The 144,179-nt window shown below is 42.3% G+C and overlaps 1 protein-coding gene and 1 non-coding gene across 3 annotated transcripts; both read right to left on the bottom strand.

The window, feature by feature from the left end:
* Positions 1 to 68,108: 68,108 nt before the first annotated feature.
* Positions 68,109 to 128,678, bottom strand: BASP1 (brain abundant membrane attached signal protein 1). Of its 2 annotated transcripts, none has more exons than XM_025387690.1 (2): positions 128,600 to 128,678; positions 68,109 to 69,723 (listed from the first exon to the last, which is right to left on the bottom strand). In XM_025387690.1, the coding sequence occupies exon 2, from the start codon at positions 69,712 to 69,714 to the stop codon at positions 69,031 to 69,033; it is 684 nt and encodes a 227-aa protein (XP_025243475.1). In that variant the 5' UTR covers positions 69,715 to 69,723; positions 128,600 to 128,678; the 3' UTR covers positions 68,109 to 69,030. The 2 variants fall into 2 exon arrangements, with proteins under 2 accessions (XP_025243475.1, XP_025243474.1); XM_025387689.1 differs by lacking the exon at positions 128,600 to 128,678 and adding an exon at positions 127,724 to 127,968.
* On the bottom strand, positions 104,199 to 104,303 carry LOC112627219. Its single transcript, XR_003120074.1, has one exon. It is a non-coding gene; the product is annotated as a U6 spliceosomal RNA (small nuclear RNA).
* Positions 128,679 to 144,179: the final 15,501 nt, after the last annotated feature.

The raw sequence follows: 144,179 nt of genomic DNA, 5'->3' as shown, positions 1-144,179 counted from the left end.
AGGCTGGTCTCGAACTCCTGACCTCAAATGATCCACCCGCCTCGGCCTCCCAAAGTGTTGGGGTTACAGACGTGAGCCACCATGCCCAACAAGGATGAGTTTTTAAATGAAGCATGTGTGCTTTATTTCCTTGATTAAGGACCCACTAGGATGCCCTTTAACACTGACCTGCACCTGTGGCTTTGTCTTGCCTGTGCCAACCAACTCAGATGGTCCTTACTGATAAGTTACATTATTCAGGGTTGTTCGTTACAAAAAACAGTAGATTGGTTATTTAAGCAGAAAAGAGGTTTCATAAAGGGTAACAAGTAGCTCTCAGAATCTCCTGATGGACAGAGAATGGGTTTATAGGCAGCGTGACGAGGAACAAAACTTAAGTTTCACCAACCTACTGCCCACAGGCCACGGAGTTTGTCTCAGAGCAAGGGCCCTGGCAAGCAGCTCACATCTCTGAGGCCCCATGCTTTCCACTTCTGCTCTCAGCCATGAGCATCCCAAACAAGCTGGCATGAATGCTGTGTGCCAGGCCCCTGCTTCTTTTGCTTGCTCTAAGTGAAAGCCTACCACAAATGCACCTCATCTATGCAGTCTGGGTCACATGCTTTGTTGAGTTGCAAAGGATACCGCCATGCTTGGCCACATTGAAGCCAAAGTCAAAAGGGAAAATCTGTAATGCTGTCTTTGTTTGAAAATGTTAACAACATAGATTTCTTGAATTTTTTGAAATATTGCATTAAAATGTTATTTATCTTAGGCCGGATACGATGGCTCAGGCCTGTAATCCCAGCACTTTGGGAGGCCAAGGCAGGGAGATCACCTGAGGTCAGGAGTTTGAGACCAGCCTGGCCAACACGGCGTAACCCCGTCTCTATCAAAAATACAAAAATTAACTGGGTGTGATGGCATGTGCCTGTAATCCCAGCTCCTCAGCAGGCTGAGGTATGAGAATCACTTGCACCCGGGAGGCAGAGGTTGCAGTGAGTCGAGATGGTGCCACTGCATTCCACCCCGGGTGACAGAGCAAGACTCTGTCTCAGAAAAGAATAAAAAAGTTATTTATCTTGATTACTGCATTTTCTGGCGACCCCTTAAATTTGCCCTGTGAGGTGAGTGCCTCACTCACTCATGCTAACCATAGCCCATGCAAAGGAGGCTGGGAAAGTGAGTTTCTGGGTAGGAAATTGAGTGGGGGGTGTGGTACACAGAAAACAGCCCCCCAAGAGATCCATGTCCTGACCCTGGAAACTAGTGATAAACTACCTTACATGGCAAAAAGGAGTTTGCAGATGTGACTGAGGAACTTGAGGTGGGAAAATTATCTTGGATTATCCAGGTGTGCCTTGTCCAATCACAGGGGTTCCTTGTGGGAGGAAGGCAGTTGGGGGAGAGGAGGAGAGGAGGAGGCGACAGAGAAGCAGAGGACAGACAGATCCGAAGACTCTATGCTGCTAGCTTCGAAGATAAACACAGCCATGACCTAAGGAATATAGACAGTTTCTAGAAGCTGAAAAAAGCAAATAGACCAATTCTAGAGCCTCCAGAAGGAACAGAGCCTGCTGTCACCTTGACTTTACCCCAGAGAGACTTGTTTGGATTTCTGATTGCCAAAACTCTAAGATAATAAGTTTGTGCTTTTTAAGCCACTAAGACTAAACATAGTCGTGGAATTCTCCAGGTATCTTAAAAGTGTTCAAAATGTATCAGGCAGTCAGAAAGAATGACAATTGCACAACTGATGATTTTAAATGTCCTACCTGTATTTTCATCCTTTCACTCAAACTACATTACTGACATGCTTTTGTGGTTCTTATAATCAAGCCACAGACAAAACAGCATTTGTCAAGTGAAATGACACGTTCTCTGCTTAGTCTCTACCCATTAATTCACCAAGTGTGAATGAAGTGCATCATTTTGTGAGCATATGTTCAACATTCTTACATTGATTTTCACTTGTTAGAGTATAGGAGTCTTCTATGTTTTGCAAACAAACATTCAAGACCAAAACCCGGACCCCAAGACTTAGTTTCCACCCAACAACAGCAGCAGCTACAAAATGGCAGAGTAGTTCCTCTCATGCCTCTTTATTAGAAAACAGTGACTTATGTTTTTCTTCTTTTTTTTTTTTTTCTTTTTTTTTTCCGAGATGGAGCCTCTCCCTGTCGCCTAGGCTGGAGTGCAACCTCTGCTTCCCGGGTTCAAGCGATTCTCTTGCCTCAGCCTCCCAAGTAGCTGGGATGACAGACCCCTGCCATCATGGCCTAGTAATTTTTGTATTTTTAGTAGAGACGCGGTTTCACCATGTTGGCCAGGCTGGTTACAAATTCCTGACCTCAAATGATCCACCCGCCTCAGCCTCCCAAAGTGCTGGGATTACAGGCATAAGCCACTGTGCCTGGCCATGTTTTTCTTTAAAATGGTTCTAACCGCGGGGCGCAGTGGTTCATGCCTATAATCTCAGCAGTTTGGGAGGCCGAGGCAGGCCGATCACCTGAGGTCAGGAGTTCGAGACCAGACTGACTAACATGGAGAAACCCCGTCTCTACTAAAAATACAAAATTAGCCTGGCATGGTGGCGCATGCCTGTAGTCCCAGCTACTCAGGAGGCTGAGGCAAGAGAATCGCTTGAATCTGGGAGGCAGAGGTTGTGGTGAGCCAACATGGCGCCATTGCACTCCATCCTGGGCAAACAAGAGTGAGACTCCTTCTCAAAAAAAAAAAAAAAAAAAATAAGGTTCTAACCTAATACCTAACCTAATAGAATGTGAGTCTCCTTCCTAGAATAAAAATAATAACAACATAGCCTACTTTATCTGTTTATTGAGTATTTGTTTCTCCCTGAAAAGCTAAAACACTCTGACATAATAAGAAATAGGTTTTTTGTTTCTTGAGAGATTGTTTGGAGGTTCTAGCAGGGGAGGGCAGCTATTCATATACCCTTGACCGAAGAGCAGTTCTCCTCTATCAGGGATGGTCATCCTCTTCGACTGAGCGCACAGCTTCGGAAGAGATGCACGCGGAGCGGTGACAGAGGAAGGGGACGCCTGCCTAGCCAGCCCAATCAGCAGACTCAACTCTAGCGATCAATGGGGTGACAGATGTCACAGCTAGATCACCCTCACATCCAGGTTTTGTTTCTTAGAAAAATTAGAGTAGATAATTTTAATAGATAGAAGACGGTCGCTAACATAAATACAGATCATATTCCAAAAGTGCACTTGTTGGTCAGTCATATGGAACTCAAAAATCTTTGTCATCATGGTGGTGTTATGATTGTTCACACTTGGTGATCACTGTCATTGCACTGTGACAACACAGAGGAAGTGTTGTCTTTGTAGAAGTTGGTGCATGAATTCCATCTCAGTGAGGGATCAGGTTTGTCTAGAAGATAACTTCCAGAGCACATAGCAGGGTGTCCCCCAAAGGAGGCAGCAATTTCCAATGAAAAAGAAAGCTGAGAGAAGTGAAGCTGGTTTCAGGGCTGGGTGAGGAAAAGAGCATCTGGATGGCCAGTGAGAGTGAACTCAGGGAAAACAGACATCTTCTGAGGTCAACATTTTCAGTAAGTTTAATAGTGTTCACTAATGCCTTTGGTGTGAGTAGGGTTTTTTGTAGTGTATCAGGAGAATAAGAACAAAGGGGGTAGGCATAAAGCCTGGCAAAGACAAAAACAGATCATATGTAGAAATCACCACATGTATTAGTTTATTCTCACATTGCTATGAAGAGACACCTGAGACTAGGTGATTTATAAAGAAAAGAGGTTTGGCCAAACATGGTGGCTCATGCCTGTAATCCCAGCACTTTGGGAGGCCAAGGCAGGTAGATCACAAGGTCAGGAGTTTGAGACCAGCCTGGTCAACATGGTGAAACCCCATCTCCACTAAAAATACAAAAAATTAGCTGGGCCTGGTGGTGCGCTCCTGTAATCCCAGCTACGTGGAAGGCTGAGGCAGGAGAATCACTTGAACCCAGGTGGCAGAGGTTACAGTGAGCCAAGGTTGTGCCACTGCACTCCAGCCGGGGCAACAGAGCAAGACTATGTCTCAAAAATAAAAGAAAAGAAAAGAAACGAAGAAAAGAGGTTTAATTGGCTCATGGCTCTGCAGGCTGTACAAGAAGCACGATGCATCTGCTTAGCTTCTGGGGAGGCCTCAGGAAACTTACAATCACGGTGGAAGGGGAAGGGAGAGCCAGCACTTCACATGGCCAGAGCAGGAGGAAGAGATAGAGGGGGGAGGTACCACACGCTTACAAACAGCCAGATCACGCAAGAAGTCACTTACTATTGCAAGGACAGCACCAAGGTTGATGCTAAACCATTGATGAGAAACCACTCCCTTAATTCAATCATCTCCCAACAGGCCTCACGTCCAATATTGAGGATTACACTTCAACGTGAGATTTGTAACACACATCCAAACTATATCACCATAGTTGGGTTACATTCTATTATAATCATATTTAGTAAAAACAAATGAGAGCTTCCGTATGTGGCCCCAAGCACCAGGAGAAACCTGCTCCTTGTCCTTGAGACCTGAGCTGTTAGTCATGCAATGAGATGGTTTATCTCCAATTATTCCTTTGTTTCTGCAGTCTCAAATAAAGACCCCGCCTCTAGAAAACAAAGAAAAAAAATACAACCCTAAGGCAGAGTCACTTTACTGGAAAAGACTCTTGAAGACAGACATAGATGCATGCACACACAGTCACACACATAGCACCTTTTCAGGATATCACTCTGAACTGTTTGTCTGGACAATTCCAGACAATGTAAGGCAAAATGGTGGCCCCTAGAAATGTGCAAAGAGGTAGCTATGAAGTGCAGAAAAAGTTATTTTCCTTGGGGAAACTGTGAGTCATCATGAATGTGAAAGTAAACAAAACTTGAGAACTGCTACATCCTGGGTCTTCAGTCAAGAAAATACCACAGGGCTGCAAGGCTTTCTGAGGGCTGGGCCACATCTAAGCCATACGTGTGCTCATGGCTCCCACACTGTGTATGGCACATCCCATCAACAAATCTTGTGAATTTTACCTTCAAACCGTATCCCCAATGCATCTGCTTCTCTCCTCTTCTAATACTACCAACACATCCAAATCACCATCATCTTACACCTAGACCATGACTTCTGAAACCATTTCATCACACATACATCAATAAAACAGATATATAAACGTGTGTGTGTGTGTAAATTTATATACATATTTATTTTTGAGAGAGAGAGTGAGAGAGAGGACCTCACTCTGTCACCCAGACTAGAGTACAGTGGTACAGTCCCTGCAGCCCCAACCCCCTAGGTTCAAGCAATCCTCCCACTTCAGCCTCCAGAGTAGCTGAGACCACGGGCATGCGCCACCACACCCTCCTAATTATTATTATTATATTTTATACTAATGAGGTCTCATTGTGTTGCCAAGGCTGATCTCGAACTCCTGGGCTCAAGTTATCCTCCCACCTTGGCCTCCCAAAGCACTGGGATTACAGGTGTGAGCTGCTGCCCCACCAATAAATTATTTTTGAGCACATACAATTCTCTATTAGATATACGGATTTATTTATGAATAATATATATATTATAGTATCCATAGATTACGTATGTTGTAAAATGTAAATAGAGTGTTTTAAAGAAAAGGTTTGAATATATACCACTACGGTCTGAAAGTTTGTGTCCCCACAACAATTAAAATTTCTGTTGAAGCCCAACCCCCAATGTAATGATACTTCTTAGGAGGCGGGACTTTGGGGAATTGATTAGGTCATGAGGGTGCAGCGGTCATGAATGCGATTAGTGCCTTGATACAAGAAACCCCAGGGAGCTGCCCCACCTCTTCCATCGGGTGAGGACACAGCAAGGAGACCCATCTAGAAATCAGGAAACAAATCCTCAGCAGACACACAGCCTGCCAGCACCTTGATCTTGGACTCCAGCCTCCAGAACTGTGGGAAATAAATGTCTGATGCTTACAAGCTACCCAGTTGATGGCATTTGGTTATCGCAGCCCAAATAGACTAAACCGTGTCTGTGTGTGTCTTTGTGTGTCTGTGTATAAATGTATATACACACACAGGTGTGCATTTTCTTCCTCCAGACTGTGAGATTTTTCCACAAACTCTCTATACTATGTATATCCTGGCCCTAGCCTACTATTTAATATAATTTCCTCTTAATTGATCTCCCTATCTCCACTCTTATTTCCTTTTTTTTTTTTTTTTTTCGGAGACAGAGTCTTGCTCTGTTGCCCAACCTGGAGTGCAGTGACACAATCTCGGCTCACTGCAACCTCTGCCTCCCGGGCTCAAACAATTCTCCGGCCTCAGCCTTCCAAGCAGGAGGATTATGGGTGCGCCCCACCACACCCAGCTAATTTTTGTATTTTAGTGGAGATGGAGTTTCACCATGTTGGCCATTGTGGTCTCAAACTCCTGACCTCAGGTGACCCGCCTGCCTTGGCCTCCCAAAGTGGTGGGATTATAGGCGTGAGCAACCATGCCCAGCACACTCTTATTTCCTATAATCAATTTTCCACAAAGAAAGTTTAAATTAGACCCTGCAATTTCTCTGCTTAAAACTCTCCAGTGGTTTTTCATCGCACTCAAATCTAAACTCCTTCCCCCAACCTACAACCTCATCCATGGTCTAGGCCCTGCCCACTTTTCTGAGCCACACTGTCTGAGCCCCTCCCTCCAAGCTCTGTCACACAGAACCTTCTTTGTATTCTTCCAACATACTGAGTTTATTCCCACCTTGGGGCCTTTGGACCAAGTCTTCTCTCTGCTCTGAATGCTCTACCCTGGGTCTTCACAAGTCTAATTCCTTCTGGCCATGAAGACCTCATATCAATGGCTTCCCCTAAAAGAGAGTATCTCCAGCCCTCTCAATTCAGGCACTAACCCAGCCACGCTCTTACCTGTATCTGCTGTTCATTTGTGTATTCATGTTCATACGTGTTTTTATATTTGGATGTCGCCATAAAAGAAGAGACAAAATCAACTGCATTAACTGTGATACTTAGCTCATAGTCAGCCCTCAATAAATATTTGCCAAATAAATGAATTAATAAAGTAATTCATTAATAGAAATTTGATAAACTATTGATTTGAAGTCAGTTGAATTAAGCATGGAACAGTTTTATTAAGCCTATTTTTACTTAATTCCTTCTCCCAGGCAGTCTCTGGGGAAAAAAAAAAAATAATAGGTGACTTTATAGAAATAGCCTGGCAAGGGCTCAGATTTCTTTGAAACACCTACAAGCAAGGGAGTTTGAGGCTAACAAGAGGATCACAGGTTTCCAAAAATAAATGTCCTTTTTAAAACAGGCAACCTGCCATGCTTTGTAACAGGGCTTCAAAACCCCATGGCCAAGCCCTTTCTAGGAAACCTCAGTGATGTGCATCTCATTCGACAGGCTCTAATTGGCTGTGTTCTTAAAGGGACTTAAAATAAATAACATGCCTTATCTGATTTGAATTATAGCCAAACCTTGTCATTTGAACGCGATAAGGCTCTAGTGAAAGATATCACATTGGGAAAGGAATGTTGAACTTTTCTCTATTCCTGAACTAAATACTTGAGAGGGAAAAAAGTTAACTTCTATGTTCCTTAATTCTATTAAGAATTAAGCTTTGAGAGAACTAACCTTATAGAATGCAAATATCCAGACACATTATTAAAATAAATAGTCAAAGGAATAAATATTCTACAAGAGTCCAATGGCTGGCTCTCTATTGTTATTTTGCAGACAGAATTCCCATTCAAACATATTAATTATATGTAGTATGAAGCAGAATAAGAATTTAATATTAGAATCAGCTCTAGCTAAAATTGGGTATTAGGAATTTGATGTCCATGTCCCTAATCTTATTCACACGCACACACACGCAAACACACACACACACACAGACACACACACACACACACACACGACCATGCACATGACTCATCCAATTAAAAAAAAATCCCAGAAAGCACTTGATGTGATTTATTAACATTTTAATATAAATGTACATCAGCATCTTAAATCTTTCAGAAATATTTTTGTCTCTTTTTAACCTTAAAATAAAATATTTTGTCTCGGACCGAGGCATTTTGATACTGAGTATGGAGCTGAGAGCATTATTTTTTGGCGGGGGTCAGCTGGGCAGGGTCTCATTCTGTTGCCCAGGCTGTAGTGCAGTGGCACGAACACGACTCTCTACCGAAGGGCATTATTTTAGAGTTAGAAACCTATCTCTTTCCTAAAATTACACCATTTGACTAGCTAGATACACACTTACTCTCATGTGTCACTTTGGAAAACAGGAATTCTGCCCTCATCATCCAGTTGGATGGAACCATTAACAGACACATGGACTCGAAGACTTGAGAACTTCCACCTGCCTTCTGGAAGCACCAACACACCCACACCCTCATCTACCTTGTTTTGACTAACAGCTCAGGTAATGCAGCTGAGTTCAGTATCAATTTCCTAATTATTCATCCTGACTGTACTTCAGTGAAAACAAAGACATTTCTACCTCACTTGGTTTCTCACATTTTCCTCTGAAAGAAAGCTCTTGTCAGAAACTATTATGACTTGTTAGAAATCCTGTGCATTTCAGCAAGCTCCATGCTACTCAGAACACAGCCTAGGAAGGGTTTCTTATGCAAAGAACTGGCATCCTAATGAAGCAGCATAGAGAGAGCCAGTAGATCCAACTAAATCAAGACAAGTGGAAAAGAACTGAAGTTCGAAATGGGAATGGAGGCCGGGCGCGGTGGCTCACGTCTGTAATCCCAGCACTTTGGGAGGCCATGGATGGGCAGATCACCTGAGTTCAGGAGCTAAAGAGCAGCCTGGCCAACATGGTGTAACCCCGTCTGCCCAAAATATAAAAAATTAGCCAGGTGTGGTGGCATGCACCTGTAATCCCAGCTACTCAGGAGGCTGAGGCAGGAGAATCACTTGAACCTGGGAGGCGGAGGTTGCAGTGAGCTGAGATCACGTCACTGTACTCCAGCCTGGGTGACAGAGTGAGACAAGGAAGGAAAGAAAGAAAAGAAAGAAAGAAAGAGAGAGAGAAAGAGAGAAAGAGAGAGAGAGAGAGGCAGGGAGGGAGGGAGGGAGGGAGGGAGGAAGGGAGGAAGGAAGGAAGGAAGGAAGGAAGGAAGGAAGGAAGGAAGGAAGGAAGGAAGGAAGGAAGGAAGGAAGGAAATGGAATGGAAATGATACATAGCCTCACACAACCTTCAGGCTCACCCACACTCTGACTGCCTCCCCTGTTACACAGGGTAGTTGTGCAAGCAGGATCTTCCATTTAGGATTGTTTCAGACCTACAGATGAGTTTCTTAAGCTTCCTGCCCCGTCTCCAGAATACTGTCATCTCTTTAGCAAGAAACTGCGTTTTATTTTGTGTTTTGTAATTCCAGCACCTCCACAGTGTCTGTCACAGGGTTGACACCTAATGAGCTTGGACAACGCCATGGAGACACACTGATAGGTCCAGGAATCAGGCTGGACCAATCAGAGCCCTCCTCTTAAACTTTAAAATTTAGAACTACACACAATCATTACCTTCCACATTGCACAGCTGTAAGATGTAGACCAAGAGCTGCCAGAAGCCTCATTGGCTACCATGTGAAAGAAACCAGTTGGAGTGCATGAGGCCAATCAATACAGAGAGAGCAACAGGAATGAAGATGGACCGAAAGAGTCCCAGTGGGATTTGTGCCTTGTGTCCAGCTGTTCCCACACCTCTGCCCTTCCCTGAGCCACACAAGGTTTCCAGGAAATGTCCCTCTTTGCCTAAGCTACGGTTGAGTTGAATTTGTATAGTTTCATGAGAAATGGTATTCTCCATACCCTAGTGTCTGTACTGTTTTCTCAACCACATCCTAAAGGTCCTGAGGGGAAAATGTTATCCTATTGTTTCAGTGAACTCTATGGAACCCACTGTTGCATTTAGTACACAAAAGGCACTCAGGCAATGCATTGATGCTTTCTTGATAATGTACTTAGTGTCTCTCCCATTTCATGTTCAAACAAGACAGATGAAAAAAGTATTTGGATGGATATGGAGCTGGTTTAGACACCCTAACTGGGGTGATGGTGCCTGTGCTGGCCAGCCCTCAAGGCAGCCCCCAAGGAACTCGGCCTCCTGATACTTTCAGCGTCCTTTTTATAGTCCCCTTCTACTCTGTACCAGGAATGGACTTTGATCCTTTGGTCTCTGTGACAAATAGTAAATGGCAGCAGTAATGTACTGCCACTTCTGACATTCAGTTATAGAACACTGAGACTCCCAGCTTGGCTCTCTCCAGCTCTTCAGCCTTCTCTCTAGGACACCACTGGCTCCGGGGAAAGCAGCTGCCACCTTGTGAGCTGCCCTGTGGAGAAGGCTGTCATGCAAGGAACTCTAATTTTTTGGTGGGGGTCAGCTGGGCAGGGTCTTATTCTGTTGCCCAGGCTGTAGTGCAGTGGCACGAACATGACTTACTACCGAAGGGCATTATTTTAGAGTTAGAAACCTATCTCTTTCCTAAAATTACACCATTTGACTAGCTAGATACACACTTACTCTCATGTGTCACTTTGGAAAACAGGAATTCTGCCCTCATCATCCAGTTGGATGGAACCATTAACAGACACATGGACTCGAAGACTTGAGAACTTCCACCTGCCTTCTGGAAGCACCAACACACCCACACCCTCATCTACCTTGTTTTGACTAACAGCTCAGGTAATGCAGCTGAGTTTAGTATCAATTTCCTAATTATTCATCCTGACTGTACTTCAGTGAAAACAAAGACATTTCTACCTCACTTGGTTTCTCACATTTTCCTCTGAAAGAAAGCTCTTGTCAGAAACTATTATGACTTGTTAGAAATCCTGTGCATTTCAGCAAGCTCCATGCTACTCAGAACACAGCCTAGGAAGGGTTTCTTATGCAAAGAACTGGCATCCTAATGAAGCAGCATAGAGCGAGCCAGTAGACCCAACTAAATCAAGACAAGTGGAAAAGAACTGAAGTTCGAAATGGGAATGGAGGCCGGGCGCGGTGGCTCACGTCTGTAATCCCAGCACTTTGGGAGGCCAAGGTAGGCAGATTATTTACTCTAATGTGTCACTTTGGAAAACAGGACTTTTTTCTGACAGCAGCCAGGGAGGAACTGGGGCCTGCTGACAAACACAGGCGTGACCTTGGATGTGAATCCTTCAGCCCCAGTCAAGTCTTGAGACGGCTGCAGCCCCAGCCGACATCTCAAGTGCAACCTCGGGAGACACAGTGAGCCAGAACCACCCAGCCAAGCCACATTCAGATTCCCGACCCTTGGAAACTGTGAGATCAGAACAGTAATTAATAACTAATAAAGTTCCTATGGTCCTACAAATAAGTCAAAGGTATATAGGGGTCCAAGATGGCAGTGCAGCATCTAGGTATTTCATGGCCTCAGTAGTCAGGCTTAATACTGAGGGCCAGAAAGTGAAAAACAAAATAACAACAAATGAATATGAGTTTGATGGGAGCCGGAGATCTTGGAGATGAATGCAGATGGAAAGAAATCTAAACGTCATTTTTTCCATGAGCTAAGCAAGGTTTTTGGCACGTGGAACTCAATCCCGAAGTGAGAAGAAGCCCTCTGTGATCTCACTAGTTCAAACTGCAAGTACCTAATACACAAAAGGGAGTGAGCAACTGGAGTCTTAGGAGAATGCCTCTTCCTGGGATGAAAATGACTTGCCCTGGACTCCAGTGACCTTCCTATTGAGTACGTGTAACTCTGTGTCTACCAGAAACCACAGGAGAGAGTTACAAAATATAATCAGTGTGTCATTCACTGTTGTGGCAGGGGCTGGAGACTTGAGGCTATTCTTTAAAATTTGTTCAGAAATTTACATTTGCTACTGTCTAGCATTGTATACCCTCCAAAGCCTACAACCCCCCATGTCCTGAGCATAGACATTTTCCCACCATTAGTTCATCGACACTCTCCTTTTTGTGTTTTCCAGACTTGGATTGTCCATTATTTCTTTCATGACCTCTTCGAGTACTACTGATTCTCTCTGACTCAGTTTACCCAACTTGCTATCCATGAAATTTTGACCAGCTTTTTAGCCTACATTAGACATTCTATCCACTGGAAATTTCAAGTACTGATATGGTTTGGCTGTGTCCCCACCCAAATCTCATCTTGAACTGTGACTCCCACAATTCCCACATGTCATGGAAGGAACCTGTTGGGAGGTGATTGAATTATGGAGGCAGGTCTCTCTTGTGCTGTTCTCATGATAGTGAATGAGTCTCATGAGATCTGATGGTTTTACATACAGGAGTCTCCCTGCACAAGCTCTCTTTCCCTGCTGCCATCCATGTAAGAAGTGACTTGCTACTTTGCCTTCTGCCATGATCATGAGGCTTCCCCAGCCACGTGGAACTGTAAGTCCATTAAACCTCTTTCTTTTGTAAATTGCCCAATCTCGGGTAAGTCTTTATCAGCAGCATGAAAACAGACTAATACAAGCACTTACTGTGTAAACCACAGAATTGGGTACTTGGTTAGACACTGGATTATTGACTTTTCCTCCAAAATGTCTTGCCTTCTCTCAAGACTGTAGGGATGCAGTGGCTTATGCCTGTAATCCCAACACTTTTGGAGGCTGAAGCAGGCAGATCACTGGAGCCCAGGAGTTTGAGACCAGCCTGGGAAACATAGCAAGACCCTGTCTCTACTAAAAATAAATAAAAATTGCAGGTGTAGTCCTACACCTGTAGTCTTAGCTACTCAGGAGGCTGAAGCAAGAGGATCACTTGACCCCGGGAGTTTTTGGCTACAGTGAGCAGAGATCATGCCATTGCATTCCAGCCTAGACAACAGAGAGCAATACCTTGTCCTCCCCCACCAAAAAGAAAAAGAAAAAAAGAAAAAAAAAGGGACTGTAACATGCAGTTCTTTGACAGTGTCAAGGTCAATGGTTTTCAAATCCAACCACCTGTTAAATCCTATTGTTAACTTGCAAGGCAAGTTTTATCTATTTCTGTATCTCTAGCTCCCAGAAGTGGGCCTGGCTGAGAGGAAAGGCTTCTAAGCACACCACTTGACAACCACGGATTTGCTTGCTGTCATTAGAGATTAGTTTTCAAGTTCTGCAGCTGCCCTGTCTTAGGGTAGTCGCTAGTATCACCAAAGATCCTGCCATTATCCTTTCACTCTGACAGTTGTTCTTATCAGTTTTTTTGGGGTTTTTTTTTTTTGCCTCAAAATCATGTTTGATGTCTTTTTAAAATATCCTTTAAAAAATACAGGTTTCAAGTCCCCATGTCAGACTTATTGACTCAGAATTTGGGGGAGTAGATCCCATGAGAATGTCAAGTTAGGAAGCTCCCCAGATGATTACTAAGCCTCTAAGCCTGCCCAGCTCCACAGAAGCATGTTGGGCATGTCATTAAATGCTCAGGAAGCACTTTTTGATAAACTAAATTGATTCTTCTAATCTGTCTCGCTTGTCTCGCTTGGAAGTGATGGTAGATACTACAGAAACAGGAAAACAGACAGCATAGACCTAACCAACTGGAACTCTGATTGTATGAAATTGATTCAGTCTTTCATCACATAGTCAGAATTAAAACATTTACACATCCAAGGTAGAGAAATTAATAGATATGTGATAAAACAAGACAGTAAAACTTAGTGGCACAATCTAGGTGGTATATGGGTATTGACTCAAAATTCTTTCAAATTCATAATGTGTTTTACATTTTTTATAATATAATGTTGAAACAAAATGAAAACAAAACCCATATGCATCCAGAACATTCAACCCACCTAAATTTGTTCTCCCTGGATTATTCTCTTCCTTCCTTTCCTTCTTCTCTTCTTTCCTTTTTCATTATCACTCTGGATTGTGGTCATTAAAAAATAATCTTAAAAGAAGAAGCACTTGTCATCAAAAACATGTTTCTTGAACCTGAGCTTAGCTGGGTATTTTACAAGTAAAATATTTTAATCTTGCAAAACATCAACTCTGACACTTGGGCTACAAATGCTGCTTTAGATGCTTTTATTAAAACAGTCAATCTACATAAGATAATTTTATACTAAAAGGTAAAAATTATTTTTAAGTATTTTGATGGCTTCAATGAAAAAAGTGACCAAAGTAAAGAATATGTAAATTACTCTAGTTGTTCCATAATATTTCAGCATCGTCACCCCCCAAAAAATGTGACAATAGTAGATATGATTTAATAGATAATTACATTTAATATAAGACAAGTACTTGTATATCAGTCCAAGCCTGAATATTTTCTTCTGTCAGTTCAATGAGTATGTCTCATGAGCTTAAAATGGACAGTGCAAAGAATGAGCAATCTATAAAAGCAGGTTTTATACTGCATGATAGCAGGTAAATGCCACATGATAGCTGTTTGGCTTGAAATGCTGTTTAAAAAGCTGGGAGAGAAGGTATAAAGGGGTTCCCTGTGAAGACTTTGGCATATGCCCATGGCCTTCTGCTATTTTGATTATATTCATGTTTGATATGGTTTGGCTGTGTCCCCACCCAAATCTCATATTGAATTGTAGCTCCCATAATTCCCACACATTGTGGGAGGGACCTGGTAGGAGACAACTGAATCATGGGTGCTGTTTCCCCCATACTGTTCTTGTGATAGTGAATAAGTCTCACCATATCAGATGGTTTTATAAGGGGTTTCCCCTTTCACTTGTCTCTCAGTCTCTCTTGCCTGCCACCATGTAAAATGTGCCTTTCACCTACCATCATGAGTGTGAGGTCTCCCCAGCTACATCGAACTGTGAGTCCATTAAACCTCTTTTCCTTTATAAATTACCCAGTTTCAGGTATGTCTTTATCAGCACCATGGAAATGGACTAATACAATGTTAAAGAACATATTATGACTATATCAGGCAGAGTTCTTCAGAGAAACAGAGTTAATAGGGTATGTATAGATACATAGAAAGAGGTTGAGCATAAGGGATTGGCTCACATGATTATGGAGGCTGAGAAGGCCTATGATCTGCCCTCTGCAAGCAGGAGGCTCAGGAAAACTGGAGGTGTCATTCCAGGCTAACTCAAAAGCCTGAGAACCAGAGATGCCAATGGTTTAAATCCCAGTCAAAGTCTGAAGACCTGAGAATGGAGGGGGTGGGCCAATGGTGGAAATCCTGGTCCAAGTCTGAAAGTGCAGGAATCAAGAGCACTAATGTCCAAGGGCAGGAGAAGATGGATGTCCCAGCTCAAGAAGAGTGAATTCACCCTGCTAAAATATTCTTAACAGGGAGGTGTTTAGACTGGGGCAGTTCTAGTGTCTACCTAAGCCCAATATAAACAGTAAAATGAAAATAGAGACTTTACCAATCGAAACTGCAGCTGCCCTCTAACTAAGGTCTTTCCATTCTAACCAATCAAATATATTTTCTTTGTCTTACTCCTGAGTCCACCTATAAAAGCTGTCTGTCCACCCCGCTGTAACAGAGCATTCTGTACTTCTGGTTTTAAATGATGTCTGATTCACAAATTGTCCTTTTCTCAAACTCTGTTAAATTAATATTGTCTAAAGTTTGGGTTTTCTTTTTTTCAAACAACCTTTTCTCCACCTTTGTGTTTCTATCTGGGCCCTCATGGGATCAGACCATACCCACCCACACTGGTGAACACAGTCTTCCTTACTCAGTCAACTAACTCAAAGGCTAATCTCTTCCAAAAACACCCTCACAGACATATCCAGAAATAATATTTTAGCAGCTACTTGGGCATCCTTTAACCTAGTCGAGTTGACACATAAAATGAACCATTACAATGGCCATGTAATGCATAGAGAAGAATCAAATGCGTACCCCTGTCAACCTAAGGGAAGAAGCTGGGGCAAAAAATATAATTTTAAGGAGTTTGCTCAGCCAGGTGGAATGGCTCATGCCTGTAATCCCAACATTCTGGGAGGCTGAGGCGGGTGGATCACTTGAGGCCAGGAGTTCGAGACCAGCCTGGCCAACATAGTGAAATCCTATCTCTACTAAAAATGCAAAAGTTAGCCGGGCTGGCAGCTCACACCTATAATCCTAGCTACTCCAGAGGCTGAGGCAGGAGAATCACTTGAGCCTAGGAAGCAGAGGTTGCAGTGAGCCGAGATGATGCCATTGCACTCCAGCCTGAGCCACAGAGCGAGACTCCATCTCAAAAAAAAAAAAAAAAAAAAAAAAAAAAGTTTATTTGAGCCAAGATGAGAACAGCTGCCTGGAATACTCAGACCCAAGTAAACTTAAATATGAGCCTTTGTTACAAGCAGGATTTTAAAGGCAAAAAAGGGGACAGGAAGTGGCTGTTACAAACTTGCTTGACAGGGATTCTCATTGCTTTACAAAAATAACATTGATTAGTGATTGCCTGTACATTTTTCTTTGTATCACAAATTCCAGAAACATGAAGACAGTAGTGACAGTCACATGGTGCAACTTTCAGTGGCATGTTAGGTAATTTATCAGCTAGTTTGGAAACTACCAGGAGGAAAGAAAGAACAAAGTGCCTTTAAACAATTGCCCGCAGTGGGTGCAGGGATGGGGAGCAAATGATTAAAGTCTCATGCTCCCATCTCTCTCAGCCTGATAAATTTTGCATATCTCACATTACTCAGAATGCTCTAAGCTATTTTTCTTTCTCACCCACAACTAAAATGTTAGCAGTCATGTTTTTTCAACTTCACTTGTAAGATAACTCTAACAAAAATGTCCACATGCCAACAAGTTTCCCCCTAAAATAACTCTCACCACCCCTTTTCCTCACTAAACACTCGCCAGTGAAGTACTTTCCCACCAACAGTGATTTCCTGTTCCTCAAACACACCCTGCACTTCCTTGCCTCCACGCTTTCAGTCTCATCACATTCCCTGCCTGACATTCTAATCCTTGCTCTCCCTCCCCCACCGTTTTTACCTCCACCTCCACTTTTTTTTTTTTTTTTTTTTTTTGGAGACGGAGCTTCACTCTTGTTGCCCAGGCTGGAGTACAGTGGTGCAATCTCAGCTCACCACAATCTCTGCCTCCTGAGTTCAAGTGACTCTCCTGCTTCAGCCTCCCGAGTAGCTGGGATTACAGGCATGGCTAATTTTGTATTTTTAGTAGAGAAAAATACACGCCTGGCTAATGTTGTATTTTTAGTAGAGACAGTATTTCATCATGTAAGTCAGGCTGGTCTCAAACTCCCAACCTCAGGTGTTCCACCCGCCCCAGGCTCACACAGTGCTGGGATTACAGGCATGAGCCACTGTGCCTGGCCCACCTACACTTTTTGTGCTTATCCACATTGCTCCTCCTCTGTAAAGACTTCCAGACCACATCATTCCAGAGTCACTTCTCCCTCTTCTGAATTTCTTTGAAGTACACGCTCTGCAATATTTGGAAACTGATAATTTATTTTATGATTGATCTTACCAATTGTTTTGAACCTTTCTATAATAGAAAGACTTTATCCTATATTTATTTGTGAGCCCAGCAATGTCTTATAATTGGGAGGAGGACAACGTACACTTGTTGCTTATTATTAATTTATGAAAGAAGTGATGGGAAAAAAAAGGAATAACAATAATAGTTAACATTTACTGAATGTGTTAGTCTGTTTTCACGCTGCTGATAGAGAAATACCGAGACTGGGAAGAAAAAGAGGTTTAATTGGACTCAGAGTTCCACATGACTGGGGAAGCCTCAGAATCATGGCGGGAGGTAAAAGGTACTTCTTACATAGTGGTGGCAAGAGAAAATGAGAAAGATGCAAAAGCGGAAACCCCAGATAAAACCATCAGATCTCATAAAACTTATTCACTACCACGAGAACAGTATGGGGGAACCACCCACATAATTCAAATTCTCTCTCACTACCTCCCTCCGACAACACGTGGGAATTATGAGAGTATAATTCAAGATGAGATTTGGGTGGGGACACAGAGTCAAGCCATATCACTATGTGTTTACCTATCTGTCAGATACTTACTGTTCAAGCTACTATTTGCATAGTATTAGTTTTGTTTTGTTTTGTTTTTTTAAGATGGAGTCTTCCTCTAGAGCCCAGGCTGGAGTGCAGTGGCTGGATCTCGGCTTACCGCAACCTCCTAGGTCCCGGTTCAAGCAATTATCCTGCCTCAGCCTCTCAAGTAGCTAGGATAACAGGCACATTTTTAGTAGAGATGGGGTTTCACCATGTTTGCCAGGCTGGTCTTGAACTCCTGACCTCCTGATCTGCCCACCTCAGCCTCCCAAAGTGCTGGGATTACATATATTGTACCACTCAATCTCCATATTCAATGAGAGCAGATATTCTTACTATCTTTATCTTGCAAATGAGGGATATAAGGCACTGAGGGGTAGAACATGCCCACCGTGGTCTGGTCCTGCAGCTAGTCAGTGGGGGAGCATTTGAACTCAGCCAAACAATTGACCCTAGCACCATATGCCTAACAGCTACAGGTTGGTACAGATAATTGTTTTGATGAGTTTTCGACCCCCACACAACAAATATCTCAGGCATGCTGTGGTTTGAGAAACCTACCAGTGTTCAAAAGGAAGCATGTTCTCCAAGAAAAATTTTCTTCTCTACCCCACTGATTCCTCCCCATTACCCCACCCATCCCCAGGGTTGAGTTCAGGCTTCTGATGAATCCTGGCAGTTCTGCCCTACCTGAAAATCTAGTTTAACTGATTTGAACCACCTCAACCACTGTCTTATCAGTCTTGTTTCTAAACCTTGGGGCAAATGCAAATAGCTGAGTCCTGCCTGTTCCCATTTAAGTTTGTGGTAAAGAACACAAAAATATCAATATTAACAAAAGGTAGGTAGAAAACCTCAACGTTTAAGATAATAAAACACTAAAATATACAAAACATTTTGCATAAGGCAAACTATTTTGATTCAATAAAACCAACTGCCAGGATAACCTCAACTTAAAAAAAAAGCAAACATTTATTTGGTTGAAAAATACCTGTCTATTTCCTGCAATACCAGATTATATCAGGAACTCCAAAGCCATCATTTTTGCTCATCTCACTTTGACCTATTCCCTAAAATGCACATAAGGAACTTAGAATATTCCAAAAAGCATAGTAGTAATCATTAACCATTTCCATCTTAAAGATGGAACTATTTTAGGCTCCAGAAAAAACACACAGAGAAAGTGAAGCAAAATGGTAGCCATAATATATGGTTGCCAGAAAAGCCTCTAAAAAATTAGCTGCATTAAATGAATTGATCTCTCTAACCCTTCTTGAGGGGATGTCTAGGACATTCATAACTTATAAGATAATTAATTATGAAATAATCCATCTAGGAGTTCCTCTACATTCACATAAAAAATTAACATTAATAGTGATAGTGTTCCCTCCCACGGCACCTGCCCCTGACTGTCTTAGTTAATTAAAGCTTACACAGTGGCGTTAGCCTTGGGCAATCCTTTGAATCGTACACTGTGCCATCATCCTCTGCACTCAGAGATGTTGTGCTGACAGTTTTATTTCCCTGATGAACTGAAGTGATTGAACCAAAGAATGCAAAACAAGCAGACTTCATTCACCCTGATGTTTCCCCTCGCAGTCCGTCCTTGGGTGAAGATATAACTATTCTCTCTGCCCGGCTTAAAAGTAAGAACCTGTAATAGGACTGTCTAACAGGAATACTGGTTGAAGTGATGACCCAGGGAGAGGTCTTGAGATACACTTTTAGAGCAAATATTTAAGTTTATGGTTAAATTGTACATTAAGTTGTCAATTTTCTGGATGGTTAAACTGATGGCAAAGTTGCATTGAGAAAGAAGAGAAAAGGGAGGGAGGAGGGAGTAGAGAGGGAGGAAAGGACGGAGGAAGGGCCTCACAAAATGAGGGTTGCTGATGACCAGAATTCTCAGACTTTATTCCCATCATGGTTGTAATCAGCACATTGAGGCAGTGAGCCTCCAAAGCCAAGTCTATCTCCAGAATTTAACAAGAAAGTCAGGAAAGGTCACATCTGCAACAAAATCTAAAAATCAAAAAAGGTGGTAGTGAAGGTGATATGGGTGGAAGGAGAGAAAGATTAACTATTTATCTAAGACGAACCAAGTTAGAAATGTTTTGTAAGTATGGGACCAATGAGGTTAGCATAGTTTCTGACTCTGCTTGGGAAGGCCAAACAATAACCATGATTGAGCCACAGTAACATCCACTGTATCATACCCAAGTATTGTGAGCTTTCTCAAATCAATTTGGCTGCTAAGCTGTTATCAGGTTCTTTTGGTTAAAGTTGGGTGATACCTATGATAATCATTAGTGCTGTTTACAAATATTCAGATTATCATCCTCTGAGACACATGTTCACACTGTACATCCTGGCGCTCACTTGCTGGGTTGAGTTACGTGGCCAGCTCACGTGGAGTTGTGAGGAATCTTTTTACATGACCGAGGCCATACCTGCCAGCACTCTTCCACATGTGCACTGCAAATAGTAATGCTCCAAACTGTGGTTGTTCCATCGGCCTGGGTCACAAAGCAAGATCAGCCATGATACAGAGCAGAGCCTCCAGCCAACCCATGGTGGACATGTGCGAGCCAAAAAATAACACTTTGTTGGTTTAACCCACAGCAAAACCTACCTCAGCAATTCTCAAAGAGTGATCCTCAACCAGCAGCAGCAGCATCACCTGGGCCTGAACAATGCAAAGTCTCAACCTCTCACCCAAGACAGATTGACTCAGAAACTCGGGGGTTGGGGCTGAGCCACCTGTGTTCTAACCAGCAACCCCAGGTGATACTGATGCTGGTGGCTAAAGCTGGAGAGCCAAGGACCTAGTCATTCATCCTTCTGGAGCTACATGTTCCTGCTGCCAATACCAGGTGGTAGATTACAAAGAAAGTGGCTTCACCATTTTACATCCCATCAACAATGTGTGAGGGTTCCAGTTTCTCCCCATCATGCTCATCAACATTTATCCCTGTGTTTTTTTATTGTAGCCATTCTGGTGGGTGTGGAGTCATATTTCATTGTTGTTTTTATTTGCTTTTCTCTGACGACACATGTTATTGAACCTCTTTTCAATGTATACCTTAAATAGTGAAATGTTCATTCAGATCTTTTGCTAATTATCTTTTTTATACCCTTTCCAAAAACAAAAATGTGAACGCTCCATGAGGAAAGGAATGATGTTTTTATACTTCTTTGAACTCCATGTGGCTTCCTGGTAGGTGATAGGGTTGTTCCTGTAATAGTGGTCCAAATGCCTAAAAGGATGATGATGATTTAATAGATTACATGTAAAAAAAGAATTTAATATCTTATCTCATAGGCTCACACACTCAAATGCCCACAGAGGCCATGCTGGTAAGATAAATATGCAACTTGGCTCAACTTTAAAAAAATAGAGAGTGGTGGAGAGTGCATGCCCTACTTTAAAAAGGCATCTAAGTTATTTTAAAAATCATCACTGTGCAGGCCAAGAAAATGCATTTGCCATTGGATTTGACCTGTAGAGATGTCAGATTGATATCCCTTGGTTAGATGTCGCCAGACCCAACCCTTGAACCTAATTCAGGAGAAGTCAAGACACTAGCAAGGGTGTGTTTCTTTCTCACTCTGGTGCCATGAGGATCTTCTAGGAGAGATTCTTCAGTCTTCTCATAGGTCTTCTCTTCTCAAGCTTTCATAGTTCCAAAGCCAGGGACATCTTTCTGAGTGCAACCTTCTTGATATCTGCTACACTTAAAATCCTTCAAAGACTCCTATTGCTCTTTGGATCAACTCTGAATGATCTAACATGGCCTCTAAAGGGAATTGACCTGAGCCTTTTTGGGTTGTGTTAATGCCCAGCTCACATGGTCAACACTAGCTCTTCGCTCCTGCAATTTCAGCTTCTGTAAGATTCCTCACCCCCTCGCTGACACCTTCAGTTGGTAACTCCCACTTAGCCTTCTGTGCTCTCATATGATGCAACCTCCTAAAAACCCCCATACGATCTCGTATTACTCTTGCCAGAGTATATTTCACATTTTATTGTAATTTCATCTTTTCTCGTTGTTTCTCTGCTATTTGAGCATGAGGACTACGGGGATATTATCTATTGGTATATTCTGGTATACCAATATATACTGGTATATTCTCAGTGAACAGAGCCTCTGGCCACGGAGAGAAAGATAAAGATCTATAAGGGACTCTATAGTATCATCTTGAGGAATGGCATTATGGTGAAGAGCCACTAAGCCTGACGAGCAAGGATGTAATAAAATCCCCATCTACTGGCCCACCGGGTTGATACACAATTTTCACTCATATTCTCCTCTGAGTTTGAAGCTTGGGAAAAGTTTAACATTTTTTCTGGAATTAGGGTTACTAGAGTAGCTCGGTGAGATATTATCTGGAATCTGGGGATAAAGCTCCAAGCTGTGGAGCCATCCAGCACGTTGTCTGACAGGTCTTTTCGCTCTGTTTTATGGCTGTGCCTGGTTATCCATTTACTTCCTCCAACAGAGTCCCCAGGGAGTATTAAATACTTACCTGACATACTATTTTTTATGACATGCAAAGTGACGATTACCAAATCAGTTTATGGAACTTAATCTTTGCCAAAGGAAACTCAGGGCTAGTAGTGGTGAAGATCCGTATATGCCAAAAACTTGACTTCATCTTCTTGTTTTAAAGGGCTTAGGGTCATCTGTAAACTGGTAGGGTCATATAAATTCACCTTACTTTTATTTGGAAAAAAAGTCTATGCTTAGGGCTAAAGTTTTTAATATATTTTTTGTATGTTTGTTTGTTTTCGAGATTGAGTCTCGCTATGTTGCCCAGGCTGGAGTACAGTGGCTCAATCTTGGCTCACTGCAACCTCTGCCTCCTGGGTTCAAATGATTCTCTCCTGCCTCAACCTCCCGAGCAGCTGGGAATACAGGTATGTACCACCACACCTCGCTAATTTTTCTATTTTTGTAGAGATGGAGTTTCACCATGTTGGCCAGGCTGGTCTCAAACTCCTGACCTCAAGTAATCTGCCTGCCTCGGCCTCCCAAAGTGGTGGGATTACGGGCGTGAGCCATCATGCCTGGCCTTTAATAATATTTTATTGCTTTGTTTATTTGGCATAGTTAAGGAGTGAGAGGCTTCTTATTTTGTAAATCATTAGGTCATCTTGTGCCAATAAGCAATAAAATACATATTTATCTTTACTTCTCTGCCTTATTAGGATTTTGTAAAAACCACAATCTAATGCTATATTGATGACAGGTTTATCATGAAGAACCCCAAATTTTGCATTGTTATTAAACACACTGATGTGCCCAGGGCCTCCTACTGAGGTGGGTAGGGCTAGTTGGTCCTTCACTAAATGGCTGCACCAGACTGCTGCCTTATTTATTTTTCTTTCTAAATTCTGAGGTCTATATTTTAAGGATTCTTCTCCCTCATTCCTGCTGTCAGGTTTGGATCTCTCTCTTCTTTTTGCTGAAATGAGACCTCTTTTAGTAATTCACTCCCCATCCCCACTTTCTGATCTGTGGCTTCAGATCTGGAAGCCCATCTTACAATGGGCTGGACAAATAGATCACCAAGCTTGTTAGAACTTAGTGAGTAGGCACAGAGGTACTCTCCTAGGGGTCAAGTAGAAGCAGTTCAGTGAATGGAACATGTTATATCTAATTTGGCCAGTTGTTACAATTCTGGACTTTTTGTTTTCTGTTACAGGCAATTGAAAATATTACGTAAACTCTACTGAAGTAATGTGTTCTTTTGTCATCTCTGAATGCTCAAGGAATACAATTCTAGAATGAATCCCTACTTTCTACTTTTTCAGGCTGTGAGGATGATCATGATGAGAGAGAGAGAGAGAGAGAAAATGCCATAGGGCTTCATCATAATCCCAGGGCTCAGTTTCATCTTTCAGAAATTTAATCTTTTAGTTTATCCAAAGGTTATTAAATTTTGGAAAATTAAATCACACTAACTGTATTAGTTTCCCACTGCTGCTGTGACAAATTATCACAAACATAATGACTTTAAAAAAATACCCACAATTTATTGTCTTATAGTTCTAGAGGTTAAAAGTCCAAAATCGGACTCACTGGGCTAAAATGAAGGTATCTGCAGGGCTGGCTCCTTCTGGAGGCTCAGGACCCCTTCCTCCATCTTCAAAGCCAGCATTGCAGCATCTTCAGATCCTCTCCAACTATCTGACCCCTGCTTCCATCATCACGTCTTCTTCCCTGACTTTGAGACTCCTGGCTCCCTCTTGTAAAGGAGGCAGTAATTACTTTGAGCCCAAGCCAATAATCCAGGATAATCCACCCATCTCAAGATCCTTAATTTAATCGCACCTGAAAAATCCCTTTTGCCCTATAAGGTAACATATTCACAGATTCTAGGAGTAGGATATGGGCCTCTTTGTCAAGGGGTCAGGGGAGGGGGGCATTATTCAGCCTCTCACACTAACAATGTGCTAATTTAAAAACCAGAATGGCAATTTTTAAGTAATAATTTTAAGATATCTGGTAGAATAACTGGAACTGCCTTTTTTCCTTAGGACACTCTCCTGCTGCGGAAAGTGAGGATACCGAATAAGAACTTGCTTGGTGAGCACAGAATTATACCAATAGATACGGACAAGAAACTGTACTATTATAGCTTGGCAAATTATCTTTTGTACTCTACAAATATTTCTACGCAGGTAGGCAGTAGTGGCTATTAGAACTGTTTTTCTGGGCCGGGCGCGGTGGCTCAAGCCTGTAATCTCAGCACTTTGGGAGGCCGAGACGGGCAGATCACGAGGTCAGGAGATCGAGACCATCCTGGCTAACCCGGTGAAACCCCGTCTCTACTAAAAAAATACAAAAAACTAGCTGGGCGAGGTGGCGGGCGCCTGTAGTCCCAGCTACTCGGGAGGCTGAGGCAGGAGAATGGCGTGAACCCGGGAGGCGGAGCTTGCAGTGAGCTGAGATCGCGCCACTGCACTCCAGTTTGGGCGGCAGAGCGAGACTCCGTCTCAAAAAAAAAAAGAACTGTTTTTCTGAGTAGTTCTTGAGTTCTTTTATCAATGATACAATGTATTGATGATTTGTTATAGCAACTGATACATTGATACTGATACATGGACTCTTACTCTTCGGTTTTCCTCTCACTATATCCCACGGAAACTATGGTCAGCTATTATGATAATGTTTCCTTGTGTACACATAATGTAATGCGTCTGGTTAAAATTAACTGTACACCTTAAAGGCAGTTGAAGCACCATGGTCAGAATGGATATTCTAGGGTGAATAGTTAGCCTTTAAAGTATCACAGTGACGAACCAACTCTTCATTTACTTATTACTTCATGTCTCCTGCAATTAAGAGATTTATTAAGTAGCAACTGGGATGTAGGGAATACTTTTTCAGTGGTGAAATGAGTGTTTTTCAAAGTCAGTGACAGGTTAGAAACATTGGATGGGTCCCAGTGTCTTCAGTATAGGGCCCAGGAAGCCCAGGAGGCTGACACAGTCAGTGTAGTGTTTAAAGTCTAGAGTCATATTAGTCCCGCCTTGCTCTGTTTCATGGAGGATGCTGACAACTCACCAGGACCAGGTCCTGTCTGCAAAATATCCTTTAGTCTGCCTAAGAGTGTAACTTTTAGGCATGGCGCCGGTCAGAATGCCAGAGAGGAGACTTTTCTGAGCTACGAGAATAGGTCTCATGACTGTTCGGTGCCTGCTTGGTAGTAAATATTTCTACCCTTATCAGCAATTGAAAGAAAACAGCTTTGCCACTTCTTAAAAGTAAAAGCCAGGCATGGTGGCTCATGCCTGTAATCCCAGCACTTTGGGAGGCCACGGCGGGTGGATCACTTGAGGTCAGGAGTTCAAGATGAGTTTGGCCAACACGGTGAAAACCTGTCTCTACTAAAAATACAAAAAATTAACCGGACATGGTCGTGGGTGCCTGTAATACCAGATACTCAGGAGGTTGAGGCAGGAGAATCACTTGAACCCAGGAGGAGGTTGCAGTGAGTCGAAATCATGCCACTGCACTCCAGCCCAGGTAACAAGAGGAAGGTTCCATCTCAAAAAAAAAGTTAAAGATGAAGTTACCATAACACCCACCTATTCCACTCATAGGAATTTATCCAAGAGAAATAAAAACATATGTCCACATGAATATGCATAGCAACGTTATTCATAATTCATAATAGCCATTTGGAAATAATTCAAAGGCCAGCAACTGGTGAACAGATGAACAGAATGTGGTATATCCATACAATGGAACACTGTTCAGAAGCATACACAAATGAACTATTTAGACACATTACAACATGGAAGAACCTCAAAAACACATACCAAGTGAAAGAAGGCAGTCACAAAACCACATATTGTATAATTCCATTTCTATGCAAAGTTCAGAAGAGGCAAATCAATCTATAGAGACAGAAAGTAGACCATCAGTTGCCTGAGGCTGGGCATGGGAACAAAGAGTGACTGCAGATGGACACAGAGGATGTTTGGGAGATAATAACAATGTTTTCAAATTCGATTGTGCTGAAGGCTGCATAACTCTGCATATTGACTAAAAATAATTTAATTGTATACATAAAGTGAAAGAATTTTATGAAATACAAATTATATCTCAATAAAGCTGTTTTCTTTAAAAAAGATAATTACATACTGTGAAACATGATAAATGTCAAACCAATGGTAAAAAATTATAAAATGGTTGGGCACAGTGGTTCATGCCTGTAATCCCAGCACTTTGGGAGGCTGAGATGGGTGGATTGCTTGAACCCAGGAGTTCAAGACCAGCCTAAGCAACATGGCGAAACCTTATCTCTATAAAAGAATACAAAAAAATTTAACTGGGTGTGGTGGCATATGCTTGTAGTCTCAGCGACTTGGGAGGCTGAGGTAGGAGGATCACCTGAGCCCAGGAAGTCGAGACTGCAGTGAGCCATGATCATGCCACTGCACTCCAGCCTGGGCAACAGGAGTGACATGCTGTCTCAAAAAAATCAATCAATAAATAAATTAAATGGTATCCAAGTTTTTAATATCATATTATGTACCCCTCATTAAAAATGTGAGGGTTGGCCAAGCGCAGTGGCTAACACCTATAATCTCAGCACTTTGGGAGTCCAAGGAGGGTGGATCACTTAAGATCAGGAGTTTAAGACCAGTCTGGCCAACATGGTGAAATTCCATCTCTTCTAAAAATACAAAAGTTAACCAGGTGTGGGAGTGCATGCCTATAATCCCAGCTACTCGGGAGGCTGAGGCAGGAGAATCACTTGAACCCAGGAGGCAGAGGTTGCAGTGAGCTGAGACTGCACACCACTGCACTCCAGCCTGGGCAACAGACTAAATTAGACTGCCAAAAAAAAAGATAAGAGTTCATCTTTAATATATGTGTGCATTTATTTCTTCACAAATAATAACATGAACTAATGTATTAGTACCTCATATACAGCTAAAGTAGATTCCAAAAGTAAAAAAAATTTTTTTTTTTTTTTGAGACAGAGTCTCACTCTGTCACCCAGGCTGGAGTACAGTGGTGCAATCTCAGCTCACTGCAAGCTCCGCCTCCCAGATTCACGCCATTCTCCTGCCTCAGCCTCCCAAGTAGCTGGGACTACAGGTGCCCGCCACCACGCCCTGCTAATTTTTTGTATTTTTAGTAGAGACGGGGTTTCACCGTGTTAGCCAGGATGGTCTCGATCTCCTGACCTCGTGATCCGCCCGCCTCGGCCTCCCAAAGTGCTGGGATTACAGGCATGAGCCACCATGCCCGGCCAGTAAAATTAATTTCAAACATATAAATAGATAATATTTGAATTCAAAAGTATTGATTTGATCACGAGGATTTTAAGAATAAAAGAATGTAGGGATTAGAATTAGTGAGCAAAGTGAACTCCAGAGTAATAAGCATGTGAATGTGGGAAGCCACCAGAAACGATACGGACAAGACCACCCATGCATAATTAACCCCCAGAATATTCATCAAATTGAAAATCATGTTCAAAGAGATGCTGTGTTTGCATGATGAGCAATGGACATCAATTGAAATAAACCCAGCTGTTCTGAGGATGGCAAATATTCAGGAACATGGGACTGCAGACCCTCTTAAAAATAAATGTCAACAAGGAGAGTTCAAAAGAAGAAGACAGAGACAGAAAAATTGAAGGAAGGCATCACATGAAGATGAAGCTTCCTATATAATATGATCTGCTTCCAGGTGAGAGGGATTTAGTCACATACTCTGTCTTACCACCTATTGTGAACAAGAAGTTCATTATAATAAGGACTGTGCCAGGTTCATCTGGAGTTATAACAGCTATTAAAACTTTAAGTAAGTTTGCTACATCCAGTGGTGTTTGTCTTTAACCCTTTCCCTGAGATTTCATTACAAAAATAATGATTTCTGTTGGCTTTGATGTTTACAATGTGATACATGCAGCAAGTTACAAACAATAAATGAATATAACTAAGGCAGAGGGGTTATTATTAGTGAGTTATAAGAGACAGATAAAGTTGGATGGGGAATTGAAGGCCATAGATTAAAAAAATAGAGAGTTAGGACTTTTTCTCTGTACCCACCATAGAGGCCATTCTATGCTTTTGAGTACAAGGCCATCTGAGCTATGTGGTTTTCAGGGGGATTGATGGAGTGCCACACACAGCATAGACAAGTGTAGGGAGAGCTGAGAGGCAGTATTCTAACTTGTTGGAATTTTAACAGAATACTAAACCAGAGCAGGCTGAAATTGAGGGCCCTGACGAAGATGGCAGCAGGGAGAATAGAAGCAAGAGCACAGTCGAAAGCAAAGAACTTACAGATGGTCGATGGGGATGGAGGAGTCTGTAAATTCTGATGCCAAAGACTCTCCAACACCAGGCCAGACACAGGGCATATTCCACTGAAGTACACAAAGATAAGCTAATGCTCCACTGGACTGAGCTAAGCTAGATGTGTGGTGGAGGGCTTCAGAGCAGCCCAAGGCTAGGAGCTGCTCCATCCTCTTTCTTTATTTACTTATTTATTTATTTATTTTGGGGACAGGGTCTCACTTTGTCTCCCAGGCTGGAGTGCAGTGGCACAATCAGGGCTCACTACAGCCTCAACCTCCTGGGCTCAGGTGATCCTCTCACCTCAGCTTCCTGAGAAGCTAGGATGACAGGCACCTGCCGCCACGCCCGGTTAAAATTTTTTTTTTTTTTTTAAATAGAGACGGAGTTTTGCCATGTTGCTCAGGTTGGTCTCGAATTCCTGGGCTCAAGCGATCTGCCCACCTTGGCCTCCCAAAGTACTAGGATTACAGCCATGAGCCACCGTGCCTGGCCATCCTCCATCCTCTTTAACTGTGCAGGCTTGCCTGTCCTGTCCTGCTTCCTTGCTTCTCAACAGCACTTTTAAAGAGGCAGAGGAAAGAATCGAAGGACATGTCTCTAATTGTTTTTAAGTGGTAAACAAAATCACATTCGTTTGAAACAGGGACTTTCTCTCCATTCATATTTAAGAAATTTTGTAAGGAAGATTCAAGTAAGAATTAAAAGATCCATATAATCCCGTGATTTGAACTTGAGAGTGTTGTGGCTTACAATTGTCTTCAGCCACTCGGGAAGAATCAGGGCCATGTTCTTTCCAGGATCCTGAGACCTGCGTTTTCAGCATGCACATGGAAGTGATATATAAGAGATTGAAATAAACGGGATAATTCCAACATCTTCTTTTTTAAGCAAATTTTCCATTCATGTATTCCTGTTGTCACTATGGAATCACTCTGGGGGAAGTGTACTTGGAAATCTGTCTTAATATTCCATTTTCTTACTTGAATACATAAAAACCCTGAGGTTTGGATTGTACTAGTAAACCAAACTGAGGAAACAAACATAAAAAAGAAAGATATTATTTTCTGGCTGGGCGCAGTGACTCACGCCTATAATCCCAGCACTTTGGGAGGCCAAGGTAGGCAGATTACTTGAGGTCAGGAGTTCAAGACCAGCCTGGCCAACATGGTGAAACCCGGTCTCTACTAAATTAGCCCGACGTGGTGGTGCATACCTGTGATCCCAGCGACTCTGGAGGCTAAGGCATAATTGCTTGAACCCAGGAGGCAGAGGCTGCAGGGAGCTGAGATCACTGCACTATATTCCAGCCTGGATAACAGAGCGAGACCTTGTCCACATCCCCCCCACCAAAAAAAAAAAAAAAAAAAGAAGATGGCTAATATTTTCTATATTACCTGGTAATAAAATTCAACAATTTAAGATAAAATTATCTACCTGCTTTCTAACACCAACGAATTTTCAGGTTGGTTCATGGTAATGGTCATTCAGTCAAATGAAAGCCCTTGCCTTCCTTCATCTCAGTAATCATCACTGCCAGACATGTAGCTTCCCATTGAATCTATTACAAAGATCACAACACCAAAGTAACCTTCATCTTTCACTTCCTTTATGGAACCCCCTTTTAGTGGGTCTAAAAAAAAATCCTTCTGCTCCGAAGATCAAGAGCAGAAGCCATTCTTCTGTTTCTCAATCAGGGCACTATTCAGTCTCCCTAATTTGGATGGATGGAATGGGATGGATGAAGAGATAGAGAGACATACCAGATGGACAAGGGATGGATGGACGGATGGATACGTTGATGGGCGGATAAAGCAAAAGTAAGAAAATGTTAAGAATTTGTTAAATCCAGTTGGGTGCATATACAGGTATTCATTGGACTATTCTTTCAACTCTGTGTATCTTTAAAATTTTCGTTAAAAAGTTGCAAGAAAAAAAGGTCATCAGTATAAACATAACAAAGACCTTTTTCACAGTATTGTTGTCTTTTCTCCTTCCAAACTACTCACGCCTTCCCGCCGTCTCTTCACCTGATACTACTTCTTCTTCTCTGCCCAGGCAACAAGGCAACAAGGAAGTAAAACAGTTTCCTGCCTCTCACTGTGCACATTCAGGAAGTTGTTCTCTGTAGAGAGAACTGGGTTGTCTACAACAAAATTTTTACTAATAATCAACCGTGATTTTTGTTGAAATGTAGACCTCTGCTTGTATTCGTTGCCATTTGAAATTTCCATAGTGCTGTTTCTTCTACACCCTTTATTGCTGAATCCAGAACTCAAGCCAGTCCTTCCCTCCTTATAAGACACACGTTCGTGCACACACAGAAACACACACACTCAGTTCCCCCTCCTCCACCCCCACTCGGCTACACGGAGTCAAAGCCCAGCTGGCCCTATTAGAACGGAACAGAAAAGCAATGCAACAGACCACACAAATATTCTAAGACTGGCTCCTTGGAAGGAAATTGAGAATTCACTGACATCTCTCCAGGGAAAAATAAGTGAAATTGTGTCATTCTCAGACGCTCACATAATTAAATTAATGTGAAATTAAAATCAAAATGAAATATTCCTCTTCATGTTAGAAGTAGTTCACTTAAGTAGTCCATGTACAATTGGCTGCTCCTGCAGCTCATTATTAAGTGATTTAAAAGATTAATTTTAACACAGATCACAGTTTCCGTGGTTATTATGCTAGCATTAAGCAAATAAGCATACCGTCCCGGAAAGAAGCTGATGGTTGCAGGGCAGAAGCATCTTGTCTTGCCACAGGCAGTACAATTGCATTCATACTTCTTGCTTCAGTTTGCAGTGTGCCTCTGAGCCTTTAATTCATGAAACATTAGGAGAGGATCTTTTTCAGGAAGTGAGAACCCGAAGTTGACAGACACATAACCTCATCTAGAATGACAACTAACGAGTTCCTAAACCACAAATATTCATTTCAACAATTTGCAACAATCTACCGTGTGCATGCCAAAGCATTCTAGACAGAACAAACAGTAGCAGGCCGGTCTTTGCCCCACAGCACGTTCCTCTAAAAACAGATCCATAATCAAATGCTAAGAAAATATATGTCCTAAACCCTGAAACAAAAAAATGTGAATGCAAACTACACGGGGTAACGTTCCCTCTGGACAGACACCAGTAAATCCAGTTTGCATATGAAAATCGAGGCTGCTTTGCTTCCCTGCACAAGATGCTAAAGTGAAGGTCAACAATCTCTTTGACCCTGAGTTCCAAGAAGATAGGAGACTATCAGTGACAATGAATGATACAGACTGAGTCCTGGCCTCAGATGGGAATGGGTGTGGGGAGTGATGGGCGTGGAGATAGAGGAGGAGGACGAAGGTACAAAGGATTTTGAGCTGGGTCAGCAAACTCTTTCTGTAAAGGGGCAGATAATAAGCATTTTAGGCCTTTGGGCCATATGGTGTCTTGTTGCAACAACCCCATTTTGCTGTTGTAGTGCAAAGCTATAAGAGAATGGGTGTAATCATGTTCCAACGAAACGGTATTGATGGACAAACACTAAAACATAAATTTTATATAATTTTCATACGTCATGAAATACTATTCCCCTTTTTCTAACGTTTAAAAATATAAAAATAATTTCTTGCTCACCAACTGTACCATATCAGTCAAGAAGCTGACTTGGCCCATAGCCACAGTTTGCAGACCCCTGATTTAGAGCATCAATTCTCAGACTTGAGCATGCATCCGTCATGGACAGGATGAGAGCAAACACAAATCCTTGGGCCCCACCGCAGAGTTCCTGATCCCACAGGTCTCGGATGAGCCTATCCATATGCATTTCTTACAAGTTCCCAGGTGATACTCATCTCATCTCAAAGAACACAAATGGAGAACTATGGTTTAGAGACAAAGCAACAAGATGGAGAAGGGAGGAAAGAAGTGCCCATGGCCGGGTGTGGTGACTCATGCCTGTAATTTCAGCACTTTGGGAGGCCGAGGTGGGCGGATCGCTTGACGCCAGGAGTTCGAGACAAGCCTGGCCAACACAGTGAAATGCCGGCTCTACTGAAAATACAAAAATTAGTCGGGTGTGGTGGTGCATGCCTGTAGTCCAGCTACTCAGAAGGCTGAGGCAGGAGAATCACTTAAACTCAGGAGATGGAGGTTGCAGGGAGCCAAGATTGTGCCATTGCACTCCAACCTGGATGACAGAGGAAAAAAAAAAAAAAAGAAGGGCCCACACTGGCCAGGATAAGTCAGCAATAATCATTTGTTTGGGCCACGTATAGCTGTTTCATGACCCCCAAGAGAGATTTCATTAAAAACAGCTTGCCTTGTATAAACATAAATAAATAGCTCTTCCTTCATAGTTGATTCTCGTTGGCATAGAAATATGAAAAACCCTATTTATAGTGCCTTTTGCACAGACACACATGAGCATTTAGCCAAATGCATCTTCAGATGGGGCACCCATCATCAATGTCAGAGTAGTAAAAATCTAGGTGAAGTAAATTAATTTTTCCTCCATCTGGGTAAGACTTCTTTAGGTAAATAATGAGTAAAACTTTTAGTCAAAGACACTTCATCTACTAGAAAAGCTGGCGCTGGTAGGTAGAGACTACTTAAGTCACCAGGTTTTCCACATAAACAGATTTAAAGTTCTCCTGGGAATTGGTTTTACTCAGAGGTAATCTGACACCCTTCCTAAGGAAACACCCTAATTCTGGCTGTTTTACCCCTATCTGTGTATTGCTCTCATGGCAATTGAGTGTTGCTTGTCACACTTAGCTCCTCAATTCAACCACAACAGCTGTTTAGTAGGAAGTCTCTTGTCTTTTCATTTACAAGCTTCTCAAGTGAGCATGATTAGAACAAACATGACCTCAATGAAGGATGTTATGTGCGGGGGTTTTTGTTTCGGGTTTTTTTTTTCTTCCAGTTTCTTATATTCTAAGTGGTCTTGATTTGTGTTTGGTGTCATCCAGGTGACACTCTCTACTATTCTAGGATCTTTCAATGTGTTTGCAACAGTTCCATTTCAGAAGTCACATCGATGATAAAATACAGAATACTAATCCTGTCCTTACAAGTGTAATTTGATCTCCAATTCAGTCGCTAGTAGCAGGCATCCTCTCTGACAATCTCCCAATAGATGCGCCGGAGTCTTCTGGATTAATCCAAATCATCAGTTGATTTTTAGGGACTATCCAGGCTAGCAGGCAGGCATCCTTAATGCCTTATTACTTGATAAGATATAAAAATACTTCCCAGTTAAATATTTTATCTTAAGCTATCTCAGACTTATTATTAATTCAAGATCCCTTTTACAATTTAGCAGTTATATCTCTTTTTTTTTTTTTTTTTTTTTGGAGGCAGGATATCTGTATTAGTCCCTTTTCACCATGCTGATAAAGACATGCCTGAGAGTCAGGCATGGTGGCGGCTCATGCCTGTAATCCCAACACTTTGGGAGGCCAAGGCAGGCAGATCACAAGGTCAAGAGATGGAGACCATCCTGGCCAACGTGATGAAACCCCCTTTCTACTAAAAATACAAAAATTAGCTGGGTGTGGTGGGCACCTGTAGTCTCAGCTACTTGGGAGGCTGAGGCAGGAGAATCGCTTGAACCCAGGAGGTGGAGGTTGCAGTGAGCCAAGATCGCACCACTGCACTCCAGCCTGGCAACAGACTCTGTCTCAAAAAAAACAAAAACAAAAACAAACAAACAAAAAAAAGACATCCCCAAGACTGGGCAATTTACAAAAGAAGGAGGTCTGTTGTTTTGTTTTCTTTGTTTTTCAGACAAAGATTTGCTCTTTTTGCCCAAGTTGGAGTGCAATGGCGTGATCTCGGCTCACTGAAACCACCTCCCAGGTTCAAGCAATTCTCCTGTCTCAGCCTCCCAAGTAACTGGGATTACAGGTGTGTGCCACCACGCCCGGCTACTTTTTTGTATTTTTAGTAGAAACAGGGTTTCACCATGTTAGAGGCTGGTCTCAAACTTCTGACCTCAGGTAATCCACCTGCCTCGGACTCCCAAAGTGCTGGGATTACAGGCATGAGTCACCGCGACCGGCTGAAACTCTGATTTTTAAAACTATCAGATCTCGTGAGACCCATTGACTATCACAAGAACAGCATGGAAAGACCAGCCCCCATGATTCAATCGTCTCCCACTGGGTGCCTCCCACAACACAGGGGAGCTACAAAATGAGATTTGGGTGGGGACACAGAGCCAAACCCTATCAGTCTCTGTTGCTCTGTTGCCCAGGCGATCTCAGCTCACTGCAACCTCCCCCTCCAGGGTTCAAGTGATTCTCATGCCTCAGCCTCCTGAGTAGCGGGAATATAGGCACATGCCACCACTCTCGGCTAATTTTTGTATTTTTAGTAGAGACCAGGTTTTGCCATGTTGACCAGGCTTGTCAAATTCCTGACCTCAGGTGATCTGCCCACCTCGGCCTTCCAGAGTGCTGGGATTACAGGCGCAAACCCAGCCTCAGCAGCTATATCTTGCATGCCCACCCAGCAACTGAATAAACATTCCATATATGCTAATATAGGGCCCGCTTAATAGACTACCACCACTCAGCCATCTGTGTCATATGCCATCATTCTTCCTGACATCTCTGAATTACAAACTCAACCAAGGATTCCAGTAATGAATCTAGAAGATTCCCTTTTCACATTTTACCCCTGTATATTCTATAGAAAAAAAAAAAAAATGAGGCCTAGAGAATTTAATTGGCACAACAGAACAATAGTTGCAAAGATTATAACCCAGTTCTCACTCTCATTCTGCTTATTTGATCCAAGCGAAGAACACTATCCAATATTCACCCACAGTTCCTCTAGGTTGGGGTGGGAGGAAGTAGGAAGTAAATATTAGTACCAAGGAGAGAGGGAAAAGAATAATACAGATATATATATAATTGTAAATCGTATTTTTATAAATAAAGAATATACATAATTTTAAATATTATTAAACAACACAAGAAAAAGGAAGTATGGAGAAAAATAATCGTGCACATTTCAAAAGAATACAGGAAGTGGAGGGAAAATTACATTCTCTATGAGAATAAGGCAGAAATATTCCCCAAAAGGAGAAAAAACTAAGAGGGAGAAATTACTCATATATTGGTCACATTTATACAGTAACTTTTACACTTTTTTAAAAAGCCAACCCCATTTTTGTTTTCACTGAAAAATAGTATGTGTCCTGCAGTATACACTCAATAAATGTTTGTTGAATTGAATTTAAACTATTTTACTTTGGCAAGGTTATTTCTTTTTCATAGTGCTCAGAGGGAAAATCATTAAACAGATTTTTATTCTGCCTTTCATAAGTGTCTTCATAGTGCTGCCCCAGTTGATTTTTTTCTTTGCAAGATTATTATGTTTTGCTTTTCTCTATTACAGCTCCCTTTTCGGCTCCTATACTAACACTGCAAACAAACAGACCTGCTAAATCCTACCATCACATTCCAAAGACTACAGCAAACATGTCAAGTGTCTTGAATTCCACTAGCTTCTTTAAGAAGCCAGCTGAACCTTGATCTTTGTTAGTATGATGTTGCTGTTGTTTCATTTCAAACACCCCAGGCAAAGAGGAGCAGAGTTCTTGCTTAGACTTCAATTCTGTGTTTGTGTTTATGTGGAGTTTGCAAATGCCTTACTCACCTTTAGAAACAAATCATTCTTTAGAACTCCAGTTGGAGAAATCATTGCAATTAGATCTTTCACTGATGTGTAGGCTTAACGATGCACTTACGATCTTATTCGCCTTTAGAATTTTTTTTAAATACAGTATTAAGTTTCTTCAAAAGTTTACAGCAGGCTGGGCGCAGTGGCTCATGCCTATAATCCTAGAACTTTGGAAGACCGAGATGCGCGGATAATTTGAGGTCAGGAGTTCGAGACCAGCCTGGCCAACATGGTGAAACCTTGTCTCTACTAAAAACACAAAACTTAGCTGGGTGTGGTAGCATATGCCTATAATCCCAGCTATTTGGGAGGCTAAGGCAGGAGAGCCACTTGAACCCAGGAGACAGAGGTTGCAGTGAGCTGAGATCACGCCACTGCACTCCAACCTGGGTGACAGAGTGAGACTCGGTCTCAAAAAAAAAAAAAAAAAAGTTTACAACAATAAGTCAAATTTCACGTACTCACCACTTTCCTAAATAAGAATTGTTTTCTCAAAAAGCTTGGGATATATCTTAGGACTCACTCTCGTCCACATTTCACAAAATTATACTAAGCAACAGAATTTCATGCTTAGAAGAGATTTTCTCAGCTTTCTTCTTCTTTTGACCTGTCACATGATCAGGGTGGAGGAAGAGTTAACTAACCCGACCTAGGAGGATTTTCTATTTATTTAAATGCATAGAGTTCTTGCCCTTTGCCAAACAAATGTGCATAATAAGTAAAGTTTAGAATGGGTCAGAGAAACCATCTGGTCTCACCTTCTAAATTTACCAATGAGAAAATTGAGGCCCACAGAGATGGAAATCCTCTCCTGAGTAAAACAGTCAGAATCAGAAAGGAAATCTAATGATTCTCAGATGGTTTTTTTCTTGCCCTATAACATCATATTATTCTCCTGCACTCTCATCTTTTTGTTTACCTATCTCATCTTGCCAACCAGATTGTCTTTAGTTTCCTTCCAAAACTATCTAAACGGCATCATCCATTTCCAGTTGGCAGTAGAAGATTAAAAAGTACCTCCTGGCTGGGCACAGTGGCTCACACCTGTAATCCCAACACTTTGGGAGGCTGAGGTGGGTGGATCACCTGAGGTCAGGAATTCGAGACCAGGCTGGCCAACCTGGTGAAACCCCATTTCTACTAAAAATACAAAAATTAGCTGGGAGTGGTGGCAGGTGCCTGTAATCCCAGCTACTCGGGAAGCTTAGTCAGGGGAATCACTTGAACCCAGGAGGTGGAGGGGTGCAGTGTGCCGAGATCATGCCATTGCACTCCAGCTTGGGCAACAAAGCGAGACTCCATTGGGGGGAAAAAAAAAAAAACAAAAAAAAACTCCTTTTCTTTAGAAAATTCTATGCCTTTATGGTATCTCTGATGGTTAATTTTATGAGTCAATTTGATTTGGCCATGGGATGCCCAGATAGCTGACTGAATATTATTTCTGGCGCATCTGTGAGGATGTTTCCTGAAGAGATTACCATTTAAATTGGTCGGCTGAGTAAAGCAGATAATCCTCCCCAATGTGGTGGGCCTCATCCAGTCCACTAATGACCTGAACAGAATCAAAGGGTGGAGGAAGATTGGACTCCCTCCCTCCCTTCCTGATTGAGCTGGGTCACTGATCTGCTTGCAGTGCTTCTGGTCCTCAGGCCTTTGAACTACACCTCTGGCTTTCCTCGGCCTCCGGCTTGCAGACAGCAGACCTTAGGTCTTCTCAGCCCGCATAGTCCCATGAGCCAATACCTTATAACAAATCTCTTTATATTTATATGTTCTGTTTCCCTGGAGAACCCTGGCTAATATAGTACCCATGATGCCTGATGTTGAAAAAAAACTAAGACTCAATACTGATGTTCATCCATACATTGATTCACCAAATATGCACCGCACCCTTGCCCTGTGTAGGGCATTGTTTAAGGCACAGCAGTGAATAAAAATAATAAAATTTCTGGGTTAGGTGCAGTGGCTCATGTCTGTAATCCCAGCAGTTTTGGAAGCCAAAGTGGGAGGATCACTTGAGCCCAGGAGTTTCAGACCAGCCTAGGCAACATAGCAAAACACTGTCTCTACAAAACAACCAACCAAAAATTAGCCTGTAGTGCCAGCTACTAGAGAGGCTGTTGTGGGAGGATCACTTGCGCCCAGAAGGCTGAGACTACAGTGAGGCCAGATTGCACCACTACACTCTAGCCTGGAGGACACAGTGAGACCCTGTCAAGAAAAGAAAGACAGAGAGAAAGAGAGAAAGAGAGACAGAGACAGAAAGAGAGAGAGAGAGAGAGACTTTTATTCTAGGTTTGTTCTTTCTTTTTGTTTTGTTTTTTGTTTGTTTGTTTGTTTGAGATGGAGTCTCACTCTGTCATCCGGGCTGGAGTGCAGTGGCACGATCTCAGCTCACTGCAACCTCCGCCTCCTGGGTTCAAGCGATTCTCCTGCCTCAGCCTTTCGAGTAGCTGGGATTACAGGTGCTGACCACTACGCCTAGCTAATTTTTTGTATTTTTAGTAGAGACTAAAAGTTTCACCATGTTGGCTAGGCTGGTCTCTAACTCCTGACCTCATGACTCACCCGCCTCGGCCTCCTAAAGTGCTGGGATTACAGGCATGAGCCACCACGCCCGGCCTGTTACTATTATTTAGGTAAAATTCATATAACATACAATTAGTTTTAAAGTGTGCAATTCAGTGGCATTTGGTAAATTCACAATGTCATTCAACTACCCCCCTCTCTAGTTCTAAAATATTTTCATTTCCCCAAAAGAAAACCAAGTACCCACTGGCAATAAAGAAAAGCATGCAATATGAGACCTTTTGTGTTGCATTTTTTTCACTCAGAATGATGTTTTCCAAGTTCACCCATGTTGTAGCATGTATCAGTACTTCTTTTATTTACTACTAAATAATATTCAGTTGCACAGATATACCAAAGTTTGCTTACCAATTCATCCACTGATGAACATTAGACTGTTTTCACGTTTTGGCTATTGTGAATAATGCTCCTGTGAAAAGTCACATACAGGTATTTATCTGAGTACCTGTTTTCAATGCTCCTATGAAAAGTCATGTACAGCTATTTATCTGAGTACCTGTTTTCAAGTTTATTCTTTTTGCTCCCCCTCCTTAATCCATTTCTGGATCTGTTTATAAGTCATCTTTGAAATTTTAAAAGATGTTTTAGATGAGCCCACAGTGGTGAAGAATCAAATATATTTAAGCCCCTAAATGAGTGCCTGGTACATAAGCAGTATGGCGATTCCTCAAAGAGCCAAAAGCAGAACTGTCATTCAACCCAGGAATCCCATTACTGGGTACATACCCAGAGGAATACAAATCACTCTACTATAAAGACACATGCATGCGAATGTTCATTGCAGGACTATTCACAATAGCAAAGACATGGAATCAACCTAAATGCCCATCAATGATAGACTGGATAAAGAAAATGTGGTACATATACACCGTGGAATACTATGCAGCCATTAAAAAAAAAAGAGATCATGTCTTTTGTGGAAACATGGATGGAGCTGGAGGCCATTATCCTTAGCAAACTAATGCAGCAACAGAAAACCAAATACTGCATGTTCTCACTTATAAGTGGGAGCTAAATGATAAGAACTTATGAACACAAAGAAGGAAACGACAGACACTGGGGTCTACTTGAGTGTGAAGGGTGGGAGGAGCGAGAGCAGCAGAAAAGATAACTACTGGGTACTGGGCTTAATACCTGGGTGATGAAATAATCTGTACAACAAACCCTGTGACACCTATTTACCTATGGAATATCACTTGTACCCCCAAACCTAAAATAAAAGTTAAAAAAAAGAGCTCCTCAATAGACGATAGTTGTTATTACCAACAATAACAGTTAACACAGGGCTAAATAGCATACACGTGAATGCACACTTCATAGAGAATTGTTGCAATCTGGAGGCAGGTGTCGGTGGGGACTGGTCCCTTGAATGAAGATTCGTACAGCCTTCGCCCTACAACCAACTGTTCACCTCACACACTTCCTGGTGGTTGACGAAATAGGCTGGAAGTTTTTCTCAGCGTTTGTCTCTCTCTCTCTCTCTTTTTTTTTTTTTTTTTTCTTTTTTTAACAGCTGAGTCCTCTGAGCACTTATTACCATGGATCACCAGCAGCAACGGGGCAGGAAGGGAGGCACCAGACTCACCTGCCCCTCAGGTAGATCTTGGGGTCTGCCAGCCTCCAGGGGTTTCCTTCAGACCCGCCTTCTCGCAGATGCGCCTCGGGTCTCTCTTGAGCTTGATCGGCTTCCGTTTCAGGGGTCCTGCCGGGACCTTCCGCCGCAGGAACAGCGGCCTCCCCGCTTCCGGTGCGTGTGGTGGTTCGTCTTCCGCTGGCGGGTTTTCAACACGTTTTTGTGTTGCATCTGAGGTGTATCCCAGGGCTTCTCATCCTCCTGCTTGGCCCCTTCCCCCATCTGGCTAGGGCGACACTCATAGAATTGGGCTGGAGCCGCAGTCCCTGGGGTCCGGGCATCCAGTCTGGGCAGGAGGCAGCGGGCTGTGAGCCAGCTCTCCCGGAGACTGATGGACATCTTCCTGGGGACCAGCATCTCCTCGAGCTCCAGCTGGGTTCCCTTGCCAGTGAGTGAGGCAGCCCTACCTAAGCCAGTTGGCTTTGTGCTTTCATGGGGCCTGCAGGCGAGGCTGCTCGGCACTCCAGAGACAGGCCAGGGCCGACTGCAGCCTGCCCAGGAAACAGCCCTGAACAGCTGAGAAGTCAGGCGCACCAGGAGTGTGGTCTGTGGGTGGCGGCCCCGGTCTCAGGGGAGCATTCCACTGCCAGGCTCAGGGACTTACGGTAGGTGGTAGGTCGGAGCATTTGTCTCATTTATCTGCCATGTTAGAAAATAATCACTGGTCCCCGCTCCCCAGGTTTGCCAGTGGACTTGCTCTGGGTTTTGCCCTGAAATTACACAAACGTTGTAAAAAGCAAATGGAAGGAGATTGTTGTCTTTCTGATTGCATAACTTGGCATTAAAGGAATCCCTAATTTATTTGTTTAACACGCAACTGCTGACATCATTGCCTGAAGCACTATCAAGCTGGTCTGATCCCAGCTTGTTCGCCACCCAAAGTCAACACCATTTAAATGAATTGTGACAATAAAAATTCCATTTCTGTCTAGAGCCAAATAGCTGCTCAAATCATACGAAGTATGTGGATGTGGGGGATGCACTGAGATGGAGTTTAGGAGATCTTGAGATATTCCTAATCTTGCTGTGACTTCTTTTGTGACTTCCAAGAGCACAAACCCCAGGCTTCATTCTACTTCCTCATTACATGGAGGTTTTTTTTCCTGATACTGTGTACCTCAACAAAGATTGCAAAATGTAGCCTGTATTTATTTATGTTATTATTGTCAATTGAGTCAAAATGGTTATGAGTCACTACTTAGTCACAACTAAAGTTGATGTTGATGTTAGGTTTCTAACGTTAACCATACCTTTTTAAAAAATTCTACGAAGGGGTCTTTCATTTATTACAATATTAATTATGTTGGTGAGAGAGAATTGGGACAACTGAATTAACTCTGCTACTTCTTGTTCCTACCAAATGCCAATCTAATACTCTCGCTGAAGTGGCAGTTTTAAGAAAGACATGTTGTCTTCCTTAAACAAACAAAACATTCCTCTTTATAATAAACAAGATCCTTATTCATGTATGTATAATTAGGGCTCCTCCACTTGTCAAAAACTAATTCAAGCTCTGTTTTTACTCACTGTATAGCTCTACCTTCTCAATATATCATTTTCCAGACAGATGAAACCTTTTAGAAAATTTTCCTGAATGATAAAAGATAAACACAGCAACAAGAGATCTTTGTTATCTCAAAGCTGAGTGACCCAACTGAGTTATCGTCACAGCTTAGGTCAAACTTTAAACAAAACAAATACCATTATAAGCAACATTTCTTTACAAGAAAATATTTCCTAACCTTGTAGCCTTGTTGAACTTGACACAGGACACTGTATCACACAGACAAGCATGCAGTCTTTCACACGAGTCTGTGATGCTACAATTTCCAGCTTGCCATTAGAAGGTGTTTAAGGGCAAGGATTTGTATCTCTGGTGCCTAGTAATTCATAGTCTGATGCTGAATGAATATGGAAATGATCAGTTGCACGATTCATGTTAGCTGCTAAGTAACGAGGTTTGATATATTCCCCTTTCTGGAACTTGAAAACTCTAGGAACAAGTAGTTACCAGTATTGCCCAGACTACCAGGAGTATTTTAATGTATTGTGAGTATTGAGTGGATTTGTTCTGGGAAAAAAAAACAACAACAAATTGTCTGTCTGTCTGTCTTTCTTCTCCACTGAACAACAAGTTGTTTCCAGGAAGAAACTACGGTAGTACCCCCTTATCCATATTTTTACTTTCTGCTACTTGTTACTCACAGTCAACAACAATCCAAAAATATTACATGGAAAATTCCAGACATAAATAATAATTCCACTGAGAATGGTGTGTGTGAAACAAACTTCCACGCAGTGGAACAAAATTACACTCAGAATGGTATGCGTGAAAATTCCAGTTATGTTTCTATCTTTATGCTGGAATTTTCACACACACCGTTCTGAGTAATGTAAAATCTCACGCCATTCCACTCTGTCCCAACAGGGACATGACTCATCCCTTTGTCCTATGTTTTCAAGCTGTCTGTGCTACCCACTGGTTCCTCACTTAGCCAGCTCAGTTATCAGATTGAAAAAAACATAGTATACATAGGGTTTGGTACTATCCGTGGTTTCAGGTACCCACTGGGGTCGTGGAATATATCCCCTGTTGATTAAGGGGAACTACTGTACATCTTATCCATTTATATAACTGTACTGGCTAGTAAAGTACCTAGTTCCATAATAATTTATAAAACTGTTCTGTCATTGTTAAGTCAAATCTTTAAGGAGTTAATCATGAAATAAATGAAGTGGGATGAGGGCTCTACTATGAAAGGTAATTACCAGGCGGGGTGTGGTGGCTCACGCCTGTAATCCCAGCACTTTGGGAGGCCGACAGAGGCAGATCACTTGAGGTCAGGAGTTTGAAACCAGCCTGGCCAACATGGTAAAACCCCGTCTCTACTAAAAATATAAAAATTAGCCAGGTGTGGTGGTGCACACATGTAGTCCCAGCTACTCTGGAGGCTGAGGCAGGAAAATTGCTTGAACCTGGGAGGCGAAGGTTGCAGTGAGCCAAGATTGCACCACCACTCCAGCCTGGGTGACCGAGCAAGATTCCGTCTCAAAAAAAGAAAAAAGACATGTAATGACCTCCCGACGGACAGTTTTGCACGAAGGAGGCTTCATTCCTTTCAAATCCTTAGTTGAAGTCACTCTTTCCCACCCAGTGTAAGTGAAATGGAGAGGACCAGGGAGATTTGGGCCACCCCAATTTAGAAATAGTGAAAGTCTTTCCCGAGTCCTATCCCCATGACATGCAAACTCAGAGTCATTATGTCCTATATTAGTTTTTCAATGGTATGAAAGTTCCTCATTGGAATTCCAACAATTGCCTTTGAGATAATCACATTTCTTTCAAGTGCGAGAAGATCTGCTAGAATTTCTGGAACAAAGAATGCTGCCTGCTGAAATGTTTTCAGACACCAACTCACCCCTTCAGCCATTCTCAGGTGAGCATATTAGACCTGTCTTAAGGTAGTCTAGTCCCTCTGGGCCTACTGAAAATGGATAAGAGCTACAGAGATAGCACATGGGCCCATTCCACACCAGAGACCCCAGAAAGGGAGGAGAGCTTCTTTGGGGTATGCTACTGAGTAGTTTCTGGAAGATAAAAAATTAAATTTTCCTAAAGTTGTGGAATAGTAGAAAGAACACTGGGTGAGAAAGAAAGGAGGGAGGAAGGAAGCGAAAGAGGAGAGGAGGGAGCGAGGCAGGGGTGTTTGGAGATCTAACGGTGATAAAACCCTCATAAGGAAAGCAAAGCAAGAGATTTGATTTCCATTTTACTTATGAGGAAATTGAGCTGCAGACAAGTTGTTTTGTCCAAATCTCACAAATTAGTAGAGCTGAGACTTGAACCCAGGTCTTCTGATTCCTGGTCCCATGGCCTTTCTGCTACGAATACTACAGCATCTTTCTTTCTTCGTTTTACTTAATTGTGTCAGTTGAAAGTTTCTGAAAAAGATTTATTGGCACATGGGTGAAATAGCCTGTGTGCAGGGACATTTGATGTAGCAGTGTCTGTGATCAAAAGTTTGAACATTTCTCAATAAGGAAATGGCTAAATAAATTATAATACGTAGTCTCTAAAAATATGAGACAGTTTGACATGCCCTCATATGGCACAATCTCCAAGATATACTGTTAAGTGTAAAATAAGCATGATGCATAACAGCCTGCACAGTATTCACCCAGAGTTCCCAGGGGAGAACAGGAGGATTGCCTCCTGTAAGCTGAACTAGAATCGGCGGCAGCTCCTCTGCTCCACCCTCCTGCCCAGCCAAGCTACAAGGCAGTGAAAATCACTCAGTATTGCATTTGGAGCAGCTCTCTGCAAGTCTGGACTCTGTCTCCAGAATGAGAGGCCTTCCACATAGAACTTCTACATGGAGTAATTTACTCCAGGTAGGTGCCGTAGGATAATGATAAGAAAAGAGGACTTCTCAGCCCCACTACAGAGAAACAATTCAGGGTTTTGAGATGCAGCAGAAAAGAAGAGCAAGTGTACACAAGTCTACACAGAAACCGTGGGGCCAGAGCAGAAGTGTGGATCTCAGTTTTTAAGTGGCAGTACCAATGGCGACCTCAAGCCTGTGGCTCAAGCTGACAACTGGCTGCTCCACTAAGAGCATGGCAAATTTGCCTCAGGCCTATGGTGAATCATTTGAAATACCCAGAGTTGCAAGGCTGGTGAAGAAGTGATGACCCAAAGCTCAGAGGGATCCAAGGACAAGTCAAGAGACTGTGACAGCAGTGAGCAAGGACCTCCTGGGATGGCACACCCAGATGCCACGCAGTGACTCAAGGTGGGGACAGTCATCAGGGTAGCCTGGGGTTGACATCTAGGAATAAGGTATTTTGAGTTCCTCCACCCTCCCCCAGTCTCTACAGTTAGACTAGATTGGCATAAAGCTCATACCACAATGCCCACTCAAAGCTATTAAAGGATCCCAAAACAATCTCAGCCTGAGAATTTGAGGCTACCCAAGGGTAAATTTGGGGTTCTTGAGGTATACATCAAAGGGAATAAAAGGAAGTTATTAGTAGCCAGGATGACTATGGGACTCTTCCAGGGTTTTTCGGAGCCAGGAACTTCACAAAGGACTTCCTATGAGACTGATACATTCATTTTTACCAATAGAAACTGTTGATGTATTAAATCATGTTGTACATCATAAATATATACAATTTTTAAAAATAAATAAATAACTCTTTGAAAAAGAAACTTGATAGACCAAACAAAATTGCCTATAAAATATTTCTCGTGATTAATATAATCCTCATGATTAATAGAATCCGTTCTGACTTTCCTATTTCCATGATTTGATTAAAATGCATGTTTGCTGTGCACACAATGGTAGTTATATTTTACTTGATCAGAGTTCTCTTTCTTCCATCCTAAATGTGCCCCCAGCTACATCTGAACAGTTTAAAGAGATTTCCAACCCCTGAAGAATACTAACTAGAGCTTTAATTTGTTCATTATGAATTCAACTTTTTAAAAATAAATTATGTATAAACTTTCTTTCCCCTAATATGTCATTTATAACTGAAGACTATATAATCCTTTTGAGAAATACATTGCTGTCCAGGGTTCTATTATTATGGTATATTGTCACATTATAGATTATATTACTGTTCTATTATATATGGTATGTGATTATATAATATTATTATTGTAATTGAGCTTGAAGTTATGTCTTAATACACGTCTTTGTCCTTAATACATACTTGATTGGACACAGTTCAGGCATGGGAGAGACTCAGAGATGGGATGAATTTTAAAGATAGATAAGGCTGATATGGCAGACTGAAACCTATGGGCTAGATTGGTCCTACAGAGTGTCACATTTGACCCACATATTTTTAAGTATTACATTAACATACATATAAAAATTTATAAGTTTCAGGCCTGGGGCGGTGGCTCATGCCTGTAATCCCACCACTTTGGAAGGTGGAGCCAGGTAGATCCCTTGAGGTCAGGAGTTCAAGACCATCCTGGCCAACATGATGAAACTCCCCCTCTACTAAAAATCCAAAAAATCAGCCAGGCATGGTGGCAGGTGCCTGTTATTCCAGCTACTCAGGAGCCTGAGACAGGAGAATTGCTTGAACCGGGGAGGCGGAGGTTGCAGTGAACCAAGATCGTATCATGGCACTCCAGCCTGGGCGACGTCTCAAAATAAAAAAAAAAAATTAGAAATTTCACATAAAAATTCAAATTGGGGACTTCTTTTAGGTAGAAGGTCTGGAGACTACAGTCCTGCATTCACTTACAACAGGCAGAATGGGAAGTGAGCCACAGCTGGCCCACAGCACTTTACCCCAGTCCCCACACAGCCCTACCTGGCTCTGGCAGGCACCGGAAATCTCCACACCCCACCCCTAGTGAGGGAGTGTGAGAGCGAATCAGAGCTAGCGATGGAGGCGATCTGGGGATGAAGGCAGAGTCACGGCTGAGGGTTCTGTGCATGTATACACTGTGCATAGCACCGTGATGTTACCATTTGATGCAGCACCAGAAGGTTCTGCTTAATGTCAAAGACTGCTCGGGGCTTTGCCCCGGTATCTGGGAACTCAAGGATGATCAAAGGAAGAGGAAGAAGGCACTCATAGCAGCATGACCAAGGAGAACAGTCAGTGTCTGGTGGGTGAAATGAAAAGACATTGACCTGTGAATGACCTTGAGCATAATTTAAGCTTCTCTTTGTGATTTGGTCATTTTTATGCATGTCAGATATTTTACTGTGCACCTCCGCGCAAGGATGTTTTCAAGAGTTCCTGAGACCTGTGGCACCTCTCGCCTGTGCTTGATGGACTCAGACTCCGTCCTGTCTCCTCTCTCCATGACAACCACTACCGTGCGATAAGCTCACTGTCTTTCTCAACCACTCCCTTACTTACAGGCATTTGTCTAAGGAAGGTCTGGGAACTCCTGGAGAGCAGCACCTAGGCTCCATGGCAGAGATTTTCTTTGCTTGTTGCACCTTGTTTTCTTTGACTTGTTCCTGGGTTCACATCTCATGAGTTTCCATCAACCTAGTCTCCGTCCCCAACCTCCATTCCCAGATAAGAAGGAAACTACATGGTACCCAGTGTATCCGTGAAGGGTGCTCTTTGGTCTTCAAAAACTATACTTATCCTATAGCACTGGTCAGAAAAAATATATATTTTTTTTGTATTTTTGAAAACAAAAAGCAATTTTTTTTTTTTTTTTTTTTAAGACAGTTTCGCTTTTGTCACCCAGGCTGGAGCACAGTGGTGTGATCTCGGCTCACTGCAACCTCCACCTCCCGGGCTCTAGTGATTCTCCTGCCTCAGCCTCCCAAGTAGCTGGAACTACTGCCATGTGCCACCACGCTTGGCTAATTTTGGTATTTTTGGTAAAGATTGGGTTTCATCATGTTGGCCAGGCTAGTCTCAAACTCCTGATCTCAAGTGATTGACCAGCCTCGGCCTCCCAGAGTACTAGGATTACAGGCATGAGCCACCACGCCCGGCCTAAAAAGCAAATTTTTACTATTGGAAATGTGCATGGCTATGGCTACCAAAATGCTTCAGTTCATAAGTGTTTACAATTTTAACTCCAAATATCTACTTATGAAAGATGCTTCCCCAATTTATGAATAATTCAAGATAACAAATACATTTTCTTTAAGGGCTAGGCGAATTTGTAATAAAAACAACTTAGAAGATTCAATCCTATTTCCATTCTTTCTTCTACTCTTTTTTTTATGGAAAAAATGTAAACTGGTTCTTGTCCAAACTCCCCTTAGCATGGCAATACTTCTTAGACTGCCCTACCTGGCTCCGGCAGGCACCTGAAATCTCCACACCCCACCCCTAGTGAGGGAGTGTGAGGGTGAATCAGAGCTAGCGATGGAGGCAATCTAGGGATGAAGGCAGAGTCACGACTGACTTCTAAGAGGTGGCACTTCTTAGACTTCTTAGACTGGGCCCTCAGAAAGGGAGGGAAGAGAGTGACAGCAGCTGCGAATGTCTTCCTGTCCTGCACTATCAGTTCTTTGACAGGATTGCTGCCGTCTCATGTTAATTGTCTACATCCGCAGTATGTTCATTTGCTTTCTACCTATTAATACTTACATGCACATCCACGCACATGCAAACATACATATGCTTTCCACTCATTGTCATTTGTTTGTCCTCATATAAACTTAATCTAAAGTGTGTGTGTCTGAATCAGCAATGTCTCCAACCAATTTCTCTTTCCACTTTCTATCTCTAGTAAATGTGGACGTATCAGCCATGCCCTTATCTGAATCCATTATCTACCGATAATAGCCCCTCCCAAACCATATTAGTACTTCCCTAGGAATGTTATCCTCTCAGAGGTCTGATTAACTAGACAAACAAGGCACAGAACTTCAGCCCATATTTCCAACACAAACAGTAGCCGTTTTTTCTGAATTATGACTTTTGCCTTTGAGAATAGTGAATGTAATGTATGAAGACCAAAAGCATTCCTCAAGACAGTGATTTGGTAGCATCTTATTCTGGAAGCATAAGCCATCTTGAACACAGATATGAATGCAGAAGTGAGTTAGGCATTAGTATGGAAACATCAAAGGATTATTAAGTCAGAAGGCATACCTGCCATCACACTCACATTCTCAGCTGCTTGCTGAGTGCATACTGGGCACGTTTATGCCCAGAACTCATGGCTTTCCCCCTTGAAGTAAATCAGGGAAGAGAAAAATTACTTTTCAATAAAATGGCTACCCAGTCAAGAACAAGAAAGTGTTTTTGTTTTTGTTTTTGTTTTGGTGTTTTGTTTGTTTGTTTGTTTTTTGAGATGGAGTTTTGCTCTTGTCGCCCAGGCTGGCGTGCAATGGTGCAATCTCAGCTCACTGCAACCTCTACCTCCCAGTTCAAGCAATTCTCCTGCCTCAGCCTCCTGCGTAGCTGGGATTACAGGCACCTGCCACTATGCCCAGCTAATTTTTGTATTTTTAGTAGAGACAGGGTTTCGCCATGTTGGCCAGGCTAGCCTCGAACTCCTGACCTCAGGTGATCCACTCGCCTGGGCCTCCCTAAGTGCTGGAATTGCAGGCATGAGCCACCATACCCGGCCCAAGAAAGGTTTTAAGTCAGATTTAAACTGAGACATGTTTATGTACAGCCATAAATCCATAGAAAGGACATTAGAAAACAGCAGCATAGGCCAGGCGCAGTGGCTCATGCCTGTAATCACAACACTTTGGGAGGCTGAGGCAGGAGGATAACTTCAGGTCAGGAGTTCAAGACCAGCCTGACCAACATGGCAAAACCCCATCTCTACTAAAAATACAAAAATTACCCGAGTTTGTTGGCCTCCAAGGTTCAAGAGATTATCCTGCCTCAGCCCCCTGAGTAACTGGTACTACAGGCATACACCACCATGTCTAGTGTATTTTTTGTAGAGATGGGGTTTTGCCATGTTGGCCAGGCCAGTCTCAAACTTTGAGCTCAAGCAAACTGCCCACCTCAATCTCCCAAAGTGCTGGGATTACAGGCATGAGCCACCGTACCCAGCCCACCATGCCATTATTAACTTCAGTGTTGAGCTAGGGCTTCCTAGGTCCTCAAACTCTCTGAGATCAAGAATGGTCTTCTATCCTGGGGGCAAAGATGAATCTTTATGTGAAAACAAAGTGTTCCCAGAGGCAGATAGAGCAGGATTCACAGGATGAGAACTGGGCAGGGGCTGTCTATGCAATGGACAGTGACAGTGCCATCTTCCCATTCTTACATGGAGCCATATCCTTGTAAGGTCCAGTGATCCAACGTTCTATATCTAAATCAGTGGGTTCTGCTCTGAATCTAGGTTATTCTTCAAGGGCAGGGATTACATTAGAATTTCTTCTCTTTGAAAATATAACTCTTTTCAAAGTGATGAAGATTCGCACATACCCCAGCATTGTGTAAGTTCTTCCTTATGAGCAAATCAAAGTTGTGCAGCCTTAATTTAAGCCTATTTCTATTTCAGTCCTATGTGAATAGAAGGAGACAGAGGGAATTATCAGCCATTCTTTGGGAAAAAGAAAACAACTCTAAAAGCACCTGAAGATACAAAAGCTGTCATTTAGCTTTATTTTTGGAGGCCAAGTAATATCCATTCAACATTTCGCCACTTAAGCCTACCATTATTTGAATATACACAGCAAAGTATAAAGCCTAGAAATATATATATATATATATATATATATATATATATATTTTTTTTTTTTTTTTTTTGAAAGGTTTTCACTCTTTCGCCCAGGCTGAAGTGCAGTGGCATGATCTCGGCTCACTGCAACCTCCAGCTCCCAGGTTCAAGTGATTCTCCTGCCTCAGCCTCCTGACTAGCTGGAGCTACAGGCGTGCATCACCACACCCAGCTTACTTTTGTATTTTTTGGTAGAAACTATGTTTCACTGTGTTGGCCAGACTGGTCTTGAACTCCTGGCTGTAGTGATCCACCTGCCTCGGCCTCTCAAAGTGCTGGGATTACAAGTGTGAGCCACCACGCCCAGCCCTAGAAATAATTTTTAATTACCAGGCTGGAAGAAATTAGATACATACCTATGACATATATTTTAAGAAACAAATAACTTCCAGTTACATAGAATAATAATAATAATTTGAAGTCCCCTAAAACCTTGCTACTCAATGTGTGGATCAAGGACCAGCAGCATGAATGTCCCTTGGGAGCTTTTCTAGAAGCAAAGCTTAATCCAAACCTACAAAAGCTGCAATTTAACAAGAGCTGCAGGTGATTTGTATACATATTAAGTAAATACTGTAAGCTATACGCCACTCCATTTGCCTCTTCAGTGTACTCAGTAATGATGAAGAACTTTTGAAAATTACATTTACTTCTATTGCAGAAAACTCTCCATCATAGTTCTCATTAGTTCCCTTTAAATATAGTTATTAAATGAAGGTAAGTATACTAAGCCACTAATCCCTATCTCTACCCTCCAGCAGCCCTCACATCTCAAAAAGATGAAATTTTTTTTTTTTTTTTTTTTTTAGACAGAGTCTCTTGCTCTGTTGCCCAGGCTAGAGTGCAGTGGTGCAATCTTGCCTCACTACAACCTCCGCCTCCTGGGTTCAAGCGATTCTCCTGCCTCAGCCTCCTGAGTAGCTGGGATTACAGGTGCGTGCCACCACAAACAGCTAATTTTGTATTTTTAATAGAGACGGGATTTCGCCTGGTTGACCAGTCTGGTCTCGAACTCGTGATGTCAGGTGATCCGTCCGTCTCAGCCTCCCAAAGAACTGGGATTACAGGCGTGAGCCACGTGCCCAGACAAAAATTATTTTATACTTGGCAAACCTGTTATGACAAACACAGCTGGAATGAGGAATGGTGCAGGCAGCAGTGGGCAGCCCACATGTTCAAAAGAAGCCCTGGAGGACTGGGGAGAAGCCTGAAGGCAGATCTACACTGGGGAAAAGTTGAATGTACTGAGTATTTACATCAAATGCACATGTCGTTGGCTGTTCTGCCTCACGAATCATAAAGATCTCTGATTTCTGACCTTGCCTGTTGACAGGGTGCTCACATGGGTTACCAGTTTTTGCGTTTGAGTTGCTGGTTCCCTGAGGGTATGCTCCTTTCTGGGCCCTGCTGGTTTTCAGGCATCTATCCTGTCAAGAAACTATTGCCCCAGGACGCTGATCTTCCTGAGTCCTCAAAGACCACACAAGACTCTCTTTTAACTCTTCCCGTAAACCCAAAACCATCTCAAGGAACAACATGGAGTCATTATCTAAGACAAAAAAGGAGGTCAGGTGCGGTGGCTCACACCTGTAATCCCAGCACTTTGGGAGGCCAGTGCAAGTGGATCACCTGAGGTCAGGAGTTCGAGACCAGTCTGACTAACAGGTGAAATCCTGTCTCTATTAAAATACAAAAATTAGCCAGGCGTGGTGCCACGTGCCTTTAGTCCCAGCTACTCAGGAAGCCGAGACAGGAGAATCGCTTGAACCCGGGAAGTGGAGGCTGCAGTGAGCCGAGATTGCACCACTGTATTCCAGCCTGGGCAACAGAGGGAAGTTCTGTCTCAAAAACAAACAAACAAACAAAAAAAAAAAGCAAAATTCAAGTTAAAAGTATCTTTAGGCTCAACACAACAAAGCTGTGTCTGATTCAACAGCAATACTTTGTGGCCTCCTCTTGCATTTGAGAGAGGCTTACAGGTGGTGTGAAATCTCTCCTAAGTATGAATTTGTGCCTGCTTTAGAGAATCAGATGATGGGGGAAATCTACAGGAAGAATTGTGATTCTAATGTCAGAAGGACTTTGAGTGAGTGCACCTGAACTCACTGGTTGGGCAGTGAGATGGTTGGGCAGGTATAAATAACCAACCAACAAAATGGTGGCCTCAAAAAAATCAACCAAGACCAAATCTAGCCCACTGAGAATTACAGACCCCTGCCAGATGCAAATGTTTCCTGGAAGACCAAGTTTATAAGAAAGTACAAATCAAGCTGGGTAGATAGCACAACTGCCCAGAATGTCTCCCTAAAATCAAACTCCCAGTTTAAATGAAGCCAGTCTCACTGGGAATGTCTTTTTAAAAGTACAACGTTCTTGTAGCATCTTTTTGTATGTGTTGTGTAAATGAAGAATTACAATTTTTAATTACTAAAAAGAAAGAATCCCATTATTTTACATAAGCATGCTCAATAGTATAATTTATGATACAAAGAAAATAATCTGCATAAGTTTATAAAATATGATTGTTTTATTTTTAAAACATATTCACATAAAATAACAAATTGTGTTGCTACCAAATACAGAATTGGCCTTATTAAGAGAGGAGTCAGAAGCGTTCATAAGTAATAATGCAATTTCAGTGATTCTAGGGTGACTCCCACCAATATAACTCTCCCTTCTCGGCAAATCACCCTATTCTTCCCCAGATAAATACTTTCTCCTCTGCCCGACCGTTGCCTGAAATTGGACAATTGAGTGTCTTTTCTTTTTCCGAGACAAGATCTTACACTGTCGCCAAGGCTGAAGTACAATGGCACGATCACGACTCACTGTAGCCTTGACCTCCTGGGCTCAATTGATTCTCCTGCCTCAGCCTCCTGAGGAGCTGGGACTACAGGTATGTGACACTAAGCCTGGCTAATTTTTTAATTTTTTGAGGAGATGGGGGTCTCACCCAGGCTGATCTCAAATTTCCTGAACTCAAGCAATCCTCCTGCCTCAGTCTCCCAAAGTGCTGGGATTATAAGCATGAGCCACCTAGCCTGGCCAAAGGTCATTTTTACTTAAAGTTTTTGTCTCCTTGTAAAAGACAAATAGATCTGAAGAGAAAAGACAGTCCTGTTACTTAAGTATATACATCTCAACAGATATTTTGAAACTCTGAGCATGAGGCAATGTTCAAGGTACTGGGGATAAGAGAATGAGGAGGGTCCCTGCCCACAGGTCAGGCACAGCCTAGTGAGGAGACCCTCGTGCTCATGAGTCGATGTTGGTAAGTTGATGGTTGCTAGGAAGGAACTGGAGTGAGTGACAGAGGAGCACCGGAGTAGTTACATGTCAGCACTCCCGAGTCAGGAATGGGTAGAATGAGTAGAAACTTATAGACACACAGTGAGCCATAGTGAAGTCGAGAAGGCAGAGGAGACTCATGAAGGAAAGGAATTCCAGGCATGTTCAAAAGCATAGCAGGAAGAATTGGACAATGGGCTGGAAAGTGTCCCGTACGGTTGGAATCAAGGGAACAAACCAGGAAGTGAGAAGAGATGGGGCTGCACTTTTTCTTTGATCTCTTACTAGGTTTTAGATACTGTGCTTTAGACCAATGATGTCATTTGATCCTGGTGACAATGCTGTGAGTTGAGCCAGAATATTACTCCCAGTTTACAGATAAGGAAGATAAAGCACAAAGAGGTTATGTAACTTGCCCCAGAGTCTCAGGGCCAGGCTTCAAGCCAGGGGTCTGCTAGCATCTTCTAGTCACGAGAGAGGGAGGGTCAAGAAGCATAAAGCCACGGAATTCTTCAAAGAGATTTTTAAATCTTCAAAGAGAACAATGTGTGCCAACCCGAGTGTAAAGCACGCCTGCCCACTCGTGCTTGGTTTGAGGGCAGCCTACTGGGTGGATTGACACAAAGTAGGGGACAACTTAGAGAAAATTCAGGGCTTCCTCCTTTGCGCTCATGAAGATAGCATCAACCTCCAAGAAGTTATGACCCAGAGCTGTGCGGGGGTGGAATGCACTTCCCTACCCAGAAGCTTAGAAGGACCTCTCCCCGGGTCTTGTGATTCAAAACCTTTAGCCATTAGGCCAAGGGCTCACCATCCCCCAAGGGACTGCGGAAATCGAATCTCTGTGTCCCTTATCTCCCATCACCAAACATCCGGAGTAAACTGACATGAACAAATACTTCATGCTGCAATACCAGCAAATCCACAAGGTATCATATGGTTCCTTGCCCCAGATTCAGCTGAGTTCTCTGCTGACCTCCTGAGTGCTGCCACATCGCCCTCTAAAACTGCTGCCTCATCACGTGCAAACTCCTTTTTACCCTCAACCTTGTTTTTGGAGGATCCTTCCCACCTCCTTGCCTTAACTGAAGCCCCTGAGGACATCACTTTGCAACAGGCTTTTCTCTTTTTTTTTTTTTTTTTTTTTTGAGATGGAGTCTCGCTCTGTCACCCAGGCTGGCGTGCAATGGCACATTCTTGGCTCACTGCAATCTCCACCTCCTAGGTTCAAGCCATTCTGCTGCCTCAGCCCCCCAAGTAGCTGGGATGACAGGCACGCGTCACCATGCCCAGCTAATTTTTGTATTTTTAGTAGAGTCGGGGTTTTGCCGTGTTGGCCAGGCTGGTCTCAAACTTCTGACCTCAGGTGATCCACCCGCCTCAGCCTCCCAAAGTGCTGGGATTACAGGAATGAGCCAATTCTGTGTTTTTTACCACCTAAATAAAAGCTTCAACAGCCTGGTTTTCTCTATCTTTTCTGCCCCCTCTGCCATCCAAGCAACTGTCACCCAGCAGTCTGCAAATAACTTTCTCTCCAGTCTCCCTGAGGCCACCCCCATCTGTTCTCTACATTGAACCTAGAATTATCTTTTCTTTTCTCTTATATGCCCTTTCTGTCTGCAGCCCTCCTGTCACTTCTAATCATCCCAAGGATGAAGGGCGGCATCCTCAGCATGGCTTGCAAGGGTCTGCTGGCTCAAACCTCAGCCAGGTGCCCACACTCATCTTTTCCAACTTTGTTTTTTCTCTGTGCATTCCTGCTACTGTGGCCTCTCTCAGTTCATCAAGTGTTCCCTTGTTTCCTCAGCACACAGGCCCTTTGTCCAGCTGTTCCCTCTGCCTGGACACCTTTCCCCCTCCCCAGGTGGCTGCTGGTTGGGGTTGTGTCTTTTGTGGAACTAGGTTACTGATATGGTTTGGCTGTGTTCCCACCCAAATCTCATCTTGAATTGTAACACCCACAATTCCCACATGTCATGGGAGGAACCTGATGGGAGGTAATTGAATCGTGAGAGCAGGTCTTTCCCATGATTTGGTTCTCATGATAGTGAATAAGTTTCATGAGATCTGATGGTTTTAAAAACAGCAGTTTCCTGCACGAGCTCTCTTTTTACTTGCTGCTATCCATGTAAGATGTGACTTGCTCCTTGCCTTCTGCCATGATTGTGAGACCTCCCTAGCCATGTGGAACTGTAAGTCCATTAAAACATTTTCCTGTTTAAATTACCCAGACTTGGGTATATCTTTATTAGCAGCATGGAAACAGACTAATACAGTTACCTTCCTTCTAAGTACATAATTCTGGTTTAATTGTGTATTGTTGGATGATGGTTTGTCTAATTGTTACATCCTCTGCTACTGACCTACTCATCTCTTCAAATAAGATGTATTGACAATTACTCCATCCTAGGCGCTGGAAGTAACATTGAATGAAAAAGACAAAAATCACTGTCCTCTGGAGTTTATAGTCTATGGAAGGAGACAGAATAACTAATTATTTAAGAAAAAGGTCTCACATCTTGATGACTAGCACTATAAAAGAAATAATTAGGGAATGGGGAGGAGAGCAAGGTGTGTATGTGAGAAGGGGTGTGCAGTGGGTTGCAATTTAAAATAGGATGATCGGGATGGCCTTGTGAGACTGTGACATTGGAGAAAAGTCATGAGAGGAGAGAGGGAATTTGGAAAAGCTCCAGGCAGAGGGACTAGCAAGCACAAAGGCCCAAAGGTGGCAAGGTGCCTGATTTCCTCTTGGAGGACCGGTCTGCTGGCCCGCCTGGTTAAGCAGAAAGAAAGGAAGAAGATGGAGTCAGAGATAGCAGAGGGAGGTATGGGAAGGAGACCCCATGGAGATCTTGCAGGGAGGACCAGCTTCATGGGCGTTTCACCTGGACAGTCACAATGGACCCCACACTCAGTCCTGTGTTGGATCTAATGCTCTGCTCTCTTGAAATTCTTAAGAGTTTAAGCAAGGCCCAGCACATTTTGCAGTCAGTCCTGCCTGTAGGACCTAGTGAGTCACTGTTCCTTCTGCCAGGTCTAATCTAGTGGAGACCTTGGCTCTCCCTCTGAGCAAGACAGAGAGCCCATTTAAGGTTTTGAGCTGAGGAGTGGCATGATCCCACTTACACCTTAGCAAGGTCCTTCTGGCTGCTCTAATGAGAAGAGTTGAGTTTTAGTAGCAAGGGTAGGAGCAGAGAAGCTGGTGAGAAAACTCTTGCAAATAATCGGATTAAGAGATTCCGGTGGCTCACATCTCTAATCCCAGCAATTTAGGAGGCCGAGGAGAGTGGATCACCTGAGGTCAGGAGTTCAAGACCAGCCTGACCAACATGGTGAAACCCCATCTCTATTAAAAATAAAACAAGACCTGGCGCGGTGGCTCATGCCTGTAATCCTAGCACTTTGGGAGGTCGAGGTGGGCAGAACACGAGATCAGGAGTTAGAGACCAGCCTGGCCAATAGGGTGAAACCTCGTCTCTACTAAAAAGACAAAAATTAGCCGGGCATGGTGACGCTCTTGTAATCTCAGCTCCTCAGGAGGCTGAGGCAGGAGAATCGCTTGAACCTGGGAGGTGGAGGTTGCAGTGATCCAAGATCACACCACTGCGCTCCAGCCTGGGCAACAGAGCGAGATTCCATCTTAAAAAAAAAAATAAAAAAAAAAAATTAGCTGGGCATGGTGGCACACACCTGTAATTCCAACTACTCAAGAGGCTGAGGCAGGAGAATTGCTTGAACCTAGGAGACAGAGGTTGCAGTTAGCCAAGATGGCGCCACTGCACTGCAGCCTGGGCGACAGAGTGAGACTCTTCCTCAGAAAAATAAAGAATAAGAGATTCGTTTGGCCTGGGCCAGGGTGGCAAGACTGCTTGTATCCTGGTTATGGGGGACATATAGAGTGAACAACCTTTCCTGACACGTGGACTATCAAGTATAAGAAAAGATGAGTTGAGGGTGGAGTTAATGACTTGGGGTGAGTATCTGGAGGATGAATTTACCCTCAGATGAACCCTGAAAGGGTGAAGGAGCAAGGTCTGGGGAAATCAGAAGTTCATGTCAGGATATATTACCTCTGAGATGCCTGTGGGTCATCCAAGGGCATCGGCCAAGAGGCAGGTAATGTTTTGGAGTCCAGAGTTGAAGTGAGAGTTGTGGGCTCTGGGTCTTTTAATAGACGAATTATAGTTGTACATATTTACTGAGTACAAAACAATGTTATGATTTTTAAATATAATATGAAATTATTAATGAGTGACTTAATTTATCCATCGCTTCCAGTATTTGACTTTTTTTGGAATGAGAGCATTTGAGATTTATTCTTTTAATGGATGGAAATGTGCAGTACTCAGTTGTTAGGGATAGTCACCACGCTCTGCAATAGATCTAAAAAAAAATCAAACTTATTCTGCCTAAGTGACGCTTTGAATCCATTGATTATCACCTCCCTGTTCCCCCCACCCGCTAGTCTCTGATCACCATTGTTCTACTCTCTGCTTCTGAGAACAGTTGTTTTAGTTTTCATGTATAAGTGAGAGCACGTGGTGTTTGTCTTTCTGTGTTTTGCTTATTCCACTTAGCATAATGTTCTCCAATTCTATCCATATCATCACAAATGACAGAACTTCTTCCTTTTATAAGGCTGACTAGTATTCCATCATATATATGCCATATTTTCTTTTTCTTTCCTTTTTTTTTTTTTTTTTTGGAGATAGGGTCTCACTTTTTTTTTCCACTGTAGTGGCACGATCTCAGTTCACTGTAACCTCCACCTCCTAGGCTCAAGTCATCCTCCCACCTCAGCTCCCCAAGTAGCTAGGACCACAGGCATGCGCCACCACATGGAGCTAAGTTTTTTGCATTTTTTGTAGAGACGGGGTTTTGCCATGTTCCCCAGGCTGGTCTCAAACTCCTGAGCTCAAGCGATCCGCCCACCTTGGCCTCCGAAAGTGCTAGGATTATAGGCGTGAGCCACCGCACCTGGCCTGCCACATTTTCTTTATCCATTCATTTATCCACTGATGGACCCTTAGGCTAATTCCATATCTTGGCTATTGTGACTAGTGCTGCAATGAACATGGGCATACAGACTTCTCTTCAACATGCTGATTTCAAATTTTGTGGGTAACCCAGAAGTGGGATTGCTGGATTATATGATAATTTTATTTTTAGTTTTTTGAGAAACCTCCATGCAATTTTCCATAATGGCTGTACTAATTTACACTCACACAAGCAGTGTACAAGGGTTCTCTTCCTCCACATTCTCACTAACACTTGTTATCTTTTGTCTCTCTACTAATAGCCATGCTGACAGGTGTGAGGTGATATCTCATTGTGGGTTTAATTTGCATCTCCCTCATGAGCTCTGTTTTTGCTTTTTGTTTTTTAAATAGAGATGGGGTCTCACTGTGTTGCCTCAGCTAGTCTTGAACTTCTGGATTTAAGGGCTCTTCCTACTTTAGCCTCCAAAATGCTGGGATTACAGGCATGAGCCCCTGAGCCCGGCCGGCTCTGTTTTTATGCTCTACATATGCCTACCTTTTGTGGGAATATAGTGCCTGGAAGATAGCAGATGCTTAATAAATATTTGGTGAATGAATGAATGAAGCAATGTAGAACACACTAGGAGAGTTGACATATGGGAAAGTGTTATATATACAGAGTGAATAAAAACTAAACCACAGTTAATCCGTAACATCAGAATGTTCCTTTAAGAGAAATTGCTCATAAAAATTGGTGAGGGAAAAGATGAGATTGCATCACTCATGATTGCTCTCTTGTTTCAGAAGGAAATGAACGTCTTGGTCTTGCATCCATTTAACGAATGCTTGTGTACTAGGCTGTGTGCTAAACACAGCCTTCTATCCTCTCCACAGCCCCTGAGGCAGATATATTCTCCAGTTTTTTTGTTTGTTTGTTTTTTGATACGGAGCTTCGCTCTTGTCACCCAGGCTGGAGTGCAGTGGCATGATCTCGGCTCACTACAACCTCCGCCTCCCGGGTTCAAGCGATTCTCCTGCCTCAGCCTCCCGAATAGCTGGGATTACAGGCGCATGCCACTGGGTCCAGCTAATTTTTGTATTTTTAGTAGAGTCAGGCTTCCACCATGTTGGCCAGGCTGGTCTCGAACTCCTGACCTCAAGTGATCCGCCCGCCTCAGCCGCTCAAAGTGCTGGGATTACAGGCATGAGCCACTGAGCCTGGGCTCTCCAGTTCTTGAGTAAACACACCGAGGCTCTGAGAAGAAATCTGTCACCAGGTTACAGAGGTAACTAAGATATGAAGGTGGGGTTCCAACTACTTCGCCTCCCATACATAAAGGCAATTCGTTCTTTTTCCTTGGTTCACATCTTGTTATCTCCATAATCTAATTTGAATATTCTCAGGAAAACTATCTTGGATTTTGACTCCCCCTCTCCCCCTAAAAAGATTGCCATACATTTGTGTTTTCTTTTTCTCCTACAAAGAGGGGTTGTTCTCTGTAGGAAAATTTGGATCTCAATTCTGTGGTCCTTGTGACTCTATTTCCAAGGAAACCTTAAGAAATTCCTTCCCAATTGAAGTAGACAGACAGGCCAGAGCTTATGACCCCAGCTTTTTTTTTTTTTTTTTTGGAACTGAAGCCTCCATTGGAATAGCTGCAGTTCACTGAGTGTATATCACAAGCAATTACTTCCAGGTCTTATTGAAAATCCTCACAGCAACTCTGTTGTTATTATTATCATTTTTTTTTTTCTAATGAGGTAAACTTAAAATCAAAGTATGATCCACCAGACCCTGATTCTAGTCCAAGCTTTTTTGTTCAAATCTTGTGAGTCACACTATCCCAGTAGATTCCCAAAGAGGAGCTTCATGAAACCCTTGCCCTGTCCCTCTACCTTCCTTAAGAACTACTGAATCAGGCCAGACGCAGTGACTCATGCCTCTGACAGCACTTTGAGAGGATGAGGCAGGTGGATCACTTGAGGCCAGGAGTGCGAGACCAGCCTGGCCAACATGGTGAAACCTTGTCTCCACTAAAAATACAAAAATTAGCTAGGTGTGGTGGCACACGCCTGCAGTCCCAGCTACTTGGGAGGCTGAGCAGAGAATTGCTTGAACCAGGAGGTGGAGGTTGTGGTCAGCCAAGATTGTACCACTGTACTCCAGCCTGGGCAACAGAGCAAGACTCCCTGTCTCAAAAAACAACAACAGCAACAACAAAAATCAGCATCACAGCTTGGGGCTGGGATCTCTTTATTTAGACATCCAAGAAAATTCTTATGTAGTCAATTTGTATGACATTTAGGAGCTGATGCCTTGTTTTCTGAAACAGAGTTTCTACTGGTAGAATCTTCAAGATTCTCTTTTAATAAGCACTGTACATCAAGGACTATTTCAAATTACCTTGGATCCTGAATATGGTCTCTCTTAATCTTTATTATTCTTATAGATAAATGAGGGGCGGGGGGAAGTGGAGGAGGAAGATGAGTAAAGTTCCAAGTAAATTATATTTGTTCTTCCCAAACAAACGAAGAATGAGGGTTATGCAGTCAGAAAAACTAGCAAGCTTAAAAATGTAAGAACTATACATTTAATGTGTATAGTTCTGGCCCAATGTAAGTATTTGCCTCAGTGTGCAGTCAGTGGAAGGAAGGAAGGAAGGAAGGAAGGAAGGAAGGAAGGAAGGAAGGAGAAAGGATGGAAGGGAGGGAGAGAGGAAGGAAAGGAAGGAAGGAAGGAAGGAGGGAGGGAGGGAGGGAGGGAGAGAAGGAAAGAGTGACACTATCACAATAGAAATTATGTACTTGAACAACAACAAAAAAAGAGGAAGTAGGGAACTTGATGGGAAAGACAAAATGTAGAGGAAAGAGAATAAGGAAGGGAGGAAATAAACAAAAGACAATAAAGTTATTATGAAGTTCTAATTAGCATCCCAAATGTAAGCAGCTCTTTCTGATTCACTCTAATTAGGATTGTCTTGTATTTAATTGATTTTGATTTTGTCATTTCTATATATACTATAGTGTGTGTGTGTGTGTGTGTGTGTTTTATTTTGTAAAGGTAGATTTTGCTCTGAATGTCAAGGCAATTTCAGCTCCTGAAAGAGAAGGTAACCGAATAGATAGCAAGGAAAATATAGTTTCTATTATTCTCAGCTCTTAAAATTGAAAAAAAAAAAAAAAAAGAAAGAAACAGAAAGAAAAGACAAACTCCACCCTCTGGGGAATTTGCATACTAGGCAGACTTGGGTGCGCAGCAGTGGGTGGTTCCGGCTGCGAGTTTGTCTATTCTTAGACGTCTGTGCTGAGGCAGAGTGGGATGGAAATTGTTCACTGCTGCTGTAGGACCTTAGAGTCATTTTTTTTAATGGGGTTCAACTGTCAAATCAAATCTCCCAATCTGTGTAAAAGGCTCTTGTAATTACACGTGTCATCTCTTTTCACGACAAAACTCAAAACTGGTTTGTTTCTGAGGTACTGAAACGCAGTCTTTCTTCTGCATTAAGAGGATTGCTTTCTTTTTAGAGGGAGAGCTGGGGGAATTTTTTCCCCCACTTTTTTTGTTAACAAAAGCATGTGACAAGTCAACCGATCTTCCTCAAGGTAAAACAGGGGCCTGTTTTTCTTTGAGTAATTATGTGATGTGCCTGACTTTCAGGTGTGTGACTTTTAAATACAACAAATCAGCATTAAAGATTAATTCACTCTGTTACAAGGCAAGAATATTTGTTGCCTGTGCAAACGTATTTTCTACTTGAATAAATTCATAGCTTAAAAAGCCAAAAGATAGTGAGATCACCAATAATGAGCCTCTAGTGTTTGGAACTCAGTATGTAAGATCATTTTTTTTTTAATTTATCAAAATATATATGTAAGTTTTACAAACCACACACACATATATATATAAAGTGCTGTCTAAATGATTCATATATATGTGTGTGTGTGTCTATGCATGTGTGTGTATATTTTTTTTTATTTTTTATTTTTCATTCTTAGACCGTCTCATCCTGTTGCCCAGGATGGAGTGCAGTGGCACGATCTCAGCTCACTGCAGCCTCCTCCCCAAGAACCTCAAGCAATTCTCCTGCTTCAGCCTCCACAGTAGCTGGAATTACATGTGTGTGTCACCATGGCCAGCTAATTTTTGTATTTTTAGTAGAGACAGGGTTTCACCATATTGGCCAGGCTGGTCTCGAACTCCTGACCTCAGGTGATCCACCCGCCTCAGCCTCCCAAAGTGCTGGGAAGTCATGAGCCACCATGCCTGGGCCAAAATATATTTATTTTTAAGCTTTGGTATAAGTTTCTATACCCAGATACTCGGGGAAGCCTGTAGACTACCAATGTTTTGTTTTTATTATCTGAAAGTCTGATTTGGAATTCATGAAATATATGTAAAAATTATATTTAAGATGAGAATTCCCAAGACAACATTTTTATTGAGACCGTTTTAGTCTCTTAAATCCTGGACTATATAAGCAATAAAAACGAAAACAAAACAAAACAAAGCAAGTACATGTGTTCTCTAAATGATTCTAAATAAGTGCTTATTAACCCACCATTTTTTCATTTAACATTTGAACACATTGACCTCAAGGAGTTGCAATAAAAGGAATGGGTACATTATACAAAGCCATTAAATTATAAATGAATGATATTAATAACAAATTTTTCTGGACCCAGAGGGAAACTCAGGGAAAATATAAAATTATCTTCAAAGACAACAAAATGAAAAATAAATGTGACATATGGACCTTAGGAAAAAATGAAAACCAAGTTCACATGAGATAAAGAGATAGGTCCGGGTGTGGTGACTCATCCCTATAATCCCAACACTTTGGGAGGCCAAGGTGGGCAGAGCACCTGAGCTTAGAAGTTTGAGATCAGCCTGAGCAACATGGCAAAGACCTGTCTCTACGAAAAATATTATACACAAAATTAGACAGGAGTGTTGGCGTGCACCTGTAGTCCCAGTTACTCTGGAGGCTGAGTAATTGGAGGATCACAAGAGCCTGGGAGGAGGTTGCAATGTGCCAAGATTTTGCCACTGCTCCCCAACCTGGGTGAAAGAGTGAGACTCCATCTTAAATACATAAATAAAAATTTAAAAAATAATAAAAAGAGATGAGATAGACATGAGATTTTTGCTTGGTTTATTTATTTCAGTGTGTAGAGTTGCACTGAGTTTTTTTTTTTTTTTTATGATCGTAGTTCTTTTTCAAAGTTATTTCCCTCAGGAATTTCCTTAAATATGTATGTGAATGAAAGCATACAGCTTCAGAATGAATAATGCTTTTAATAAAATGAAGACTGAGCAAAACTTGGAGAAATGTACCAAATCAGTGATTCCCCGGACTTTGAGATTTTATACACTACTAATAAATCTTGTCGTTAAAAAGGTTGAGGCTGGGCATGTTGGCTCAGGCCTGTAATTACAACACTTTGGGAAGGATCACTTGAGCCCAGGAGTTGGAGACCAGCCTGGACAACATAGCAAGACCCCAGTTTCTTTAAAAAAAAAAAAATTAGCTGGGCCTGTTGGTACTTGCTTGCAGTCCTAGCTACTCAGAAGGCTAAGGCAAGAGGAGCGCTTGGGTCCAGGAGTTTGAGGCTGCAGTGAACTATGACTGCACCACTTCACTCTAGCCTGAGTGACAGAGTGAGACTCTCTAAAAAATTTTACACAAACAAAAACAGTAGAAAGCATATAGGATCGTGGTAAGAGATAGCATTTATAAAAAATCAAAGAAATATAACTTCATGAAAAACTCCCTACCTTGCCCTTTTAATTTTTCTGTGAGGAGATAGCATTGAGAAAATACATGACACTCTGGCCAAATAGCACTCTCTGAGCTAAATATTTAAAATATTAACTACTTAGTAAGCCAAATCAGTGTCAGTTACAAATCAAGCAAATTGTGCCTCTTTTTATGAGGATAAATGTAAAAGCTCACCTGATTAATCTCACAACTACTAGCGGTACTGCCATTTGGTACATTTTTAAGATTACCTCCTGAGTATCCAGTTTTCATTACTATGCAAATGAGCTAAGACAAAGCTCAAAATAACTCCAGTTACTTTCCCAAATAGCAGAATAGAAATCAAAAGGATGGAGATTAATCCCATCAATCTTGAGATGAGAAACTGGAAAACACCAAAATAGGAAATTTCATAAATAAGTTTTTTTCATAGATGAAACCTGACTAAAATTTGTTGGATGTGTATAAGCCTTCTATCTATGAAAGAATAACTTAAGATTGATGTCCTACAGTTAGCTCTGATCATGGACACTAACTAGTATGTGTGTTTCAATGAAGATACTGTGTTTCGTCATACCATGATGGTATTCATTCAAGGAAAATTAAAGTCCCAGGATGCTTTATGGAAACAAACTTCCTGTTAGCAATTCAGTAAGTACCCTTAGCTATGCTGGTACCTAATAATTTACCCAACTTAGGTAAAGAAGTTACCCAGCTAAAGTATGTCTAGGTTTTGTCAGCACAAGTAGTTGACAACCAAGTCCTTACTGTCCACTAGACCTACATCTTGATTCCAGAAGGGAGATTCTCCAAGAATGGGGAATGATGTTCCTGGAGTGCCAATGTCGCCTCTGCCTCCATATGGCCAGGAACAGGCTGAAGATGGCCTTCTTTCAGGGTTGAGGCCAGGAAGGGCCACCCTGGGATGCATGGCACGTGCCAGCTCTTGGGGACCAGAGTCTATTCCCATCATGCAGTGGCAGCATCAGCTACCGAAAAGGATCTTCAAAGTGGAGAGACAAACCAGGCATCCCTGTACAAGTTCCTGTGGATTCCTCATAGTTTCCTCCTTGCAGTATGCACAAAGGCACCCATAAATGAACGTTAGACCCTTGGAACCCTTCATTCTTCATAGAGGAGAGGGACATCCCTGAGTTAGTGAAGCAAATATGTGGTAATTTCCCCGATGGTTCTGACTTGCCTGTTCAGCACAGCCTGTGCGGTCCCTTCTCTTAAACCATTCATGAGGCGAGAACAATCTAGGTTAATCCAAATTAACATGGTGCCTGACGTTGTTCCCTTCCTGGCTGAGCCAATTACTCCCACACGTACTACATTTTCTGCTGCATATATAACTTCAAACTACAGCTCAAGTTTTTTTCTTCAGTATGGTAAAATTCAGTGTCATGAACCATGGCCGGGTTAAAATTCTGATTTAAACATTTTGGTGATTACATTTCTAACACTTTTTAATTAATAGCTTCAACACCTAATGGAGTTAGAAAAAAGAAAAATAAATATATATAGCTCAGATTTTAATTATTCTACTCTGCAACTCCAAATACATTCAGAAAAATGTCTGTTTCATTTATTCAAAAAATAGCAATTTATAGTAATAAATGCTAAACTGGGAGGCTGATTTGATTGTTCTAATCACCAAAAAGCTTAGCTTTTTTTTTTTTTTTAGAAGGGGAAGTGGGGAAGACAGTGAATATATAAAATATTACTTCCACCAAGCACATTTTTCTGCAACAAATGCATGGCATTTAATCAGTAACTATATAAATGTCCCCCATGGTTCACTGAATATTTTACCACTCCATCACCATCATCCGGCCCCCCAAGCTATTTTGTATATGCGAGGACACACGGGTAATACCCTGGACATTCCCCTTCTTTTTTCTTATGTAAAACAGTTGCCTGGTGGTTACTGTGTTTACAGATTTCTTGTATGCTGTGCTTTCAAGCATTAAGAATTCAAATTTATCTCACTGTAGAAACAAGAACCCAAAGTGCCAAAAAGTGATCATAAATACCAATTGAACCCAACGGGTATAATATTTACATAATACTTTCGCCACTTTTTCTTTCCTAGTGAGGTGAGAGCCAGACTATAGGTTACTCCCAAAATACTCAAAGATTTTTTTTTTTTCCTTTTTTATTTAACCATTGTGTAATGTAACCCATAAGAATAGAACCAGGTTTGTCTGAATCCATTGTGTCATTAATGTCCCTTTGAGAATCAATTCCATTGCACTGGCCTTCCCACATTCCACAGGACATTTCCTATACTGGAGCTTTCTAAACTATGAAATTGCTATTCATTACTCTGTGAGCTTTGGAGAATCAAGACATGAAAGAGACATCCCATGATGCATCATAGCATCATGACATTAAATTGTCACCGGGTATGTACCCAAACCATTAAACGGGACCATGAGATCATAAAAACTACACCCTTTTGTAGGTAACACAAGGAGGGTCTGGGAAGGTTGGAAGTGACTTAAAAGCCAAACAAGTCACCAGTGGCAAAATTAGGACCGAAATTCGGTCACCATAAAGGCCAGTACCATGCTTGCTTCCGCAACACTGCTGTCTCGTGGCACAATTCTCAGGTCGCCTTTCCTGGCTCTACCATGAATATGATAAAAATAAAAGTAGGGGATGGGATAGAACAGAATAACCATTAGTGGTGCCACAATTTACAAACAGAGGTTTCTATAAGAACCTGTCATTCATTTTTTCCTAGCCTTCAAGATCAAATCTATTGTCTTTTAATGTATTTTATTCAAAATCTTTCTTCTTCTTAAGTTGATTAGTCACATTTTTAGAGGGTGCATATGCAGACACAGTAAGTTTTCAGTTTAACTTCTTCTGAGATAGTTTACTGACATTGCCCTAGCTACTTTTTTCAACAAATAATGTTCACATTTTTTTTTTTTTTTAATAGAGGTGGGGTCTCACTATCTTACTCAGGCTGGTCCTCAACTCTTGGGCTCAAGCCATCCACCCACCTCGGCCTCCCAAAAGTGCTGGGATTACAGGTGTGATCCACCGTGACCGGTCTGTTTTTTGCTTCTATCCAAATATATTCAGAAAAATGGCCAATACAGTGCTCTGTTCTCTGATAAAGTAGGTATTGAGAGGGACTAGAGAAGTAAAACAAACAAAACACCCAATAGTCTTTATTACTTCTTTTTAATTGTTTAACTTTATTACTGTTGCACCATTTATACAATTACATATAATTTCAATGCATCCATTGTACATTTTTTTGTTTTTTTGTTTTTTTTTTTTCCATTTTCCAATGAGTGGTGTGTTGGTGTCTGTGACACAGAATGGAAGAGAAACTGGAACTGCAATGAACGCAGACTTTTTTTTTTTTTTTTTCATTTCCACTGACCAATAAACAGAACTACAGGTGCACCCAACCACGGACATGCATTAACTCGTCATGAGAAATCTAGGTAGGCTAAGTAGGATGAGAGAATGTTTGTCACTCCCAAAAATATCTGGAGAGGAAGAATGGAGGATTGGCATTGAGATCCATGTGGACAAGCTAAGTGGGCTCTGTCTGAAAGCTGGCATTCATCCACAACATTAAAAAAATATCAAAATAAGAAAGGCTGTAAATTAAAAAGAAAACACAGAAAATACTGCTCTCATAAAGATCTGATTGCCTTGGCACAGGCCCTGTGGGCAGAATCAAACGCATCACTCCCAACTCCCATTGCAGAAGAAAAGCTATTCAACTCTCAGCGGTGGAGGAGTGCATGTGGCGGCAGTTTCAGGTACAAACGATGTACTGCACTTTCAGACGCGATCTTGGAAATCCAGGACTTCTTGGTAAAGTTGACTGAAGGTATATTAGATATTTCCCCACAAAAATACTATTTGGATTCTCCCACCCCCTCCCTCCCTTGATGGGACAACATCCTTTATTTTTCCTTGGGCAATACATATCATTACTTCCAATTTGAAACAAGTTAGTATAGGAGAGAGAGAGAGGAGAGATAGGAGAGGCGAGAGAGAGAGAGGAGATAGAGAGATAGTGAGAGAGAGAGAGGAGATTGTTTTAAGTGGTATTATTTTTCCTATAGGCTGTCCTTGTCACTCTTTCACGGCTACGGTTTGATCGGAATTAGCTGCCGGGGCCTCCACCGGCTTGGGCTCTTCTGCGGAGGCTGCGGGGGCCTGGGCCTTGGGTGTGGAACTAGGCGCTTCCGTGGCTGCGGGGGTCTCCTTGGAAGAGGGGGCAGCCTCCGAGCTGCCGGGTTTTGAGTCTGAAGCGGGGGCCCCGTCACTTTTGGTCTCCTGGGCGGCAGGAGCTGCGGGCGCCTCAGTCTTTTTGGGTTCCCCTTCCTCCTTGCTGGGCTCCTCCCCGGCAGCAGGGGCTGCGCTCTCGGCCGGGGCCGCGGCGGCCTCGGCAGCTTTGGGGGCCTCGCCGCCCGCAGCGGGGCCGGGGGCCGCCTGCTCCTGCTCGGGCGCCTTCGGGGGCTCAGCCTTGGCCTCCGCCGCGCCCTCCGTCTTCTCGGGCTCCGCCTTCGGCGCCTCCTCCTTGGCGGCCGCCGCGTCCTTCTCGCCCTCCTTCTCCTCGGCCTTGCCCTCGGCGTCCTGGTCGGGCTTCTCCTTGCCCTCCTTGGCCTCGGCGGGCTCCGCGGCCGCCTGGGGCTCGCTCTCCTTCGGGGTTCCCTCCTCTTCCGTCGCTGCGCCCTCAGCCTTCTTGTCTTTGTCCTTGGCTTTCTCGTCGTTCACATTGTAGCCCTTCTTCTTCTTGCTGAGCTTGCCTCCCATCTTGGAGTTCTGGAAGCAAACACAAAACAAAACAAAACAGGGGTTACTACACAAGTGTGGGGACCACAAAAAGCTACATTTTGCAAAGCATGGGGTTCTGGGCCTGCTGCACTGCACACCCCAAAGGGGTGGCATGGTAAACTGCAGTTACGCACAGTTAAATTCAATTTATTCATGTATTTACTTTTGAGACAGGGTCTCGCTGTGTTACCCAGGCTGGAGTGCCATGGTGAGATCTCGTCTCACTGCAGCCTCCACCTCCTGGGCTCAGGGGATCCTCCCGCCTCAGCCTCCCACACAGCTGGGCCCACAGGTACACCCACCATGCCCGGGTAATCAGTTAAATTATTATATTACACTGTTATTACACAATTGAAAGTAAAAAAAATTAAAACTCAAAAACATTAAGGAGCTCAGTTAAGTGGGTTCTGCCATAATTTTAAATGAGTTTTTAAAACAATATGTCAAGAAATTAAGGAGCTCAGTTGTGGAGCTTCTAATCATAGCCAGTTGAGGGAATAATAAGCTGAGATCAAAGAATCAGTGATTAGAGGCAAAGCTTGTCAACCCTTGAGAGGAGGAGCACTATCTGTTTCTCATCTGCCATCCCATGTCTGATGCAAACACCAAGCCTGGAACAGGCGTGTGCAGCATGGCAGGGGCAGCCATCTTAGACCCAGGCTAGAGCTACAGAAAGGCGTCGCAATTTTAAAATGCTTGCTGGAGAAACTGCAGAGCTGTAATAAAGCACAAATCACAGATTTCTAGAAAATAATCTCAAACTACAATCTCTCTCTGCTACATATGTGTGTGTTTTGTATCAGCAAACACATCTTCAAACACGTAAACAGGATTCAGTCTATCTTCTTACCAAGCAGGGGCAGTTATGAAAATGCCAGTGTCTCCTGCTGGCTGTGTCTGACATCAATTCATTTCAAGGTATTTTCAGCTTAAAAAAAAAAATAGCTCCGTAGTAACATAAAATTGTTCTTCATTATCAATTTCCTGGTTAGAATTCAAACTATAAATGCACGTTCAATGGTCATTAACAACCATTTTGAGGCTGCTGCTTTCATTCTGGCACAAGAAACCCTATTTGTATTTGAATCTTGAATTTCTCTCCACTGAAAACCAAGCATTAAACCAGATAAATAATAAATTATAAATAATAAATTTCTTCCAGAACCATGGCCATAGCTAAACAGGCTCTTGGTGTCCTTTTTTTTTTCCTTCAAGTCCATTTTTCTGTCACCACACATCAGTGAAAACCCGCTGAAATGTTGCTTTTGCAAAGAAAATTGGTTGCTTTTCCTGGATGAAGCATGGCAGAAATCACATTATACTATCCTCGTTAGTCCCACAAATGAGAAGAGCCCAGGAGAAGGCGTCAGCCTCACCGTAGACCCCAAGGGAGGTTAGAAAGAGCAGGGCGGACCACCTGGTTTTGCCCAGGTCAGGTCCACTGGCAGAACTGTACATAACTCCTTTGCCAGCTTTGCAAATGTAGACATCCCTCATTTAGAAGAGAAAGATTTGCTGTTTATTTATTACCTCCTTGGAATCAAGATTCATGACAGTGAAATAACCTACATTTATCTTATTAAAAGTCGAGTTTTAGGTGGAAGAAAATGATTCTTCAGTCAAAATTTTTCTCACCACTCTATATGCTAATTTATCTGGAATGACTTCAGTAGTTGGGGAAAGAGAAAAGCAATAAACTGAAATTTGACTAAAATACTATTCATATTCTCAAGAAAGGTCTTTTTTTTTTTTTTAGCTAAGATTCTTACATGTCCTTCTTTTTAGAAAAGGGAGGGGCAATTAGTCATAACCTGCTTCAGACAGGCTCTATTGGATTTAACTTTTGATTATTTCTCCCTCAAAAGGAGAAACAAACATATGTGGCGAAAAATACAATTAAATATACTTTCATCTTCTAAGCAATCACACAGCAGTACATGAAAATATAAAGACATAAACTGGATCAGTATTTTAAACTGTAGTTTATAACTCTTCCATGGAATTCTTGTCAGATGCACGAATGGCCTATACCAAATATAATTTCAGCTCCGATATTTCAAGATACATTTGGGTCCCTTAGGTTGAGCTAAATAAGAAACAGGAAACCTAACAAGTCTGCCTTTAGGATCTTCTCTCAATCCAGTAATAGAAACCAATACACCAACTTAGAAATTACAGACGCTAAGATAACGTGCAAACATAGGGGGTACTGTAAGTATAATATGGGTGCTGCTTTCCGACACCCACAGCATGAAATTCTATACAGCAATCCCCAGAGGTTTAAAGTCATGTTGGGTTACAAACCTAAAATCTGAGTTACTAAAATTGGCTTCTCTGACACACAGTTAAGGCCACATTCTAGTCTTTGTTTTATGCCCAGCTGCGATTTGTTTCTGGGTCAAAAATGAACACACATAATCAAGTTATAAGTAAGAAAATATGTCTCAATCCAGTTTGTTTTTCAAATAAAGTTAACAAACGCCCCTGGCGTTTTGCTAATTTACCTCTACTGGTTATATTGAGGTATCAGAGGGAGGCTCATAGGACCCACCTGAACCCTGAAAAGGCAGGATTATCTCATTATTTCCCAAGACCATATGGGTGAAGACCTTGCCTATAACATCTATTAACTGTTTCCTAGGTATCAAGCACAATCCTACTCACAAATATATTACATACAATATGTGATCTCAACAGCACCATGGAGTAGTATGCTATTCATTCACCTTCTTCTTTTTACTCATAAGGAAATCCTACTAGCTGAGTTCATGGAGCTGTACTACAAGCAAAGGCCAAGTCCAGCAAAATTCAGTAAGGCAGGAAGGCACCAGAGAGGGGGTAGAAGGAACTCCGCTGAGAAGCCGGCAATGGGGCAAAGCTCTCAGCCCGGTAATGTTACACACCTGGGTTACAAGGATGGTGCCACCTGGGGTAGCTCAGAAGTTGAGGGAATAAGGAAGAAATTCAGTATTTCGAGTATCCTCTGCCTCTCAACATTTCATCTTCCTATTTGCCAGAGGAGCTTTTTACTAAGAGAAAGCAATGAGCACACAGTTTAAATTATTTCATTCCTTTCTTTCTTTCTTTTCTCTTTTTTTTTCTTTTAGACAGAGTCTCGGTCTGTCACCTAGGCCGGAGTGCAGCAGCAGCACAATCTGGGCTCACTGCAACCTCTGCCTCCCCAGGTTCAAGCAATTCTCCTGCCTCAGCCTCCCGAGTAGCTGAGATTACAGGAGTCTGCCACCACGCCCAGCTAATTTTTGTATCTTTAGCATAGATGAGGTTTCACCATGTTGGCCAGGCTGGTCTTGAACTCCTGACCTCAGATGATCCGCCCACCTCGCCCTCCCGAAGTGCTGGGATTACAGGTGTGAGCCACCATGCCCAGACGATTTCGTTCATTTCTGTTACTTCTAATTTTGAAAGAAATCATTTGGTACAGAAAGTTAGACGTTGGAACTTCTAAGATTAAAATAAAGCAGTTAAAAAAAATATGGCAACAGGTAATCCATGCTGAGAGTCACTAAACCAAAGCTCTACTGAAAGGGCCGAGACTGACTTTGCATTTCTCCACAATTAGGAAATTCACTAGAAACTGAGCAGCACAGCAACAAAATTCAGACCAATGCTGAATGCACTGACCTCAGCTCTATGTGTTTATGTATTAAGCAAACACTAAAACTGACCTCTGTTATGACGTCTCAGAAAAAAGCAAATTCTGAAGCTGTCCTTTAAAGACCGGGTGTGGTGGCTCACACCTGTAATCCCAGCACTTTAGGAGGCCGAGGTGGGTGGACCACTTGAGGTCAGGAGTTCAAGACCATTGTGGCCAACATGGCAAAACCCCATCTCTACAAAAATTACAAAAATTAGCCAGGCGTGGTGGTGCGCACCTATCATCCCAGCTACTCAGGAGGCTTGAACCCGGGAGACGGAGGTTGCAGTGAGCCGAGATCAGCCACTGCGCTCTGGCCTGAGCAGCAGAGCAAGACTCTGTCTCAAAAACAAACAAACAAACAAAAAAGCTGTACTTTAAAGAAACTCGATGCCACAAGGGCCAAAATGACAGGCTTACCGATTAATATTGGCATAGAAAATAACCACAAACAGTAGGAGAGAGAGGAATTTCACTGAGTTTAATCTGGTAAATATTGGACAAGAATTGAATTTCAAGGAGACTTTGGACATTGGGTCATGGCAGGGTATAAAAATCCCACCTCGCAGGAGAATGGCGTAAACCCGGGAGGCGGAGCTTGCAGTGAGCTGAGATCCGGCCACTGCACCCCAGCCTGGGCGACAGAGCAAGACTCTGTCTCAAAAAAAAAAAAAAAAAAAAAAAAAAAATCCCACCTCCACAGCACACCCACCCAGAATCCTTGGGCAAGTTATTTAATCTCATTGTCCTTTCGTTTCCTTTAAAATAATTTTTTTTAAAAACGTCAATTTCATGGGAATTTAATGTGAGGCCATGTGAATACAACATTTTACATTTCCAGGGCCTGCAAAAACGTTAGTTCCTTGCCCCATCATTTAATTTGAAAATTCTTAGGTAATTCTTTGCTTGTAAACTCCAACAGAATAGTTAGAACACAGGTTCCACACACCAAGTTCTAGAATCAGGAGCACCACAATGAAAAGAACATTTAACATCTTTTAAAAATATTTAATGTGATCAGAAAGATGTTTGGTATGTGTGTTCCATGCATGCCCCTGCTGGTTCTATTTGAAAAAGAAGTTTTTACAGTTATCTGTTGTCACCATACTGTAAGGGTAAAATCTCTACTTCTTCGATCTGAATATTTTACCTACTTAAGATTAATATTTTACTTGCTAAATATGTTAACAGTCCATTCTACCAAGAAATCAGTTTCTACACAGAGATTAAAAACCAGATTAGTTATATCCACTCCTCCCAGTTAGAACGAGTATTGGAGTGATCAGAGAAACAGAAGAGGGGGCTGGTGTGGTTGCTCACGCCTATAATCCCAGCACTTTGGGAGGCGGAGGCGGGCGGATCACCTAAGGTTGGGAGTTCGAGACCAGCCTGACCAACACGGAGAAACCCCGTCTCTACTAAAAATACAAAAAATTAGCCGGGTGTGGTGGTACATGCCTATAACCCCAGCTACTCGGGAGGCTGAGGCAGGAGAATCGCTTGAACCTGGGAAGTGGAAGTGGCGGTAAGCCGAGATTGCGCCATTGCACTCCAGCCTGGGCAACAAGAGCAAAACTCTTGTCTCAAAAAACAAAAATAAACAAAGAGAAGAAATGTAATTCCATTTTTTGCTGTCCCCTCACCCACCTCTTCATCACTTGGTCCAAGGAAACAAGAGAAAAGTGTTTTGATCACCAAGATGGAAAAGGAATCCCAATTCTTTTACTCATTTAATGCCTCAAATTTCATATGTAAAGGGTAAAAACCTGGTCTGCACCTTATCTTGGCTAATAAGCTGAACACACCATGTTTATGAGTGAAGCTAACACTGTCAAATATCATTTTGTTTTGCCACTTCCAACAGAAGAATATTGTTCTTTTATCATACGTCAAATAGCTTAATAACGATACTAACTTACATCTTTAAAATCCCCCACAACTATCTTGTGACTACTTTTATTCCCTTCCACCTTATAAAACCAAGGCTCCATCTAATTAATCTCATCTGGCTAGAAACAGATATTCTGGAAGAACTGTGTTAAAGTTCTGCTTTTTGGTGAAGAGAGAAGAGAATGTGCTATTCGAGCACCGTGAGTTGATCAGAGCAACCTGGGCTGGAAAGCAGGAAAATCAGAGGGAGGCCTGGAAAGGTCAGAGGGAGGGTTGGAGGTGATTACCCATCACACCAGCCTGGTCCTTTTTTGCCTACACCTGCCAGGAAACTCAAAAAGCATTTGCATCCGTGGAATACATACCTATCACCTTCTGAGCCTCACTTCCTATAACTGATGTTAGCTTAGACTACACACTCAGTCCTGACACAAATCTTTCTTTGCTTATTGGCAGCAAATCCTGTTCCCTAATAAATGAAAGCGTACATTTATGAACGTTCGTCAAACTTCTAAAGACGAGTTTCTCTAACTTTTTTATGCCTAGGAAGGCACATAAAAGAGCAACTTCATAGCTAGGTAGGCAAGGTAAGGTGAAGTTTTTTGTTTGTTTTTGTCCTCAGAGACAACTACACTTTAGTTTCTTCAGAGGACCTGGTTAAAAAAATAAATAAAAATAAAGAACGAACATATGGCCTAAAAACTATATTTTAATTCTTCCTCCAAAGCAAATTAAAATAATTCTGTTGAGTCTCAGAGCTAACAAGTATTTCTTATTTTACAGAAGAAAATCCTATTTATAAGATTAATGTTCAACTTCATAGGAGGAAAAAAATGTGGTCCTATGCATTTTCTATAATAACAAACCAAAAAAAAAAAAAAAAAGAAAAAGTGAATTCGTTCTTACTATTGAGAGCTTAAATTTAATATGAAAATTTCTTTGGGAGAGTAAAGGTGAGAAATAATTTGAAATCTGATGTCATAATGAAGACACTCTGTAATAAAAACAATCTCCTCTACCAAGTTTTCCAATTGCTTGTTCCTTTTTCTCCAGGAAGATACTGGAGAAACACAGAAGGGAACACAGAAGATACTCCTTATCCATTCAAATCTTCTGCTGTGTTTATTTTGTACACAGAATCCACAGGATGCACTGGGTCCAAATCCCTTCTGTATACGCTTAATAGCTAAGAATTTCACTAAACCACTACAGTTCTTACAAACTATAATAGGATCCCCTCTGTACACACTTAATAGTAAATCATTTCACTAAACAACCATGATTTGGCTGCTGACATGACCAGCTCATCCAGAACTTTCCTAATATGCATTTACATTTTTTCTTACCTTAAACCACTCCAATAGCACAGCCTACTGTATTAAAATTCAGTCTTTCAGTTTGAGAAAATAAAGGTGGAAGAGTAGATAGCCAAATGCCACATAAGAAAAAATAAATTATGAAATATTTTATTTGTTTGACTTTTGTGAAAAACAAGCCACCTAGCACTCAGTATGAAGTGTGCTAAAAATGGTAGGTGTGCTGGGGGTTGGTCTCCACTGTCAACAAACTGCTATGAGACTCAGTGGTCACCCTCTGGATCTCAAATTTCCTAATCAGTAAAACGAAGATACTTAAGGAGCATTCTCTTTCTAGGGGGAAAAGTAATTTTACAAATGCTTCTGGCACTAAATAAAATGCAATGCAAGATTTTTTAAAAAGTGGTATTATCAATAGAGTTCAATATATCTGCTAATCACTATCATAAAAACATATCATCTTACACCCTAAAGATTAAATTGACAACCAGCTGCTATTACTATGATTAGATGTCTTCATACATCATTTCACTATGTGAAGCTTGCTGAAAATTAGAAATAAAAAAATAATTTTAAAAAGCAAAAAAAAAAAAAAAAGGGCTGGGAGCGGTGGCTCATGCCTGCAATCCCAGCACTTTGGGAGGCCAAGGTGGGAGGATCACAAGGTCAAGAGTTCAAGAGAAGCCTGGCCAACATGGCGAAACCTTGTCTCTACTAAAAATACAAAAATTAGCCAGGAGCAGAGTGCTTGTGCTTATAATCCCAGCTATTTGGGAGGCTGAGGCAGGAGAATCGCTTGAACCCGGGAGGTAGAGATTGCAGTGGGCTGAGATGGTGCCACTGCACTCCAGCCTGGGGCCTGGTGACAGAGCAAGACTTCGTCTAAAAAAAAAAAAAAAAAAAAAGGCAAAAAAATACAAATAAAAACGGTAACATGACATCCAAATATTTATTAAAGCATAGAATGTTTTTTAACGTTTTCAATTATATTTAGAAAATATTTTCAGAATCATGTGTCAACTCTGTAAGGAATGAGTCAGGATGGAATGGCTCATTGAAGACATCTCAGATAGACTCATAACTGTCAGAAAAGTCAGGTTTCATCAGCTTCGCTCATGCAGAACTAGTTCACAGTGCCCTGGTTGTGGAAGACACTCTGTTGTTTCCCCTTTACCTACTTTGATGGGTCATCTGCCAACCACTGGTGGTCCTGCCTTGCAAGACCTGCCCTGTGCCCAAGCTCTTTGAGCAAGCATGCTTCCTGAAAATAACCAAACCGTCTTTTCCTTTTATGCGATGCTAAGTAATATCAGCCTACAGATACTTTAAATTATCCTTTCAAATACAGTTTAAATCAATCTCACAAGGGCTAATCACAATTCTCGAAAACTAATGTGATATTCAGTTAGTGTTAAGTAGAAATGTTAAGAAAAACAAAGTGCAAAAAGTTCTCAGGCCCAAATTTCTAGCACAATACAACCACTTACAAAACCCGGGTATATCACCATTTTTACAGAGCTATCCACAGGCAACATTTTGAAAGATTATGTGTGGAGTTCCTGCATTGGGAAAGAGTTCCAGGTCAGATATAGCCTTTTTTTTTTTTTTTTTTTTTAAAGACAGGATCTCGCTGTTGTCACCCAGGCTGGAGTGCAGTGGCGCGATCTTGGCTCACTGCAACTTGCACCTCTCGGTTCAAGTGATTCTCGTGCCTCAGCCTCCTGAGTAGCTGGGATTACCTGTGCACCACCACACCTGGCTAATTTTTGGTATTTTTAGTATTTTAGTAGAGATGGGGTTTCACCATGTTGGCCAAGCTGGTCTCAAACTCCTGACCTCAGGTGATTCGCTTGCCTCAGACACCCAAAGTGCTGGGATTACAGGCGTGAGCCACCATGCCCCGCCCCAGATATAGCTTTTAATGCCAACTTTAGGAATATCAACAAGGAGGTCACGGTGAATTCAAACACAACAAGCTGAAGATTCATTACTCTTATATGAACAAGAGCAAGAGTGAAAATGAGATAAGGAGAGAGGGAGATAAAACAGAGCAAGCAAGGGAAGGAGAGGTGGGGAAGGAACAGAGATAACGCCTCTCATTTTGAATAAATTCTCTTTTCATCCTCCTTAAAACTGCTTTTTCTGAAAATCTACTCCTCCACCAGACATAATCTTTTTCTGCATTTTTAGCTTATGGAAATTGAAGCCACATATACTGTTTCTTAAACTTCTCTAGCAGGACACTGTCAGAGGCACACTAGAGTGAAAATTTCTCGCACTGTAGGATTTAAATCATACCTCCATTCTGCCCCAAAGTGACAGCAACGGTGTATGAATTGGGAATCCCAAGCGGGTGGTGTCCCTTGCTCTCTGATGCTACCAGAGGAACCCAATTTGACCCACAACTGCTGTGGCAAGTGGGGTCACTGAACTGACCTGGTCTTCAGCAGGACTTATTATGTCCTTAATAGAAGACACTTCTACCCCTTGCAGTGACTAAGGGTTCTCAAATCCCTTTGCTGGTATCGAGTGAAAACACATGGGTCAGTCCTGCTGCCTATGCATTCTTTGGGTTTAGGTCAAGACACTTGCAGTATTTAAAGACACATAAAGGCACAACCCTATATATCAGAATGGTATCTAATTAACATTTGAGCTGGAAGTTGTTCTAACAGCTTTCCAATGAAATGTGAGCTTTCTGAGAGCTATCATTTATTACTTCCTTTCTTTAGTCTTTTAAATAGAACACTTATTAAATAGGTTGTTTGGACATAGGAGAGCAAGAAAGGGAGACATGTTGGCTCAAAAGGAGTATCAAGTAGGAAAAACAATAGTGTTACCATTACCACCTTTAAGAGGATTTCAGTGCTTTGTGGCACGTCTAAGTGATGACATGGCATCAGGCTTCCAAAAGATGCCCTCTAGAGACCAGGGTCATCCAAATAGCTCTCAAGAGCTCTTCTGCATTTTGATGGCAAGCAAAATCATTGGTAATGAAATGTTAATGCTTATCTCAGCCTACATACTTAATTTCAGAAGGTTTGATATGCAGACGCTCACCATTTGTGGACTGTTGAAACTTCATTTCAGTAGCACTTTGTTGGTTATATCCATTACTTAATATGTTATCCAAGTCGTTGCATTAAATGGGTTTTTGGATGAAAAATGCAAGTCCCCAATATACCATTGCCCTTCTTCAGAAAATGCAACCTTGCACAATGACACAATTTCCAGGAGTTATCCACCCCCAGGCCAAGGGGGTTACCTGCACTGTGTCCTTCCCATAATTACCACATACTCCACGACATCTCCAATTTGATTTTTCATTAACACGTTTTTACATTTACGTTGCTCTGTCAATGGACAACAACATGGTTCTGTAATGTAGTAAGAATCATTAGCATACATTAACGGCTATATAAAATAAGAAAATGACATCAAATTTCTCCATATGATCTGAAAGTTACTATGTTCACTACTTTACATGCCATTCCTACTTATATCTTCTTTCCCTGGATTATTATAATATCTAAGCACTTCCTATATAGGGCAGTTTGAATCATACAAAGGTCCTATCCACTACAAAGTTTTCTACTTTGAAAATGCAAATTTGGATTTATTACCATTTCATCTAGAACCAGCGGAATAAAGTTATTCAGGATGAGATCAGACAGATGATAATGGAGAAGATGGCTCCAAGTCTATAGCAAAACCCAACATAAATATGCAACAATATGTGTCAGAGACTGGAGTGTTATTTCTGGTTTGATTGCAGCTTCATCATGCAATCAAGACAAGAAGTCATCTCCTTTTCATTCTGTTTCCCTCTTATAACCAGAAAAAAATATATCTGCTTACAAAGATGCAGAAAATGAATCAAAGTTTCATGATAAAGTTCAGTATGTGGCTGCAGCATATTAACTGTATACCCTTGGACAAGCAACTGTCATCTACTAATTCAGAGCTGCAAAAGTTAACAAGGATTATATACCAGCCAATTCACTAACAATTTTTTTTAAGTAACACATAAACTTACAACTGAGTTGCATCTACATGCAAATCCATCACCAACAAGTTGGGTTTATAATTATGCAAGTGGAAAGAATGCAAGTTATTGGTCAAACCTACCTGAAGCAAATGTTGGAATAAGAGGGAAAAAAATTCTTTTTTACATAAAGAAAAGAATTTACAAAGAATAAAAAAGCACAACACATACAAAGTATTTTCAATACTATCAGAAGAAATCTAAAATATTTATGTCCAGCAATTTCTATTTCCAACAAATGACTGGCCCTTTTCTTTTAAAAGGTTGAAATTTTTATTCTAAAAGAGGAAAGTGAAATAAAGGTAATGTAGCCCATGTGTATTTTTAGTATTCCAACCAGTATGTGCTCTGTCGCAGTGACTTGTCAAGTCTTCAGTGCCTGGTGGCAATTTCCATTGTTGAAATTATTGTTGTCGGTGTCTGATTCAGCCAAGGCTCATACTTAGCAATTCTAATAACATCCCCATCATTTAGAGGATGCAGATGTCCTCTCGGGAGAGGACACTATCTTAAGAGCTGCCAACCCATGCCTAAGTTTCTAGGTAAACCTTTGAAATATCATGAGTAAAAACTGAGAGAAAACATTCAAGACAATTTATTACCTCGTCACAATAAAAATGTTCATCAGTGTAAAAAAGTATGATAAAGATATGCAACAAACTTGAGGGAACAAAGTACACATACGCAGAGCAGCACACACTCACACTCCTACAACCAAATTTTCCCAAAGAGGTGATCAGAAGAGTTCCATCTACAAAATCAGAAAGTCCCTGATACAAAAGAAGCTGAATCACAAGAAACGCCTCCATTATTCTTCATGAAGCCCAGTCTAGCCCTGCACACACACGGGCACAGGGTCTTTGGGGATCTTTCGTCAAAAATCCAAAATGCATAAACATCTGAGGTGAGAGACGTTCATTACTTTAATTTTATCTTTCCACATTTTATTCAAAAATTGTAATACCAGGTGGGGTGCAGTGGCTTATGCCTGTAATCCCAGGACTTTGGGAGGCCAAGGTAAGAGGATCACTTGAGCCCAGGAGTTTGAGACCAGCCTGGGCAAAATAGTGACACCCTGTCTCTTTTAAAAAAGGAAAGAAAAGAAATGTTTCAAAAAATATATATAATACTACTTTGTACCCCATAAAGATACACAATGAGACTCTGTCACAATATAATTTGTAGAAGTCAGCATCCAGAGTGATTTCAATTAGTCTAGAAAAATAGACTTGATCGGGGCCGGGCGCAGGGACTCACGCCTGTAATCCCAGCACTTTGGGAGGCGGAGGCGGGCGGGTCACGAGGTCAGGAGATCGAGACCATTCTGGCTAATATGGTGAAACCCCGTTTCTACTAAAAATACAAAAAATTGGCCAGGCACGGTGGCGTGCTCCTGTAGTCCCAGCTACTCGGGAGGCTGAGGCAGGAGAATGGCGTGAACCCGGGAGGTGGAGCTTGCAGTGAGCTGAGATCGCGCCACTGCACTCCAGCCTGGGCGACAGAGCGAGACTCCCTCTCAAAAAAAAAAAAAAAAAAAAAAATAGATTTGATCTTAGTGAGAAAATATCTTTTTTGAACTGTGCGCTAGGTGTAAGACGTGACAGGGAACATGAGTGAGTGAAGAGCCTACTCTAGCAAGAGGGAGAAGGCATGAAGACAATTAAAATATAAATGAGAGTAAGTCAGGCGCTATCAGGAGAAGGAAAAGCAACGGTTTCACCGGAAGAGATGACGATTAGTTGAGATCAGGATCAGAAAGGTTTATAGAGAAGGTAGAGTCTGAGGCAGTAGAAACATAAAAAATACTTATTCATATACACTCAGCATAAGACTGTTTTGATACTAATCTTTACACATATCGACTCATTAGTTATCTCATCAGTTTTACGAGGGAGAAATTATTACTATCCCCACTTTAGCATGAAGAAACTAAGACACATAGCAGGTACATAACTTACCCAGGATCAACCAACCAGTTATTTGTGAAGGTGTGAGGTGAATACAGGCACTCTGGCTTACTCAACCAGGTTAACATTAAGGTCTCTTAGCCATCATGATAAGTTGCCCTGAAGAACAAATACACTTTCTGCAGATGAGGATGCGGAAATGCAAAGTGTTTATGTCAAAGGGAACAAAGAGGAAATATCCAATTGAGATTATCAGAAAACCCTATTGATATTTAAGAGGAAGGAGAGGACTCTCATATACTAGGAATAAGAAAAGATGGACTCTAAATCTATAAAGATTGCCTCATAGGGAAAATATCTCTACTTAGATGACAGAAAGCAGAAAAACAGCTCTTGTAGGAGTTAGAAAGGAAAAGATTATGTCTCAAAAATCAAAAGAGAAAATTTTACAAAGCAGCTTGGAGGAGGCACATGCTGCTACAAAAAGGTTACAAAAGATGAGAACAGAGATGGCGCAAACTGATCCAGTGACGGGCTGTCCACAACGGACCTCAGAGTCACTTCGATAAAGGAGTGAAGACACCTGCCTCTTTGAAAGGGCTCACAGAGCACAGAACGTGCCAGAAGAGAAAGCCACAATGGTCCATACCAAAGAGTGTGGTTAATGGCAGAAATGTGCCATTTTGGCAAGACTTTTATTTGTTTACAAGGATTTGCAAGAACTGAAAATATCTATGGGAAGATGGGATGAGACAAAGGATAAAAATCAAAACTAAAGTGGAAAGTTGAGGGAGGAATCTTGACAGGGCAAAGTTCTGGGAGACTCAGAAAGGCAAGTGGGGATGGTTGTTGAAGTGAAACACTTTGTTATGCAGATGGGGGAGGAGAGAAGCCAATGAGATAAATTCTAAATTGGATGGTTATTCCAACTCAACATGCTCTCTTTTACATGAATATGGTTAAATCTGAATTATTCCAGAGTAATGGCTCCACACGATCTCCACATAGTAAACGTTAGATCATGTATCTTTGAAATAGCCCTTTACCTTACAGTGTTTCATTGTGCAGTCACTTACCTTCTTAGTACTCTCTATTACAACACTTAGGATTTCTTAAGTACTGGGAAAAGGGGAGACATTTCAACAACTAAAATGCTGAAGAACTGCCACAGTGACCACTAAACCTGGAGAGGTCTTATTGTGAAACAACGGGTATGCAACAGTAAAGCAACAGGCTTGCTGCATTATAAATGGTTTTAGGAGCTTCTGAGATAAGGAAATGCACAGTCAGCATCCACATACGTATTCACTACATAAATGTAAAAAAACAAACCTTAATTCTTAAGAACTTCTTATTCTGTCCTTACTATGCAATCTGGTCTTGGTCTTTAGATAAACCATCTATCTTTGGTCATTTATCTAAATAATCATTGCCTAAGCCTTTTAAATTTTATTTATAAAATAGATTTTTAAAAAATTTTTAGAGATGGGGGGTCTCACTATATTTCCCAGCTGGTCTCAAACTCCTGAGCTCAAGCAATCCTCCCACCCTGGTCTCCCAAAGTGCTGGGATTACAGGTGTGAACCACCTGACCAGCCAGGCCTGCTTAACCCTTTTATATTGTTGTATTGTGTTCAAAGTTCTAGCAGTAAAATAGGCTTGCCTGACTTCACTTGAATCTTGACCTAGGGCGTTTCTTCAATATTTATTCAACATAAATCTGAGGCTTCAGAACAAAGATTCTGCTTCATGGTTGTTAATGCACAATGGGTACTTGATAAATATCACAGACTCACTACAGACTGAAACATCTAATTTTCAAATTATAAACTTGTAAGATGAAAGAGTCCATGACTGTAAGTTGGGTTATGTAACTTACCTTTCACTAGCAGTAGAAAAAAATAAATAAGCTAAATTATAATGGAAATTTCCGTTGCATTAAATGAGACGTGGTCAAGTTCCAGGTACCATCCATGACCACAAACTCTCTGCCACTGGGACTCATCACATAATTAAAGACCAGAATGCAGAAATCACTGCAATGATATTGTCAAGATTTTTTTTCTTTTGTTACTAGGTGCATATTGTAGAGACCAATTTTTAAAGGTGAATTTCCTAATTGATTCTACAAGATTTAACCATAAAACCCTGACTTGATAATGCTACTATAGAGGTGGCAGATAATAGTTAAGCTTCTCCTTGAAAGGGAAGGTTGACTGCATAGACACTAATGCAGAGGGTTTTTCCTTCTTTTTTAATACATCCTGCCACATGTAGCAAACACTATCACAAAGCATACATTATTCATTCTCATCCATAGTCTAATATGCTTTTTAGAGTCTGCTGTGTGTTCACGTTGTTATTTATTTGCACTTAAAGGGTGGTCCTTTCAAAAGCCCCAGTTACTGCCGCCTAACATATGATTTTACATGAATCACCTGCTCTTTTGGTCAATAAAGAGAGTAAGTGAACCACAACCTTCTCAGGAAATGCAAACTGCAGAGATCATTTCTGTTCCATTTCTCTCTTTAATAGACCAGGAAACCAATATATCATATCACCACAACTAACTTAGAATTCTCCAAACAGAACTCAAAATAAGGCACAAGGAAAACGTTTAGAGCAGTTGAGATATTTCTGCTGCTTCTTAATGGACTAGACAGACCATGATGGGCTTGCAGCCATTACAGGCTCGATCAATGTGGCCACCTAACAAAGACAGACTGGTGATTAGGGAGAAGAGGGGAGGCCTGCCTACTCCAGAAATAACTGCAATTTATTTCCTGTAATTCCTGTCTCCAAAAATAAAGGGCTGGTTCACACGTTTTATGACCACCTAAAATTCTTACATATTGACATTTTAATGTATCAATTTTTTTTGGCACCAACAGCAAATGTAGTATTTTTAGTCCTAAAGCTATTTCATATTTTAATGATTTTCAGTGAAAACCATCCTAAAATCCTTTATGTATGTCCTTGACACACTAAACAAAGAATCTGCTTTTTCCTTTGTCATGTTCAGTACTAACAGGGGTTTGGTAAATGTTTGCTAAATTAATAAAAGAATGTATTCAATCCAAAGATGAATAGTATGCTGATATGGTTTGGCTGTGTCCCCACCCAAATCTCATCTTGAATTGTAACTCCCACAATTCCCATGTGTACTGGAGGAACCCCGTGGGATGTGATTAAATTATGTGGGCAGGTATTTCCTGCACTGTTCTTGTGATGGTGAATGAGTCTCACGAGATTTGATAGTTTTAAAAATGGGAGTTCCCCTGCACAAGTTCTCTTTCTGCCTGCCGCCATCCATGTAAGATATGACTTGCTCCTCCTTGCCTTTCACCTTCCCCCATGATTGTGAGGCCTCCCTAGCCATGTGGAACTATAAGTCCAATAAACCTCTTTGTTTTGTAAATTGCCCAGTCTCTGATATCTTTATCAGCAGCATGAAAATGGACTACTACATATGCACTGTGCCATTTCCAGATTCTACTGCCGTGTTGAGTTCAAACAGCATGGTGTGACTTTCAATGACATCTGTCATCTGGCCCCTCCTTATAAATTCAAATCTCCCCAGATTTCTCAAGCAAATGCTTCACCCCAAATTGTCCATGCTCACTTTCTGCTCCACACTTTTGCCTTCTTCAAATTCAAGCCTTTTAGCTACCTAAGAAAACAGGCACTGAGCCACAAGGCAACACCCAAGGTGTGAATCCCAGAGGGCTGTGACATTTAAAAACATAACGGAGGGTATTTGTCCCCACCCGTGGAATTCCAGAGATGATGCATTTCATCCCCAGACTCGAGGATGAAACACAAAGTAGAATCCAATACCAACTGCCCGTTACTCATGATGTGACTCAAAACAAAGTCACTTCAACCTCTTGTTTGCCAATATTTCTGTATAATGTGTCTAATAGTAGGAGTGAAATTTATGTATATAGGAATCATCTGAGAAGCTTGTTAAAAATGCAGATGGGGGGAGTGTTATCTCTTTCCAGAGAGATTAATTAGTGGGCTCAGCATGAGTCCTAAGAATCTATTTTCTACCAAGTTGACCAGGTAACACCGAAACAAGTAGTGCAGGGGCCGCATGTTGAGAAATACATATACATAGCATTTGCAGTGACTTTGAATCAATGAATGCTTTTGCATCATCTGTAAAACCTGAAACATGAAAATCCCAAAGACCAGTGTGATTACTGCTGGTTACAAAGCTAAAAACAAGCACGGCAGAAAACCTAGCCAAGTCTAACTGAGAAGTGAGCGTGCACAAAACAGGTGGTGTTGGCCCCAGTGAAATCTCATCAGCTATAGAGATGTACTGCCTTTGAGTTCTCTTTGCTACCAGAGCCGTACATAAATTGGAATGACCGAGGCTTACTCTCCCTATCAGAATTTCCCCATCAGCCAACTGCCATCTTGTTAGTACCATAGTTTAGCCAGAGGAGGCCAGATATAAGCAGCCTGTATGGAAAAGCAAGAGCAGTGTGAGCGATTTCAAGAACCCTCCGATGCCAACACCAGGCCCTGGGCAGTCCCCTTGCTACCCTAGACGCTCCTGTCACTGGCGGGGGAAACACAGGAACAGTGCTGTTTGGCTCTGTAAGCTCCGTTCTTACACAACATGAGGCTTCCATTGTTTCAAGGTTTACAGCCTGCCCTGTGAGACAATACTGTTTTCAGAAGCCTCCATTTTAAGTAATTAAAGTTCACATTTCAGAAAACAGGTTTTCCTCTTTTAGTTCAAGCAGAACTTTGATGGCTTGCCAATAAGTTTTGGATCTTGATCCAATATATTCTGTGAAAAAAAAGCACATAGGCAAGGGGGTGAGAGACCACGTTCAGCTATGTGACCTGGGGCAGGGAGTCAGCCTCAGTGAACACAACTTTGCCTACAGAAGAAAATAGAAGGGGAGGAGGTTGTTAGCATTAAATGGAATATTTGCAGTAAAGGATATAGTTCAGCTCGCCACACACACTAGGTATTCAGCACATTTTACCTTCCTTTACCTAGAACCATTTCCCAGCTCCATTCATGTAGAATAGAGAGTAACTCTGAATTTCAAGATTAAGTAAAAGATCGATGGAACCAATTACTACATTCAAAACAAGTAAACAATAGGAATTGACTCAATTACAACAAAAACAATCACTCTTTGTTTTGTTTTTTAATCACTCTTTTTAATATTTAAATTCTAGTTTACAGCCTGCAATATCCATTATATAATCTGTAGGTTCTAAGAACAAGTAAATGTTACTAAATCTCACAATGATAAAAACAGCCTCCTCACACTGGTAAAAGATGAATGCCAACCAGGAATACAAGTGCCTGCATCCACTACAGAAAAATGTCTCCAAGAAACCATCAAAAGGGAGAATGAGCCTTAAAATGTGTTCTAAGTCCCAGGAGAGACTCTGTTTAAAGCAACCTCAGCAGACAGTGTCTCTTCCAAACTATTTCCATCTTACTGGCTTTAGGTTAGGTAGAAAAGTTGTGATGAAGGACCATGTGCCATATTCTGTTTCACCCAGTTCACCTGTTTGGGGTTCAGTCAAATTATCAGTAAACCTTTTCCCTAGAAATATTTTTTTTTCTCCACCCACAGCTATAAAATCCTATATTCAAACACAAAGTAAAGAATTACTGGAGATCCTTCCTCAACCTTAGCATGCAATTCAGGCCACAAGTCAGCCACCACTATTTTTTTTCCTATAGGCTTAGAGAATCACTCTCCTTAGAAGAGAAGCCAACATCATTCATCGTACATGATTTTTAAAACTTGAATTTTTAAACAATTTCTGTTCAACTTGGGATTGAGTCTCATTACGGCCACGGAACTAGCTGCTGACATTAAACAAGCCACCGTTAACTTTCCGGGGTTGATTACTTCATTTGTAATACAGATGACTAGAATCGTATCCTTTATGTCTATAATTTTTAGTTTTTGCATAAACGTGCAGTAATAATGTATACACACAACTAGATTCTATTGAGCACTCAAATTCACTTATTTGAGAAATGACACGAACATCCAAATTCACTTATTTATTTGAGAAATGACACTCAAATTCACTTATTTATTTGAGAAATGACAGAAGCAGGGCACGCAAAGGTCGACCCTGACTGCCCATAGATCTTTCCATTCTACATCACAGAAAAACTATGACTCTTAAAAGGGTCAAAGGTAGCAGAACCAATGCTAGCCTGTGGGCTAAATCCTGACAGTGTGGCTTAAACAATTTTAACAAGTAAACTACAACAGAAAAATCAATCTATTCTGCAAGAGTTAGAGTGGAAAAGAACTAGGCAGATTCCTAAATCTTTCCTAATGAAGTTTTCTGGACTCTCCTTGGAATGTCCTTCAAATTGCTTATGCTCTAAGATATGGGCCAAGGTACAAGCTGCAAAAAAGTGGGGTGCAGGCAAGTCATGTAGATATCAGACAAATGAGGAGCATGTGAAACCTCAGATGTCAACAGGAGGACACCTCAAGATTCCCTCAGCTGGGTGCAAATTCCTCCCGATTCAAAGGCCAAGTTTCTACCCTATACACTCAGCCGATGCCTCCTTCATGTGGGCATCTGGAGTTCCCTGTCTAGAAACCTACTCTGGTGTGTAGGACGTTGCTAAATGAAACATACTGGTGACAGCATTAGTCTTAAGCAATCATGAAATTGCAACAGGTATGTTTGAGGAAAGGCACAGTATCTCAATAAGAGTAAATGCAAACATATTGTCAACTTGAAACAGAAGGTGGAAGTGAAAGAGATGTATTTAACATGAGCAAATTTACCTGATTTATATAAACTGGTGAAATCAGCCTCAGTGAGGATTCTGAATGTTCTATTATTTACGTCCACAGCCAGCCTTGCACCCCCACAACTTCCTACCCTGTAACACCGTCAAGAGTGGTGAGTGATGTGTTACATGTTACAACACTTCCTGATCGACACCAGGCATCCAACATGGGGCAAGAGGTTTCAAAATACATAGTGGCTTCAGATTAGCACAGGTACCACAGATTCCACATGATTCTAACATGTTAGGAAAATACGGAATAAAAGCTTGGAAAGTAATAGTAAACTATGACTCATGAGTCTGCTTTAATGGGAAAAAAACCTAGTGAACTTATTATAGTATTAAGTGGGTAGATTACTATGTCATTAACATGAGATGGAAGGACCTAAAATAGATTAAAAATTGAACCAAAGGGAAGGATTTTTGTTAGAACAGCATGTCCTAGCTCTTGTGAACCTACACCTGTCCCTCACATCTCTAAGATTTCTTCTATAAAATAAATGGATTGAGCCACTTCATCTCTAAAATTCCACGTATCTCAAACACTAATACAATAAACACCAATATACAAAGATTTGCAGGTCCAAGACAGTTTACATGTTTGGAACAATGGGTCCAAATAAGCAAATAAATAAAATGTTGCCAGTTAGAATAAATGATCATGTAACATGAGGAGGGGAATATATCAAAGCTACACCTTCCTCGGTTAGAAGAAAGCAGAGGAAGCAGAGGGTGAATTGAAATTATCTACGACCACCTGCAAAGAGGGAACATTTACCAAGATACCCGTCAGTCTCAGAAAATTCTTACTTCCTTTGGTGTCAACTGAAATCGTCTGTCCAATGTGGGATCTGTCGCAATAAGGATATCCAACATAGATGGTGCTTTAAGATTTATTCTCTCTGTTTTTATATTGGGCCTCTTTTTCTTATTCAAACCTAAAATGTCTTCAGATCAGTCCATACTAAATTTAAGTATTCCAGATGACAGGATTCATACTTTGTAGTGATTCAAAGCTGGGTTCTGCAAATCTTCTCCAATTAAAATCTGATAAATAAATGTGATTATTCAAAAACTGTATTGAGTACCATGATACACTGAAGATCTGTTGCAAACTGAATGCTTTTATCAACTTACCTGCCTTTACTCATTCACACAGACTTATTCTGTTTGTAACATAGCTTTGAAAGTGACAGAACTGCATTTCCAAAAAAACTACGCTAAAATCCAGACCATTATCTAAGTCAGGCAAAAGTGTCTCCCTTTACTTGGAATTACTGAATCTTGACTGTGATAGGTCATCCTAATAGATTCATAGCACTCCCCAAACTCAGTCCACAAGCCCCACCTTGTAACACTGCCATGCATGAGTGCAGCTTGCCTGGAAAGGAAAAGGCGCTTTAAAAATGAACACAAAAGATGAATTACAATTATGTTAGCAGATATTTGTTTTTTCAATTACAAATAAATGAGAACTAACGGCTAAAAAGAAGAGAATCTGCTTATGACTATTGGCAATTTAATTATTCTCATTTGTCATAATCAACACTAATTTACCTTCAAGATGCTAAAGTTTTCCTGGTTTGTTCTCTGAGAAAAGAAAAATATTTTCCCTTAGAGATCTAGTCTGGTTTAAATTACCAAAAACTCTCCAGTATAGTACAAATGGAGATTTGTAATCCAAACACATCCTAAATCTATCAACATGCAAGTTCTACTTATAATGCTTTTCCAAAATAGCTATGTACATCTTCTGCATAACACAAATAAAAACACTAGATATAGTAACTAATGTTGAAGGATTTCTCTGTTCCATAAAGCCTCCCGAATGTGTCGGTGGCCTTCTCATCACTGGTGAGTAAAACACATGTAAATTAATTAGGCCGGGCGCAGTGGCTCACGCCTGTAATCCCAGCACTTTGGGAGGCCGAGGCAGGTGGATCACGAGGTCAGGAGATCAAGACCGTCCTGGCTAACACGATGAAACCCCGTTTCTACTAAAAATACAAAAAGTTAGCCGGGCGTGGTGGCAGGCACCTGTGGTCCCAGCTACTCAGAAGGCTGAGGCAGGAGAATGGTGTGAACCTGGGAGGCGGAGTTTGCAATGAGCCAAGATCGCGCCACTGTACTCCAGCCTGGGTGACAGAGCGAGAATCCGTCTCAAAAAAAAAAAACAAAAAAACAAAAAAACAAAAACCAAAACCATGTAAATTTGTTAATAAAGCGGGTATCCAAGCTCTCCCTTGATCACAGATTGCAGTCTGTAACCCCCAGTATTGGGATGCACACAGGTGGTGGTCAAAGCAACATAAACTTCTCAATTTGGTAACTGAGGGTCTTCATGATTAAGACGATAGTTTTGAAATATATGGGTCATTCTGAGAGACTGGGAAGGACCATGATTAATCAGAATTCCAAAAAGACTACACAGAAAAAAACAAAATAGAGAAGAAAGTGGGGAATCTAATGTCATAGTTTGCATCTGTTCTCCTGAAACCATCATTACACTTGAAAAAGATAATTATAAGCCAGACATAGTAGCTCATGCCTGTAATCCCAGCACTTTGGGAGGCCAAGGTATGAGGATGACTTCAGTCCAGGAGTTCCAGACCAGCCTGGGAAACATAGTGAGATGCCCATCTCTACAAAAAACACAAAAAATTAGCTGGGCAGGGTGGTGTACGCCTGTACTCTCAGCTACTGGGAGGGCTAAGGTGGGAGAATTGCTTGAGCCCAGGAGGGTGAGGCTGCAGTGAGCCATTATCATGCCACTGCACTGCCTGAGTGACAGAGAGAGATCCTGTCTTAAAAAATAAACAAATAAATAAATAATCACTATAGAAATAAGTCATTTTTAAAGTAACTAAATATTGTGAACTTTGAAAATAACGAAAAATAATTGATTTTACGATTTTGTCAGATTATTTTACTTGCCAGATTATGAGCTAGACATTCTAGAATTAGTCTTCTCTTCTAGAGCAGAGGTCACTACACTGGGCTGCCTGATTTTTTTTTAAAATAAAGTTTTATTGAAACACAGCCATGGCCATTCATTGACGTATTATCAGTAAGTGCTTTCACACTGCAAGAACGGAGTTGAGGAACTGCAACAGAAACTGCATGGCTGGGAAAGTCTACAGTACTTATTATCTAGCCCTTTAAGAAAAACTTGACTGACTCCTGTCCGGAGTCTTAGACGAACGTACTTCACCAGGGACTCAGTTCCTATGATCAGATGAGAGTGTGATTCAGGTCTAAAGGATGCTGCAAAGATTAATCGGGCACTTTTTGGTTTGCAACAATATTATCAGTGAAAAACAATGTCACATGGGAACTTTTTAAGATGGGGAAACAAGATAGTCTTTTTGTTTCTTAACTCTAATTCCTTCTTCTATGTATTCTGCCTGAGAGCAAACAGACAGGTTGCTACACAGCACGTACCAGGTCAAAAACTCTGGACAGGCGGTTAAACTCCCCAGGAGGTGTGGTGCCAAGGCACAAAATCCACAGAGAACAGCTCCAAAAAACATGCTTGGGTGTCAGGCAAGAGTTCCATCCCTTTCTGCTGCACGGCACAGAGCAAGTCACCTGCCCTCTGAGCCTGTTTATTCACAATTATGAAATAGGGATAATAATACCTTTACATGAGAGGGGATTTACAAAAATTAAATAAGACAATAAAGACTTAAAGAAAACACAGCTGTTTCTTATCATGAGCTTACTCCCCAGTCACAGCCTCCATTTAATTCTCCCCAGACCTAGCTTTCTCATCTCCAAGTCCCAGTCTAAGCTCCTCTCCTCTGCCCTCTGTCCATGACTTCCTCCAAAGGTTTAAGGGGCTGTCACCCTTGGCGCTCATCAATTCCGTCTTGGTGCACTTCCTGGGAGACCCAACCAGTTGAAGGGTTTTGAAAGCCCTCTGGGATGCTGAGGATTCTTTGTCTACACTCTACAGCCCACTGGATTATTTCTTGAGCTTCAGATTCATGCACACAGTGGTCTACAATTGATTCAACAGAATATCCTTCGAACTCAACATTTCCCCAAGTGAGCTCATCACTACCTTTCTCACCTACCCGAACCTTCTCCTTCTCCTGTGCTCCCTCCCAAGAGACTAGAACCACATCCACCCCATTGCCCAGCCAGAAATGTGGGGGTCTTTCTGAACCAACTTTCACCACTACCACCACCACTACCCTCACATCCAATGCTTATGTTCTTCTTCTCCTAAAGTATGTTCGTAACTCCACTGCTAGGTCCTAGAAAACAAAATACGAGCTGAAATACTGCACAGCCTTCTGAGAAAGCTTTTGTTCTTCCCCATCTCCTCCTGCTGCTAGACAAAGACAGTTGGAGCTCCAGCCACTGTTTTGGACCCTAAAGACAGAAACCAACACTGTGGAAGGAAGAGCTGAGAGATGAGTCTGAAACCTTTTTAACATATATTTAATGTTTTTGTATTGACGTATAATCATTTTACATATTTTGGGGGTACATGCGATATTTTGATACTTGTCTACAATGTGTAATGATAAAATCAGGGTATTTGGGATATCCGAAATCTGGAAACTTGATCACACCCCTCAACAGCCAGATTAGCCCTAGAACCCATTTCTGGAATTTAATATAAGAAGAGTTAACCTTTTCTCTCACGTAAGCCATTATAGTTTTAGGTTTTCTGTTCTATGCAGCAAAATCTAAATCTAACAGAGTGTAGATTTCTCAAAACCACTCTTCAAACACCAAAAACTTCAGGTTAAAATATTTCAGTACATTTGACGATACAATATTCATGCGACCCCTTCGCCTACGATCCTCTCTCAAACAAACTTTTCTCAATGACCAGTATTCAGATCATAGGATCACTTAAAAATGCCAAGTTTGCTCACTGACTTCTCCACATAAATTATATACTCATGCTGTAAAAAATAAATAGTAACAAAAAATTAGGCTGATTGTTAAGTTACCATAAAGTCAATGCAGAACATTGCAGAAAAGAATAGATAAGTTCATCAAAGAACACACTTCTTATGAAGTGCAAAGTTTTTATAAAGAACAAAGTGACCTTTTAAAGCCAAGTGGAATATGCCTCAAATTAAAACCAGGGCCTGGCACGGTGGCTCACGCCTATCACCCCAGCACTTTGGGAGGCCGAGGCAGGCAGATCACTTGAGGTCAGGTTGAGACCAGCCTGGCCAGCATGGTGAAACCCCATCTCTACTTTAAAAAACATACAAAAATTAGCTGGGCGTGGTGGGGCATGACTGTAACCCCTGCTACTCGAGAGGCTGAGGCATGAGAATTGCTTGAACCCAAGAGGCGGAGGTTACAGTGAGCTGAGATCACACTACTGCACTCCAGCTTGGAAGACAGACTAAGACTCCAGTCTTTTTTTTTTTTTTTTTTTTTTTGACACGGAGTCTCGCTCTGTCGCCCAGGCTGGAGTGCAGTGGCCGGATCTCAGCTCACTGCAAGCTCCGCCTCCCGGGTTCACGCCCTTCTCCTGCCTCAGCCTCCCGAGTAGCTGGGACTACAGGCGCCCGCCACCTCGCCCGGCTAGTTTTTTGTATTTTTTAGTAGAGACGGGGTTTCACTGTGTTAGCCAGGATGGTCTCGATCTCCTGACCTCGTGATCCGCCCGTCTCGGCCTCCCAAAGTGCTAGGATTACAGGCTTGAGCCACCGCGCCCGGCGGACTCCAGTCTTAAAAACAAAAAGAAGAAAAAAAATTAAAATCAATGGTGTACCTCAGTATAGGCGGACAAAACAGCACTAGCAAGAAGAGTGTCAGCAATAGGTAAAAATAAAAGGAAATCCTTAAAACACATTAGAATGAGAAGCCTTACAAATGGTCAAGAAAAAGACTTAGGTCAAGTTGTGGGTTGAAGAAAAATTAATAAAGTAGGAAGACAGAAAGATAGAGAAATGTTACTACAGACAAAAGAATCATTTATAGAAAAAAACAGAGTCTAAATTGAAGTTTAAAAAAAGGTAAAAAGGTTGTGGTCACTTATTAAAATCTAGAGGTCTTCTTTTTTGTATTTTGGTGGCACTGTTTTATTTTCCGAGCTCTCAAACTCAAAGGGTTTTAACCCTACCTAAAAAGTGATTTTAGGTAGGGTTAAAAAAAAGCGTATGCCAGGAAAATGACTTAGCATTGACTGAATGTGACTGGAAAAGCCTCATGGTTGAACAGTAACTGCATCTGGCTTCTGAAATTCCTCACCAGTTAATCATACCCATCCAGACTTTTGCTGGCCCCGAAGCTCAGGAGGGATCTACCACACAGAAGGCCCTGAATGTTGCAATCCAAGGAGATAAAAATCCTGACTTGCTGCTACAGGCATCCCCAAGAGAGGAGCAGATGGCTTCTTGTTTTGACCAAATTTGCTTCTGGATGAAAGCAAGAAGGCTGCAGGAAGACTCACATTTACTGCACCCCACACAGGACAGGCCCACCATCAATGCAAGGCCAGCAACAGGGATGGTTCCTGCGTTGGGCCCTGCAGGCACAGGGTAAGGGGATCTGAGCTCACAAGGGTCATGAAAGTGTAAAAGTTTGAGATCTCAGAAAATAAAATAGCGCCACCAAAATACAAAAAAGAAGACCTCTAGATTTTAGTAAGTGTTTGTCTATAGTAATACTTACGCCAATTAGTTTCTACGATGCAACACATATATGATTTTGCAAACTACAATTAATTGGGGATGAGAGTGTTTGTTGATGGTCACTATGACACGGAGCAGGGCCTCCATACTTAAAGGATGCTACAGCCCGTGGAATGGTGGTACAAAGAGAAGGAAATCAAGGAGCCTTAGAATAGACGCACCACATGTAAACGTGCTTTTTAAACTATCAACAAGCACAATGGCAGTGTGGTACATATTTTTTAAGATATTATGGTGTTGACTCATTCTGTGCCATCTTGTAGGCACCCAGAAATATGCATGTTTTAGGACACGGTGTTATAGTACGGGCTGGAAATCATTCACATTCTACAGGGGGCATCATTTAGAGTTTAAAAAAATACTGAAGTGTCTTGAGCCTGGTTTTATTAACCCTCAAATGTATGCAATGAGAATGTCCAATCTTTGGATAAACATTGAACTGTCTCATGTAGTGATTATTAAACAACAGCATACCCAAGAGTCATGTCCAGTTGGGGCTGAAACAGATATTTTAACTACGAAAGTCTTATCCAGCACATGGTGGCAGCGAATGCTCAAAAAATTCTTTTATTGTCAACTATGACACAATAGTTTTCACATCAAATGAATACATCCAGCTACCGACAGAGGCTACTCCAGATAATGGACATTAGGTATCAACTAGGTCCTTTAATTTCAACAGTTTACAAGCACTGGGTTAAATTTAAGTGTGAGCCAAGGGACTGTCCCATTTAGAGCTGAAGTGAGAATTCTGACAGTATGACTGACTACAAGTAACCCTTGAAAAGATATTTACTAGAAAATTGAATAGCATGAAACCATCTGCCCACTATCCCAGATCTGGAATATTCAAGTGTTTGAATGGAAATGATGATAAGCAACTGAGAACAAGACAGAGAGAAGAGGGATGACCCTGGGCTATGGCCAGTCTACGCATAAGACAACTCCATGGTGGCCTGGGATGCAAACAGAATCACAATTTTTCTGGTCACCAATGTCCTTTTCCGGGAAAGAAGGAGGCACTGCTGAAGAGAGACCACAAAAATGCTAAATATTTTCTCATCCTCTGTAGTGCATTTATCCTCTGATTCTCATAACATAAAGTCTACTGATTTTTTAAGTTAAAGATGCAACATAAATGTACATACGAAGCGCCAGCACACGGATATGAACACACTTCATTCCTGTCGCTGTCTCACACTGAAAGAGATGCAATTTCTTAAATCTAGCTGAGGGGTTATGTCCTGAAAGGCAGGCCTAAGTGCTGGCCCAGGAACTTTATAGGCCACATCAAAGTTGATCCCCAACCACTGGCACCTTTTGAAGAAGCAGCATTTGTGGTTAGAGGCACAACTTCAGATCGATCCCAAAGTCGGAAAATACACAGAAACTACATTCATTGAGCAGTCTGGTATTCAACCGATTTCTTTCGTAATTGAATGAAGGCATAATAACACTGATGGTTTCCCATCCTCTAAACCAGATGAAAACACAGTAACATAGTTGCTGGCCTGTATGAAGTCAGGATCCACGTCCTTTATAGAACCTACAGGTTATTTTCTCAGCCTCTGGTTACCTGGATAAAAAGCTCTGAGATCCAGTGGCCTATACTTTACATGTTCAGAACTTTAAGAATCCAACAGTCAGAAATCCAGATGACATTTAAAAGATAAACCTTGCTTTCAGAAATCCAAATGGCATTTATCTATTTATTTCTTTATTTAGAAACAGGGTCTGGCTCTGTCGCCCAGGCTGGAGTGCAACAGTGCAATCTCGGCTCACTGCAGCCTCTGCCTCCCAGACACAAGCAATCCTCCCACCTCAGCTTTCGGAGTAGCTGGGACTACAGGTGCGCTACCATGCCCAGCTAATTTTTGTATTTTTTGTAGACACAGGATTTCGCCACGTTACCCAGGCTGGCTTGAACTCCTGTACTTGGGCAATCCACCGGCCTCAGCCTCACAAAATGCTGGGATTACAGGTGCGAGCCACTGCAATGGCCTAATGACTTTTCTAAGGTGACACAAGCTAACTGATGGAAGGCAGGGTGATCCTCAGTGGTCATGGCCAAAGCGTTCAGAACCCCAGAGGCTGAGAGGGAGCAAGCATGCTCTTTTCAAAAAGACTTTCCACAGAATGATTTGTAAAGCAAACTGGGAAAATGGGCAATTAGAGAATGAGGTCCTTCCAGATTTCTTCAAGTTACAAATATCCCAAGAAGCCTGCATCTAGTCACAGAGATGTGAGTTGACACAAAACACAACACTATTCATTCCTCTACTCATGAGTTGTATTTAACAAAGTTCAGCCAGTTTTCAGGGCAGCCACATCTCCCACAGTCTAGAGTCTCCCCCTTTCCAGAGGTCTTTTATTTATTTATTTATTTGTTTGTTTGTTTATTGAGTTGCAGTCTCGCCCTGTCACCCAGGATGGAGTGCAATGGTGCGATCTTGGCTCACTGCAACCTGTCTCCCAGGTTCAAGCGATTCTCCTGCCTCAGCGTCTCGAGTAGCTAGAATGACAGGCACGCGCCACCACGCCCAGCTAATTTTTTTTCTTTTTAGAGACAGGGTTTCACCATGTTGGCCAGGCTGGTCTCGAACTCCTGACCTCATGATCCACCCGCCTTGGCCTCTCAAAGTGCTGGGATTACAGGCGTGAGCCACTGCACCCAGCCAGGTCTTTAATTTTACAAGGAGTGTTGGGTTCTTGTCAAGACAGTCTCAACCGTCTTTTAAAGAGGTCAAGCCCACCCCACAGCTGGGACAAGTTGTGGCTGTTGTTTCTGGCTGAAAGACTTCCTCCAAATACCCTAGAGAAGCCTTCTCCAATAATTATAGAAGATTCTAGAAAACATCTAACCGTGTTTTGTTGTTGTTGTTGTTGTTGTTTCCTGGAATTCTCTTGATTTTTTTTTCTCTATCCACACATTGATATTATTTGACTTACTAGTAGTAATGAACTACTGTCCCCTAGTTTTATGTTTGGACTCCATGGAAGCCAGCACACAAGCTCAGGCATTATACAGACTTGGTTCTGAATCCTGGGGCTTCTGCTAATCCTTGAGTTATCCTGAGCAATGTATTTATTCACTGTGACCTCAATTTCTTCTTCTATCTTTCTTTTATCCCTTTCTCCATTTTTCCTTTGGCCACTCCAGCAATTTTTCTCTGTATGTTTTTGTTTTTTTAAAAAGTGAGCCAAACAGCAAAAACTGAGATTTTCTGCCTAGAGAAAAAAAGGTAACTTTCTACACAGAGCCTACTAATTTGTAAAGGCCTATAAAATTTACTATCATTAATCTCATATTAAATTGCTGAGGTAAGAGTATTTTTAAAAAGAAATTAACCATGGAAACAAAGTGGTATTGATAGATTTGGTCTCCTGAATACAATTATATCATATATTTGGCATTTAGATTTAGCATTTATAAGATGTCTGTTGCAATATCAACAATTATAACATAAAGCTCCATCTTCAGAATGGGAGAAAGCAAAAATAATTTTAAATATAAATTACTTGACAGTCACTACAGGGAAAAAAAAGTCCCACTTCAACAGTGAAGTTTAAGTACATTTTTTAAAACTATAATTATAGTATCAGCCGGGCATGGTGGCTCACATCTGTAATCCTAGCACTTTGGGAGGCCAAGGTGGGTGGATCCCAAGGTCAAGAGATTGAGACCAGCCTGGCCAAACTGGTGAAACCCCGTCTCTACTACAAATACAAAAATTAGCCGGGCATGGTAGCATGCGTCTGTAATCCCAGCTACTCAGGAGGCTGAGGCAGGAGAATCGCTCGAACCCGGGAGGCGGAGGTTGCAGTGAGCTGAGATCGCACCACTGGCACTCCAGCCTGGCAACAGAGCGAGACTCCGTCTCAAAATAAAAAAACAAACTATAATTACAGTATTTTTGATATACATAAACACAAACATATATTCAATGCCTTCCCTCCTATCAAGTCCCATGGCTAAAAGAGAACTCTTAAGTCTGACGATGTACACAATGGCAGTGTGCTTGTGGGCCACACTCAGGCTCTCTGTCACGAGCTCCCTCACCCCTAAAATGCAGAGTTGTAAACGATGACTCCCGGGATTCCTCTGGTCGTGCCCAGTGTCAGATCCTCAACTTAGTAGAGTTTACTAACTAGAACCTAGGCCCCTAGACACTCATGCATCAGGGATCCTTAAGGAATCTGTTTTCCTGATACTGGAAAACACTATTATGTTTTATTTATATTTGAGGTTTGATATCATTGTTACCTATATACACAAAACAAATCAAACAAAAAGTGACACCACAGAGAATCCAGTCTGATGTTAAAGTAGATCACTTATAAGCAGATTCCGTTACACTGGCATGGACTAATTTACTTGTCTGAAAAAGCACACGTGGTGTTAAAGCCACCTTTCACTTCATTATTGTGTCCTCCAGATTCCGAGAATGTACAATGCGTATAATCTTATCAAGAAGGTATGCAAAGGAAATATTTTCATGTATAGACTCTTACCAAATTAAAAGTTCCCTTCCAATATTTAAGAACCTGATAGTTTACAATGTAAGGATATATTTGCAAAAAGTTATCTTTATCCAGTTTCACATAGTAAACTTATTTTACTTATTGCACTTGAAAAGTTACACACGATGAACATTCTGGCAAGAGCTGCAGTGCTTTGCAGGGACACAGCAGTGCTTTGTTTTCTGCTGGCAGTGGACAAGCATTCGGTGAGAACCAAGGTGCAAGGTGTTAAGGAGATAGACAGACACAGGGCCTGCAGGCATAAAGCTTTCATGACAGACTCGGAAGGGAAATGGTTAGAGTCACACATAAAATAAGACAAGTTCGGCCGGGCGCGGTGGCTCAAACCTGTAATCTCAGCACTTTGGGAGGCCGAGACAGGCGGATCACGAGGTCAGGAGATCAAGACCATCCTGGCTAACACTGTGAAACCCCGTCTCTACTAAAAAAATACAAAAAAAAAAAAAAAAAAAAAAAAACTAGCCGGGCGTGGTGGTGGGCAACTGTGGTCCTAGCTACTTGGGAGGCTGAGGCAGGAGAATGGCGTAAACCCAGGAGGCGGAGCTTGCAGTGAGCTGAGATCCGGCCGCTGCACACCAGCCAGGGCAACAGAGCAAGACTCCGTCTCAAAAAAAAAAAGACAAGTTCACCAACAACGAGATCATATGGTAAGACACAGACCACAAACAAGTAAAACAAATTCACAAATAAAATAATGACCATGTGTTGTGAATGCTATAAAGGAAACAGAGATCTAGATTAGAACAGGGAGAATGGCAGGAACAGCCAACCCTCATGGGGGCATTACTCTGTGCCCCGCCAGTCCTCACCCTCTGCTAATTCAGAGCGCAAGGCAGACATCAGTAGTGTCAAGTTAGACACAGGAAACTGAAGTTAAGAAGGTTGGAGGGGGCGGGGCACGGTGGTAAATGACTGTAACCCCAGCACTTTGGGAGGCTGAGGTCAGGACCTCGAAACTAGCCTGGCCAGCGTGGCAAAACCCTGTCCCTACTAAAAATACAAAAATCAGCTGGGTGTGGTGGTGGTACACACCACGCCTGTAGTCCAAGCTACTCAGGAGGCTGAGGCAGGAGAACTGCTTGAACCCAGGAGGTGGAGGTTGCAGTAAGTCCAAGATCTGGGAGATCTGCACTCCAACCTGGGAGACAGAATGAGACTCCCGCTCCAAAAAAAAAAAAAAAAAAGCAAGAATATAAGTCTCAGCGGCTTTATCATGATGCCCTTTTGTCACCTACCATGTTAGCATGTCAACTTGCTGGAGGCAACAGACTACAGGTGTTCCAGAATGTTCCCTTTCCCTTTACACACATGATCTGGTTTCATACCCAGATTTTCAGAAAGGCACAGACTTACAGGGATGAGAGCACTTAAAAAACATTTTACAAGCACATGTTCACTTATTTAAAGACATGTCCTCCCTGCCCCCACACACAAAGAAATCTTTTTAGAAGGAAAAAAAATGCTTACGATTACCTTCTTTTTTTTTCTAAACTGAGTTGACTTTTTTTTCCTAGACTTACTTCGACTCCTCAAAGACATTACCAAGCAGAGCAAAGATGTACTGTTACAAATAACAACCTTTTCTGTTGTTTAAAGTTATAACACAAAGCATTACAGATACTTTAAACAGATTATTAATAAGCACAATGACATAACAATTGCACTTATGATCATTTAATCCCCCTTAAATTAAGAAGCCCTGACTTGAACATTTATAAAGAGATAAAATGATGCTACTCTAATTGTAGATACATGTCATTATAAATTTGTCCAAACTCATAGAAGGTACACCAAGAGGGAACCCTAATGTAAACAAAGGACTTTGGGTGACAATGATGTGTCAATGCAAGTTTATCAATTGTGACAGATGTACTCTGCTGGGGGATGTTGATAGTGAGGGAAAGTACGCATGGGCGGGGGCAAGACTTGTATGGGAAACCTCTGTACCTTCCACTCGATTTTGTGTGAACGTGAAACTGATCTAAAAAATAAAGTTGAACAAAAAAGAGAAATAAAGCCACAGGACCATTCTCAACCACACTCATCACAGGTATATACACATAAAAACTTCTACTCTTTCCTGCATTTTAATAACGGAGTCATTGATCAAATTTAAAAGAAAACAGGAGTTACAAATTCACTGTGGTTGAGAGTAATTGCTAAAACTATTAATGGTGCATCAAAGAACTCCTTCCTAGTCGAAGGAGGGGCATGAAAGGAGAGCATGATTTCACTCCTTTCTCAGCCAATCAAGAAAGCATACAGAATAGACGTGAATGAGAGAGGTGTTTTCTTTTAGAGATATTCATTCACCCCTAAAATGTGGGACACTCGCATTTTGTAGAGACACAGTGCAGTTCAGTACCTCAGTTGAGAGTCCCCTCCCACCCCCATTTAATTAAACGCTGAAGTTTGCGTTTCAGAAAGCCCTGAGTTTGCGTGCCAGCTCCATGTACTTGTTTTGCAGCCTTGTTCTTAAATCCTGCAGCTCTTGGTTGGAGCTTCTATTTTGTTCCTGTGAACTGTCCCCACACGCCCGACTCCCACAGAGCGCAGTTGAAGGGACAAGAGGAGAGGACATCGAGGGACACCCATGGTGGCACACACTGGCTCACTCCAGTTCCTGCACAGATCTACGAAAGCTTCAGGGCCTCGTTCACTCCCAGCAAATGCAGCAAATATACAGCACTTAAAGAAGTCACAGAAACATTACTCAAACTGGAAGCAAAACATTATTTTTTTTGTTTACTGATATGTGCTTCCAGCAAATGAGAGAAATGCAACATGAACTAAGATGTTCTGGGTCACACTGGCTACGTAACCTGTTATTTATTTCTCTGTGCCACAGTTTCTTCATTTGTACAATGGGATAATACAAGAATCCACCTCATCTAGCTTCTGTATTTCACAATGTCCATCTTTGGGCTGGGCACAGTGGTTCACTCCTGTAATCCCAACACTTTGGGAGACTGAAGCGGGCGGATCACTTGAGGCCTGGAGTTCAAGACCACCCTGGCCAACATGGCCAAACCCCATCTCTACTAAAAACACAAAAATTAGCTGGGCCTGGTGGTACATGTCTATAGTCCCAGCTGCTCAGGAGGCTGAGGCACAAGAATCGCTTGAATGTGGGAGGCGGGACTTGCAGTGAGGTGAGATCACATCACTACACTCCAGCCTGGGCAACAGAGCAAAACTCTGCCTCAAGAAAAAAAAAAAAAAAAAGTAAAATGTCAATCTGTGCAAAGCTTAGAATGCGGCCTGCCTGGCACGTGGTAAGCACTAGACAAGCCTGTGCTCAACAGACTAAAAGGTGTTATTTTGTAATGTTATAATTAAAAGAGCCTATTAAATATTTTTAAATGCCATTGAAAAAATAAATCTTGGCCTAGTTTTGCCTTCTCTATAACGATGGTTTTATGTTTCCAACTTAAGATCAAAATCACAACAATTTTGTCTTTTTGTTTAGTAGGTGTCTTAGTCCATTCCTACTGCCCTAACAAAATACCTTAGATTGGGTAATTTATAAAGAATCGATACTTATTTCTCACAGTTCTGCAGGTTGGGAAGTCCAAGATCAAGGACAAAAGGGGACTAGGGCACTCCCTTCAACCTTTTTTATTTTTTATTTTTCAAAATATATGGAACGCTTCACAAATTTGCACTGTCATTCTTGCATAGCAGCCATGTTCATCTCTCTGTGGTTCCAATTTTAGTATATGTGCTGATGTAGTTAGCACATTATTTCTCTTTTTTTAAAGAGTCAGAGCCTCACTCTTGTTTTTATTTTATTATTTTATTGAGGAGTCTCACTGTCACCAGGCTGGAGTGCAATGGCGCAATCTCGGCTCACTTCAACATCCACCTCCCAGATTCAAGTGATTCTCCTGCCTCAGCCTCCTGAGGAGCTGCGATCACAGGTGCTCGCCACCACGCCCAGTTATTTTTTGCATTTTTCAGTAGAGACAGGATTTCACTATGTTGGCCAGGCTGGTTTCCAACTTCTGACCTCAGGTGATCTGCCTACATTGGCCTCTCAAAGTGCTGGGATTACAGGCGTGAGCCACCACGCCCGGCCAGAGCTTCACTCTGTGGCCCAGAATGGAGTGCAGTGGCATGATCACGGCTCACCCCAGCTTCAAATTCCTGGGTTCCAACCTGTTTCTTTTATTTTTATTTTTTTGTTTTTATTTTTATTTTTTTCCCAACATGTTTTATAAGGGCACTAATCCCATTAGTGAGGGTGGAACAATCATGACCTCAGCGTTTCCCAAAAGGCCTCAGCTATTACTCAATACTATCACACTGGGCATTAGGTTCCAACACAGGAATTTTGGTGGAACACATATATTCAAACCACAGCATAGGGTCACTTTAAACTTACAATTCTATAAACAGTTCTGACTACAAAACTAGACGAATGAAGAGAAGCAGCAACACCTCCATGCTACCGGGATAAAATTTCCAAAGACCTCACTACAACAGTTACCAACAAAGAGGATTTTGAATTAGTACAAATTCACAGATTTTGGGGGTAATCCAGACTAAAAGAGTTTTACTTCACTAATTTAAGCCTGTGTTTTCAAATGAAGGGCAGTATCACATGCAAATACAACACATATATCCAAATTCCTAACTGGGTCCTAAGTAGGATTGGCTTTACTTTGCAAGGCTCTAGAAGAAAGATAGCCAAAGTTGTATTACAAGATTGACAGCCTAGGCTTTTAAAACACATCCTGACATTGACACGAAGACCCCAGGGTGAGTGTGGGGTCAACAGTTATCACCAAAAATATGGCCTTCTGTTCCATGTACTAACACATTGATCTGTTTTATTTAGATCCTGAGTTTAGTGACCTCAAGCATTATTTACCATAGTGAACAGGGAAAATTTCCATATTTGCCAAGGCTTTCTTTAAGAAAGAGCTGGGCCGGGCACAGTGGCTCACACCTGTAATCCCAGCACTTTAGGAGGCCAAGGTGGGAAGATCACGAGGTCATGATATCGAGACCATCCTGGCTAACACGGTGAAACCCCGCCTCTACTAAAATCATAAAAAATTAGCCAGGCATGGTGGCGGGCGCCTGTAGTTGCAGCTACTCGGAAGGCTGAGGCAGGAGAATCACTTGAACCGGGAGGCGGAGCTTGCAGTGAGCTGAGATCCGGCCACTGTACTCCAGCCTGGGCGACAGAGCGAGACTCCGTCTCAAAAAAAAAAAAAATTTACTGAAGATAACCAAAGTTGAACAGAAAACAGGTGATTAATAACTGACACTCAAAAAGAACATTCCACATATTCTTTGAAAACGCATGGAGTCATATCAATATTTAAATACAGTTCACTATGAGTCATGTTTAAATAGTCATATAACTGATGCCATACATCAGATATTTATCAGAAACTATGAACCATTCGTGGTGCTGGAAAATAAGATGACAAACTAGGGAAGAGATGGCAGGAGATGAAGAGGAAAAGTAGGTCAGGTTCAGATTTGGAACGAATGCGGTGATGCTTCAGTACATTCAGATGAGACTATTTGGAGATCAGACGAGCATTTTTATCCCAGCTTCCGTGGGTTCCTCAGAGCACTTGCATCAAATGCTAGACACACAATACTAAAGGTTTCTCCTCACTGTTCTGAAGCTTGACGTTATCTCCCTTAACACTTAACTACAGGTTTCATCAAATAAACATCAAATTATTTCCAAGATAAACATCAGTAGGTGTTAGTTGAAAGGAAGGGGAGGGAGGCTCAGCTTCTTCATTTCTTTGAAGCTTTATTTTGGTTTCAATAAAAAAAAAAAACTCAGATGGCCAGCTATGTAGACTGAACTGACTGAACAGTGACCACTTTTCCCGCATAAGACAGCTGACATAAGGAAGACAACCAAATGAATCTGGAAGATTTCAAAGAAAACGTCCAGTGCTGTGCTGAAAAAAAGAGAGCAGTTTAAACAGAAAAAAAAATATATTAATAGAAAGGCACCTAGACAAACAAGTCACAAACCAAATAAAGTGTCAATAGGAGTGCCAATCAAATTGTATATATCCATCCAAAAGAGAGACAGTGACTGAGAACAAGAATCCCCCAAATAAGCATTTATGTAATTAAAGAGCCTCTTAACATACGTTGTGTTTCATACGTGCTTGGTGAACACTGATAACTACAGGTAATCTTATTTTAGAAAGCAATGTCAGGGGGCCAGACACAGTGCCTCATGCCTGTAATTCCAGCACTTTTGGAGGCCGAGTTGGGTGAATCACTTGAGGTCAGGAATTCAAGACAAGCCTGGCCAACATGGTGAAACTCTTGTCTCTGCTAAAAATACAAAAATTAGCCAGGCGTGGTGGTGCATGCCTGTAGTCCCAGCTACTCGGGAGACTGAGGCAGGAGAATCACTTGAACCCGAGAGATGGAGGTTGCAGTGAGCCACTGCACTACAGCCTGGGTGGCAGAGCGAGACTCCATCACAAAAAAAAAAAAAAAAAGCAATGTCAGGGGACACTCACCTAGCAAGAATCACAGATTACAGAACCTGTTTAATTAAGCATCTTATTTCCAGAGACCTGTAATGTGTGCAAGCTCAACCACAGATTTAGGCAGTTTTCTTTCTTCAAAATGAGTCATACCCAAGTCACTAATGTTAAGAATGGGTTTTCAGTCTGTGCTTTAATCCAGAAAAGCATTCTGGGTGAGCTCAGTGAGAGTTCTTTGGGTCCTTTATTAGATAGCCTTATCACCTTTCTTTTGTTTTGTTTTGTTGTTTTGAGACAGAGTCTCACTCTGTCGCCCAGGTTGGAGTGCAGTGGCGCAATCTCGGCTCCCTGCAGGCGCCCGCCACCAAGCCTGGCTAATTTTTTGTGTTTTTAGTAGAGACCGGGTTTCACGTGTTAGCCAGGATGGTCTCGATCTCCTGACCTCGTGATCCACCCGCCTGCGCCTTCCAAAGTGCTGGGATTACAGGCTTGAGCCACCACACCCGGCCCCTTATCACCTTTCTTTACAATACCTCCATCAAGAATTCTTGGTTGTTTACTACCCCGTGGGCTGGTAGATTTCATTAGCTTTCAAAGTATACAGAAAAATCTCAGCTTTTGAAAATTCCAGAGGAATGACACAGTAGCACAAGCAGCTTTTTAAATATACAGAATTGTGATTTATTTACATCAAGACTGCCTATTAAGAATTTTTTTCTGAAGATTAGAGGATACCAAGAAAACTACTAAAAACATTTTTTTCCCTTAAGATATGGGTCTAGTTAAGAGTGCATTGCGGCCGGGCGCGGTGGCTCAAGCCTGTAATCCCAGCACTTTGGGAGGCCGAGACGGGTGGATCACGAGGTCAGGAGATCGAGACCATCCTGGTGAACATGGTGAAACCCCGTCTCTACTAAAAAATACAAAAAACTAGCCGGGCGAGGTGGCGGCGCCTGTAGTCCCAGCTACTCAGGAGGCTGAGGCAGGAGAATGGCGGGAACCCGGGAGGCGGAGCTTGCAGTGAGCTGAGATCCGGCCACTGCAACTCCAGCCCGGGAGACAGAGCGAGACTCCGTCTCAAAAAAAAAAAAAAAAAAAAAAAAAAGACTGCATTGCTCACCGTATTTGAACCACTCAACTTTCAGATATCAGGGTCTTCATATCTTTAATTCCTATTATTAAAATATTTCTGGTTTTTTTTTTCCCCAACAATAACATGAAAAATAAACTCTTAGGACCTGCTCTCAGGACACATTCAGTAGCCATCTAACTACACCGGAGATAATATCAACAAGGAGTGAACATTTTATCAATCAAGAAACTAACTCTCGGCTGAGCGTGGTGGCTCACGCCTGTAATCCCAGCACTTTGGGAGGTGGAGGCGGGTGGATCACCTAAGGTCAGGAGTTCGAGACCAGTCTGACCAACATGGTGAAACCTCGTCTCTACTAAAAATACAAAAAATTAGCCAGGTGTGGTGGCGGGCACCTGTAATCCTAGCTACTCCAGAGGCTGAGACGGGAGAATTGCTTGAACCCGGGAGGCAGAGGCTGCAGTGAGCCAAGATCACACCATTGCACTCTAGCCTGGGCAACAAGAGTGAAACTCCGTCTCAAAAAAAAAAAAGAAAAGAAACTTGCTCTCTGGATAACCTGCCCAAGATCCCTACAAATGTAAATACTGGTTTAAATACATGTAATAAAAAATCATTTTTGCTTTTCTTCCCCAAGGTAGTATAGTCTTAAAGACTAAACGCAAGGCTGGGGGTGTCCAGTCTTTTGGCTTCCCTGGGCCACATTGGAAAAAGAATTGTCTTGGGCCACACATAAAATACACTAACAATAGCTAATGAGCTAAAAAGGAAAAAAGAAAAAAAAAGTCTCATGTTTTAAGAAAGTTCACAAACTGGTGTTGGGCCACATTCAAAGTAGTCCTGGGCAGAGGACTGTACAATCTTGGACTAAAGCAGTGATTCACAAAGAGCAATTACTCTGGGCCAAGTAGTGTCTGAAGGTCTAGGAAAACAAAAATCAGGCAGGGTTCCTACATCCAAGGAGTTTCCCTATGGGGTCATGAGAAACAATCATCAAGTTCAGATGGTGGGTAGTATAAATCAGGCTGGAGGGGGAAGGCTAGAAGAATGATAAAATACTAGTTACCAGTCCTGCCCTATGTTTGTTGACAGATTTCATTTCAAAAAACATCATGGTCAAGAGTCCAGCTACCTAGGTAGGCTATTTGCAACTCAAGAGAAAGGAGCACTTTTGAGCAAAAGTAACATCTACATCTGAATAGGGGTGTAAGGAAACGTAATGCCTATGAAAAACATAAATAGCAGGCCAGGCACAGTGGCTCACGCCTGTAATCCTAGCACTTTGGGAGGCCAAGGCGGGCTCACCACGAGGTCATGAGATCGAGACCATCCTGGCTAACATGGTGAAACCCCATCTCTACTACAAATACAAAATATTAGCCGGGCGTGGTGGCGGGCGCCTGTAGTCCCAGCTACTTGGGAGGCTGAGGCGGGAGAATGGCGTGAACCCGGGAGGCGGAGCTTTCAGTGAGCCAAGATCGTGCCACTGCACTCTAGTCTGGGCGACAGAGCGAGACTCGTCTCAAAAAAAAAAAGAAAAGAAAAGAAAAAGAAAAAGAAAAACATAAATAGCAGATGGGAGCAACAGCAATTCTTCCTGTTTCTCAAGCTGAGTGGCCCATGTTAATGCAGTTAGCCTGCCAGGTGAGAGCTCCAGCGGGAGACACCTCCCCAAGGAGTCAGACAGTAACTACAAACACTGTTCAAGAGCTAAAGCATATTCTTACTGTGTTTTAAGAACTAGCTATTCTTGGAAATATTTTCCTTCAGTTTCTAATCTCCAAATACCTTCTTTTCGATGGAAATTTAAGATGTGTAAATCTCTTATTTGTCCAGTGATTAAGACCTTTGAACTAAATGTAATCGATGCCGAATTCTTCCATATTCTCTACACTGATATTTACATACTTTAAATAACAGCCAATTGAACTGGAATATCTCACAGGGCTTAGTCAGGCAAAAGAAGTGGATGGAGGGACAGACTGAAGAAAAAGAATATAATTGATCCGAGTAGTAAACCTAATGACTCTCTGCTGTATCTCTACCACCTGTATCTACAGACCAACATTTGCCTCGCTGTAATTACTGATTCCTTTGTTTGCTTTCACCCATCGTAGGCTACTTAAAGGAACTGCGTCTCCCAACTTCATCAATAAACAAACGTGAATTCTGCAATATTTTAATGTGGTTTGTATGTTCCCATGTCGCATTCATAGGGTAGAAAAACCTCATGTCAGCTATTCATTTGTATACAAAAAAAACAAGTTTTCAACATATTCTTAGCATGTTGAAGCCACTTGAACCACTTTGACAAAGTTTTACCCGAGAAATACATGAACAGATGCCACTGATCTTTCATTTGAAGAACAAATTCATCACAAAAGCAATTATTTGTACCTTTTAACTATATAATTTTTTTTTTTTTTACTTACGGCTTCAAATGTGTAAGTGTGTATCTTGCTCGTCCAATCCAATAACATATTTATAGAGCAGAAATAGAAGAATCTTCATGCAGTTGAAGTATGATGTGTGCCTGCAGTAGCAGGAAACTGACACCTACACGGAACATTGCCTAAAGTTGAGAAGTGGTAGAATCTAAACATCTACCAATCACTCCTTCGGTTTGTTTGTATTTTCCAGTTTTGCTTTTTTGTTTGTTTGGGTTTTTTTTTGTTTTTTGTTTTGAGACTGAGTCTCACTGTGTCGCGCAGGCTGGAGTGCAGTGGCGCGATCTCAGCTCACTACAACCTCCACCTCCCTGGGTTGAAGCGATTCTCCTGCCTCAGCCTCCGGAAGAGCTGGGACAATAGGCGTACGCCACCATACCCAGCTAATTTTTTTGTATTTTTAGTAGAGACGGGGTTTCATCATGTTAGCCAGGTTGGTGTCGAACTCCTGAACTCAGGCAATCCATCTGCCTCAGCCTCCCAAAGTGCTGGGATTACAAGTGTGAGCCACTGTGCCCAGCCTGTATTTTCCAGCTTTAAAACCAAAATGACACCATCACTATCACTAGCAAATCACATCAGAAGGTTTAAAAAAAAAAGAAAAAGAAAATATCATCTACTTGGAAATACACATCAAAAGGCATATCAGTCACCCAGTTACTCATCTGTGTCATAAATTGCTGTTCAACCATCGATACTGTGTCATTCCAGCTAAGTACACAACCTACAAGATAAGCCAAGGCTTCCAAACAAAACATATGGTACGGTCTGTGAGAAATCAGGAGGCAGTATGGTGCATTAGAAACATTAAGATAAAAAATGAATTGCAAAGAACTATCACTGCCCTTCCCATTCTACTATCCGCCTTAAATCACACTGACATGGCCCTCTGGACTAGATGACCCACAGCCAGCCCCTTCAGCTCTTACCCAGGGAGTATCTGCTGTATGTTAGGGGAGGAAAACGAAGAAGGGGAAGGAGATAAAGGAGTCTCAGTTGAAGAGGATGCCACTGGCTAATTCATGAGCTGAATTCATTTAAAATGAGACAATTTTCAGACCAAGTATTGATTTAATAAAGTGCCAAGTGTTCATGGCATAGATTATATCGATGGTATGAGAATGTCTTATACTTCAACCCAGTTCACAGGTATAGACAATAAAGACCCCTACCATCACCTCAACTACAACTACAGTTTTAATATGCAAAGCAGAAGCCTATGAAAATGAAAATTTTGCAAATAAAGGGTCAACATCCAGAAATGTTTTAGAATGAGTAAACTGTATTGCTAGAACTAGACATGCTTACGGGAACCCTGCATTATTATTTAACTACAGGTTACTTTAGAAATCAATTTCATACCATTGTGAAAAGTTACAAATTTTTTTTATTTAATAAGAATTCCATCAATAAGAATCAGCTAAAGAAAACTAGACACTGATCTGAGGAAAGATCTCAAGATGGACACAAAAATATTTCTCTCTAATAATCCTATTTAAAACTAAGGCCGATGGCACTCAGAAATGAGACAGCAGAAGGTGAATGTTGACCATCTAAGAGGTATGTGACATGTAAGAGGAGGGGAAATAAATCACAAATGATGTCTTAGTTGTGCCCCTACCTCCTCCTCCAAAAAAAAAAAAGAAAAATCCACTGTGGTATTTGCCAAACGTTCATTACAAGCTGGTTCCTAGATGTGAGAGTAAAGAAAAGAACAGCATTCTGAAATATGCCTTATTTGCACAGCGTGATGTCACATGGCCGTGAAACATGCCTTTCCACATATCCAGCCCTTTACTGGACCACAGGTTCAGTTAGGTGCTAGAAAGTGACATCCAAAGATGAACAAAGCAAGGTCCTAACCTCGCAGAACTCACAATGCAGAGTAAGTAGTCACAGCACAGAATTAGGGCTAAATTCATTTTTACTTCGTTAGGTTTATAATTGACTAATGTGTAAAGATTTCAAGCCACCTGCTTCTCTAGGGGCCTGATATTCGCAACTTCACAAAGGCTGTTACTAAAATGCACTCAGTTAAGTTGTTCAATAATGATTGATCCAAAGCAGACCAACAGCATTCAATAACCTGGAAGGACATCCTCAGCTTTCACTCATCGTGTTGTGTTTCTGAAAAGTTCCCACAATGTAATACTATTTGTCTCCCTCAAATAATACACAGTTTCATTTTTCATTTCAGACTGTACCTTAGGAGGACGCTCAGATGCATGAGCCGTCAGTACTCATTACTTGTAATGTCTCAGGGCTTTAGGACAATTACTACTAAGGTTATTGCCTGGAAACAGAATAATTACTCTCACTGGAGTTCATCAGCTACTCATCTTCATAGTAAGCACAACTGACGAGGCGAAATTTGGGCCCATTTATGGAAGTCATCTCAGCTGCCAAAGGTGATGTTCAGAAGACACGTGCTCTCCACGAACATAATGTCCTGGAGACAACCGTCAACACTGAACAGACATGGGGTGCTTGGTATGGATCAGAAACTGTTATAGGGCACTGTTATGGGTCCACAAAACAGACACATCCCTGCCTCCTAGAAGTTTTAATCTAGAAGAGCAGAGACATTACATAATCTCATCAATTCTGGTAAATGCAGGGATAAAAATGCCCAGCGCCAGAAGGTGTGGGAGCATCTTTGCAAGAGTGACATTTAAGCTGAGACCTGAACTAAGAGTAACTTCAACAGTGGGGAAAAGAATATTCCAGGCAGAAGAAACAGTAGGCACAAGCTTGGAGCCCTGGGAGACCTGAGAGGCTGTTGGCATGGCTGACGAGGGTGGGTGAGAGAGTGTGTAGATACAGAGGTAAGAGAGGAAAATAGAAGGTGAACATGCTGAGAGTTTGCGTTTCATTCCAGGTGTAATGGAGAGTTAGGTCTAAAATCTTATGCAGAGGAATGTCATGCTTGGATTTAGGAGAGTATTCGGGCAGTGATCCAGGAGAGGATAGAAGCTTCTACTAGATTCAAGGCTTCAAGTAGAGGGAAATGGACATATGTGAGTTTCACTACCCAAGAAGGAGGCCATATGGGGAATTCCAGGAGACAAGCCTACTTTTCTGGCATGATTGGAAGAAGGCGCTGTACACCAGGAAAGTGAGTGCTAAAGGTCGTCCCTGACATTGAGTTGAAAATAGACATTGCATAAATGTTAAGAGTTAAAATGTTTAAATTCTACAATAATTTACATCCTATGCTTTATGTAGAAAACCATTCACCAGTGAAAGTTTTTATAAAAGACATTAAACAGCATCAAGTTTCAATTATTTTTAAGGCCAGTGGTTTATCTAGTGTAGTAAAATTAAATTGTTATTCCCAATTTCACTGGGGATTCATGAGGCAATATTTGTATTGCCATATTTGTATTGCCATAGTTAACGTGATGTGACCTTAAATTTGAGCCAGGAAAGCAATCACTGAATTAATTGACAGGGTACGCCTAAAAATCGTCAACTGTTTTAAAAAGACCCTCTCTGGCTGGGCGCAGTGGCCTGTAATCCCAGCACTTTGGGAGGCCAAGGCGGGTGGATCACTTGAGGTCAGGAGTTGGAGACCAGCCTGGCCAAATGATGAAACCCCATCTCCCCTAAAACAAAAGACAAAAATTAGCCGGGCATGGTGGCGCACACCTGTAATCCCAGTTCCTCGGGAGGCTGAGGCAGGAGAATCGATTGAACTCGGGAGGCAGAGGTTGCAGTCAGCTGAGATCGCACCACTGCACTGCAGCCTGAGTCACAGAGCAAGCCCATCTCAAATAATAAAATAAAATAAAATAAAATAAAAATAAAAAAGACCCTCTCAAAAGGGCTAAGTGTAGACATACCCACATCCACACTTGTTGAGAATGCCCCTCCAAAGAATCCCTGTAAGTATCACTACTTGTTTTATTGCTTGGAAAGGCCCCAAAATTCATTAGCCTTGGTTTCTATAGTCATGGAGGATTTCCATGATTCCTGACACACACTTCCCTTTCCTCAGTGTCCCACTGATTCATAAACTTTCTGTCAAAACCCCCACCACTCTTCCTCTACTTGCTTCTATTCAAGCCTCTGCCTTCTGTCTTCAACCCCAAGTCTCTATCCAGTAAAATCTGTTCCACCGTTAAGAGTCTGTCTGATGAATCCTTAACAGAAAGCACAGATGCTAGAACAGGATTTTCAAGTGGTCTAGGCATCTGATCAACTCTTTTGTCTACAACAAAAAGGGCTCTCTACCATTGCCACTATGGGTAGGAGATTTTAAAATAAGCTTCCCCAGGATCATTCCATTCTGATTTAGAAAACTCAAGTCTGGGCCAGGTGCGGTGGCTCACGCCTGTAATCCCAGCACTTTGGAGTTTAAGACCAGCCTGGCCAAGATGGTGAAATCCCATCTCTACTAAAAATACAAAAAAATTAGCCAAACATGGAGGCACACACCTATAATCCCAGCTACTTGGGAGGTTGAGCAGAGAACTGCTTGAACCCGGGAGGCAGAGGTTGCAGTGAGCCAGGATAGTGCCACTGCACTCCAGCCTGGGTGACAGAGCAAGACTCCGTCAAAAAAAAAAAAAAAAAAAAACCCAACCCTACCAACATGTTGATCTTGGACTTCCAGCCTCCAGAACTATGAAAAAATATATTTTGGTTAAGTTATCCCATCTGTTATTTTGTTATGGTCGCCTGAGTAGAGACAGGAGCAGAGCATTGGTGCCTCCCCAACTTGTGTTAATGCGGGTACATCCTCCCAGCCTCTGCCAGCCTTCCCTTCCTCTTCTCCTGCTCTGTGCTTTCGTCCCCTGAACACACAATGAGGAGGCAACAGAGGGGCTCAGAAACAAGAGGTCACTGACTGCTGACCTACAGCAATGCGGTTTTGCTTCCTGTATTGTACTTACCAAAAATTCTGCCCACATAAGGGGAATCTGAACACTTCTTGGAGCAGAAAGGAAGGGCCTTCTTTCCCCTACCCTCAGCCAGGAGCAAGGCTGCACAATTACTATGCTCAAACGTCCCCAAATACAGCCATTTCTTCCTTTTCGGAAGGGCTTTCAAACCTTATTTAACAAGACACGCCACTGCTCACAGGTGCCTTTTCCTCTCTCAAGCCTGGAACGGTGTAATTAGCTAGTGAGGTAGTTAAATGTGTTATCAGAACCAGATTTAAATGGAAATGTGTCCCCAGCCAATTAAACCTCACACTAACCACAGTGCATGTTAGCATCCTCAAACATTTGGTTCTATCTGTTGGATGCTTTCTCTACCTGGTAAACTATGCAAACAACTGCTAACAGGTCAGGGCTTGCTCATTTGCCACGCTTTGTGATATCCTGAGTTTTTTTTTGTTTTTTTTTTTTAAATAGGTATACATCTCTGAATTCTCACCCCCTTTCAACAGGAAGCACACTCAACTCAAAACTGGCTTGGGTTTCCTCCACCCCCCTTAGAAACAGCAGTAACATTTTTTGCCGCATTACATCATTCTGGACTTCTTTGCCCTTTTTCGGAGATTCCTGTTTAGCTTACTGAAGAAATAACACAGAATCCCCCTTTAGTCGTATGCTTAGCCAATGGGGATCAATACAGAAATGAGATTCACAGGTAGGAACTACAGGTCTAAAGAAAGCAAGTTAAAGGAATAGTGTGTGTACATGTGTTACAATCTGCCAACTGGTCCCTCTATCCATCACTTCCTTCTCCCCTTAACCTGGCAGTTATTTGTTGCTGGAAACAAGAATATGGTCAAAGAATACATTGCTAATCACAGCATTAAAGTTCATCAGGATGATCTGATTTAAGCAAGAAGGGCTAATTAACACAGGTCTGGGGTGAGGTGGAGAGATATGAAGCTTGTTGGCTTTTAAATTCACTTCTTTGTTAAATTCACTTTTTAGTTAAATTCCATTTAAGAGTTAGTTAAGTCAAACATAACAACTCAGGAATATTCACAGAACTTCTTTCCCATTAAGAATTCATTTCATTTAGGCCAGGTGCAGTGGCTCATGCCTGTAATCCCAGCACTTTGGGAGGCCGAGACGGGCAGATCATGAGGTCAAGAGATTGAGACCATCCTGGCCAACATGGTGAAACCCCGGCTCTACTAGAAATACAAAAAAAATTAGCCGGGCATGGTGGTGGGTGCCTGTAGTCCCAGCTACTGGGGAGGCTGAGGCAGAAAGGCGTGAACCCAGGAGGTGGAGCTTGCAGTGAGCCAAGATTGCACCACTGCACTCCAGCCTGGGCAACTGAGAGAGACTCTGTCTCAAAACAAACAAACAAACAAAAAAAAGAATTCATTTCATTTAATACTACAGTTCTTACCTTGGTGGAACCACGTTACCATTCCATTGGATAGTTACCTCTCTCTGCATTGTGGTCAGTTGAGTTCTCTTATGATGACCCCCTGTACGTGCCCACCCAGAAAACTTTGGTACAGATGAAATCAAAGCCCAAGTTCTCTGTCTGGATGGCAGAAATAAATCCAGTTACAATAGAAAAGTAGAGGTGAATAGAATGAGCCAGTTATGTTCTGTTTTTGTCTATTCTACCAATGAAAGGATCACCAAACCTTCAATGAGACTTTCCATCAGTCAATCATCAGGTCAGATGGGGAAAACTAGTAACATGCAGCTGTGACTCAGAAAAAGAAAGCACGTACCTGGGAAGCATTATCAATCTTGTCTTAACAACCTTCTGGAGAACACTGGTGCAAACACGTGTTACTATTTGTCTGAAAACCAAACATTTGAAAATTCTGGAACCAGATTTCTAAAGTCCAGTTGAGTGAGCCCTGGGAAATCTGAGCTTGGGTTCTCAACAACAGATCACCAGGGCTACTGAGGAAAACGCAGTGCCACAATAAACCTCCTGTCAATAGGGTGGCATTCACCCTGTTTACCTGAGGTTGGGTGATTATGAGAAGCCTTGGGAGGCAGTGTCATCACCAATTGTTAATTGAGATTCTTTCTTCCTTAGAAAAATGAGTTATTGGGGGCCGGGCATGGTGGCTCACGTCTGTAATCCCAGCACTCTGGGAGGCCAAAGCGAGCAGATCACTTGAGGTTAGGAGTTTCTGATCAGCCTGGCCAATACAGTGAAACCCTGTCTCTACTAAAAATACAAAAAAATTAGCCGGGCATGGTGGCAACGCATGTAGGCTACTTTGAAGGCTGAAACAAGAGAATTGCTTAAACCTGGGAGGCGGAGGTTGCAGTGAGCTGAGATCATGCCACTGCACTCCAGCCTGGGCGACACAGTGAGACTCTCATTATTATACACACACACACACACACACACATTAGCCGGGCTTGGTGGCGCGCACCTGTAGTCCCAGCTACTAGGGAGGCTGAGGCACGAGAATCGCTTGAACCCAGGAGGCAGAGGTTGTGGTGAGCAGAAATTGCGCCACTGCACTCCAGCCTGGGCGATAGAGTGAGACTCTGTCTAAAAAAAAAGAAAAAAGGACGGGCGCGGTGGCTCACGCCTGTAATCCCGGCACTTTGGGAGGCCAAGGCAGGCGGATCACGAAAACAGGGGTTCGAGACCAACCTAACCAACATAGGAAAACCCCGTCTCTACTAAAAATACAAAAAAATTAGCCGGGCATGGTGGTGAGTGCCTGTAATCCCAGCTACTCGGGAGGCTAAGGCAGGAGAATCGCTTGAACCCGGGAGGCAGAGGTTGCAGTGAGCCAAGACTGCGCTACTGCACTCCAGCCTAGATGACAGAGCGAGAGGAAAAAAGAGAAAAAAAAAGAAAAATGAGTTATTCAGAGAACATTACAGGACACCTTATCTAATCATAGTAATAATAGTTATAGTAAATACCCAGGTGGTCACCTAACCTCACTCACTTCTGGGTGCACTGCAGAATTAAGGAGTGGGAAGTCACTTCAGAACTCTGTGCCTGTCCATCTAAAGTCAATCTGATTTCTCTACATTTTCCTTTTCTCCAATCATCTTACACCTAAGGCAAATAGCGACACTGTTATCCTCTACTGAAATAGCTGAGAACATTCGCAAGGGTTAAAGACAGCAAATACTCTACAGCCTCTACAGTTTCCAAGGCAAGCTCAGAGAAGGCCAGGAGAGCACCCTATGAAGACCCAACTCCCAGGAAATCTTTCTTCTCTGTCTCTTTAAGAAACAGCTGGTTCTCTCTGTCAGTGGATACTGTTTTCCCCCATTTGATACACTGTTTCCCCAATTAGGTCTTGTTACTATTTACCTTGGTTATTGTATTAGTCTATGTGGTAATGGTGTTTTGAATAGACTGTCAAAGGAAAAATGAAGTGGGTCTTTTCAAAATCACTTTGCCAAGCAATTCAAGAAACTTGTAATTTAGAAAGCTCAATGAGGAAAAGTTTTCATCTAACATCTATTTCTTCATAAACTTAAAAAAGAAGTGTTTTTCTCTAATAGAACCACAGCTTTTCTTTAAAAAGAATAAGACGTTTTAATTTGGGTTTATTTTAGAATATATCCATTCCTGAATCTACATAACTAATAATTAAAAGCATTATGAAAACAAAAGTTACCTATTAATTGTGGGTTTCTCTGGAAACTGTAAATTCAAAGCTCCTCTTAGTGACCTAAACATATCACTTTAAATGTGAAATTAAAATTGTGTCTCATCAAAAACTAAACTTATCACAGATTATCCAAATACACACATTTACTAACATCCGTTTCAAACATCCCAATAGTATGCTTTAGAAAGTGTTTTAGCAACTTAAGCACTTAAGTTCCGTATTTTAAGGACCACTTCAGAATCGAACAGATTTTTTAAATCCTCTAAATCACCCCAAATACTATAAATGGTAATTTTAAATAAAAAAGATTAAACATCCCGTTGGCTGGGCGCAGTGGCTCACGCTTGTAATCCCAGCACTTTGGGAGGCCGAGGCGGGCGGATCACGAGGTCAAGAGATCGAGACCATGGTGAAATCCTGTCTCTACTAAAAATACAAAAAAATTAGCCGGGTGTAGTGGTGGGCGCCTGTAGACCCAGCTACTCAGGAGGCTGAGGCAGGAGAATGGTGTGAACTCCATCTCAAGAAAAAAAAAAAAAAAAGATTAAACATCCAGTTGTATGCAGCTCTCAACCCAATAAGCCAGATAACGCTAGAAATCGGCATAAAAGCTCTCCATCCACCACCTGCCATAACGTGCACACTGGCTCTGCCAAGAGCGCCCTGAGCATTCCAGGGGTGGGTGGGATGCCTAACTGCTCCGCTTGCTCTATAGCCCCCAATAAGTCTAAAACCAGCTGGTGTTGTTTTCAAACGCATACCCACCATCGCCAGCTCCCCAGCCCCCAACCACTGTGCATTCTGGGAGAAAAACAAGGTTTTAATTTAAATTTTAGAAAAACTAAAGTTTAGTTTTACGAAGAAAGCTACTTTAGCGCATGCCATATACTTTTTGGCATATAAAGGAAACCACATGCACATAATGGAAGAAGCAGAGAGGGGTAAGTTGAGGGGAAGATGGCCTGTGGATGAAGTGGCAGGAGGTAGTGACTGCAGCTTCCCCCTGAGGCATGTGTGGTGTATTAAAAGGCCGAAGAGGTCTCCTCTGAGGGAGATGGCCAGGCGGATATAGGATCCAGACTGGAGATATATATATATATATCTATATGTAATATAGATATATATATATTTTTAGTGGTTCTAGGGTACATAAAAAATGGTAGAAAAAAATGTTTACGTTGCAGACGGTGAGTAAGAGCGACACAATTAGACATTCTCCACTTCTCTCTCAGAAGAGAGGGGCAGCAGGAATGAGGCTTTCTGGGGAAATAACCTGGGTTTCCACGCAGCCCATAAGCAGCTCATGGGACCTTGAGCAACCCACTAACTTCTCTAAGATTCTTTTGAGTTCCAAAATGAGTGTTTAGTCATGAGCTTTTACACCTTCTGCTCTAAGGAAAGTATTTACAAAGAACTGAGGTTTGGATAGTGGTTAAAAGCAGCCACTGGCTTTCTGTCAATGAATCCTGCGTGGACGCAGAACAAAACAGATTGACAAATTTAGGTAGGACTTGGTTTATTTCTAATCAGGCAACATTAACTACACAGTGGCAGAGGGTCTACTAGAACCTGGTTCGTATCTCAGAGCAGAATTGCAGATAAGTAAGACATTTGGAGTTATGACTTCCATCTGCAATGGGCAAGGAGAAACATGAAGGTATCGACCAAATCTACATTTACAGTCCTTAGTAAGAACAACCACAGTCATCATACTAGAAAGGAATGACTTAAGGTATTAGCCTCCGTTCACCATGACAAGAAGCACCTCTAATCTACAAGCAATTTAATGTAATACTGATGAAATATTAAAAGTACGCACTGGATCTCTTCCATAATAAGTAACTTTTCATTCAAGAAGTTAGTATCACTCTCTCTAAATTAATACTGAAGATGTCAATATGTGAAAAGGTTACCCATTTTATTCAAGAGTCCCCCCCCCATTTTTACCCCCTCAAGAGTCCATATTACCTACGATAAAATGGCCAAGGCTTAGGAGAAGTACAGTGTAGCTCCATCAGACAAGGATTGAAATCCTAGGAAACCTTTTAAAAGACGTAACCACTGTATCTAAAATCCCCTTCCTTCCAGCGAACACCTGACAGATGAAGTAAAATATATGACTTCCCTCCAGAACCCATGATTCAAAAACCTGTTTAAAGAAGCTGTTAAACAACAATTTACCCAAAATAAGAGTGAAGTCACCTTTGCTCAACAGCAAAAAGTGTCCAGAAGGACAAAAGCAAATCCCTTGGGCATATCCCTGAAGTAAATGTCTGAAATGTTAAGACCAGTTCCAGAATTGATCCACCCCAAATATCTGAAATTCCAAAGAATTTTTTTTTTTGTTTTGTTGTTCAGAGTTCCTGATTACTAAGGTCCCCATGGGGATAATTCCTTCCAAAGATTTGTCAGTAGATCACAACATCTTTACATTCCTACATAATACAACCTTCAGTTTTACTCCAGGTATGGAGGTGGTGGGCATGTGATGCCTGTTTGGCAAGGGCGGGGTGGAGGTAGGGGGACTAATATGGAATGTAAAATACCTGAGTTAGCTTATCAACCTCAGTACTAATGACTTAGACTTCTTTCAAATGCTAATGATACATCTGATTCAAGACACAACAAAGCTAAGGATTTTCAGGAATCTAAATGAATTATATCTACACCCAAGGTCATACAACTAATCAGGGTGAGTCCAGGTCTCAACATACCAAAGCAGTAAGCCTGTCTCTGAAGTTCCAAGGACTTTCATTTTTTCCTTCCATTAAAAAAAATACAAATTCAGTATGGAGGCTGGGTTGTACTAATCTACCCACTGCGGACTTTTGAAACTTAGTCCACATGAACTGCTGACGTTATTTAGGGTATTCCTAACCACACCTGGAGGACTTTTCTAAACCACAGACTTCTATATTCTACCTACTGAGCAAGGCACCACCATTAGCCTGTCTTGCAATAATGGTCTCTTTGAAACAAATATATGAATAGCTATAGATGGAGGATGCAGTAAAGAAAACTGATATTCTCACTCCTTTATGGTGACTGTGGTTAAAAAGATGCACTGAGTATAAGGAGGTATGTCCTAAGTGCATGACAATTTCGTTTAATCCTTACAGTAACCATGCATCACAATCCCCAGTTTCTAAATAAAATTGAGGCACAGAGAAGGTAAGAAATTTACCAAAGATGGTACAACCAGTAAATGGCTAAGAGAAGAGTCGAACCTGGTGCTGTGGCTCCAAGGTCCATCCTCACCACGCCTAACCCTCCAAATCATGCTTTCTAAATATCATACTCCCTACACAACGTACAAATTGCTGAAATACCTACTTCAAACAGAAGTTCAAAACACAAACCAATGAAGTCCAGTCCTGCCTCCTTCAAAATGAACTAGCAAAAAAAAGAAAGAAAGAAAATGAAAAAAAGAGCTCATAAAATGCTTAAGTGATAAGGGGAAAATATTGTGTAAAGGCTTTGCTTTCTCCACTGCACACCATTTTCCTATATTATCCTGAAGTGTTTCCTTATGCCCTGGGCCCCTGTGGTGCTTGCAGATGGTTTCTATTTCTAAATCTCTAAAGCTTTCAGGAATGTATTCCTAGACTTCCAAGCCTGCTCAATCACCACCTCTCAGCACTGATGGCCTTGTTGAGTCAAAAAATCTCAGCTTTCCCTGTTTTTGTTCAAAAATGTACTGAGTGTGGAAAGTCTGTAAAACATTAAGAAATAATTTTTTATGCTATTTAAATCCTTAGAGTGCAGAAGAAAAACACACTCTTTCATTCTCTCTGCCTCCCATTTCATCCCATTTCTGACTTCTAGAGGGAAAAGAAGAATGCTGTTTAATCACACTGCTTCCTTCTTAGGCTTGTGGCTCCTCAAAATTACAATTGAACTATATTCTGGTGAGAAATGGACTCTGTATGGTTGATTTTTACTCTTGAGAACATTTACCAGACATTTGCTCTCATGTGACACTTACCTAGACGTCTGTCTCAAAGGCTGTGGCTGGAAAGGCATTTCACAAAAGCCTTCCTTTGGCAGGCTGGGCACTGCTGTGGTTTCAAGACTACCCTTGTATTTTCTCAAGAGAACTTAAATGCCACCTCTTAAGTTACAAAAGTATAAGCAGACCTGGGGAATTCAAGGAAGGTGGCCATCCTGATATCATGAAATACACTTTCAGGCTAATTCCCATACAATACAGAATTTCAAATATCTACAAACACAAGGACACAAAATAGGAACCATGATATTTGGTCCCCTTTAGGATTGAGACATCCTACACTTCTAACTTAATATTCCTGGGGTCCCCCGGGCTTCATTAATCAAGCTGGAACAAAAATACAGCTGAATATACTGAAATTAGCTAGTGATGTCAATTACACTGAAAGTGTTGATTGACACTTTCAGTTGTTGAAAACACTTTCAGTGTAATTGATATCACTAATTGAGACTGAGAGGTTGAGGAGCCCTTAAGAGCCAGCCATTCCACACTTAATCATTTTTAGACACCATATGTAGTTCTTACTATAACCGCAAAATAGGAATTATTAGATTCTTCAAATCCAGTGTCTACACGATTTCCTGAGAAACCACCCCAAAAACATTACCCCAAAACACATAAAGAATACCTTATCTTTCAAAGTATTCTATTTGCAACCTCACAGTTACTTCCTAATATTTGTCCACTATAATTAAGCCAAAGAGAAAAAGCTCGTGTTCACTGGCTTATCTAAAGTCTTAAGAGATACAATAAATCTAAAGGATTAGATATAATTAGAGAAAATTTGATATATAACAATAAAGATTCCATACCCATTCTCAGAGAATATTCAAGTTGTCTATATACCTACTCAGCGTTTTTCCCCAGCAGTTACCTGGTTTCCAGGGTACCAGCTAAGACCATCATTAAGAAGAGAAAGAAGATGTGAAATGAGTAGGTACAAACTACATTAAGATAAAGGCCTGGATAAATCAAAGCATTTCTTTCAACAGAATCAGATACCAAGGGCAATTGCCTTTGACAAATAATAGTTCACAGGTCTTCTTTGGATATTTTTGAAAAAAACATTTACAAGAGATCACAAAAATAAGACAGAACAATTTTATAAATCTTTTATTTAGTAGGCATTGTTTATTCCAGCTTGTAAGGTTCAGTAGTGCTTGATGTAAGTTTTTATGCCTGTAGATGAACGTCTTAGCTTAATGCTCCAGGTACACTGGGGTAAATTGGAAGCCAGCTTATTAATAGACTTGCTAGACTTTCCCTTTCAAACACATTTACAAAGACAGAAATTGATTATGTTCCAAAGACCAGTATCAAAGCACTATAAAATAATATTCTATACCAACCAGTATGATTTCAAGTTATTCATAAGATTTTATAGTGTGTATACACACATATGTATATGTGTGCATTTGTATATACATCACAACTTGTTTTTAAAAATGGATATGGATTTTGCAATTTTCGCAAAACTACCGTGAATAACACAGACATCATTTTAGAGTGATCAAATCTCCCCCAAATGAAAGTTTCTCTCTGATGTCATACTCCGCTTATCTTGACCATGGAATGAAAATGGCTTCAAATTGTTCTTAATTGTGAAATTAAAAAATAAAGAGACAGAACGCATCGCCTCTTGCACTGTAAGATCCAGGAGGATTATGGATCCTGGTAAAGTCAGGATTATGAAGAGGCCTCCAAGGATAGACAGCCTAAATGCTTAGGGCTCTCCCATTGGACCTTTAAACTAGGGTGATGTGGGGAGATAAGGTTCTCTTCTACACGTCACAATGGCAGACTGAGTACCAGTTAAAGAACGGAAATGCCACTGTCATTGTTGGTGCATTTTATCAAAAGGCTCCATATTTCTCTACCTGCTAAAGCTTGGCAAAAAAGCTAACTGGCTAAAAGAATAAGCGAACTGATAGAAATTTTTGAATTCGGTAACAATTTTTAAAATTCGATTTAAATATTATCTGACTCAAAAACCTAAGATTTACTGAATTCGGGACATGCTGGTATACATTTGCTATTGAATTTGTTCTATATTCCAACATACCCCTCGCCAAAAACACAACCTAAAGGAAAAGAAAAAAGAAAGAAACCTGTACACATAGCTCTCTAAATCATAATAAACTACTAAATACTAAGGAGTACAATCCTTCTACGTACATGCCACACAGAAGACAGCTAGGCAGCCACCCTGATAGACTGAATGCGGTCAATATCAAGTTCTTATCAAAAAGGACAAAAGAGATGATTTCCATTGCTCCCACGTGTTATTCCACCAGGATGTACTGACAATATTTAAGCATAAAACCCTGCTAAACATAACCTACCACTGCAAAAACTATCATATTTGGCTCCTATTTGATATACACAATAAGTCCCGTTTTGGGTGGTAAAAACAAACTAGCCTGAAAAGAAATCTAAATGGCCATAACCTGGAAAACAGATGACCTGAAAGAAAATCAGCCATCAAAGGTATATCATGGCTTCTGTTAGGTAACGGGAAAAAGGAATCATTGCGAACCTAACCAACCAGCTTCACCCCAACCACTGCCTTCTTTCTCCCCCCACCAGTAGATTTCCATCTGGATGCCATTCGCCTTTTGGAATCCTTAATGAAACAATGAGGTCGGAGTCCAGAGAAAACAGAAAGGGCTAGGATCCTGAGAAGGTAATCATTTTCTTCTCTTCGGTTTTTGTAGGCCATCTTGTTCGAATAAACGCCAAGATGTCTTAATTTTCCCCAAGTGGTGCCACTGGAGGCAACGCCCACGGACAGTTTTGAGGCCACCGTCCCTTAATCAAATGACCAAAAAAGATCTGTCAAACGGTTAATTGATGCAAACTAAGAAAGCTACCCTCACTGCAGTTAAGATATGTTACAGGAAAAAGAACAATGAACCGTACTAGAAAGGAAAATAGCAGTGTCCGGGTACAAAATATTTAATCTACAATTTGCCCTCATCATCATCAAGGCAGATCTTAATTTTGGTCAATTGAAATCAGTAAGAAAGCAAAAGATGAGAGACAGCCTGGAAAAGAATAAACACACACACAGGCGGCAAAAACTGTCATTGGTGTCCAAGGGTTTCCCGCAACATTTAGGGCAAACGCCTTTGTTCCTCGGCTCGGGAGGGGAGTGGGTGGCTGGATGATGGAGATGGGATGGGGCTGCCGGGCCCTCCACACCCTGCTCTCCGGCGCATGCGCGAGGCCAAGACAAAGGAATAGGTAATTACAGTCCCGATTCATTCATTTTGCCTGCAGTACTGGGGGTCTGTTCGCCCGGGCTGTAATCCCGGGAGGTGTGGGGGGGAGTCGGTCCACACCCCTATAGCAGAAGACCATTTCGATGCTAGCGTTGGGTTTTAGCCCGCCCCACAGTGCGAGTGGCCGCGGGGGAGACAGAGGTGTGTCAACCCTGTACAAGGTACTAAAAAATGCACCCATGTGCGCTGTGCTAATTTCAGCAGAGTGAGAATTACACGAGCAAGGGCTGTCCACCAAGCTCGTTTCAAGGCGGAAATGTCTCTGGGGAAGCAGATAAGGAGCCTGGCCAAGCGTTCGATGAATATTCATGAAAAGAATGCGGTTTGCAGCCGCGCATTGTGCGTGCGATCGGATCCAGTATTCCGCAATTTTTATTTTTCTGGAAATGGAGGGGGGACGGGGGCGGGGGAAGCAGGAACCGGGCACCGGGTTTCAGCTTTAGCGCTTTGGGCAATAGCTGCTCAACCCCAACCCTGAGCTCCCAGCGGGGCTGAGCCCCGTTAGGGCCGCGCGCTGTCAGGTTCAAGCCCACACCCCCCGGGCCGGGGCCCAGGGCGGAGGCGCCCGGCGCATTCTTGGAACCGAAGGCTCGAAAAAACAAACCGCTCCGAGGCAGCCCACAGGTTCGTGGGAAGGCAGTTCCGCCACGGACGAGGCTGGGGCTCCGATCTGCTCGGGAGGTGCTTCTGAGTGCATGTCGCCGTGTGAACCTCGTATTCCTTGGCCCCAGAATCAAGATCCAGGAGTCCCACGGGTCGAGAAAACCCGTTTGCCAAAGCAAAAAGCCACCCCCTTCCTTCAGATCGGGCCAGATTCCCGTCTTCTTTCTCCTCGGACTCCCGCCCCACCCCACCCCCACCCTCATCTTTGGCTGCTGCGCCCCTCGCTCTGAGCGCTTTCTCCCAGGCTGGTGAGGACTCGGATGACGGAAGCGCTCCCTTCAGCCCACAGAACGACCTCCCCAGGACTCAACGCACTTAGGGGGTTTCGCATTCGACAATTCCTCCCGTCACCCGCAGCTTCTCTCCCCGACAGCCCCCTCCCCCCTAGCTCCGGTTACCAGCCTCGCCGCCCCCCTCACCCCTCCACCCTGCGAGCGACCGAAGCCTCCCACTTCTGGGCCCCTCATCACCCGGGATCCCCAAAGTGCGACGGAGCCCTCACAGAGGGACCCCAGGCCCTTGCCGTCCAATCCGGGACCACATCCCAGCTGCCCGCTGCACGAAGGGAGAGCCTGGGGGCTGCGGGGCGGGGCGCGGCTCGGTGGGGGACGGAGGCCCCAGGGTCCGCGGCGGCGTGGGGCCACCGGGCTCGCCTCCTTACCGGCTCTGGGTGCCTGTGCAGCCCCTGGGTGAGCGCGGTGCCGCCGAGAGGCCGGGGTCGCTGGCGTCGTCTGGCTGGTGCCTGGCCGCTGGCGGAGGCTCTCTCCCGGCTCGACGGCAGAGCCCGGAACGAGGAGCCAGTTGGAGCGCTGCCGCCGCCGTCGTCGCCGCTGCCGCTACTGCTGCCGCCGCCGCCGCTGCAGCCTCTGCATTTCTCGCGCTCTCTCCCCCTCCCCTTCCTGCCCAGTGCCCTCCCCCCGCGCGTCCGCCCGCCCAGCCTCCCTCCTCCCGCGCTCCCCGCCCGCCTCTCTCCCCTCCCTCCAGCCCGGCGCCCCGCCCGCCTCCCCTCCACTCCCTCCAGCTCCGTGCTCCCCACCCCCTGCACTCCCTCTCCTCCCCTCCCCTCCCCTCCCTCCGGCGCAGACCCTCCCCTCTCCCCTCCAGCCCAGACACGCCCGCCTCCCCTTGACTCCCCCCAGCTCTGGGCCCCCACCTCCCCTCCCCTCCATCACAGTCACCCCCATTTCTCTGCTATCCTCCATCCTGGTCCCTCCCTTCCCCCTATCTCCCTTCCCCTCCAACCCTGTGCCCCGCCAACGTTTTCTAACTGCCCTCTATTCAGATCCCCCCTCCGCCTCCCCTCTCCTCCCCTCCATTCCCGTGTCCCCCTTCCCCCGCCGCGCCGCCTGGGCTGTCCGTGGGCTTGTCTCTCTCTCTCTCCTCATTTATTTGGAACGGTTGGATAAGAAGTGCTCGGGCTCTCGCTCAGACTGAGGGAGCTGCCTCGAGGTGATATTTGAATGACACCCCCTGGCACCAGCTACCCTTCTCAGACCCCCGTCCAGCCCGCTCCCGACGTCGACTGCGATTCCGCTACCTCGGCGGGCAGCGAGGTTGGGGTGAGCCCCAGCTGCAGGCGCGTCAGGGCGGCGCCGCTGCAAACGAGTTGCGCACCTCGGGCGGCTCCGCACCTGCACCCGCACCCGCGAGGCTGAGCCCCGAAGGCTGCGGCTTCGGGGGAAGTGCGGTCGCCGAGGTCCAGCTGGTGGGGCGAGCGACGTCGCCCCTCGGAGGATGCTCTCGGAACTTGGGAGAGGAAGGAGGGAAGAGAAGAGGGGAAAGGGGCCGTCGATGTTTTTGCTGTCTGTGCTTTAATGGAGCCCACCAGTATTGAGAAGACGGGGTTGGCCGAGGCAGCCGCACGCTCTGCTCGCGAGCGCTCCAGTCAAAGCTGGGGCCAACCACGGCGTGTCCGGGTGCCCTGCGGGGCGGACACTTGGCTTAGCACCGGGACACAGAGTAGCCACCGGGGTTGGGAGATGCGTTCACTTTGCTTACCTGTTGGCAAGAGGACATACAAAAATAACGTAATGTGACATCGTTGACAACGGTAGCTCTTTGATTAGACAAAAGCCAATTTTACCTTCCCGCAAAAGCCAGTTGACGCCGTTGGAACTTTTATTTGCGGCATTTTGGCGCCCTCTGGCTGTGTTTGGATCGCTTTCATGCTCGCTTTGCGTCCCAGCCAAGAAAAAATCGATTGAGTTGCAGGTTGTCCTCAAGATGGTTCTGCCCTCATGACCTGGGCGCGAATTCAGGGACAGGGTCGCCCTCCATAACCGGAGTGACAAACTGTAGCCATACTTAGGGAGGCAGACGTCAAAGGCAAGTACATCTGTATTCAGCCGGGGAAAGGTAAGTGCATTTTCACTTAACAGGAAAATTAACTTATCATAACTTTAACTTACATATTTAAATTAAGCAAAGTGACCATGTCTACTCAATCGCACTAGCGATTTTGCGGTGGAAACACTTGAGGACCCTACTGTACACATTTACAGGTCATAGGAGGCAGCACCAACTTAGATGAACGCATGCCAGCTGGAAATGTTCAAATTTAAACCAAAGGTAAGAAAAAAGCGGGAACTGTTTGTTTTTTTCTTTTTTCGCCATTTAAAGTGAAATAAAAGTTAGTCTAGTAAAATACCAGGGAAGCAAATCACAAATGAGCTTGCCTCCGAAACACTGTATTCTTTTGAATATTTATTTCCCTCACACCAGTACACCATCTATAAAGGCTAAATGGAGGACGCAGGTTTTCCCACCTCCTTTTGGAGACAGATATTTCTTTGTTGTGGGAGGCTGTCCTATGCACTGTAGGATGTTTGGTATTCATTGCTGGCCTCTGCTAGCAGCCAGTACCACCCTCCACACACACCACCAGCACCAGCACCAGCTGTGACACCCAACAATGTCTCCAGATATTGCCAAATGTCTCCTGGGAGGCAAAATCACTCCAGGCTGAAAACCAGTGAGCTACATTTTCTTTCAACCTTTATGAGAAAGTCTCTAGGTTTTTACCCTATCAAATTAGATGAATATTTGCAATGTTATGCTCAAGACATTTCCTGACTTTGTTAGAGGAGCTGCGTACTTGTTCATTTAGCATTCAGGGTTTTTATCCTTGTGATCTTGCCGGCATGTAAATCATCTTAAAATTAGCAAATAGATTTTTTCATTGTATTTGCAGTATAAGCCTGTGGGTGTTATCTTCCTTCTCTATTCTCTTTTTCCAATTTTTCAAAAAAAAAAAAAAAGACACATAAAAATTAATGTTCAGTACCTTCAGCGCTTCCAGCTAAATTTTCATGATGGAGAAAACAAACCTTTCAAAGGTGTGATTGGAATACAGATCACAGGTTACCATAGAAACCAGAGGCAAAAGCTTACACCAACAAGAACTACAGGTCTCCTTAATTTTGTCTTCTATCAGATTTAGTTGTTCTCTTAAAAGGTTGATTTTTTTTAAGGGGGGTGAGAATTCATCTTCAATGAGATAATGATGCAACTGATTGATAGTGCTATTAATCTTTAGAAGCTTTTACAGAATTTGTAGGTTTGCAGCAAATGGTTGCCAAAATATTACCTCTCAATGTAACTACATTACTATATAAAATCCAATTTGGTGATGTTTTTAGTCAATTTTAGTTGTTCATCTAACATCGTACATTTTTAACGTGTATGCTCCTTAAAACATTTTTTTAAACACATACTTGGGGAACAAATGAATAAACCTTTAAAGTTCTAAATTTTAGAAAACTGTTTAACTATTGTGAATGTGTCTGTTTAGACTAATGAACTTGGGAACAAATGTTAAGGGTGTAATTTATGGTAAATTTAATTAGCTTTCACCAATACTCTCATGAAAAAAAAAGACTGCTTTACTCTCCAAATGGAATGAATGCATTTCTTTTTGACAAACAAAGCTGGATTTCATCGGTCATAAACTGAATTCCATTGTCATTTTTAATTGCCTGCGTAACTTGCTCCAGGGAAGCATAACCTGCATTATGAAAATCATTATCCAAAAGATAAATTATTCTGTGATTACTAATTTTTTTCTAACAGATTTGTCATTGCTTGCAATATAAGGCACTCGTTGTCACTTAAATTACTAGTCAGTTTACAAAAATTTCCATGTGCGTTCAGCTTTTCAAATCATATCTATTGTGTCAACTAAGACATCTACAATAGATTATTACACAGACCTCACCAAGCCTCAAAACCTCTTATCTTCCCTCTCCCCACCTCCCACATCACCCACCAAGGCCTAGCATCTTTCTCAGTTTCCCATCCTTTCCTCTTAAATAGTAAAAAGAGGATTAAAATCTCAAATAAAGGATGTAGGACAAGAATGAATCAGAAGCATGGTGACAGTGATGTCACCGAGTGTGACTCTAGCCACCTTTGCTTGACATCTTTCTGGATAGCTCCTGTTCAAGGCCACTGCATTAATCCAAACCCTCAGAAACCCATTTAGAGAATTTGAAAGTAAATTCAGCTCTACTGGTAAGTTTTCGGTGGAGGAACAACTTCCTGCAATTTGTTTACAAAATCTTATCTGCAAATTGCAAGCAAAAGGCCAGACAGTACTACAGATGAACGTGTACAGCTTTTTTTTCCCCTTAAATATATTTATAGTTTTTTAACCAGAAGAAAATATTGAAATCTATATATTTGTCGTTCTTCCTTCCTGCCCCCAACCCTACCCCATTATTACAACCTCACCTTTCACACAGCCAAGTGCAAAGACTTCCTTTGTTTAAATCAGTAGTTCCCAATCAGGGGCTATTTTGCTATCCAGAGGACAACTGGCAATATCTGGAGGTATTTATGGTTGTCACTATGGTAGGTGAAAGGGTGAGGAGGAAAAAGTGCTACTGGCATCTAGTGGGTAGAAGCCAGGGATGCTGCTAAATATCCCACAATGAACACAGGACAACCCCATGACAGACATTCTGGGCCAAAATGTCAATAACGGCAAAGTTGAGAAACCCAGGTTTAAATGAGCATAAAGATGCTACCCAGTTGGAAAATGCCTGATTTTTTTTTTTTTTTTCCCTAAGATCGCATGCTGCAGAGGGAAGCTGCCTCTTGCTGTGGTTTAGGGTATCTTCAGCAGGGCAAAAGGCTTGGAGGCACAAAATTTAATGGAGAAATTTTAACAAAGGCCTGCGATGCACAGTGCATGCGGGGTCCTTCATTAACCACCATTCTCCACTCTAACACAAATTGAGGCAATAGTTTCAAGAGGAATGTCAACTATTAAAAGCAGGGATTTTGAATTGCATTCCCTGTTACTGCACACTGAGTAACTGGAAGAAAATGACTTAACCTTGTTTCCCTATTTAATTTCCTCTTCATGTACTGTAAAAGGATAGCTGGGAAACCTGAGCAAACATTTGTTTACTACGAAGCATCGGACTTGAAATGGAAGGGACAGCCTAGCCTTGGTGCTACATTAGGAACATTTGCCCAAGATGAGAGGCAGATAAAAACAATCCTGTGTACCTGAACAGCTCTCATTCCCAATCCCCTTCTCCCTTTCATAGCCTGTAACTCCTCCACTATCCTTTCAGTCCCAAAGTTCATTTCTAGTCACTGGCATTTTCTTTTCTTTCCTTTCCTTTTTTTTTTTTTTGACAGAGTCTCGCTCTGTCGCCCAGGCTGGAGTGCAGTGGTGCGATCTTGGCTCACTGCAAGCTCTGCCTCCCAGGTTCAAGCGATTCTCCTGCCTCAGCCTCCCTAGTAGCTGGGACTACAGGCACCTGCCACCACACCCGGCTATTTTTTTTTTTTTTTTTTTTTGTATTTTTAGTGGAGACAGGGTTTCACCATGTTAGCAAGGATGGTCTCAATCTCCTGACCTCGTGATCCACCCGCCTCGGCCTCCCAAAGTGCTGGGATTACAGGCATGAGCCACAGCGCCTGGCCCAGCATTTTCTATTAAGAAAATACGTAAAATTGTCAGATGCATTTAAACCATTACGACTCTATCTTGAATAGGGGCTGGGTAAAGTAAGGCTGAGACCTACTGGGCTGCATTTGGAGGAGTTAAACATTCTAAGTCATTGGATGAGATACAGCAAGGTCTAGGAGACCTCGCTGATAAAACAGGTTGCGGTATAGAAGCTAGCCAAAGCCCACCCAAACCTAGATGACAACGAAAGTGACCTCCGATTGTCCTCATTACTCCCACCAGCACCATGACAGTTTACAAATGCCATGGCAACATCAGGAAGTTACTTTATATGGTCAAAAAAGGGAAGAAACCCTCAGTTCCAGGAATTGACCACAGTTTTTCCCAGAAAACTCTTGAATAATCCACCTCTTGTTTAAAATATGATAAAACAGTAACTGTAAGTACCCTCAGCCAAGCAGCCCATGCCGCTGCTCTGCCTACAGAGTAATCCTCTTTATTTCTTTACTTTCTTAATAAACTTGCTTTCAACGTAGTGTATGGACTCGCCCTGAATTCTTTCTTGCACGAGATCCAAGAACCCTCCCTTGGGGTCTAGATTGGGACCCTTTCCTGTAACAAACCAATGATAAAAAGGTGATAGCCTGCTAAGCGGCGAGGGCTTTTTCCATGCAGTACCTCCCTGTTCCTACAGACATCAGGGAGGGGATTATGGCACAGCAAGCTCAGTCTTGGGAAAACAGTCCTCGATTCCTTGGCTACTCTTCCCCCATAATCACCCATTAAGCCAGTCAGAGAACAAGTTACCTTACAATGGCATAAAGAATGTTGTAGAACAATTATTCACATGGCTCCACCTTTGAATAATGGAGACTGTAGAGATCCTAGTGTTAAACAGCGTGTGCCACGTCCACTCCTCAGCACCACCTGCTTCTACTCTCGGATCAGCCCTTACCATAATTAGCATATTTCTACTTTAACTTCAGTGCAAGGAATGCTGCCCAAAATAAATTGGTAAGTGCAAAAGCAAGTTGCTAAACAGAATGCAAAGGATGCACATTTTTACTATAAGTAAATAAATGAAGGGATGCTGCTTTGCCTACTTCTCTAAAGTGCAAATATGGACCAAATTCCAGTGTCTACCTAACTCTGCTCTTTTGACAAACTCCCTAAGACTCCCAAACAGATAACATAACCCTCTTGCATTTCAAGCCTAGGAATCTCCTACTCAGATAAGTTCAACTCAGTATCAGAAAGAATGATTTCTTTCCACAGGAAGAAAGTAAGATGATAAGAAATAGGAGAGCCAGGTTTGAACAAACGAGTAAAACCCAGCTACTGTGTCAGTAGTTTTAAGAGAAACGGAATGGCATGTATGAAAATGTAGTAGATGAACATATGATGTACCAGAGTACTTGATGTGACAAGAAAATCATGGTCACCATCTTGAAGCCTCGGTGTTCCTGGAAAAACTTGGACAGAAAAAGAAAAGCAATTTCATGGTAATTAAGATATTAGTTTTATCAAAATCAAACACAAGGGAAGTTGTCAAAAACTTCTTAGATGCCTCTAGCAAGTTGCTGAACAGTGTGTAGAGACTGTCCCGTTGATGTTATAAACAAAAACATGGGAAAATACCCCAGACTGCTAAGAGTGGATCTCGCTGGGTACTGGTGTCATTTCAGAGGTGGGATAGAGGACAGCTTAGCTTTCATGCCATGTTATAACATTTTATGTTGAACAAATGTTTTTGCAATGACCATTTGTTACTTTGGTAATCAGAATATACAATTTTAGGAGTTGCTCAGGTTTCCTGTTCAGGGCTAAGAAATCACTGATTGAAGCCTGCCTTCTTATCAACTTCCCCTGGGCTGTTTTTTGGGGTTTGTGTTTGTTTGTTTGTTTTGTCTTGTCTTGTTTTGTTTTGAGATGAAGCCTCTCTCTGTAGCTCAGGCTGGAGTGCAGTGGCACTATCTTGGCTCACCTCAACCTCCGCCTCCCTGGTTAAATGAATCTCCTGCCTCAGCCTCCCAAGTAGCTGGGATTACAGGCACTCACCACCACACCCAGTTAATTTTTGTGTTTTTAGTAGAGACTGGGTTTCACTATATTGGCCAGGCTGGTCTTGAACTCCTGACCTCAGGTGATCCGACTGCCTCGGCCTCCCAAAGTGCTGGGATTACGGGCATGAGCCACCACGCCTGGCCCCCCTGAACTCTTTTTAACACCATACATCTGCTTCCTGCGTCTTTCTGCTTCTTCGTCTTACAATGAGTGACACCGTGTGAGTGAAGAATGGGGCCAAAACCCTGGCACTTCTCCTTTGACTTTGTTGCATTTTTCCACTCATTCTGACCTCAGAGCAAATAGAAAGATATTCCTCTCCTGGTGCAGGTCTCCCGTCCACTTCTAGTGCAAAGGAAACCCCTGTCTAGCTTTATTCATTTTGAGGTCATTGATGAAATGAGTATCGCTTACAGGAAAAGAGCGTTTTAGCCTATAGTTAGCCCCTACCTTCTTCCTTCATATATTAACCTACTTTTTGTATTGATGAGCCCATAACACTAATACAAAGTTCTGTTTTTCATATGACATTGTTTTTTGTGTTTTTCTCAGTATCTCCGAGTGATCTTCTATGACAGCATTGCTACTGAATCAGGGCTATGCTGATTATTATGACTTTTGCCCTTCAATAGAATTAAACAAATTCAGCGCAACCAAGAGCTTCAACATCAAGGCATCCTAACTTTTTTTTTTTTTTTTTTTTTGGAGACGGAGTCTCACTTTATTGCGCAGGATGGTCTCAAACTCCTGGCTTCAAGCAATCCCCCTGCCTCAGCCTCCCAAGGTGCTGAGATTTCAGGCTTGAGCCACCATGCCTGATCATTATGATTTTTTGTTTTTTTGTTTTTTTGGTTTTTTTTTTTTTGAGACGAAGTCTCTCTCTGTCACCAGGCTGGAGTGCAGTGGTGAGATCTGGGCTCACTGCAACCTCCACCTCCTGGGTTCAAGCGATTCTCATGCCTCAGCCTCCCAAGTAGCTGGGATTACAGGCGCCCACCACCACACCCAGCTGATTTTTGTGGTTTTAGCAGAGAAGGTGTTTCATCATATTGGCCAGGCTGGTCTTGAACTCCTGACATCAGGTGATCTACCCACCTCAGCCTCCCAAAACGCTGGGATTACAGGCGTGAGCCACTGTCCCAGCCCTATTACAACTTTTTATAGGTACAAAGTGGTTTTAAGGTGCATATATTTAATTGCTGATAAGATTAGACTTTATTTTGCCATTGTTGGTACACTGTTAAGGTTTGGTCTACTGTAACCATGTCAGTCTCCTTTAATATCCGTTCTATGGATGAAAGTCCTCTAGCTGTCCATCTTTTTTTTTTTTTTTTTTTTTTTTTTGAGACAAAGTCTTGCTCTGTCGCCAGGCTGGAGTGCAGAGGCACAATCTTGGCTCACTGCAACCTCCACCTCCCGGGTTCAAGCGATTCTCCTGTCTCAGCCTCCCAAGTAGCTGGGACTACAGGCGCATACCACCACAGCCAGCTAATTTTTGTATTTTTAGTACATATGGGGTTTCACCGTGTTGGCCAGAATGGTCTCAATCTCTTGACCTCATGATTCACCTTCCTCAGCCTCCCAAAGTGCTGGGATTACAGGTGTGAGTCACTGCACCCGGCCAAACTGTCCATCTTTTTAACAATCATTTTTTAAATGGGAAAATTGATTTGGTTCTTACAGATCAGTTCTCTTCCACACATGTTGAATTCCACTGGAACACGACTAGGGAGATAGTACATCTTAGTGGTTAAGTGGACAAGCTTGAGAAGATACCAATGGGTTAAAATCCTAACATTTTAATGGAAGTTAAAATCCTCCATTTTCTATCTTGGTGAGTTTGAGCAAATTCCTTCATCTCTCTAACCTTAATCTTTTCATCTAGAAATCAAGAATATTACCAGCTTTCTTGGGCTGTTCTAAGGATTATATAAGAAAATGTATGTAAAGCCCTTAGTCAATCCGTATAATACACTCAGAAAATGTGCCCTGAAGCTGATTTTATAGCACCACCAGTAGGACCATTGAGGGAAGGATAAAACAAGAACTAAGTACTGAATCTGAGGCCGGCACGGTGGCTCACACCTGTAATGCTAGCACTTTGAGGGGCCGAGGCTGGAGGATCACCTGAGGTCAGAAGTTTGAGACCAGCCTGGCCAACATAACTAAACCTCATCTCTACTGAAAATACAGAAATTAGCTGGGCATGGTGGCTGGCGCCTGTAGTCCCAGCTACTCGGGAGGCTGAGGCAGGAGAATCGCTTGAGCCCAGGAGGCGGAGGTTGCAGTAAGCGGAGATCACCACTGCACTCCAGCCTGGTGACAGAATGAGACTCTGCCTCAAAAAAAAAAAAAAAAAAAAAAGAACTAAGTACTGAATCTGAAAGGATAGAAGGCACAGAGACTTATCGTGGAAAACCTGAAGTATGTTGCTATGTTTGCCAAGGAATTTAGCTCTCAGCTTCCTGGCAGCCAAGAGAAAAAAAATTAAAATGTGGACTATTTAACTCCTATTATCTAATAAAAGAAAATATTTCCAATGTGTCAGGAAGGGCAAATCTTATCAGTTAACTTTGAGAGGGATGTATTGATGTATCCCTTTTTGTAAGGGATACTGAATTTCTTTTTCTTTTTCTTTTTTCTTTTTTTTTCTTTTTTTTTTTTTTTTGAGATGAAATTTCGCTATGTTGCCTCGGCTGGAGTGCAGTGGCGTGATCTCCACTCACTGCAACCTCCACCTCCCAGGTTCGAGCAATTCTCCTGCCTCAGCCTCCCGAGTAGCTGGGATTATAGGCATCCACCACCACGCCTGGCTAATTTTTTGTATTTTTAGTAGAGACAGGGTTTCACCATGTTGGTCAGGCTGGTCTTGAGCTCCTGACCTCAGTTGATCCACCTGCCTTGGCCTCCCAAAGTGCTGGGATTACAGGTGTGAGCCACCGTGCCTAGCCTGAATTTCTTAAAGTCAATTTTTTCATGAATATTTTTACTAGAAATAAATACATTTTCTCGTCAGGCCATATATTGATGTGATTTGGCTTTGTGTCCCCATCCAAATGTCATCTGGAATTGTAATCCCCAGGTGTGGAGGGAGGGACCTACAGGGAGGTGACTAAATCATGGAGTGGTTTTCCCCATGCTATTCTTGTGATAGCTAGTGACTTCTCATGAGATCTGATGGTTTTCTAAGTGTTTGGTAGTTCCTTCTTGCTCTCTCTCTCTTGACTGCTGCCGTGGAAGATGTGCCTGCTTCCCCTTCCGTCAGGACGATACCTTTCCTGAGGCCTCTCCAGCCATGCAGTACTGTGAGTCAATTAAACCTCTCTTTATAAATTAACCAGTCTCAGGGAAGTTCTTTATAGCAGTGTGAAAATGAACTAATACATACATCAACCTCCAAAGGGCAGAGACCATCATATAATTCTTCTAAAGCGTTTTTCTGAGAAGGTAAAAATAATGTTGTCCAGATAGGCAACTTTGTGCTGGAGTTGACAGTGAGATTCTCCCTCCATGGGGTGGAGGGTGGAGGGTGGAGGGAAGGAGCTGGAAGCTTGTCCTTGTCAGCATTTCCACTGGGGAAGGAAGGTGTCTTCAAAACATACACATCTCAGCTTCTGATTCTGCCTCCCTTCTTGCGTCTCAAGAAAACTTTTCAACCTGGGGACCCCAGTCTCCTGGGGGATTTGGGATGGATATTAGGGAGTTCTTGGCCCCCTCCACCCAGATTCCTTTGACTAAATGCCAGACATTTTGGGCTGAACTTTAAACAAACACTGCAGAACAAAAATTGACTTTTCAAGTATTGTGTTGGCAGAAAAACAATAAGAAATATTTGTATTTTAAGGGCCTCCTCCTCTTCCTCCTTCTGCTTCTGAGTTTAAGACCCTGGGGTCGGGTTCGCCGGCTCATGCTTGTATTTTCGGTTTTTTTTTTTTTTTTTTGAGACAGAGTGTCTCTCTCTCTCTCTCTCTCTGTCACCCAGGCTGGAGTGCAGTGGTGTGATCTTGGCTCACTGCAACCTCCACCTCCTGCGTTCAAGCAATTCTTCTGCCTCAGCCTCCCAAGTAGTTGGCATCACCATGCCTGGCTAATTTTTGTATTTTTAGTAGAGACAGGGTTTCAACATGTTGGCCAGACTGGTCACAAACTCCTGACCTCAGGTGATCCAACCGCCTCAGCCTCCCAAAGTGCTGGAATTACAGGCGTGAACCACATCATTATGGCCATTTCTGCCTGAAAGGGCACTGTGGGACTCTAACAATGGATACCCCATGTCTTGTTAGTAGCTGTTTCAAATCTGTTGAAGAATGAGACGACTTAAAATCTATTCTCTTAGCAATTTTCAAGTATGCAATATATTGTTACTAACTGTAGTCACTATGTGAGGCCATGCCTATGTTAAACAGTTTGATGTAGCCCTTTCACATTTTCTGTATACATCTATCAAAACATCATGTTGTATACATCATACATATATTTAATTTTACTTGTCAATTTAAAAAATTGATTAATAATACATTGAAAATCCTATTTTAAGAAACCTGTGCAAGGTTTCTTCCCCCCTGCAAATTGCTAGGGGGAAGTGCCAGAGGCAGGAAGCACAGAGAAAGGAAGAGGCAACCTGGGCCAGGAGGATTTTTGAGGGCAATTGTTCCCCAGCAACCCCCTGAGCCCACCCAGAAGCACCCTAAGTGGCTCCTGGGGAATACCGGGAGGAGATCCGAACTGGAAGATCAGGCACCTGACATCTGCACCTGACCTCAGGTGATCCACCCACCTTGGCCTCCCAAAGTGCTGGGATTACAGATGTGAGCCACCATGCCAGGCCCTGACTTTTTTTTTTTTTTTTTCTTTTTTTTTTTTTTGACAGAGTCTCACTTCACTCTGTAGCCCAGGCTGGAGTGCAGTAGTGCGATCTCGGCTCACTGCAACCTCCACCACCTGGTTCTAGCAATTCTCCTGCCTCAGCCTCCCGAGCTCCTTCTGGGATGGGGATGCTGAAGACCCCACCTGAGGGTGGGGACGTGAAATGAGCCTAAAGGACACATGTAACTACTGGTATAAAAAAAATGCCACCCACTGCATAAACTTGTGTTTGTCACTATATTTCTTTTTCTTTTCTGTTGGGAGCGGGGGTCGGGAACAGAGTCTCACTTTGTCGCCCAGGCTGGAGTGCAGTGGTGCAATCTTGGCTCATGCAATCTCTGCCTTCTGGGTTCCAGCGACCCTCCTGCCTCAGCCTCTGGAGCAGCTGGGATTACAGGGGCCCACCACCACACCCAGCTAATTTTTTTGTATTTTTAGTAGAGACGGGGTTTCTATATGTTTGCCAGGCTGGTCTCGAACTCTTGACCTCAAGTGATGCACCTGCCTCAGCTTCCCAAAGTGCTGGGATTATAGGCATGAGCCACCAGGCCCAGCCATGCCATTATATTTCTTAATGTTGTCATTAACTGATAATCTCAAAAGTACTGACTTTTTTTGTTTTTTTTTTTTGGACAGAGACTCCCTCTGTTGCCCAGGTTGGAGTGCAGTTGCTCAATCTTGTCTCATTGCAACCTCCACCTCCCACGTTCAACAAGTCTCATGCCTTAGTCTCCCAAGTAACTGGAATTATCTTTAGTAGAGACAGGGTTTCGCCACGTTGGCCAGGCTGGTCTCAAACTCCTGACCTCAGGTGATCCACCCGCCTTGGCCTCCCAAAGTGCTGGGATTACAGGTGTGAGCTGCCATCACTCCCAACTCTAACTTTTTTTGTTTTTGTTTTTGAGATGGAGTCTTGCTCTGTCACCCAGGCTGGAGTGCAGTGGTGGATCTCAGCTCACTGCAAATTCCACCTCCCAGGTTCTAGCAATTCTCCTGCCTCAGCCTCCCGAGTAGCTGGGATTACAGGCATCTGCCACCACATCCAGCTAATTTTTTGTATTTTAGTAGAGACGGGGTTTCACTGTGTATCCCAGGCTGGTCTCAAACTCCTCAGGTGATCCTCCCGCCTCGACCTCCCAAAGTGCTGGGATTACAGGCATGAGCCCCAGCATCCGGCTGACATATCTTTTTAAAAGCAGTGGAAAACTAAGTTTAGGCACAGAGAGTCCATGCCTTCAAAAATACAGAGTCTATAGAGATGCTGATAATCTAGAGCAGAAGTCAGCAAAATTTTTCATAAGGGTCAAACAGTGAATATATTTGGCTTTGAAAGCCATGAGATTTCTGTTGACACTATCCACCACTGCCACTGTACTAGGATGCAGCCACAGACAATGTGTTAACAAATGGACATGGCTATGTTCCAATAAAACTTTATTTACATAACACGTAGCAGGTTACTCTTGACACAAGGGAAGCAGTTTGGCCATTCCTGATCTATATCATTAATAATTTGCTCCTGCTGAAATCACTCCTAAGCTATAATAATGAGAGTTTGAAGGTTCCTTTCAAATAACTCAAATTGCTTTAATATGTGTTATCTTGTCTACCTTAGGAAATTATCTAGGAGCAACAAATAAATGGAGAAAAAAAGAGTTCTCTAATTTTTTAACATGTCATGTACAGAATTTCATGTGAATATTTCCACATTCTCAAATCATTATTTTTTCTTTTCACTAAGGTTAACTCTGTACATTCTTTATTTAAATACATTTCATTGTTTTTTAACATCCACTCAAAACATTTATGACATAAGGTGATGACAATTTGAATTTAATCCCGATTTCCATTAGGAGAGGCTTATACTCCCTTCTGAGGTTTATTTTATTTTAATCTCATGAATTTCACAATATCCTAGTAATTGAAATATAGCTTGAAATATCTGCCAGTGTAGTCTGGAATTATCTCCTTGTAGAGAAGCAAAATGGGGGAAAGAAAGCAAGTAATGTCAGCCAACTAAAAGGCACAGAGATAAAAGGAAATGAAATAGCAAGCAACATAAATGCCAGGTTTAGTGCAGGACATTTTTCTGAATAGGACATTTTTTAATATTCTACAATATACTACTTTTGCCTCATGATATAGGATAGCAGATGAATCCTGGCTAAATGAATAGATGCAGATCTATTTTCAGTTATCTTAGATTAATTCCTGAAGACTGCAGTTTAATAATTTTGAGTCTGGATTTCATTTTTATTATATCACTACATGTTGAGAACCCTTCAGAAGTTTGTCTAATTCAAATCTAAAATTCAACTGAGGCTGGGTGCAGTGGCTCATGCCTGTAATCTCAACACTTTGGGAGACCGAGATGGGTGGATCACCTGAGGTCAGGAGTTCGCGACCAGCCTGGCCAACATGGTGAAACCCTGTCTGTACTAAAAATGCAAAAATTAGCCAGGCATGGTAGCACATGCCTGTAGTCCCAGCTACTTGGGAGGCTGAGGCAGGAGAATCGCTGGAACCCAGGGGCAGAAGTTTCAGTGAGCCGAGATCGCACCACTGCACTCAAGCCTGGGTGACAGAGTGAGATTCTGTCTCAAAAAAATAAAATAAAATAATTCAGTTGAAACAACAAAGTTTTGAAAAGTTTTTTAAAACACTTTAAAATTTAGAACTGAAAGAAACCATGTTCAAAAACACACAGCCAAGTCCCCTCCCACATTCAGGGTAGATATTGATAACCAATCAATATCAATCAATCAAAGCATTCTTTCTGTGGCTAAAAAGTTTTTCGTAATACTATGCCCCAGATTCTACTGTCAATTAATCTGATCTCACCCCAAAGCTGATATGTCATTGTCACCTCCACGGTAGTCCAATTTCTTCATATTATGAATTGGAAATCTAGGACACATTGAGGTTAAAGGATCTTCTCAGTGCCAAACCTGCTGCTCCAGTCAGTTCAACGCCTTCCTGCCTCTGTTTTTGAAATGCCAGATTACCCCTACGCCAGGATAGGATGGGGTGGCCACTATTGCAACATGAATTTTAAACATATGCAAACTAAACATAATTTGGGTCACCTCCTAAACGCTGGAAGCTATTCCTGAGTGCTGCGAATTCAGCAATCAACAGGGCAGATGCAGGGCTTGCCGGCATCAGGGGTGAAAAGAATAAGCTCATCCCAGATAGCGCTTCCTCTCAGAAAGGGACGCTTTCTAATGAACGCTCGCAGAAGGCGTGTAGGAGGAGGAGAGCTGAACCGTGAGAGCCAGCCCTGAGATCATGAGGAGAAGATGATAGTGGGTACAGGGCACCGCTAGTTGACAGCCACAAAGGCTTGCTGGAAGGAAGCAAGGGCAGCCATCTGCTGTGTTCAGTGCTGAGGGACAGAGTAGGGTGAGGACCAAGGGGCGCTTTGGGGATGGGGGTGGTGTGTGGCCCCGGCTGTCCAGGTTGCAGTGGAGTGGTGATAACAGATGCCCTGGGCTAAGACGAGAGGAGGGGAATGGAGGCAGTGAACACAGACGAAACTTTCCAGGAGTTTTATTGGTTGTGACAGGAAGCAGAGAAATGCAGCATTAGCTAGAGAGAATTTTGGATTACGGAAAAGGTTTTGTAATGAAGGCTTTGAGAGCGTGTGTATATGCTGACGGGTATGCAAGGGCCAGAAAGCTGAATGTTGGAGGAAGAGGGGCCTGATACAGATGTGAAGTCCTGGAAAAGGCAAGGTGTGTTTAGGTCCAGGGAATAGAAACAGGGACGGGATGGGCTTCATAGGAACAGGGGCATTTTGCCCACCTACAGGACGGAGAATGATAGGGAAGAGGGGCTCACACGTAGGTAGGCTGTTAGGTTAAGAGGTTGATGAAGGTGGGATACATTTCCAAATGCTAACTTAGATACACGTGTTCTTATGCTATGAGACACAAACTCCAGAATAGTGTGGCTCCTTGTCCATTTCATTCACTGTTGTAAGCTCAGAGCCTAGAACAGGGCTTGGTAACTGTGACATTAGGACACTCAATAAGTATGTGGGGAAGCAAAGGCACTGCAGAGCCCTGATTTTGCCAGTCTGGTTTTCCAGATAACCACAAGGTGGCAGGCTTGTTCAAAAAAACACAGTGTCGCCTGCTTGGCTAATTTCCACTGTGTAATAAGTAATAAGCCCAGGATGACTTTTAAGTGAACTTTTTTTTTTTTTTTTTTTGAGACAGAGTCTCGCTCTGTCACCAGGCTGGAGTGCAGAGGAGCAATCTCGGCT

This window comes from Theropithecus gelada, chromosome 6 (assembly GCF_003255815.1).
Source record: "Theropithecus gelada isolate Dixy chromosome 6, Tgel_1.0, whole genome shotgun sequence".
Lineage (NCBI taxonomy): Eukaryota > Metazoa > Chordata > Mammalia > Primates > Cercopithecidae > Theropithecus > Theropithecus gelada.
Note: the sequence above shows the minus strand (reverse complement) of the source record. Positions and strands in the feature narration are given on the sequence as shown.

Excerpts from the sequence above, each read along its gene's own strand:
- BASP1 (XM_025387690.1), bottom strand. The coding sequence starts at position 69,714 with ATGGGAGGCAAGCTCAGCAAGAAGAAGAAGGGCTACAATGTGAACGAC.